The sequence below is a fragment of the Poecile atricapillus genome, chromosome Z (genome assembly GCF_030490865.1).
Source record: "Poecile atricapillus isolate bPoeAtr1 chromosome Z, bPoeAtr1.hap1, whole genome shotgun sequence".
NCBI classification, from domain to species: domain Eukaryota; kingdom Metazoa; phylum Chordata; class Aves; order Passeriformes; family Paridae; genus Poecile; species Poecile atricapillus.
In genome coordinates, this window is record NC_081289.1 from 118208948 (window position 1) to 118351970 (window position 143023).

The window sequence follows — 143023 nt, forward strand, 5'->3', positions numbered from 1 at the left end:
GGAGTCTTCAGTGTTTTTCCTGTACCTTACTGTATGTTAATGTATGTTGTGTTTGAAGATTGTTTTTTAAAAAATGGTGTTAGACAGAATTGTTGTGTCTAGTGATAAGCAAGCCTACGCTGAAGCCGTTGCAAAACAGGAATGCAAGAAGTTTAGACAACAGTATATTTCTTATCTATTTGATCCAAAGTCTTCTTGATTGTTTTTCAGATTGCTCTCTGTACCTGTGTGTTTCTCTAAAATTGTTTACCTCTGGCTTTCAAGAGGCCTTTCTTTGAATACCATGATTGCTTTTCCTTTCCCCTGTGGTTGTCCTTGACACAAGTGGAAAACTACACATGGAAGCTGAAGTACAATTCTCATTAAGACCTTTTCCCCATCTCAAGGCAAATGCAACTCTGAACACATGACTCTACTATGCACATGATCTCTATGCAGTAAAACCCCACAGCCATGTTATAGCCAGAAGTGGGAATATAACCCACTTCCACAGAACAGTAGTTTCTCATATGCTTACTTACACTAAGAATGAAGTAATTCACATGAAGTAGGTCTTGTTGAATGAGTTAATCTTTCGTCTTTCCACACATTAGGGATTTTTTTGTGCCTGTGACCTTCACTAGTAGGTGTTGATGAACAGTGAAGCAGTACGTTTTCCTGGAGAAAACATGGCTTAGGTCAGCCATCTTTAAAAAAGACTATTGCTAAAATATTGTCTGAGAATACTGTTGTCATTTGAAGAATGACATTGAAAAAAAAAAAAGAAAAAGAGTAGCAAATAGTAATAAAACAAGAGGAATGCAGCTGAATGCAGCTTCTCTAAATAGGTGGAATATCCGACATTAATGCCCAAATAAAATCATTGAGAAAGTTTCCATTTACTTCAAAGGGGTAAGAATTTCACTTCAAGGTGTGCAAAGAGTATTTGAATAAGACATAACTCATTGCAGTAATATAGACAAGACCTAAAGGCAGACAAGTGCATTTGGATTTTTTCTTAAATGGCATTTCACAGGTGATATCTTAACTGATCTTGTTTTTGGAAGATATTCAGACAAGCTTTACATAATAGATAGAAACATAAAGGAAAACTTCCTTACATTTTCTCATTTGCCCATAATGTCTGTGCAAAATTACTGTCCTTTAAGGTGTTTAGAGTTGCAGCTTTTAATCTTTTATTTTGGGATGTGTCCTGTAGGATTGGTCAGGAATTCAAGTGTTTTCCAAACATATGTTTCCTAATTGTATTTGTGGTTCTGCTGGTTTACAGTTCAAAGAATTGCACTTAGGGTACTGTAAACCTGATATTTTTTTGTTACAAAGTACAGGCCGTTCTGAAGTTGATGCTGAAATGAATGAATATGAAATTTCAGCTTTGTTTTTTCCAAAACACTGCATAACTTTTAAAATGTAAATCACATCCTAAAGTACACAGTAATACATAATATTAGCTAAGATAATTGCTCAGTGACAGCTTGGCAAAAAATACAGGAATTATTTTGAATAGGTATTAAAGTGTTCTTGTGAATGCTGGTTTGTTTAATTAGCGTTATAATGAATTTATTTACTTTGTACTGTTTTCCCAAAGGTGTTTGAAAGTGCCTTAGATCCTGCTGCAGAAAGCAAAATATAGAAAGTAAGTATGATTTTTAAAACATTTGAGCAAGTGATAATTAAAATTGAAAAAGTAGGTCCATGTATTCACATAGTGAGTCTGTTTCTCTGACTTCTCTTTCCAGAGTACATGATCTGGTACATGCTGGTCCCTTTTTATGTTGCCCTTATCTGCGCCGTTTGAATGTCAGCCTTTATAAGCAAGCTCCCCTCAAATCCCCTCATAATGATTTTTCCATTCTTAGGACAGGCTGTGTTCTGACACCTAGTGGGACACACTAGGCTAGCCTGACACTGTGCTTTTTATTTTTCTATCAGCAATTTTGCATTTTGAAGTCTGTGACAAGTCATGTCACATTTAATGGTTAGGCAGTCTTTTAAAAGCCAAGATCTATTGCTTGTAGGGGGATGGGGGAGAGAAAAAAACCCCTATAATAATGGCCTGTCTACATTCTGTTTTGCCATTGCTAGTAAACTTTTGACAGTCAGTCATACCTACAGAAGCACGTGCTTTGTTAAAATATTTTCATCCCTTAGTTTTAATTCACTTGAAATTGCTTTGTCTTAGGTTTTTGTCCTTCTGGAGCCAGCCATTCCTGTAAGCCAGAAGAAGGTCAAGCCACTGACTGTCCCATTGGCCTGATGGATTGTAAATCCATCAGGCTTCAATCACAGACTGACTGTCCTGATATAACTTTTATGTGTGTTTCCATTCTAATAATAATGATAATAATATTAGAACAAATACTCAAGGAACCAAACTAAAAAGTAGCTCTGCATCTCTCTCCTTTCTCATCCATTATTTGCCCACTTTTCTGATCCTTTGCTGTTCTTCCTCCATTCCTTTCTTTAAGGGTAGCTTTTGATTACTGCCCCAGGTGTAAACAGTAAATCTATTCTATTATTCAGCCACTCCACTAAAGTTTGTTTTTCATCTCCCACTTAATGTAATAAAGTTTGGATTAACTCATCTTGTGTCTTCAGATAAAAGGCAAGTAAATATTTTTCCATATGCTAATTGATTTGATACTGTGAGGGATGTTAGTGTTTGTTTTATGTCATGCCCCCTAGATTTCTCTCCTTCATAAATATAAGGACCTCCTCCACTGGTATTTCTTTCTATTCTATCATTTCTTGTATATTGTGAGTACACATTTGAGTAGGAAAAGAATTATTTTCTGATTACACTCATTGAATAATTTGTTAGGATCAGTCATGATGCTTTAGTTTCTTCACCCTAATTTTCTTGTTTCTAATAGCAGTCTAAATTGCTAATTACATTAAACCAGAATACAATAATGTAGAGATTGTCTTGTTAAATAGTCATATTCGGGCTTCATATTGTGTGTTCTTGTAAGACGGGAAAAAGGCAAATGTACACTGGGTGGCAGATGAGTGCTATTGTTGAGGTCCCTGATTATGGAGCATTTATGTATATTCTAAAACTGCAGGCAATTTGCTAAAATTGGTTATTATTCTGTTACAGCAAGTTAAAAATATACTCAATGTTCCCCATGTTAACAAATATTTCTTGTACACTTGGTATTTATTTTTCAAGATATTTTGCTTCAGATGGTCATCTTTCCCTTCCTTTTTTTTGCTATATGCTTTTAAGAGTTGCTGATGTATTAAAGCATAATTTGTGATATTATACGTGGTTCAAAAACATCAGTGATACTGGAAAAGGAGGATGCAAAGACTAAATTGAGAGAATCTATTATTATCTCTATATAAAAGCCTAAACAAAGCAAAGAAAAGAAAAGCGATCTGGCTCAGTACAGACTGTGCTTATTTGCTTGTATGATTACTTTCATGCAAGCTTTGTGGGTATCACACTGTCAGGCAACTTGTTGTAGTGTATAAAGCTTGTTTGTCCCCTGGGCATAGCAGATTTTTCCTGTGTGTCAGGACAGAAAGGACTGGTCAGTAATAACTCTAAAAGGGATAAGACTCTTTTAAGTAATGCTAAAGGATTTAATAATCTCATCAGCATATTTTAGAATATCCATTCTTTATTCTGCATAGTACTGACATATCATTCATCCCTCAAATTTCATCTGTTTTCCTTCTTGTTGTTGTTTGGCTTTTCAGCAACATGCAGCTTTGAGATTTGTCTTACTTATTGTACGGTGGGGTATACTATCTTCTTTCACCTTCTTAAGTTTAAAAGATATTGACAAAAACAAAATATAGTGGTTCCCTACAAGAGTAACCAGTACCTACCTATGTCCTTGGTACATCAGAAGGCAGACCTCATATGGCAAAACTGGCCTTCTTTTCATAGTGTTAAAAGCTCACAAAACTTTTTGTTGGTTGTCATAAAGCTGGGATCCATTAGAAAGTCAGAAAAGCAGTATGACTAAAAAAGATGAAACTTTGAATATGATCAAACATGGTAGTCTCATTATTAACTTCTGAAAATTTCCAGCCTTGTAGCATGGTTTGCAGGGTTTGTTTTTCCTCTGATTAGAGATGAACACACCCCTGCTTCTGTACAGACACAGAACCTGTCCAAGTGAAGGCAGCAGCAGCAGCAGCTTTATAGCAGAATATCCATTGTGGCTGTCCTAGTCTCACACCTCAAGAAAGCAAAAGCCCTGCTATAGTTTCTAAGCAAGATACTTGACAGTGTGCCATATAGCTTGCTTCCTGTGCTGGGAGCTCATGAAAGGATTTTCTCTCTGGCTGTGCCACCTGTATGGGGCAGGACTGACCTTTACTCAGAACACAGTTAATAGGCTTCTGAAGGAAGAAAAGAACTAAATACAAGTGTGGTGCAGGGCTTGACAAGCCTTTGCTATGGTAACCCAGGGTAGTTCATCTTCCTCATCCAAGTACATACAGTCCCAAGCACATTGTATCTGGTCACGGTAACCTGGGGTACCTTACTTCTTCCCACCCACATATGCAGAGTCTCATGCACGTTTTATCTTGTGAAACTAACCAGGATAGCTTGTTTCCTCCATCATCTGCCCTCACCTTTGCACAGCTATAATGGCCAGCTGCCAGTCTTGGAATTCAGACAAAAGCAGTGAGATCCCTAGGGAACAAAACAGAACTTTGCATATATGTAAGGCAAGCCAGTTAACCAGTGCAACTTTTATTATCCACCCCTGCAGTGCTATCCTTTGACCTGTACTCCCATGCAGTTCCACTGGTCCTCCCATTTCATTAGGGTTGGTGCACTGGTAATGCCATACTTTCATCAAAGCCAAAGTTGTTGAGTTTGGTGCCTTATCCCTGAGACACTGGCATCACATTTTTGTTTGTAATACATGACACCCCCAGTTTGTAGGACACTGTTTGCATACTGTATGGTTTGTTTGCCATATGACACAATGTTCATTAACTACATGCTGGCTCTCTGGAGGAAATACATTTTGAAAATTATGGTGATTGCCTTTCAACACTATTTTTTGATGACACATCTGCTGAACAAACATTGGAATGTTGTAATTTCATATAATTTTTTTTTTATTTTCTTCCTGCAGGAGGCTGATTAGAATATTTAATTATTTTCCCACTGTGAGGCAACTCCTAATTGTACTGAAAACACCAAGAAATCAAGTTGATCAAGATTTAGTGATCTGTGTACAAACACATGGCTTATACATATGTTACAAAATATGCACTAGCACAACATCCTCTGTCACAGGTCTGGACATTCTCTACAACCTAAATAGTAGTCTGCCTTCAAGCCTTGTCATTGTGTACACCCCCAGCATAGTCCTCTGTGGTGCTTGGAAAGATAATGACAGCATCAAACTCCAGGACTGCTCTGCTAAACCAAATCTTTCAAAACCAGTGCAAATATAAATGGTTTCCCAACCTCTTATTAGCTTCATTTCCTGTTCAGAAAACAAAGTAATCAGCTGCAGCAAAGTAAGAGGTCTGGAGATAGAGTGAATTTTCTGGAGAAGTAGTTATTCTTTTAGTCAAACAGGCAGAAAAAACCCTTATGTTGTGTTCTTTCCTATATACAAATACAGGACAAAATGGTTTGGACTTGCTGTATTTTTGTGGTTTTGTCTGCTGTGGCTCTCAGGAATGCAAATTGAAATATTCCCTGACAACAGAGGAGGACAGTATGCTAAGAAGTAGCTGTTGTCTTAAACATTTCCAACATCAAATAATTCTAAATCCTGCAGAATGTGTGCCATTCCTGTACCACACTTCCTAGGCCCACTAATGTTCCAACTACCACCTGCTTCTCAAAGCAACATTTTGAGTGAGACGAGCAGCATACTGTCAAGAACATTCACACATTGGTTCACATTTGTAAATTTATGAAGTTTTCATTGCACAGTAGTGACAATTCTACGTAACAACCCTCACAGCTATTTTTAATGGGTGTCTCTTTCTTCTTTCAGTAGGGGATGACTGTGCATTTTAAAAAAGGGAGTTCTGTTCCCAGAATGCAAGCTAACTCCTGCCTATTGTGTTATGAATACAGAATTAATGATGACAATTTCTCCTGATTTCCCAGTAAGTTTCCTGAAACTAGTGCTTATTATACTGAAGAAGGAAGGAATTCAACTACTTAGTGGCAATTTTGTGTGGGCTGGAGCTTGACTATCTCTTTGCTCCTCTTGAGCAGAGGGGGATGCTCCTGCACACTTTTTAATATAGACGTGCTGAGAGAATGTACCAAGTACAGGCTATCCTAAAAATTAAATTTGTTTGTCTCAGACTGTAGGCTGGTACAAGATCTAATAACAAAACCTTATGTTTGTCTATATACCTTCATCCACAGATGGTGTGAAAGGCCCAGTCACTCAAAAGATTTTCAAGATTCTTTGTACCAGTGGCCTTTGGGGATGCCAGATTCCTGTCCATTTTCTTTATCTCATGTACACGTCTTGTTTTTTTTCCCTTTGCCTATTCTCAGTCTTCTCTTGAAGGTCTTTTATTTTTGTATTTTTCTAAAGCCTCCCACTGCCTATTCTTTCTAGGGCTTATTGTTTCCAGAAGGAGCAATGTCAGCCTTGAATGATTTTAATCTCTCTCACTTCATTATGGATTAGATTATGCAAATGAGGCAATGAAACTGACTTTAGTTTTATTAATATGAGTCTATTTCAGCATACAACAGCTTTGAACAGGGAGGGTCATCTTTCCTGTGGACTCAGTTTTGCACCGATTCATTCAGAAGGTTCTTGTACTTACTCTACAAACTTGTAATGGCATTATTTCACATGACAAATCAGGTATTATGTATAAATTGCAAGTATAGAAATACTAGATTTAAAAAAATTCAGCTTTTAGAAAGTTCTGCGGAGTACAGGAATACTGTCCATACATTTGGAATAGAAATTTAGAAATATATGCTCAGGTTAAACATTACATTGTACAAGTCTTTAACTTGGTCCTTAAGAACCTGATGAAGACAGAGAATGTGGTGCCATATTGGTAAAGGAACAGGTGATTTGGGAGTACCCTCAGACTAGCTCAGATCCAGAGGAAGCAATGGCAGCATTACCTCATTTCCATGGCTGGATCTGGGCCAGCCAGATGCTACACTCAAATTACCAATATGTCGTCATCATATTTCCTTCCAGTTGTATCTTATTTCTTTCCTTCTTTATCACTAGTGCTTGTATTTTATCCTCTTTGCATAAGGGTAGGGCCAAATGTAGTTTGAAAGTACTATACCATGAGTTCTGTATCAGTCTTGTAGAAGAAAGAGAGAAACTGCTATAAATGCACAGTTCAAAATTTAGGATAAGTGAACAGATGTTGTTGTTGTTGTCAGGCATCATTAGTGTCTTTGCAGTATTTTTCATAGCATGACCTGCCTTGAAAGGCAAATTTGAATTTCTTTTTCACAGCACTTTAGAAAATGTCCTTTGGGTTAGCCTGATCCACCACTGTACAAAAGGAGCTGCTAATTACACAGTGAAGAACTGTATGTCTGTTTTGTAGATCAAGGTTTTCTTCCTGCTTTTCTTCACAATACGGGCTTTATGAAGAAGTGTCAAAGTCAGTACCAAGTGTCTGGGTCAGTGCCTCAAACATACATTTGGGACATACTGGCCTTGTGCATCATGTTCCCCTTCTGGTACAGTTTATACCAATTAAGAGAGCAGACTAAAATGAGAGCACTGCTTTTCATAGGAAAACTCCTTTGCCACTAGCAGCTGAATTTGCTGCAAGGCTTCTTTAGCTAAAGTGCCTTCTTTAGCCACTTCTGATCCTGCACTTTCAATGGAGGACTTGAAGTGTTCTGATTATAAGAGTGATGTACATGCAGTGATCAACTGTTATTATCAAGGGATTAGCACCAAAAATAAAGTTTTGCACAAAGACAGCTATTAGAGAGCTTCCACTTCATTACAGAAGGAAAAATTAGGTAAGCATTTATGGTAAGGTTTCAGATCTGGTTACAAGTTTTACAACCTTTTACTGATTTGAGTCTACTTTTACTATTGCATTTGTATCTAGATATCTTAGACATATTTCTGGTGGAAATCAGGTTAGTGAGTTAGGAATATTCAGGAAAGGAAAATATATTCCTGAATATCAAATTCAAAAGACACATTTAGATACAATACAAATATTTTTCTTTTTAACCTTCTTCTTTTGTACATAAACCAATCTGTATGTTTCAATATTTAGTAAAGATTTAATTGGCAGGTTTTTTCATATTTTTGAGCTAGACCTTCTGCTTCCTTCTGGAATCTCTGAGGCTGTTTGTACTTACTGACAGGCCACGTAGGCAGAGGCACCTTTTGGTATGGTAGTGTTTGTCAGTCCCCCTGGTTCTACTTGGACCAATAAAATTCTTTTTTTAATCATTGAAGTTAGTGGAAAGTGTTTCTGGGGTTTCATCTGTAAGCCTTTGAGTTTAGCCAGTCAGGTGTTCCATCTGAATGTTTCAAAGCACTAAAAATTACTAGGACAGTGTTTTTGAGATATATATCTATATCTATATCTATATCTATATCTATATCTATATCTATATCTATATATAGATATAGATATAGATATATAGATATATAGATATATATATGGAGAGAGAGAGGAATATCTCTCAGGTGACCAGTATTTCCAATCTGAAATGACAGCTATCCAGAGTAACTTGGCTGTGCCTAGGTCCTGGTCTTGTATTCCACCCTTTATTTAAGAGTCATGTGTATTCTAAGTGCTACCACAATATGTTAAGCTGTTATGAGTTACATTCTTTAAATCCAGACATGGAGAATCATGAAATCATTCAGCTTGAGATGGAGCCCTTGAGGCCACCAAGTCCAAACTCCCCTTAACTTAGGTCCAGTTAGATTAAACTGCTTGAGGCCTTATGTGGTTGAGTTTTGAATATATCCAAGGACAGAGAATTCATAGCCATTCTGGGCTGACTACTGTTGCAGCGGCCTCAGGGAGACAAAGAGTTACATTGTCCCACCCCAAACCCCTTGTGAAGGGCGGCCCAGGAGTTCTGATTGGGTTTGAGTCCCTGGGGGGTTCTCCCTTGGTGTGTTTCTAATGGTCCCTGACCCTGAACTCCACCCTCAAAGGTGTAAACCCTCGGTTCTGTCCCTCAAAAACCCCTGCTGTGCCTCTGTTCGGGGCTCTCTGTTCTGGACCTGAGTTTGTTCTCATGCTGAATAAATGGTTTCGTGAACGGGAGCCCGTCTCGTTGGTGTTTCATGCTGGTCCCCAGAATCCTGCTGCTTCCCTGGACGAGATCCTGAGGTTGCTGACTGCAACAAATGGTGAGAGAATGCGTGGCATCCAGGAGAACAGCAGGAGCGGCTCCATGGACACCTCGTAAGTCCCCGGCTGATGGCTTGAGAGCCGGCGAGACCCCCGCCTTGGAAAGGAGGACTCGAGAGTACCTGGCAGGGAGACTGGGTTGAGAGTGCCTCGGGCATGGGGGAAGAAAAGGGATTACGGAGGTGGGGGAGCCGAGACCAGACGCTGGGACAAGCACCTAACATCACCCAACGAGACGTATTATGGACGATTCTGTTAACACTATGGACGATTATGGACGATTATATCAACATTATGGACGATTATATCAACATTATGGACGATTATGGACGGTATGGATCTTCCGGTGGGCTGTTTTTGTCTTCTGTGGAGTTCCTTTTTTGGTGTATACCTTCCTGTACCTTCCCCTTTCCTCTGTTCCTAAGGGCAGGACAAAGGGTGAAAAAAGCTAAGATGGCTCGGGGTTGCTGCCGTCTGCCCGCCGTTCCGTGTCCTCCTTCACCCCCTGTCTTTCCATATTCCCGTTCCCTGTCCGGGAAAGTCCGTCCCGGCCTCCCCCCCCATCCCAAGATGGCGCCGGCCACGCGGCCTGGGATCCCTGGTTTCCCGCCTTGCTCCTTCTTTTCCGGTCCCAAACCTTCCCTTCCCGAACCTCCCAGTAACTCCTGCTTGGCCCCATCCCTTTGTTCGGTGCTCCACCCCTGGGGGCTGTGCCTGTTCCATGGTGGGCAACACCTCCTCCGGGGAAATCGAAACTGTAACCGAGCTCCGAAAGCCAGTGTTTCACCGAGATCATCTAAAGAGGCGACGCCCACATGGGAGCCGGAGCCGAAGCTGGAGATCGAAGAATTCTGCCCCTCGTAAGAGGAGATCTAAGAGCTGCACCCTTCCTAACAGAGAATCCTAAAGTGGAAGAGACTGAACAAAAAAAAAAAAAAAAAAAAAAATTATGTTTGCATTAAGTACCATCACCATTTAATTTGCCCGGCGTAGTCCGAGATTTAAGTGTTTGTTTTCAATCTTGTTTTTTCTGTTTGCTTAATGTGTTTTGTTATTGAGCTATTGGTGTCCCACAAAGCAAAGTGGGTGCTCTGTGGAAGAGGTGAGATTTTAAGGTGTATGTTTGGAAACATTTTAAGCTCCTAATTAAAATTTGAAAAAAAAAAAAAAAAAAAATATAAAAAAGGAGCAGATGTTGCAGCGGCCTCAGGGAGACAAAGAGTTACATTGTCCCACCCCAAACCCCTTGTGAAGGGCGGCCCAGGAGTTCTGATTGGGTTTGAGTCCCTGGGGGGTTCTCCCTTGGTGTGTTTCTAATGGTCCCTGACCCTGAACTCCACCCTCAAAGGTGTAAACCCTCGGTTCTGTCCCTCAAAAACCCCTGCTGTGCCTCTGTTCGGGGCTCTCTGTTCTGGACCTGACTTTGTTCCTATGCTGAATAAATGGTTTCATGAACCGGGAGCCCGTCTCGTTGGTGTTTCATGCTGGTCCCCAGAATCCTGCTGCTTCCCTGGACGAGATCCTGAGGTTGCAGGCTGCAACAGACTACCACCATGGTAAAAAAAAATTTCTCTCCATCTAATTAAAAGTTACACTGTTTATTCTTGTCCTTCCACTAAGGGAAAAAAAGCCTGGCTTAATCTTCCCTATATCCTCACATAAAACAGTCATAGACAACCACCCAATCTCAGAATAACGGAATTGTTTCTATTGGAAAACCTTTCATGAAACCATCTAATCCAACCCTCTTGCTCACCTGGGGTCAGCTAGAACTTGCTGCTCAGGATTGTGCCCAGTTGCTCAGCGCATGTCTCAATCTTCCTGGGCAATTTGTTTGACCAGCCTCACAGCTGAACAGTGTTTTCTTGTGTTCAGATGGAATTTCATGTTTTTCAGTTTGTGCCCATTGCCTCTTCTCTCTGAGCACCACTGAAAAGAGCCTGGCATTGTAGTCTTTATTCCAGCCAATCAGGTATTTAAACATGTGAGCAAGACATCCCCAAGCCTCTCTTCTCCAGGGTGAGCAGTCTCAGCTCTTTCAGGTTTTCCTGGAAGATGCTCCGGTCCCCTAGTCATCTTTGTGGTCCTTCACTGGATTTGTCTTGTAAGTCCCTCTTGTTCTTGAATTGGGGAACTCCTAGCTGGACACAGTGCTCCATGCATGGCTTTAGTGATGAGTAGAGAGAAAAGCCCACCTCCTTCCATATGCTTTCAGTTCCCTTCCTCATATGGCCTATGAGACCGTTGGCTGCCTTGCCATCAGCTTGCATGACTGTCTCATGGTCAGCTTGTTGTTCACCCAGACCTTCAAATCCTTCTCTGCAGGGCTGTTCTTTAGTCAGGCAGGTCACAGCATGTAACAATGCTTTGTGTTATTCCTCTCCAGATGCAGACCTCTGCATTCATCCTTGTTGATCTTTAAGAGATTTCTCTCAGACATCCTTTTTCTGTCTGTCCAAGACCCTCTGAATCTTACCGTATCTCTGATCTATAATCATCTTATAGATCAGCTAGTCCTTGTAGTTGTGTACTACTTGCGGAAGATGTACTCATGGTCATTGTTGAAGTAGTTTAACAGAGCTGTCCCCGACATTGACCCTTGGACAAGCCATTAATGACTTGCCTCTAAACCAATGATTACAACACTCTGGGCCTGGCAGGTAGGCTGTTTTAATCCACCTCATTGTATGCTTATTTAACCTGTATTTTTCCAGCTTTTCTGTGAGGCTGTTAGGGGAGCCAGTGTCACAAGTCTTACTGAAGTTAAAGTAAACAATTTCCACTGTTCTCCCATCATGCACCAAAACAGTTACATCATCCACATAGTGGAAAGTTATCAGGTTAGTTAAGCATGGCTTCCTCTTCATAAATCCATGTTGACTATTCCTGACTATCATGTTGTGCTTCACCCGTTTAGAAAAATGGCTTCCAGGATCAACTGCTCCTTTATCTTCCCAGAGATTGTGGTGAAGCCGGTCTGCCTTGATCTTTCACATTGCCATTTTTGAAGATAGGAGTAACATTTTTTCCCTCCAGTCCTCAGGAATCTTTCCCAGTTGCCATGACATTTCAAAGACAATGAAGAATGGACTTTGGTATCATGCAGCTTCCTCAGCACTGGTGGTTCCAACCTTGTATGCTCCATGAGTTTATGTATGTACAGATTGTTTAAGCTCTCTTTAATCTGTTTTTCCTTCCATGGAGGCCTAGGCATGTTCCAAACCTTCCCTCTGTTTTCTGGGGCTTGGGATTCCTCAAGGACAGTTTTACTAGAAAACATGGAGGCAAAGAAAGTATTGAGTATCTCTGACTTTTCCATATTCTTTGTTATCGGCACCTCTACCCCATTCAGGAAGAGTTTACTTTTTCCCTAGCTGTCATTTTATTCCTTTTGCTATTTCCTACAACTACACATAGAATCCTCTCTTGTTCTCCTTCATGTGTAGAAATGTTGCTAGATTCAACTCCAGGCTGGCCCTGGCTTTCCTGGTGCTACCACAAAAGCTCTGTACTCCTCCTGCATAATCTGCCCCAGCTTTTGCTCCTGTGTGTTTCCTTTTGAGTTCAGTTAGGAGCAACACACTCGTTCCAGTCTCTAGCGGCCTTTCATTTCCTACTTGTTGTGATGGAGCTTTTTGTTCTTGTAGGAGGTGATTCTTGAATATCAACCAAATCCTCTCCTCTCCTCTCCTCTCCTCTCCTCTCCTCTCCTCTCCTCTCCTCTCCTCTCCTCTCCTCTCCTCTCCTCTCCTCTCCTCTCCTCTCCTCTCCTCTCCTCTCCTCTCCTCTCCTCTCCTCTCCTCTCCTCTCCTCTCCTCTCCTCTCCTCTCCTCTCCTCTCCTCTCCTCTCCTCTCCTCTCCTCTCCTCTCCTCTCCTCTCCTCTCCTCTCCTCTCCTCTCCTCTCCTCTCCTCTCCTCTCCTCTCCTCTCCCTCTCCCTCTCCCTCTCCCTCTCCCTCTCCCTCTCCCTCTCCCTCTCCCTCTCCCTCTCCCTCTCCCTCTCCCTCTCCCTCTCCCTCTCCCTCTCCCTCTCCCTCTCCCTCTCCCTCTCCCTCTCCCTCTCCCTCTCCCTCTCCCTCTCCCTCTCCCTCTCTCCTCGTTTCTCTGCGTCTTGCAGATTTCTCTACCATTTGAAGGAGATTTTAAAAAGGGTGGGGAGCGAATTTGGCGAAAACAACAAAACCAACCACATAAAACCCCAACCTGTGATCCAAAAAACCTCAAAAACAAGCGAACAAGCAAAAACCAAAACGGCAAACCTCTCCAAAACAACTGCAAAAATAAGCCCAAAACAACACCAGAAACACCAGAAACAAACAACAAAAACAACTCAGAAGAAAAAGAAACCCCTCCATGTCCTCAAAACTTGAGCAAAACCCAGCTGCCTGCACCCACCCAATTGCCTGCATCAGTGTGCTGACAGTCCCAGCTGTGCACGGAGAGATGCATATGGGTAATACCTGTCACTCACAAAAGCTTTTTTGAGTAGAAATTTGCCATGTTTATATATGAGCTTTGCACTGTGTGCCACCTGTCCTCTTGCCTGTGTTATTTGTTGTAGTTAAGGCCTTGCGCTGCGGAAGAACTCGGGATGTAACGGGAAAGCTAGAAACCCACCCCTCTCTGTTAGGATAGCAAGGCCTCCTGCAATTAGCCAATAGCACCTAACTGTGATGTAAGCAGATGGGAGTAACACAGTGACCCCAGACTATAAAATGTTAAGTTTCCCTGCAATAAATCGCCATATTCGCCATCCATCACATTGATGCAGTGGGATATGGACCGCGCGGCTGAGGATAGCCGCCCGTGCTGGTTCCAGCCAGGGTACCAGCCTTGCTTGACCCCGACATATGGTGCCGAAACCCGGGAAGAAGAAAAGTGGGACAAGAAGAAAGCAAGGATACCCTGAGTCAAGGAACAGTGGTCAAGATAGTGAGTCTATTCTTGACGGGAGAGCCTGGGCCCAGAAGGATGATGGAATCATCGAAAAGGTTAGATTGTAAGTTGTAAATTAATTAAGTTGTAAACCTAATTCGCTTGTTATTACAAGGATTTGGGTTGTCAAAGTTGTAAATGAGTTTGTAAGGTTTTTCCACCCTAAGGTGTGGGACAGATGTACTAAAACGCTCGCCAAAGAGATCTGGGGAACAACAAGGAACTGTATGCTGGCTACCCTGAAATTTAGGGTTAGACCTTTACAGCCCCCAGACGGGAGAAGCTCAACTGAGCTGGGAGGGGGGCCGGGAGTCCCCTCAGTCCCTAAATTCTTATCTGCTCTCAGAGACACAGTGAAGAGCAGAAGATTTTTGGAAAAAGTTATCAGAAATAGCCAGGGGTGTGGCAAAAAAAAAAAAAAAAAAAAAAAAGAAGAAAGCATCCCCCCAAAGACATAAAGATGGCGCAGAGAAAGAAGTTGTAGCGTGGGAAAAATATGTCTCTAACAAAGAAAGAGGAATGTGATCGGGGGATGGGAAAGAAAAAGAATGTGAAGAAGAAAGATAAGGAATGTGAAAGAGATAAGACGCGGGAGGCACAGGGATTGGAATGCAGGAGAGGAGAGAGGGGGGAACAGAAGGTGGAAGGAAAGGTGGGATGGAGGCAGAGTGGAACCAGGGGGAAGGGAACAGCCTGCCCACGGGGGTGGTAGCGAGGCCGGGGCCCGAGAAAAGGCACGGCAAACAGGAAGTAACCGACCAGTTCTGACTCTAACCGAGACACGAGGGGTTCACACACACACACACACACACACACCCCCCACTCCCTCTCTGAGAAGCGGCGGGACAATAACGAGTTTGTTACAAAGTCATAATTTACTGAGTTTTTAAAAGGTGTTTATGTACCCTTTTGGAGTTAATTTTGTGTTTTAAGTAATTATGAGTTTATGCAGTTGGAGTTTTCAGAGTTTTTCTCAGATTTAAAAAGTAGCCTGGCACGGCCCAGTTCAGGAAAACACACGGCAGTACGCTGTCGCCATGGCAACCACCGCTGAAACAAGTAACAGTTACTTCAATGGAACCGCGGAAAGTAAAACTACAAAACAAAAGAACAACAGAAAGCTGGACATTTTTGAGAAGGATAAGAAAAAGAGAGAGTTTTAATTAGACAATTTAAAAATTAGAAGCTTTGTAAATTGTATTGTTTATAAATTAGCAAATTGTTGTAATTAAAATTGAGATTTAAAAATAAGTTTCTATTAAATTGAGTGCCTTTAAAAATAGATTAAAAGATTTAAATGTTGTATTTTTGCATCCCAAGAAACTTAAAAGATTCTTGTTTTGTTTCAGTAATTTCAAAGTTATGTTAATCATATATTACCCATTTGCTGAGTTTTTGACAATTTTAATAAGGAAATTTTAATGTGAATATTTTTGTTATACAAAACACATATAACTGCATATATACCAATTTGGATTTTGGATTTTAGTTTAAAAATTGGACTTGATATTTTTGAGAAGTGCTACAAAAGCTAAATGACAACTTGCCCAATCCTGTATTGTGGCTTTTTTCTTTGGAAAGGCTGCACTTTGGAGTCTTAGCTAATTTGAACATATACTAGGCAAATTCTTGTTGTGAATGAGTGTTTTTAGTAACATTTGCAGTTATTATGGGTTATTCTCAAAGCTAGATGACATGGAATTGTGATGTATTTGTTAAATTTTTATAATTTTATAGTGAATCCATGTTACTGTTGACTTAAATGTTTTTAAGTTAAGCTGTATAACTTAGATATTTTTTAAAGTTAGGTTTTGCTATTTCCTTTTGTTATAAATAATTATTGTTAAGTTTAAATTTTGTTTAATTTGAATTGTTTTATGTTTTATTGAAAACACTTGTTTAAATTGCAAAGTATAGTTATTTTCCTAGAAATATGAAGACAGCTACAACTGAAGCAACTGTGATAAACCACTGATGAACACCTGCTTGTGGACAGAAATGAATGCAGACTGTGACACCCTAGACTTCATTGAGAGTTCTATTTAGTTGTTGTAATTTTTGCAGTTTTGTTTGCTATAACTTTTTATTTTTCAGTGTTTTCAGAATTTTAAAAAGATGTACCATTGCTAAGGATTAGCTGCCATTGAAGAAGCCTCAAATTAAACCAACTGCTGGATGATTTAATTAGTCTGGTACCTAAGGTTTTTAATTATTTACTTTGTACAAATGCATTTTAACAGTTTGCTGTACTGTAAGCATCTCATCGCTGTTGCTATTGAAAACCTTGTTTTAGAAATGAGTTAAGAGGCATCTTTCCAGTTTAAAGCCAGGCCCTGGCCAAGCCTTGACTTTACCTGGATAGAATGTTTGCTAGCAGATCCAGATGTTTTCTATCCTAAATCAGTATTTGAGTTGCTTTTTAACTCAACAATTTGACCCTATTAATATGACAGCTGAATCAATTTTAAAGTGAGCTTGGAGAATCATTTCCGGAGATGATGATCCAATCCTTCACTGATGATTTTTGGTTTTGTTTGTTTGTTAACTATGAGATGCTGGTGCAGTGTTTTAATAATTAACAGTACCTTCATATTAATTGATTTTTAACTGTTATAGGTTCTTACTAATTGTATATAAGGTTTTATGTTAATGTTGAACAGAAATACATCTCATTTTTATTTTTTAGAAAACGGGGGAAATTGATTCCCTAAAAGCAATTTGATTAGTGTATTTCATTAACTTCAAGGAGAGAAGTGCCTGTGTTTTGTTGACAGATTCAGAAAGGTCACCTGTTCATCTGACCAGACTGTGTGCCTCTGAACACATGAGATCCAGTGAACAGAGATGTCATCACACAGCCTTGGTACTCCAGACATGGATCAGAAGTGGACCTGTCAGGACACAGTTATGTCTGAACACTATACAGACAGTTGCCAACATAAATTTTATATTGTTATTATGATGTGGTGTTTCTATTAATTTTTTAGTTATCCTTTGTTTTAAGATTTAGAAGGGTTTGAGGAACAACTTGAACATCAAAGCCCTCAGTCACCGATCAGCTGCCAGCTGACATCATGGGAGCAGTGAACATTCCAGGACTGAATCGTGTTAGAAAAATTCTGTAGAAGATTTGGGAGGTGTAGATACTCCATCTAACTATATATAAAGCAAATTGTAATTGTGTGTTTATCCTTTTAGCAAATTGTTTTCATGCTTAGACTACATATATACCAGAGCACGTGTGTTAAAGGTAGTTAGATAATAGTTTAAGATAAAGTGTTTAGCCTGTGTAATAATTATGTTAGTATAAAATATAAGTATTTGCCTTTAAGAGGTAGTGTAAGCATCTTTAAAGGTTCATTTAATGCTAAAAGTTTTAGCTGTAAGTTTGTAAGTATCGTGTCATTTACATGGTAAGCTGCTTATAGTAATTGTGCTGTTTATAGTTATAACACCTGAAGCAGTGAACCCCAACCTTGTGGTACAAGCTGAGAACCCATGATCCAATAGTTTATACCCGCTGCATAAACAAGAAGCTTCTCCCCAAAGATCTGAAGCCGCTGCTTTTGATTCACTCTATCGAATGTTAGATGCCACCTTTTTACCTCTGAATCAATCCAACCCTAATGCCACAGAATCCTGCTGGCTGTGTTATGACACACAGCCCCCTTACTATGAGGCTGTGGCCCTTAATAACCGGCCGCTGTGAGTTAATGCAGAAGCCCCAGTCCAGTGCCGCGGTGAGTCATCTTCTCGCAGAATCACCATCAGCCACATGACAGGGAGAGGGTTTTGCTTAGGCAAAGCCACTGTTGTTGACAAAAAGTTTGTGCGACCACCATGCAGGTGGACAGGTCCAAGAAATGGGCAATCGCCCCCTTGTCTGGCATGTGGGTTTGCAAGTGCAGTGGGATAAGCCCCTGCATTTATACCCAAAGCTTTAACTCCTCTGCTGACTTTTGTGTATTAGCTGTTATCATCCCCAGAGTCCTATACCACCTGGATGAAGAGTTGAGCCTGCAAGTGGAGAGTCTCACCCGACTTCAGAAAAGAGAAGTGGTGACAGGTGTAATCATAGCGATGCTGCTTAACCTGAAAGCAACTGGTGCTGCCACAGGTGTCTCTGTAATCGTGACCCAACAACAGAGACTGCTTTAGCTACAGATGACTGTAGATGAAGATCTACAGAGAATTGAGAAATCCATATCCTTTCTAGTAAAATCAGTCTCCTCACTCTCTGAAGTTGTTTTACAGAACAGGCGAGGTCTCGACCTTCTATTCATGCAGCAAGGAGGCCTCTGCATCGCCCTGAACGAAGAATGCTGCTTCTACGCTGACCACACCGGAGTAGTGAGAGACACCATGGCAAAGCTATGAGACAGGCTGTCTCAACGGAAGGCAGAGAGAGAAGCTCAGCAAAACTGGTTCCAGTCCTGGTTCAACCAATCTTCGTGGCTAACCACCCTGGTGTCTACCCTAAGTAGACCAGTTGTAATGATTTTACTTGTGTTAATCTTTGAACTCAATTTTATATTATCCATTTTCAATACTTTTATATTTTAGCAAACTAGTTATTCATGGAGAGAGGGGATATGTTGTAGTTAAGGCCTTGCGCTGCGGAAGAACTCGGGATGTAACGGGAAAGCTAGAAACCCACCCCTCTCTGTTAGGATAGCAAGGCCCCCTGCAATTAGCCAATAGCACCTAACTGTGATGTAAGCAGATGGGAGTAACACAGTGACCCCAGACTATAAAATGTTAAGTTTCTCTGCAATAAATCGCCATATTCGCCATCCATCACATTGATGCAGTGGGATATGGACCGCGCGGCTGAGGATAGCCGCCCGTGCTGGTTCCAGCCAGGGTACCAGCCTTGCTTGACCCCGACAGTTATTTCAACAACTTGGAGCAAACCAGTTTGATAAGCTTTTATTGATTCCACAGCTCAATTAACACTGTGCCCGAGGCACAGACCTTTCTGATCCTTCAGCTCAGGGTCTCATCTGTGCCCCCAAAACTCGTCTTCATCCTCATGGTAAGAGGATTTGCAAACCTTGAAATCTCCTGCAAAGCTGTAACTGTGAGGATGGGGCTATTTCACCCCAAATATTGCCAGCAAATGTCTTGTGGGATGGGCATCTTGGGGTGGGTATTTGTCAGATGGAGGTTTTGCTTTTCTCTCCGTCTTCTGCTGTTGCAGAGCAGAGCAGGAAAGGGTTTTTTTTGCAAACCCACTTGTGTAGAGCATCACATCTATTAACTTCAAAGTCCTTGGCTCTCAATGTCCCACACCCTTCACCCATCTCGTGCAGATAGTTGCCAAGCCTGTAAAACAAAAATTGTATTGCTAAAGAGGAGGAAATTATCCAAATTTTGCAGAAAAGGAGTAGTGGGATGAGGTTATTCTTCTCCTTTCCTGCACTGTCTTACTCTGAATGCATCCTTTCTTGCTGGAGGGATGACCAGATTTGAGGAGAGTTGCTGTGCCTGCAGTAAGATCTGCAAGGAGCAGGTGTGCAGCATGAAAAGCCATGTTATTGCATGGGTCTGATGGGAGCTGTGAGGTTACTGTGCTCCCGTACAGTTCCCCAACTTTTGGTCTACAGAGCTTTACTGGGGGGAGTACAAGACTCTTGCATAAACTCCAACATCTTGGACAGATGGGTCAGGCATGAACTGGGTCTGAAACAGAGCAAAGGCTGCTGTTCATACTGACAAACTGTGGATACACTCACATTTTGGGGTTGAAAAGTGTGTTGTCCACCCATCTCCACACCTTCTGATGTGACCTTAATCCAATCCACACAGGTGGTGGACTCTTGCCTGTAACAGTCTTGATGTGCTCCTGGAAAACAGAAGGGACCAGGTGTTCCAAAATTTCTCTGTGGAGGGTTTCATGGCAATCAAATTCACAGAGTAAATCTGACTCCCAAATTCATGAGACATGAATGTCTACAATGCTTTGAATGCTTCCTCAAACCCTGCTGTTGCTAGGCATTTTTTTCTTCCTGCCCACCTAAAAATAGGGACTTTTATGTCCTTTTAAAGCCTTCTTCTCCCTATTTACCTTTTCTTTCTTGTCCTGGAGCACCACCAGCTGGGAATCCTGATTTTCACAGTTTTTCATGCCTTGAGTCCAGTTTCCCAATTCTTCAGAAAGCCAGTAGCATCTTTCCCCATGGAGCTGCCAGTCCTGAGGACACAGCTTGCAGCCAGCACAGGCTGAAGAGGAGAAAAAGCCATGAAACACTCTGAAGGGTTTACACTCTGGTCAGGTTATTCCCCAGCCACCAGCTGAGGTACTGAGGGGTTCCCCATCCCACACCTCAGCTCTTTCCCCATTGCTGAGTTTTTTCACATCCATAAGGTTTTTCCAGCCACTGGAGAGAAGGAGGGTTACTGAGGCTGGGTGACCACAAGGACATTATTGGCCAGTGGAGGTGGAGGAAGAGTTGTGAGGAGCCTCCTCCCTAGGGCTAATGATGCTTCTCTATGAATGAAGGATCAGGAAAAATTGCATGGAAAAGAGGATTCTTCCTTGCAACACTTCTCTTTGGCAAATAACCTTCATGGCCTCACAACCCCAAGGGTCTCAGGGTCTCTCTCCTTTCAGTAGAAGACCCCCACAAAGGTGTCACCTGAGCATCTCCTAGCAGAGTCAGATAGGAAGGGGGGGTTACCTGTGGGGCTGTCCCCGTGGGGCTTGCAGAAATACCGCACCAAGGATGAAAACTTGCACTGCTCCACCTGGTTCCTTCCATGGATCCCACTGCCTAGCTGCGGAATGCCTGTCACCACCAGCTGTGGGGAGCCCTGAAAAACTTGGAGCAGTAATCCAGAGTGAGAAGCTGCAGCCATTTGGGGATAAAAACCACAAACCTCAAAAAACTGGGTTTCATTTTCTCATGCAGTTGCTTAGGCCAGCCTGAAAAACACAGCTTGCATTCTCCACCCTTTTTTGATAGCTATGGGTATAATCTAAGATTACTGGGAATGGTTTATTCTTGATGGGTGATGTCACATCTCTACAGGACAACCTCGTCCCCTCCAAAGACTGAAATGCTGAAATTAACCCAAATTTCCCCTCCCTGGCTGCTCACTGGAGTGTGAGATGTAGATAAGAGCTGGTTACTCACCCCGCACACTCAGCACCACCACCAGGACCAGCAGGATGAGTTGTCCCAGCCCCCCAGCTATGAAAAGGAGCCTGTGCCACCACGGACAGAAGGCAGGTGCTGAAAGAGGCCACATTTGCTTTAAAAAATAAAAGACAAAAAAGCTGGGGGTTTAGAGGTGGGGGGGAAAGCCCCTCTGTCAAGCTGGTAAGTTTGAAAAGAAGTTTACAGCTTTTTTCCTTCCTCCAAAAAAGTAAAACACCACTGATGAGGTCTAGAGTGAGGGTGGTTTCCTAGGAAAGCCCCTCTCAGGAGGAGGGGCTGCAGGGACCTCAGAAGCACCCTTGGGCACCCAATGATGAAGCTTAGGGGATTTGAAGCCTTCTGAAATTTGCTTAATTTAGAGCTCTTAGTAGAGATGGGAGCTGGTGAGACAAAGGTCACTCCAGCTCTCATCTCCATCAGGATTCCAGACAGGATCTCAGCAGCTGTCCTTCCAATCCAGATGTGTTGGCTCATGTTGGGTTTCTTGGCACCCATTTTGTCCCCCAGGCGAAGAGTCTTAGAAGCAAAATGGCTTCCAGATATCTGTCACCCTCTCCCATCCCTTCCTTTCTCTTTTTTTCTCCTCTTTTCAAGTCAGGATCCCACCTCAGAAGACATTTAACCCACAACACTGCTCTCCATGATCTTGGAAACCTCAACACGGAGATGAAGAAGCAAGCAGACCTAAAAATATACAAATCCAAAAGTCTTCCCAAAATTTGAAACAAACATTTTTCCCCTGAAATAGGACTTACCACAACGCTTCTCAGCAGGAGAACAATCCCTAAGATGCCTTAAATCAGCATATACAATTTCCCCAGCCATGGTTGCTCAGAAGACCCCAGGAGCAACCCAAAAGTGACAACGTCCTTGGACAGCCCCTTGCCTTGTGAACTATGCACTCCTGTCTGCATCCGGCTTCAGGAAATGGTGTTGGCTGCGATTTTTCTCTGCTTTTTATTTTTTGTACATGTGTGTATATATATGTGCAAAACCAGCATCCGTATCCGTATTCTACACCCTTCCCTTGTAGACGGAAGGTGGTGAAGAAATGAATGCCCTGCAGCCAGGAAGAAGTGGCACACCTGGAGGTGTAGAAACATCTGTGAGTTTGGTAGTTGTGCTAAACGTCTGTGGAAGCAGAATTAATAGAAAATAATTTCAAGAAGCCTTTAAATAATGTTTTTGACTGTGAGGTTGAAGCATGTCAGGAGCTGGATCAGTGTGACCACAGGCAGACGGGGAGAAGACAGGTGACATTTGGTGTTTCTACCCCAAAATATGGACTGGGAGTGACTCGAAATGCCTTTTGTCCCATATGAGTTATTCTGCTGATTTTGACACAATATTTGGCCTCTGTTTTATCCTGGGGCAGAGAGATCTGATGTGGTCAGGGGTTGCCCAGCTCCTGCCCAGGAAGAGGTAAGAATCTGGATTTCCTGCAGGCTGCTAATGAATTTTATTTTATTTTGTACTTTATTTTATTTTGATTTTTTTCTCCTCCAAGCCCACCCTCCCACTCCTGATGTATCCTCTTGCACCATCTAGATCAACCTATGTTTTTGCCAGGTTTTGGGCTCTTTGGCAACTGCATGAAACAGCCACCAATTTCCAGCCTACAACAACCTTTTCCCCCCCCTTTTCTCTTTTTTTTTTTTTTTTTTTTTTTTTTTGTTTTTTTCTTTTGTTTTTTTTGTTTTTTTTTTTTGGTTTTGGTTTTGGTTTTGGTTTTGGTTTTGGTTTTTTTTGGTTTTGTTTTTGTTTTTTTTGTGTTAATCCCAGGTTTTAGTCAGTGTCACAAGATCCCAAAGCAACACCTTTTTATAGTGGTAAAAAAATTATGTTTTTTCCCTTGAACACCCAAAAAAAACCAAGGAAAAAAGCACAAATTTGCCCCAATACCTATCAGCAACCAGAAAGAGGGTAAATAAGAGGATAAACCCAAAGGTCCAAAGGGTCCAATAGGAAAAACACTGTTATTTTATATTTTAATTATTGTTTTAGATTTTTAGTTAATAAAAAATACTTTTATTTTATATTTGTGTTTATGTAATTTTTATTTTTATATTTTTATTATCTCATGTTTATTTTTAGTTTCTTTTCCACCCGCAGCCTTTTCTTTGTCACTGAAAATTTTTGTGGTGAGCTGCTATCAGCCCTTCCTGCCCTGTGCACAGGCAGCTGCTCCAGTGGTGTGTGACCAATGGTTACAAAAACCCCCTAAAAATACAAACAAATTAGGTTTTGGGATAAAACCCTGCAGCTGGGTAGGTTAATTGCAAGAACACTTTTTTTTTTATATTTTTATATTAAAAAAAACCTTAAAACGGGCTGACGGAAACTGTACTTCATCCTTGTAGAATCCCTGAGGGCTGTTCTGGGGTGCCCTGATGTCCTGGAACAGAGTCATGTCCAGCAGTGTTTCCTCCAACTACACACTAAAAAGAAGCATTTTGGACAATCTATCTCCCTAACTGAGAAAAAAAATCCGGAAATGCTGGAAAAGAGGATGAAGTGATGCCAGGTGGAGCTGGAGGGGAACCCCTGTTTCAGTGGGTGGGCAGGTGGCCCTGGGCAGCACCCTTCGTTGCCCTTGAGGAGGCACAGGAAAATCCCTCAGAAAACAATAAAATGAACCAAAACATCTTTTTTTTTTTTTTTAATACTTTGTTTCTCTTCACAGGAGCAGGTTGTGCCTCAGCATCGGGCTTGTTCCCACAGAGCAGACACAGGTGACAGGGTTTGGGATGGGCCCAGGGGCTGCGGGGAGGTGGTCTTAAATTTTGTTTGGAGAAAATTTCAATTTCAGGGAGAAGTTTTTAAGTGCAGGAGAAAACTGAAGAGATTTTAGTAAGGGGAGATTATTTTAAGTGGGAGGAGAAAAACTTAATTTTGGAGAGAAAATATTAATTGAAAAGAAAATATTAATTGAGGGGGAGAAGATGTTAATTCAGGGAAAACCTTTCATGGGGAGAAAAGTGTGCAATGGAGGAAACTTTAATTATAGCAGAAAATTTTAATTGCAGGGAGAAATTGTTACCTGAGGAGACTTTAATAGGGGAAGATTTTAATTGGTGAAGAAAACTAATTTGGGGTGGAAGTTTTATTGTGGGGAGAAGACTTGACTTACAGGGAGAAAATTTTAACTGAGGGGAGAAAAATATAATTAGGGGGATAAAACTAATTATGGGGAGAGGAAATTTTAATTGTAGGGACAAGATTTTAATTGTGTGAGAAAACTTCACCTGGGGAGAAAAGTTGAAATATGGTGCCGGGAGAAAATTTTAAATGGGGAGAAAATTTTTATTGAGGACCAAAAGCCTTCATGACACCTCTGATAGTTGGAACTTTGCTTGGCAGGTGTTTGTTCCACCTGTAGAGGTGGAAGCCTGGAAATGGAGGAAACGAGAGTTTATTCAGGACTTTCGGGCATGGCAAGGAGCAAGCGGGCAGGTAACTGTAGGGCAATGAACTGCAGAATCACTGGATTTGGGTTTTATTTTGATACTTCTGTAATTTGAAAGCAAAACTCAGCTGAAGTAAGGTTGTTGGGGAAAAAACTTTTTCTGGTACTTCCCTTGAGGGAAAATTTTTGTCACTCAGCAGATAGAATTTTTGCTCTAAACAGACCAAATTCAGACATTATTCTAATTTAGTATTAACACTTCCTCAGACTCTTGTGTAACTGATTATTTTAGGCATATTTTTTCTACACAAATATTCCAATTTTCTGATTTATTCTGGATTAGAATAAAGAAATTTTTGAAGAGTTGAACTGTAGAAGATCTGGAAAAGAAATTTTGTGTTTAAATCCAGTTTGGACACATGAGAAAGTATGTATTATTGTCTTATTTCCATGGAGAAATCAGCTTTCCCTTTTGCCCTGTTTCAGCTTTCCTGATTTTGCTCCTATCTCTATCAACCCTTTGGCACACATTAAGGTAAAAAAGGGACTTTTGGAGCCTTTTCCATCATCTTGTTCTACCCAACCAGGGACCAAGATTTTTGAGGAATGGATTTACTTTATTTAGCACATTTGTGACTTTTTCAAATTTGATTTTTTTAAAAAAATCAAATTTATTTGTTGATTTTTCATTTGTTTTTTAAATTTTTTTTCATATAACTTTTTAAAATATATATTAAAAAAATATGGCATATTTGGCTTCTGACTTACTTTCTAATGTTTTTTCAGGAAGAAGAGGGGAGAGGAGGGTTTTTTCCATGACATTTGGTTCATATGACGGGGACAAAAATGAAAAATCTTAAACAAAAAATGGGGGAAGTCCTACTGGATGAAGGCTCTAGAATTTTTGGATAAAACCCCCAGGAAACAGAATTTTCTTTGCTCATGGTGAAGGGAAAGTGCATATTCTGGATCACAAGATACAGAAATGGAGGTACCATGGCCCAAAGTACCCTAGTTTAGGTGGAGAAAAAAACTCCACTGAGCTTTAATAATGAGGTAAACCCCAAAAATTAAAGCAAAGTTTAAATCATGGTACATTTCAGGAATTTGTATCTGGAGCTGGGGAGGAAATTGTACCCCAAACAGCTCCCATAAATAAAAAGATAAATAATTGTGTTCTATGTGAAGAAGAATTTTTGGTATTTCTCACTCAAAATGACACTAAGTCTACTGGCATTGGTATGAGACCAACCTTTCATCATCTTGGCATGACCTGTAGCACTTTGCTGCCCAGGGAGCACTCTCAGAGGCACTGAAGGTCTGTTCTCCTGCAGGTCACAGCGTGGAGATGAAGCCAGAGGCACGTGTCACCTGCCAGGTGATGCTGGCAATGCTTTTCACAGCTCTGTTCATCACAGCCATCGCTTTTGCAGGTGAATGCTGAAGTTTTGGTTTCACAGGTAACATCTCTGAGATATTTTGGATGGTTGCATTTGTGACAGATCTACTTCCATGTTCCTGGGGAAGACAAAGCCCACCCAAGCTGCTGTTCTCTCTGGTAGAAGTATGTTTCAGAGCAGTCTTTCTACAGAAGACCAAACCCATCCCCTTGGTGTGGGAGCTGATGTCATTTAGAAACTCTTAGAAAATCAACAGGAAGCACCATTTCAGGAGTACAGTCTCACAAAAGTATTGTTTTCAGAGAAGAAGGGGCCTGGAGATGTTGGCATGAGTCCCACCAAGTCAAGAAGTCTGCAGGAATAAGAGGACATTTTTCCTGTCATTTTCACTACTTTTGCATTAATGACAGAGAGCAACACCCAAGGGCATGTATAGGGATAGGGCTACTCAGAAATTCCTCTTTAAAATGTGGTTTTTTGAAGTCTACCATCCTGTTTCCTTCTTTGAAAGTGCAGCACCTGTGTTTCTTGTCCAACATCACAAGCAGAGCCATGATTTGAGCTTATTTTCTCACAGGATTTCTTCTGGTATCTTAATTTTCCTCTTTGCTCACAACTGAGGCAGATGCATGGGGAAAAGGATGATCTCCCCAGACCAGAGAGGTGAATGGAAGGTGCTGCTGGTTAATGCTGTTCTATTTTTAATGACAGTGCAGGCTCTTCAGCCTCATGCCCAGCCCTGCTCTCAGTGTCCCTTTGACTGGATCAGATACAGAGGAAAATGCTACTATTTTTCTGAGGTTGAGAGGAACTGGACATCCAGCCAGGACAACTGCTCAGCGCTTGGTGCTTCTTTGGCCATGCTGGACAGCATGGAGGACTTGGTAAGGAGACATGAGGACCTGCTCAGCACAGGGAAAAAACCCAAAAGCAGTGTATTTGAAGCCTTTTGGTTTCTTTGACTGCTCTTCCAGGATATTTTTTGAAGGTCTGGGGTGAGAAGCTGGGGAAAAGGCCTTGAGGGTATGTCATCATGGGTGTCTTCAAATTACTCACCAAAGCCAACTGCTGCAAGAACTGTAGGAATAAACTCCTGTTTCTAGATGACACTTTTTAGTATCAGATTCACCAGTTCAAGCCCCAAAGAAGCCCTAAAACAGCACAAGCAACTGATAAAATTGAGATTTTTGGTTGGAAGAAGGTAAAAAACTTTCCATTTCCTCTCTTTCAGAGCTTTGTGATGAGATACAAAGGCATCTCAGAGCACTGGATTGGCCTTTTGCGGGAGGATGAGGAGCAGCCATGGCAATGGGTGAACCGCTCACCTCTGTCTCAGCTGTGAGTCCATGTTTTTCATTTTTATGTTGTTGGTTGGTGTTGCCTCAGCTGCAAAATGTGCCTTTCTTCTTGAACTTGAGGTACATCCAGAGGTAACAATGGGACAGTGTTTGGGAAGGGCAACGTTGCATCTGATGTTTGTTTTCCCCTTTGACCTAAAAGATGGGAGTAGTGCATTTGGTGAGAAATCCTAAATTTAGATTTTTATTTTGTCTTTTTCTTGCAGAGGTGTGGGTTTCATATTAGAAATAGATCAATGTCAGTGCTGGCATATTGATATTGAATTAGTTCTATTCCTATAAAAGAAATATATATAGATCTTTTGGCATGTTGGTGCCCATGAGAACGCGTGAGAACTGAAGCTGAGGGAAGCCTATGTGTGACTTCACTGTTTTTTCCTGCCACCACATCTGAAATGGGTTATGTCCTCTGTACTTCCAGGTTTCGGATCCGTGGTGGTGGGCTCTGTGCTTATCTGGATGACAATGGGCTCAGTTCTTCCCACTGCAGCATTGAGAGGAGCTGGATTTGTAATAAACATGAGCTGAAAATCTCAAGCAATAGCAACAGGACAAGAAGGCCTCCAAACCTCTGTGTCAGCTCCCTGGGTGCCGCAGGGAGGCCTTCTCACTCCCAGATATTTGGTGCACCATAGGTACATGAAAGAAAACCTCAAAAAGGTTTTGAATCCCCTGGGCAAGGGGCTATTGGGGGTTCAAGGGGACCAAGAAGGCGTTTCTGGGACAAGGCAGCCTTTGGGGATCCACATGAGATAGTTCTTGAGAATATGGGGGGTGGGGTGAGGGGACAGGGCAGCCCTGGGGGCTCTCCTTGGGTTTGGGGAAACTTGGTTATGGCCCAAAAGCAGACGCCTTCTACTTCTTAGAGAAAAATAAATTTATTCTATTGTGATCATATTTACATATTAAGTACTCGGAAATATATCTCAAGCATACGGAACAGCAGAGAAAAAGAGTAGGGGCAGTGGGTGTGAGCTCATCCTGGTGATGACAAAATCAGTTTTAATATAACGCACAGTGGCTGGTATTAATACAAATCCTACAGAAAGTAAGATTTTTAATTTGTGCTAGAAGCCCAGCCAATCACAGGCACTAAGGTCAGCAAAAAGAACCTTCAGAGGAAGCTGAATTTGGGGGAAAAAGTGAAGTTTTTAGCTCAAAACAAGCTTAGGGAAACCCAGCTTCAGTTAATGAGATTTGTATGAATTTAAAAACTTGACATGAGCAGTGCTGAGCTCAGACCCAAAACCCCCTGGACATAACCCAAAACAGAGACATCTAAGATGGAGGTTGGACCATGAACTGAGTTAGAAATGAGTCCAAGACTTGGAAAATAAGAGTTGGGGAGTATCAACGAGCATTTACAACCACCACGATGCAACCAGCTTTTGGGAGGATCCTTCCAGGGCATCAGCCCTTGGGGGACAGTTTAATGGTTGAGAGGAGCACACAAAAGTAGGGGAAGACCTTCTCCCCACTGAAGGAGGCCACAGGAAAAGTGAAGATGCGTTGGCGGCGGCTGACAGCGTAGAAAGAGACCTGTCCTACCTCGTAGTCCAGGTAGACCCCAATCTCCCCATTGAGGAGAGGGACAGAGGTGTTGGACGGAGCTGTGAGGGCAACACAGAGCTCATCATACTTCTGCAAACCCCAGATTTCAGTGTTGGGCTTGAAGAGGACCCGGCCTTTCCTCTGAACTGACTCACGGGCCACCCCCACGGCCCAGAAGCGCCCATTGGCCTCCACCTCCCAGTAGTGACGGCCCGAGGTGAAACCCTCGCTGCCCAGCATGCATGGATCTGTGTCGAAGCGGCCTGGACCCTCAGGCCACTGGCATTGAGGTCTACCCCAGGTGGCTTCTTTGAGGTCTTCAGAGAGGATCACCTCTGGACCCACTGTGGCTGGATCCAGGGTCACGTCCACTGAAAAGCAAAGCAGAAAATTAATCGGAAGCCAAATACAAGCCTAGGGAATACGCACCCGAAAATGCTTTTACTGGTGACTTTTCAGAGAGAAAGGGAGAGGAAAGGTGAGGCTGGAGATGTTAGTGCGAAGAGGTGGAAGCTGGAGATGGAGCATATATATCCAGCTGAGGTTGGAGATGGAAGAGCAAAGAGATGGAGGTTGGAGACAGAAGCCCTAGGGAGACAGAAGGTGGAGCTGGAGAATCTCCAACTCCATTGAACATCTCAGCCCAGAAAACCAAGGAACAGGTACTTTGCTCCTCTCTAGCCACCTCTGATTACCTTCAAACTGTTTGGCGGTGTGGTAGTCCAGGGCAAGGTCCCACGTGCATGGCCGTGGTTTGAGGAAGAAAGCCATTGAGCCCTCAGTAATTGTCCTCTCTTCCTGACTGTTGGCAGAAGAAAAGAAAAGAATGGATAAAATCTAAGTATTATCCTTCAAACAGTCACGTCTCAGCTTCTGCCCCTTTCTATGTCAAAAATGTGTGCAACCACCACTTTTAATCGAAGTACTTTAATAAAATAGCATTCTTTTTCTTCAACAGTTGCAACAAAGCTTGGTTCATTTATGGGAATACCCTTGGAGATGGGTTAAATCAATAAATTCCCTGATGACTATGAAGGGAACATGAGGAGGACATTGGGATAAACCCATCCCAATTGTAGATACTATTATATCCCCAAATCTACATTCCTCATGCTGGGTTAAGGTAGAATCTATTAATTTTAAATCCATCTCTGCCTCCACCATTCATCAATCAAATATGACAAAGTTTGTTTGAGTGAGGAAATTCCCTAAAATTGAGATAAGCCACATTCACTTCTCACATCCAGAGAAATCTTGTGATGGGGAAGAAATTTGCTGTTGACCTTGGGGAAAATGTGTGTGGGGAGATAAGAGCTGGCACCAAATGGCCTCAAATTCATCCTCTGTAAGTCAGTGTGGGGTTTTGCATGCAAGGAGGGGATTGCCTGTGCTAAAGGGCCCCATGCATGAGTAATAAAGCCCCAAAATAATTGAATAAACCTTGCTGTTACAGCTGAAAACCAACACGTTGCTTCTTTTCCATGTGCCTTCCTCAGCAAACCTTCAGATAAGGGGATTAAAGCAGCTGAGTGATGAGTAAAAGAGGAAAAAAGGTGAGAAAATCACCCAAATGGAGGTAATAGCAGGAGCCATGCTGTTTCCCACTCAAATTCCCCAGCTGGATTGTTAAAGGTAGATGAGAAGCAAATAATCACCATGACCCTCCATTGCAAAACACCTTTAAATCCAAAACAAAGATCTTGAGACCAAAGCAAGGATAAATCACTTCCCTCCTTGAGTTCATGGGACAGGGAGGGGGCTCAAAATCCCCTTTCCCCAACCCCTACAGACATTAGGGTGATGCAACCCCCCTATCACCACTGGGACTTTCCCCCTCACTCAAACCTTGGTGTTTTCCTTGCTGTCACTGGTGCTGTTTTGGGGTTCCTCCAGACGGTTTTCTTCCACTGGCTGCTTCTCCACTGTTTTGGTTTTTTTTTTTTCCTTTTGGGATTTTTTTTCTTCCTCTCCCTGGCACAGGCTCAGCCAAAGCTCAGTCCTGTCTCAGCCTCTGCCAGCTTTTATCAGCCAAGAAGGGAGGAGCCTTCCAATCTCTTGCCTGCAGATGGGGCCATGACGTGTTTGGACACCTTCTGCACCATCTGATTGCCCCTTTCCCCCCATTTCAGGGCCACTTATTTTCTCAACACAGGCACTGGGGAGGGAGGGGAGGAAAATTAAGGCATTGCAAAAAAAAAAAAGCATTATTGCATGGCACCACAAAGGAGAAACTGGTTAAATTTTGCCCCCCTAGTTCCCCAAATCTGACTCTGGCCCCTTACACCTGATGGAGGTGAACAAGCTGGGAGCAGTTCCAGGTGAGGAATGTGACAGCAATGCCTGGAAATAAGATAACCTTGTGGATATAAAAAAATGTTCAAAGAATACTTGTGGGTACATTTGCTTTTCCAGCTGGGCAGCTTGTGTGCCAGGAACTGAGCACAGGAACACCCAGGGGCGGTTCAGGGGCAGGCAGCTTCACCCTGTGCCACAGCCAACCCCCAGCACTCCTTTCTCTTTGCCAGAAGGGCAGCATGGCCACAGCAGCTGCACAAAACCTTAGTGCTGACACTGGCCAGAGCTTCATCTCTTGGTGCTGAAGAGAGAAAAGCCCCTCAGGAGGCAATGGGTGAGCCACCACAGGCTGTGGTGATGAAGACTTTTGGAGGAGCAGACAAGACCTGCGAGGTGAGATCACCTTCTTATGACCCATCAGTCCTTCCCCCTCCCTCTCCCCCTGAAAAAAAAGTGCAAAGTGAAAATATTTTAATTTCTTTTTGGGCCTGCTCCTAGTTATGGGAAAAACACAAAGTGAGTTGATCCCAGCATTTCCAGGGAAGGCAGTGAGGGGACTTTTTTAGGGGTATTATTTGCTTTCCTCCCGCAAATAATGTAAGATTTTGAAGGCAGGATTATACAAACAACCTGGGTTTATTGCTTCAATTGTTGTTTTTGTTTGTTTATTTGTTTTGTTTTGTTTTGTTTGCTTATTCAGGAGAAAATACAGTCTCACCTGCAATCCCTTAGAAAGGTGTTGGCAGAATTTCTGGACTGGAGAGAGAGTGAAGAGAAGAGACACCAGGACTACCTGGTACAGGAGTCCCCTCCATTCTTCATTAGTCTGAATGGGTCTTTGGGTATTTATTTTTCCCCAAGCCCCTCTTGAAGAAACACATGGGATCATATCCAAGAGGCATTCTGGCGCCCTGCAAAGCCCTACACCCAGTTGGAGTGGTTTGGTGCAGATCCTGGGCAGGTTTGGCAAGCACCACCTCCATGTGCATCTGCTTATTATCCACACTTTAAACCAATGTCATGGCACTGCTCATTTTCATCCCAGACTGACTCATAAAGGGACGTTTGTTAACATGGAATTAATGCTTCCCCCTGCTTCTCAGGGCCTGGATTGTTTTTGGACAGAATGTAGAGAGGAATGGCAATGGGGGAGGGGAAAGAAGAAGCTTGGGATTAAATACTTAATTACCCTGCAGTTGCTAATTAGCTTTGCTAACCAGCCTTGCCTCAGTGTTGCAGCCCCCCTGGCTACAGCTTAAGTACTTTTATCCTTTAACTCAAAAGGGGAAAATTCAGGGCTGGGGGTTGCATATGGATTTTCTGTCTCCTCCAGGAGATGAGTGAAGCCAAACGGCGCCGCATTGAGGCTGAGTTCCAGCGGCTGCGCCGGCTGCTGGCGGAGCAGGAGTGCACGGTGCTGGGGCGGCTGGCTGAGCTGGACACCACCTTTACAGCTACCCACGCCGAAAAATCATTGCGGGTGGCCGAGGGGGTTGCACAGCTCCACAGACTCATCGGGCAGCTGGAGGCCTGTTGCTTGCCCCAGGTGAGTGCCCACCTTACCAAAAAGCTCTCCCAAACTGCTGCCTATGAGGTCTTTAACTCCCCCTTTTCTCCCTTTTTTCTTTTAGGATGTTGGGAGCATCCTAAGCAGGTATGTGGCAACTGGTTGCTTCATGTCCCTGTCACTCCAGCTGCGGAGAGGGGCTTGGCTGATACATCCGTCAGGTAACAACATCTGTCCCTGTCATTTCTTTTCCCTCCTGGAGTGAAGTGAGACTCCACCTCCCCTCGGGACTCCCCAAGGAGCTGGAAAAGAGCCTGAGCTCCTGCTGCCGCCAAAGCGATGCTCTGTGGGAGGCCCTGGAGAAATTCAGAGGTACTTGGGTAGAAATCGGATATTTTAGAACAATTCAGAGGTATTTTAGGAGAATTTGGAGCCTTTGGGGAGAAATGCAGAGGTACCTGGGATAATTCAGATATATTGGGGAAGGAATTCAGAGTTATTTTGGGAGGAGTTCAATTGCATTTTGGGATAATTAAGTTATCTGGTGGGGGAGTCAGAGGCATTTCAGGAGGAAGAAGAGTTTGTCCAAGGGAAAGGCTCTGCACCTTCTCACTCCCCACCTTCTTCCCTCCTGCCAGACACGGATCCCACCATGGGTCTCCCCACAGCAGAGATGACGCTGGAGACTGGAACGACTCCTCTCCCACAGCTTTTGGAAGAGAGAAAAAGCATGCAGTGGGATGAGGAGGAAGGGCAGGACGAGGCCAGAGAGCCCCGTTGAGGCCAGGAGCTGGCTGGCAGCTGTCACAGGGGTCATTGCCGGGAGATGCACGATGTGGGCACAGTAGCTGGACTCTGCAAGATGTCGCCTGTGCATCCTCATCTCAGGTGCTGCCCATATTCCTGGGGACACAAATGGTTTTATGACAAGCTCCCCTCCCAGCTGCTTTAATTAGTAACCAATCTTGTGCTGCTGCTCACCATGTAGGTAATGAATTAAAGAAAAACAAAACAAAACACCACCCCCCCACCCCCGATTTTCCTTTTGTGTATGTGTGTGTGTATTTGTCTGCATGCATCGGCTACATTTTAAGGTATTTCTCTGTTCCGCTGGGCCAGGAAGGAGGGAGCAGGCGGGATACACGAGTCCCGGTTCTCGGGTGCAGTGGCGGATCTGTTCCAGGGCCTAAAATATGCGGCCTTGATTGAGAAGAGCACGCCCCACTCCTCGCCGCCTCTGGAAGCGGCTGCCCCGTCTCTGGCTGCGGTCACTCGGCTGCCCCCTAACCCCGCACGATAAGCAGCGCGATAAGCGGCGACTCCCCGCGGGACCGCGCCTGTCTTGTCCCGCAGTGCCGCTCTCAGTGGCCATCCCCCGCTGCGGCTCTTTAATTCTATTTCTTTTATTCTGCTCCATACATTCTATTCACATCTGGCCCCCCTCTCGGTGCAGCCCTTTTGGCCACACCTGTCAGAGGAGACAGTCACCCCCCGGCCCCTTGGCCCGCACCGCGGAGCAGCTTCCAGAGCCCGGGCAGCCACCAGAGGGGCTCGCACCGCACCCCCGGCTCGGTGCGGCTCTTCTAGCGCCGTCTGGCCCTCGGGGCAGCTTTTCTGGTCACTCCAGCAGTGCCCACGGCTCAGTCCCGCTCCTGTATCGCCGCCTCGCCCGTCCCGCGGCGCAGCTCTTTGGGACGCGGGGCAGCGGCCACCCCAAGGGACAGCTTTTTTTAGCTGTCTCGCCTCGCCCCCCGCTTCGTGTAGCCCCTTCACCGCCACCTCATCCCGGGGAGAAAATTTCTGGGGAAATATTTATACCTAGCACACCCCTGACTTCTCTTGCTGCTACAGAATCCTTACGTAGGCTGAGATTCTTCTTCGGAAAAACAATCAGTGCCTGAAATAATTAAGAATTAATTAAGCATTGAGTTGGTCTGTTAAGTAATCTTCCAGGCGTTTTTTATTTGTTTGTTTGTTTGTTTTCCTCTTTTTTTAAAATTTTTTTATTTTTTTTTTCCCCCCTCCCTTTTTCTTTGCCCCGAGACATCAAACTTTGGGCTTGTTTGGGCTCGGTTTCGCGGTCCCGCCCTGTCCCGCTCCACACCTCGAGAAGTCAGTGGCGGGACCGCCCAGCGCCGCTACCCGGGATCAAACAATCAGCAGGGAGTTTTCCATGCGCCCCCGCCCCCGGGGCAGAGGCAAATCTGCGGCTATAAACGGTGTTTTTTAGGGAGTAATGAATGTCCAGTGCGGTTTTTTCCACCCATAATTTCTCCCTATTTTTTTTTTTTTTCCCCATGAAAAACCCGAAGCTGATCAATTCTGGGGTAATACGATTTTTGGGAACATCGAATTTATTTTACTGTTTTATCTACCTTATGCATAACTATAATTCCTGGTTAGTGTTTTAAACATTATTTTATGTGTTTTTTTATTATTTTCATGGCTCTACAATAAAATTTGCAATTATACTTAATCATGCATATGTCTTATATTAAAATGGGATATAATACACTGAAACTCCGTCAACGTTGTTATGGCTAAAATACACACGACGGTGGGTTTTTATTGCACTTTAACCCTCCCGCTCCAAGCTGGCATCTACATGAGCTCCAGGGAACTCTGCCCACGTGCCACATTCCTGCTTTAATCCTTGTCTCCTGGAGCCCCCTCCTGGCCGCACTCTGCTTCCCCCGCTGCAGCCGGAGGGGTCAGAATTCTCCTTGCCAAGGGCTCGTCCCTCCCAGGCCTCGGCTGCCGCTGTCTGCGTTCCCTTCTCTCCGTAAATCCCCGCTGTCCCGCCCTTCGCCACTTCCAGGGATACCCTGTCCAGGCTCCTTTCGGTGCGCGCTTCCCCGAGTGCGTCCTGTAAACAACCATGGCCGCGGGGAGCGCCATCAGACACCTCCAGGAGGAAACCACCTGCGCTGTCTGCTTGGATTTCTTCCAGGATCCTGTGACGATCCTGAGCTCTGCCGGCGCTGCCTGTGGCGGTGTCCGCAGAGCCGGGTGCCGCTCCCGCACGGCGCCTTCCGCCCCAGTCGGCGGCTGGCCAGCGTGGTGGCGACCGTGCAGGAGCTGTGCCACCGGCACCAGTGATCCCTCACTCTCTTGTGTTACCGCGATGGAGTCCTCGTCTGCGCCGCCTGCCTCTCGAAGAGGCCGCTCGCTGGTACAGGGTGAGCGGATCCCCGTCTCAGACACTCTCCCCCTGCCTGAGCGAAGCTAATTTCCCTTAAAACTCAGGCCCCAGAATATGTATTTTGAGCAGGGGCAAAGCATTTCCCTATCTTTCTAGGGATAAAAAACCCCAGCAAACCAAGGTAAGCATCTAGAAGCCAAAACTGAGGTGAAATGCTGCAATTTGGTGAGAGTTAAGTATGATACAGTACAGTGGTGGCAGTTTTGGGACCAAAACTAAACATTGGAGATTGCAAACTCCTGCTCTCACACAGCACCTACACTGTGAAGAGTTCCTATTCCGCTTCTGGGCGCGGAGGGGAAATGGGGGTCCCAAAAGGGGCTTTGGACCTGGCTGGGGGTGCAGGAGTAGGGGAAAGGGGATGGAAACTGAAGGGTGGTGGGAGGTCTGGTGGCAACTTTTTTACAGGACACCTTGGAGAGATGGGCTATCCCAGCCTGGATATCCCAGTGTCCACTTATTACTGTATGTTTACATAAATGTACAGATAAGGTGAGAGTATGCGTGCAGCATAGCTGAAGTTCACTAAAATATGGATTTGCATGTACATATCTGCTTCAGTGCAGCTGCAGAGGGTGAGTATGGGGCCATATATATGGCTATATCCCTGATGCTTTAGGGGTCCCAGCCCCCATCTCCTTCCCTTCTCCAGGAGTATGAATGCCTTTCCTCTGCAGAAGCAGTTTGAAATTTCTCTAAAAACCCTGCAAGAAGAGGACAAGAGACGTGCTGGGCTGACTGAGGCAGCAAAGGACACAAGACTGGAGATGCTGGTGGGTGGTGCTGCCATCTGGGTGCACCATAGGGCCAAACTGCTTCATTCCCCCTCCAGCATCCTTCTCCTTCTCCTTCATCCCCCAGACTCGAGTTAGTGCTGAGAAGCAGAAGCTGCAGGCGATGCTGAAAGGGCTCTGCCTGGTGCTGAGTGACCAGGAATCACTGTTCCTTTCCTGGTTCCATCGCCTGGGATGGAGGTTGGAGGAACAACAATGTGATGAAGCTGCTGAGATGTCATGGATCCGGCAAAGCCGTGCAGAACTCCAAGCCAAGTGCCAGCAACTAGACGGTGACCTGCTGGGGACGAGCAAAAACTTTTCCCCAGAATATTTTTCCCTCCTATTGGCTTTTATTCACAGGAAAGCAGCCCTAAACACCTTTCTCCCCTTCTCTCCAGGATTCCCAAACCACCTTGAGCAGGTATTGGAGCCAAAAAGCATCACCAGGAACACCAGTTTTGGCTCCATTTTTCCAATCTTCTTCTCACCTTGTGTTCTTTTCCTCTTGGATTTTTGCTTTGGAGCTGGATGGGGTTGAAGGTTAACCCAAAACTTGGTGATGGTGGGGGAATCTTCCATCATACCTTGCAGGAGTGGGAGCCTCGCCTAGGGAAGTAGAGGTGTCTCAGTGGTTTTCTAGGAATGGGGAAAGGAAATTTGGGCATTTTTTGGAATTAAACACCCCAGTTTGCTCCCCTTGAGGTGCACAAGGAGGAAGGTGCAGCCATTACTGTTCTGTTGATGTCAGAACTGGAAACAGAGCTTGAGGACTTCACTTGAAAAATGAACATGCTGACAGAGGCAGTGACACAATTCAAAGGTGCTTGGAGGGTAAAAATTGGCAAAAAAGGGGAATTTGTTAAGCAGAAACAGGAAACTGGGGTGGTTCTGGGAGGGTACAGAACCCCAGGGTTGGCAGATTTAGCTGGAAAGTGAAAGCATCACAAATGCTCATTTAATTTAAAGAAAATAGAGGATTTATTCCTGATTAGCCTTAAGGGATAGAAAACTGAAGGTGGGAGGTGCAGAATGCTGTTGATGGTTAATTAGCATCCAAATTAGGACAGTAATTATGTGTGGAGGATGGTGATGCCCCAGATGAAGGGGGTTGTGTCTCTCACCTCAGGTGGTCTTGCCTTCTCCATGCAACAGGGTTTGGGTGGATGTGGGGAAGGGCCAGGGCCAGATCCAGAGGTAAAAATCTCTGGGGTCATCTTCTATTTCCAGACATGCTGGAGTGCTCTCTGGAAGAAGACTCAGAGGCATCCCGGAGTGTGGGAAATGCAGGCACAGAAATCTCTCAAGGCCTTGTGCATACAGGCTCAGAAATAGACATGGATACAATGTTTGACCTGAGACCTTGGAGAAGGCTTGGCGCTTTAGCACAATAATGTGAAACAGACATGAAGTAAGGATAGAAGTTTGTAGTTTAAGCAGAGCTATGTTTTAAGCAGGCAGAAATATGCCTCATGGAAGGGAATAAATACGTTAACTAAGACAGTAGAAAATTTTAAAGTTTAGCAATAGAACTTGTTATAAAGTAGAAATGAAAGATGTAGTAATGTAAGTTTCTGTAGTGCTTTATGACTGGATGAAAAAAGACACATTGTGGTAGAATTGTGTAAGACAAAGCAATTAATGATTGATTTATGAAGATGCTAGTGAGCTTTGTAAAAATTGTTGATTGGCTAAGAAATTCATAAAAGGCATCGTAGCTATAATTAATACAGCTTATGATGATGATGATGACGTTTGATGTAACAGCCTTACTGTCTCACCCTTCCATGAGACTGATTTTGCAATGAAACACCTTTTACAACGTCTCTCAGTCGACCCTGTCTACTTTGTATCCCAATACTGGAGAGGTAAGGCCGGCTTCAGGGACTTACTGAACACCCATATGGGTTCAGTGCCTGGAGCTGATGCTCTAGTGCAATTTTTGGAGGTGATCTTCCAATGAATAGAGCCTCATGAAGATCCCTCTCCCTGCCAGCAAACATGACCTTGGATCCAGCTGCAGCTCACCTCCAGATCCTGGTGTCATCGGATGGCTGGACTGCAGGCTGCTGGGAATCACCCCAAGCTCCTCTGCCCTTAGGAATGGAGCATTTTGAATCTCTCCACTGTGTTTTGGGTTGGCAGGGCTTTGTGGGGGGCATTGCTGGGCTGTGAAGGTTTGTCCTGGTCCCGAATGGGCACTGGGAGTGGCTCAGGAATTTGTGTCCTGTAAGGGCTGCTTTGGTCTCAGCCCCGAACGTGGGGTTTAGGCCGTGGGGCAGTGGTTGGGGCAGCTGCAAACTCTCACCTGACGCAGCCCCACATCTCTGCCCCACAGCTGCACTCTCTGATGCATCAAGGTGGCTCTGGACTATGCCGGTGGGCAGGTGGCTTTCCGTGATGCCGATAGCTAGACTGAAATTTTTTCCCCAGCCACTTTTGCAGGTGAATGACTCTGGCCACTGCCCTGGCTGGGTAAGGGGCCAGCTATGCTCACCCGCTGTATCTGAGTCCCCCAAAAATCCACCATGAACCTCCCAAGTGCAGACACTTCTACCACGCCAACAAACACTCCACTCAACAGCAAACAGCCCCACTCCCCGTTCAGCCCCATTTCATTTTCTTTACAACATCTAATTTAACAATCAAATTTCATTCTTTTGCTTCACAATGGGAGAACAGAGGTATTTTTAGTTCCTCATCTGTTTGTCAGTGGAAACATGGACAAGAAAAACAAGGAGAATGTCCCTAAACGATTTTTAAAAACTCACCTTGAGGAAGAAAATGGGCTTTGCTACTGCTGTTAGATGTCTCATAATAAAGTTTTGCAAGTGGAAACTTTTCTGCTTAGGATTTGTAGAGAATTTAGGGGAAGTGGGCTAAAACCACATTTCATGTCTCCCCGGTTCACTCAGATTGGGGTCTTTTTGGGGTTTTGTATTCACTGCCAGGATGTAAGCAGGGAGAGAGGCCACAGACAGGATTTCATCCCCCATTTCACTGCCTACAAGTGAATAGATGGGAAAAAAAAACCCAAGTGAACCAGTATCTGGAAGCAGCAGAAAATTGTTATTAGGGTTTGACCATGTAATAAAGTGCTCTTATCAGCAAGCACAGGCAGGAGTAGGCAGGTCTCTGCCTCTTGCAGTCCCAGTCACTCCTTTGCTGCCAGACTTTCCTCCCCATCCACATGCACTCTTCACATTGGTCTGAGGAAGAGGAGAAACTACCAGGAAAGGCAGCAACTTTTATCTTTGGGACCCTAATTTTAAACAAGAGCCCTGACAAAACAGGGGCGCAGCTAAACCCACATTAGAGCCCTGCTCAGTTGTGCAATTAATTGTTTCCTTGTTTGGCTCATGATGAGGTTGGTCTTTCCTTAAAAGACAAGGCCCAGTGACGTGTAAAGAAAACACTTTTTTGCAGCATCCTGCTCAAACACATGAGCTTCCAACACTCCATCCACTTTTCGTCTGAAAAACTTTATGAATATTTAATTTGAAAGTCCATACAAAAAATAAACATCCAAAAAGCCTGCCTTTTTGTGTAACTCAGTAGCCCCACAGCTGGCTCTCCAGCATTTGGGGTGGGGAGTAAATCAACCTCTTTCTGCTCAAGGGCAGCTTAACAGCATCCTATCAGCAGCTGGGAGAGCAGATGTTTGGGTGTGGAGGATGCACAGCTCCCACTCCTTGAGCAGAGCCAACAGATGCAGCCCCCCTACCTGTGGACCTCAAAACGCTCTTGAGTGACAGGCACACCTCATACCACCCCATGAAAGAGGCTGTGTGGAGTAGCTGAAAGAGTGTTTTTTCCACAATAGTCAAAGATTTTTTCACAAAGTTGGAGCCCAGGGTGCATTTTGTGGGGGTTTGTGGCTTGAGGATGAGCATTCCCAGGCGGTAGTTTTAGCCATTGCCTCCTGTTTCTCCCCCCATGCTGTTCCTCTTCCACTAACACCTCAGGATCAAACTGAGTGGGAACTGTGCATCCAAGGGAAGAGCAGCAGGCATGAAGGGGCAAGCCTGAGTCAGGACTGTAAACCCTCCATGATGGTGGGGGTATTAAACCTCTCCTGTTCCTCACTGAGGTCCATTGCAAGTGAAAAGAGGTGGATTTTGGGGATGGGTTTACAACAGTGCAGGTTAATAATTTGTTGGTGTTGGTGGGTGCTTATAAAGATGGAGCTTAAAAGGTACTTTTTAAAATCAGCAGCGTGTTACATCCAGAAGAGAGAAAATACAGCTGCAGTACAAACCAGGGTGGGGTGTGTGTTTTTAATCCTCTGGTTTTGGGTACGTTTGCTCCATTTTGGGCCTTCTCCCCACGGGAGCAGCTAGCACAGTGGGAAATGGGGATTTTCCATCTGAAAACAGTGCCCAGAGGGAAGAAATCCCCAGATTAGGGAGGAACTTATTAAAGAAATGGTGGCCTCTGCACTGCTGCCCTGAGGAGAAAGTGCTGATGAACTACCAACACCTTTTTTTTAGAGAAGGCTATCCACTTCTGGTGAGAATAAGATTTGTTGTTTTCAGCACTAGCAGTGGATGTGGGGAAGAAACAGCTCCAAAAATATCCCTAAATCCTACCAGAATTAACCCATATCCCAACTGGGGGGAAGGGGGGGGGGGGGCCTAAAGTTTTTCAGGTGCCATCGGTTTGTCCAGTTGCCCCCTCCAGGGGCCTGTTCATCTCTTCTTACCCAGTTTATTGGGATAAAATTTCACAGTTTCATTTAATTTTTTTCTATTTTATAATTTCTCCTGCTCTGAGAAGAGGCGTTTTCTCCCCAAAAACGAAGCCAAGCTGGATGTTTCTCCTGCCAAGACCTTCATTGCCCAAAATCCTCTCCAAAAATCTGCATTTGAGGGTTTATTTAACCTCAAAGGGCCTTTTTTAACATAGAATGAAGCACTACAGTGCAGTAGTGCTTCAGCTGTGCAGTACAGGGCCTCAGCGGCATGAATAGAGTGATTGCTGAGTTGAGCAAAAGATATCTGAATTTTGTGTAATTTTTAGTTTTTGCCTTTTATCCTGTGAAATAGAATAACTCTGTATAGACCCATGCTTTAGACCAGAATTTCCCACATGGGGGAATTCCCCCCTGGAGCTATGGTGAGCCAGCTGCACTTTGCTGCTCGCCTGAATCCTCTGCACGAAAACTCAATAAACTCCAAAAAAACCGATGAACTGAACTTTGTCTTTAAATAAACTGGTTAAGTTTACCAATTTACTGTGTCACTCGTAAGCTGGCACTGGTGTATCAAACAAGGTGTTTTTGAGCCACACTGCAGTGCTGCCCCAGGTGGGACCCTCCAGGGAATGGGGACAGCCAGAGGTGAGGGTTTTCAGAGAGAAATTGCTCTATGAAAACAAAGACATCTAGGATGGGGGGTTGAGGACTTAGGGGGAAAGGGACCTCTGGGGCTGGCTGGGGACCCAGAGAGGTCAGGGACCTCTAAGGCATGCAGATGACATGCAGTGTTGCAGGTCAGGGGTGGATGACATACCCATCTTGAGGTGTGCCCATCCCCAGTTCCATGACCCTCAGCTCCCCCTGCACGTTTGCTGGGTCAGGGCCAGGGTTCATCACTCTCGTGTCTCTATCCTCAACAGTCAGCCCAGGGGAAGAATGAGCTTCTTTATACTTGCACTTTTGTTTGACCAGCAGTTATTTATGTGACTGGTCATAAAATAATGGTGCCAAGAAGCAGGAGGACACTGACAGTTTAAAGCAGGTCCAAGCCCACTGTAAAGACCTGATTAAAGCTGTAAATGCAGTGTCCTGGGATGTCAGCAAGGAGCACTCTGGCTCACAGGACACAAGGAGGTGTTCCAGCTCACTCCTCATCCAGCAGGTAAATCATGGATCCCATGGGGGTCACAGGACCAGATCTTATCCTGCTCCCACATCTCCTCTTCAGCTTCCACTGTAGCCTCCCACCTCTGTAGCTCTCTGCCCACAGGTCTCCAGCCAGCCTCACATCCACCAATGCAACCCTCTTAGGGATCTATGATCTTGCCAGCAAAGGCCAGGGAGCCTGCCCCCACGTTCCCATGCTTACAGATGCTGCACTAGCCTTCACACAGAGCTAGTGGATGAGTTCCAGCAAGTCTGTCCTCCCTCCTAGAGGTGCCCTGTAGCCAGCACTACATGAGGAGGAGATGTCATTGCATGCAGAGCCCCTGGCTCCTCAGGGCTCATCCATGGAAAGGAGAACTGTTAAATTTTGAAGAGGTTTTGATGACTAACATTTTGGTTGATAAAAATTCAGTAAATGTTGTTAATGAAGTTTACTGAGGAGTTCTGGAGTCAACGGGTTTAAATGAATTTGGGGAATAACAACACTGCTGCAAAACCAGCTGCATCTGATACAGGAGGAGCCAGACAGAGAACCAGAATGGTGCTAGAAATGCTGCTGCCTGCAAATGCCCCATCAGTGATGAGGAGTCTGGAGTTCTGGAGTAAATATCCACTGTCCTCCAAAAGCAGGTCTGGACCTGCCAGATGGTCTTGGACCCAGCCCCAGCACCTGGCACCAGACATCCAGCCATGGGCTCTCAGGCACTTCAAGTCCCAAGCTATCTTCACCCCTCAACATCCTGACCCCCTGCAGCCAGGGTGAGATGTCTCCAACACCTTCTCCACCTTCTCCAGCACCTTCAGCTCCCCAGCACCCCTCTTCATGGCCCCCAGCATGCCATCCTGATGGTGTGCTGGGGTGGATGGTACCTGCAGTGGTGACTGCCTGGATCAAAGCCCAGGGACACCTGACTAGCACCACTTGGGAAAAGATGCCCTGCAGGGCACCTTTTGATTCCTGAAGACCCCTCATCCATCCACCATCACCCAGTGCTCACTAGGCAGGGTGGTCATTAGCATGCAGGGCTGTGAGGAGAGAGGCAATGGCCCCTGTCCCCTGTGGGTGTCCATAGCTGAGCCTGCTGGGTGCTGAGCACCATGGGCTTGGTGGGACCATCAGGATCCTGTGCACACAAATACCCACCCCTGCCCTGCATGTACCCTGACACCTGGTATTTCCCAGACTCTGAAAACAGCCCCAGAGGTCCCTGTCCCCACAAGCTGTCTCCAAACCCCTATGGTTGTCCCCAACCTTCTAAAATCCCCAATGCCCTTAACATCCCTGTCCCCACAGATCAGTCACCTTTAATGTCCCCACCTCTGGCAGTCCCTATCTCCCTGGAGGGTCCCACCTGGGACCAGCACCCCAGGGTGAGGTTGGGGCCTCCCTACAGGGCTGGGGAATGTGAAGCAGGTGAGGGTGATGTCAGTGGATACCATGAGGGCCTCAACCTTTGGAGAGACAGGTGGTGTTGGAACTGCACTTGCTGCATGGTCACTGTCACTTAGGGGTACCTATAGGACACCACTGTCACCTAATGGACACCAGGGACAGTGGTGGATGGAAGGTGAGGACAGCAGTGACAGTGGCATCACTGCTGCACATTCCAAAGGGAGCTGAGCACCCCCGGCAAGGCTCCCACAGGTTTGCTATGTTCCCAGGGCCTGATGATGATGCTTTTAAATGATATTAAACCCTGCCCTGAGCCTGATGTGGGAGAGAGAGCAATGCTGCTCTGGCTCACCTCAAGCTCCCCCAAGCTGCATGGTGCTGCTGCAGCCTTGCCAAAGAGCAGTTCAGTTCAGGGGTGCCAGCAGCATGGGTGGGGACTACCCAGGGACTACACCTCTTGCACCTCCACAGCCCATGGGTTAGGGGCAACCCTGCCCCCTTCACCTGGCTCTGGGATGCCCCTGCCTACCCACATGACCAGTCTGGGGGCTCACCCCAAGCTCTCCTGTACCTCTCCCCACCAAAACTTCACCCTTCCCTGTGGCACTTGTCCAGCTCTAGGGTGGCATCTCTGAAGCAGGGGGTTAGTTTTGAAATCAGTCTTGCTTGAAATATCCCAAACACAGCAGGTTAATTTTTTTATTAACTTGAAAAGAAATCCCTTTGGGCAGCTGTCCCAGTCTTTTCTTCCTGGGCTCTGAGCATCCAGTCCCAGCCAGCTGCCTGGCTACTGGTTCTATCCAGGGGGACTGGATTTGCAGCAAATGCTGCGGTGCCCGGGATCAGTGGTTGAAGTCTGAGGCTGGCTGGTGCTCTGCTAAGGTGGTGGGGCCTGGGGGTGAAGGACAGAGATAAGCACCCTGAAACTCCTGGCAACTGCATGGCCAGAAACTCTCAGAGACCGGGTACTGGCCCCTTCCCTCCAATATATGGGCTGTTTTCCTACACTGGCCTTGGCCATCTCCACGCTGCACTCCCTCTTGAACACACCCAAGGACCAGTTGTCCCATCCACCAGTCACCCCGCTCTATCCTGCTTCCACCCCTCCTCACCTGCCCTAGATCCCAGACCCCAGACCTCCCCTGCACCTGCCCAGGTGTGCAGGCAGAGCCCTGCTCACCCATCACCAGCAAACAGCTGGTGCTCCCTCCCCCCACCACGGGTGTCCTGACAGACCGTACCCAGCTAATCCTTGGCCCTCTTTGCCACCTCAGGCCTGTGCTGCTGGCCCAAATCCACGCGGTCATCTGTGCCCAGCAGCTCAGTCAGGCCAGGCTAGGAAGGAGAGAATGGCTGGCTGCAATGTGGGGCCAAATTCAGCATCCCCAAGCAGCCCTCTTCACCCATGTCTCATTGAGGAAACCGAGGCACGGTTCCCTCCAGATGCTCAGCATCTCTCTCCCAGCCTCGTTCCCCCCTGATGTTCTTCCCTTGACGATCCCTACCTTTTTGGAGAGGTGTAGAACATCCCTGACTGGTGCACTGGATGTGTCATGACCCCTGCAGCTCTGTGACTTGTGGAACTTGCTACTGACCAGCTTCCTGAGGGATGGGGCATGGAGATGCTCATTGTCCAGAACCGTAGTGGCCTGGGCTTCATCCTGCTGTGCCAGGGAGTGGGGCAGAGGGTGCTCCCTACTGACACATGTCCCTGCTGACTTCCCTACAACTGCTGCAGGAAACCCATGCCTGTCCCACTCTGCTGAATCCCAACCAATCCTAAGGTCTGGCTGAGACCAGATACAGCTGACAACGTGTGACTTCAGTGCTGCTGAGACCAGGGCTTGATGGAGCAGTGCAGCAGGGGCTTTAAAAGCCTAGGGACCTGGGGAAGTACAGCTGGCCTCCTCTGCTCCCCTGCCCTACCCAGGCCCCCTGACCCACTCTGTCCACATTCAGAGAAGAGATCTCCTTTGCCAAGGCAGGAATATCCAGCATCCCAGAAGCCAGTGATGGGTCCCCATCTCCCCTACCTGTGACCATGCTGTTGTGCTTGCTCCTCTGCGGTGATGGTAGAGGGGCGTACAGTGTGGCTGCTGGGCATCGATGGGCAGAGTGGCAATGTGTCAATGTGCCTGGTGGGGGGCAGGAGCTGTGGGTGGGTGACAAGGAACAAACAAGCCACCCCAGCTTGGGGCAGAACACCAAAACCCACAGCATCCCTCTGCTTGCTGCCCTCAGGGAGGTGTTCCTGGAGGGATTCCCACTCCACATCTGAAAGACATGGCTTCAGAGGGGACTCAGCAGAGTCAGACCCTCCAGACAAACACTCTGACCCCTGTGCCTGAGACAGCAGGGCAGCAATAGCACCCATCCCCTCACCCCACCCCACCCACACAGCCCCCTGATATACCGGTGCCAGGTGGTACTCACGGGCCAGGCACCTGCACGTTGAGCTGCCGGTCGCAGGACAGGCATTTGTACGGGACCAGCAGCTGCCTAAGGGAGAAAGGACTGGGTGAGCTCCTGACAAGGCTCTAGTGCACACAGCCAGCAGCTCGCAGGCAGCAGCAGATGTCAGGCATGTCGCTGCTGCAAGGATCCTCAATGTTTGCAGAGGGAACTGTGGCATGTTGAGCCTGGTTTTCCTCCCATCCAAGAGGACGAGGAGACGAGCTTGCCTTGGCAGCACTGGCACTGCTGAATTGTGGCTGTGGCCCATGGCTGCTCAGAGCAGTCAGGGATTTGAGGGGAAAAGTGCAGGCACCCACACATACAAAACAATCCTTCCCCTAGTGTCATTGCCTTGTCTGTGCTCACAACTCCCCTGTGCCTTGCTAAGGAGGACAGGTCATGAGGCCTGTGGAACCATGTGTTGCAGCCCAGTTGCCAGGGGAATGACCCTATGTCTTCCATCCTTGAACCTCTGCACCCACACCCCAGTTCTGGATGGCTGCCCATTCTTGTGCCTCCTTTAGTGTGGGGAACCTAGTACTGATGGGTGAGGAAGGTGTAGCTGCTTTGTCAGCATCCCTGCAGTTTGTTGGCTACGTTGCTCCAATGCCAGGGTACCATCCAGGAAGGAATGAGGACAGCGCTGTTGCCAAAGGCAATAGCATCCCATTGCACTCACTGCTTAATTCCAGCAGCGTCGTCAATCTCTACTGACAACTCGTCCTTGAGATCCTTGATGATCCTTGCCCAGTTTTCCTCCAGCTGCTTCTGGAAAGGTCCCAGCTCCAGGCGATCCAGCTGTGGACAGATGCACACCCTCAATCACCTGCTCCAGAATGGAACATGGTAATCCCCAGAGAAAAGCCAGCAGAGGGGGAAACCTCAGAGGGATGCTGCCTCAGGCTGCAAAGCTCACAAGGAGCAAGTTTCATACTGTGAGGATAAGGCACACCTCACCTTGGAGTCCAGGGCATCACTGAACTGCTGCTGGGCCTCCTGCCAGCGCTGCTCCTGGCTTAAAACCCGTCTCAGCAGCTCTCGCATCCTCTCCTCCAGATGCTCCATGCTTGCATCAAAATGGGCGCAGCTGACTTTGCTGCCCAGGGCAGCTTTGTCCACTTTCTAGCAGGACAAAAGGCAGGAGAGCGGTGGGGACAAAGCAGACGTACAAGAGGCAGGGCCAGCACGTGTTGGGGACAGGGTAGAAATGTTCCTGCAGGGCCATCGTGCTCTTGTCAGGGCTGTGTGGCCTGCTAACCCCATCACCCCAATGGGGTCAAAGGGATTTAAAGAGAGAGACAGATGGATCTGGCAAGGGATCTGCAGCCAGTCTTGAAGTACTCACACCCTCCCCCTTCCACATCCAGGCCAGTTTTTTCACTAAGCACCCAAAGGGCAAAGGGCATTTGTCACCCTGCCCAAGATCCCCAAGATTCCTTGGCCTGAAGATGGACCTCTCAAGACCATACCAGCAGCATCAGGTCCTCCTTGTCTGCTTTCTTCTCGAGACCCTCCAGGGACTGGAACAGAGCCTTCCAATACAGAAAGCATCTCATGACACCACAGCAGGGTCAGAGCTGTGCTCAAGCCAGCCACTGCTCCCCGCTCTTTGAGGAAGGGCCTTTGAACCAACAGAGGGCTATGAGCAGGTGGGCAGGGGATCAGACCTCTGGTACTACCTCTGGTAGTCTCCAGCCCCAGTGTGCATGGCGGATACTCTGACCCTGTGGGGGTTCAGCCACCAACCTCAATATCTTTCTGATGCTGGCGATGGTCATCCCGGAGGCTCCCTGTGACATAGCTGAGCTGCTCACAGTCCCCTTCCACCCGCACAACGGTGGCCTGGATGCTCTTTAGCAGTTCGTCATCCTGCTCAAGGGAGAGATGACAAGATGGTGTCATGCAAGGGGCATCTGGCTGCCCTCAGATCTGGGTTACTTGGCCATCAGCCACGAGCCCTCAGTGCTAGCCGGATATTTGTACCAAGGCTTTAATTTCCTGCCATACTGCCAACCCATCCAAACCAAACCAGGGCTAGCAAGGGGTTTCTGTACATTACAGTGAGCACAACCAGACAGAAGGTCCTGACACAGTGTCCCAAGCCCCCCATGTTGCCAGCTGCCCACCTGGGTATTCTGTGGCAGTGACCTCAGCACCTGCTGTGGCACCATGGAGTCCACCTGCTCCTGAAGCCTTTCACAGCGGTGTAGGAGCTTCCTCACAAGCTTGGTCTCTGCGCTGTGTTCAGGGCACACTGCCTGTGACTCTCCCAGCTGCTTCCCCGCACTCCCCATCATGGCCCTCAGCTGTTTCAGCTGCAGAAAGGGAGGAAGGAATTGATTTTGAGATAGAATAGATGCAGCCAGAAGAACCTGGTGACCAGATGGCCCTGATTAGGCAGGGAATGTGGCCAGAAACCCCATAAGGAGCAGCCTGCCATTCAGGACAACAGCTGGAGTCCTGCTTCCAAACCTCACCCGCTCCTGAAGCTGGTCAACTGTGACCAGCTGCTTCAGTGTGGCCTTGGCAATCTTCTGCTCCTCTCTCAGCTCCTTCTGCTCCTGCTTAATCTCCTGCAGTGCAGACCTAGCCAACAAGATGAGGGTACAGGCAGGCTGAGCCTCCAAAAGGCCACTCCGGAAGTGAGCTTTGCTCCCCAAATCCAGTGCTCCTGGATTTCCAACCCCCATACCTCCCAGCTCCCCTGCAACCCCGTAGGATACAAAATCCTCTCCCCATCCTCTTACTCCAGCTGTACTGGGATCTGGCTGGTGCCATCCACTTCGCACTTGGCTGCAGTCACACCCAGCTTTCCAAAAGCAGCCTCCAGCTGTCTGATCTGGGGGGAGTGGAAGTGGGAGAGTCAGGGCATGGACCCCATGATTTCCTTTGCCTGCCTCCTCCTTGCCAACTCCTCCTGGCATCCTTACTATGGGATTGCTATGGGCTCACCTTCTCCTTCTCATCCTGCAGGTCTTCAGCCAGGTGCTGCAGGGAGGACATCTGGTGCTGGAGCTCAGACAGGTCTCTAGTGATGCTCTCCATAGCTGGATAACCTGCTTGGGAACACGGCTGTGTCCCAGTGGTGCCACTTTGGGCACTGGGGATCCCTGTCTGCATCCCAGGGGTGGTGCTCTGGGTACCCAGCTTGCTCATGTCCGAAGTGTGGGGCTTGGCAGGAGCAGGCTGGTCGTGGAGGAGGCTGGCAGCACCCTGGAGTGGGATGAGAAGAGGGACTGCAGTCAGGACCTGGGAGCATCCACAACTGAGCTTGGGCCCAAGCCAGAGACCCTGGATGGGCTGTGGCTGCCAAACACTGGTAAATCTTTATCTTCTTTCCTGCCTGGCACCCATGTTCCCTTTTTTCAGGGCTGTTTAGTACAAAGTGCCTCAGTATCTCTTTGGCTGAGGCAGGGAGTGACCTCTACTACCAGACTGATCTTCAGGCAGAGGTAGGGGACTCCGAGTGGGCAAGGCCGAGTTCCCATGCTTCCCTCACGGGACACCCTTCCCACTCTTCCCTCTGAGTGCCCTTCACACTGGGTGACACCCATGGTAACAGGGCAGGGACAGCAGGGCAAGGTCTTGAGGGGCAGGAAGGGCCCAGTTCCTTCTCAAAGGCAACAGCTCACCTGGCCAAGTGCCTCCTGGATCATCCGGATGCTTTCTCCCATGTGGGACTGTGTGGCCTTCATCTCATTGATCTCCTTATGGAGATCCTTGCAGAGATCTGTGGTCTAGGAGAGGGGGGTGGGGGGAAATGCACCTCAGGGCAGGCTCCCTGGGGACCTGCAGGATCTTTGCTGCACCACATCTGTGGGGCACAGCCAGATGGCTGGGCACTGTGGGTGGCACTCTCCATTCATCTGGCATGGCCGGATGCAGCTGAACCTCTGGTGCACAGAAGTCACTGGCTGCTGTCTCAGACCTGTAACATGCTGATGGTGGCAGCTCACCTGGTCAAGTGCCTCCTTGATCCTCTGGATCTCCTCTTCCATGTTGGACTTAGTGGTCTCCGTGTGGGGCTCCTGGGAGAGACAGGTGGTGGGGGTGAGCCCCAGGCAAGCAGCTCCCCAGAGACTCCCACCCCTGTCCTGGGGAGCCAATGGCACACTCTGGGTCAGCAGGAAAAGACCCAACATGGGAAGCATCCAGAGAAGTGTTTCAGCCCCAGATTTTCTCTCCAAATCTCCCTCCCTTTCCCACTATGAAAGTCAACATGCTGCTCTGAGCTTGGGCTTCAACCAAACCTTGGTATAAGGGCATAGACCCCAGAGGAAGGGGCGTCCTGGGGGGTGGGAAAAGCCTCTGCCTTGGAGATGCTACTCACTTCGGCTTCAGTCTTCTCCATCTGTCCCATGTCGGCAGCCGCGGAGGTGCCAGGAGGGCCGCTCCCGGGCGGCTGCTGGGACGGCCGCCCTGTGCCCTCCTGTGCGCCGGGGCTGTGCCCCGGGACGGGCGCGGCCTCCTGGGCCCCCTCCTGGGGGATCACGTCCTGCAGGCCCAGCAGGCTCAGGTGTCCCAATATGACCTTCAGCAATTTGCGGAGCGCCTCTAAGTTGACATTGACCTCGGGCGTCCCGATAGCGTCATCCAGCAGCTGTAAGAGGCTGACCGAAGCCATGGCTGCTGCCCTGCCCGAAAACACAGCGGCTGTCCTGGGGGATGGGAGCCTTCGTGCTCGGGAGGAAGCTGCAGCTAGGAATGTGGGCAGCCAGCAGCCTCCTTCCTCCTCTTCCTCTGCCTTTCTGAGCCCCGGCCGCACGTGCCTGTGTTTGTGGTGGCTCTGGTTGCCCGGTAACACCTGGCCCTGGCAGCCGGTTGTCGCGGAATCGTGGAAGGGACCAGTTTGGAAGGGACTTTTTACACTTCGAGCCCCATATTTGCTGCTGTGGTGGGCCAGGGATCCCTGGCTGAAGGGGTCCTACCCCATGTACCTCAGCCACCCACCTTGGATTGGGGGAACGCGTGGTTAGGAACCCCAAAATTCCCTTGCTCGCCTTGATCTTCATCCACATTTTCCATGCTGCACTGGGGGAGGACAGCATTTGGGGTACCCCAACCCCCTCTGTCCTCTCAAGTGTCGCCTCCCTTGGGCTGCCCCGGTACAGCACCGTTGAGGGCAGTGATACAGCTGCCATGGTGCTTTGAGCCATGGGGCTGAGCAGGGGTCATGCTGGAACTCGAGTGGCTTCGGTGGCAGGCCTGGGCACCCACACACATGGATGTATGTCCTGAGTTAGGGACCCCCTGCACAGTCTTAAAATCCTGGAAAGACGCAGGCAGCTGGATGTGGGGGCAGCAAAGAGAGCTGGTGTTATCCACACCTGCTCCCCCTTTGGGCTCTCAGAGACAGAGGACAGGTGGCACCCTAAAACACAAAACCCCCAGGGTGCCCACCACAACCAGGAGGGGACATATATCTGGGCAGGTCCCCAGAGAGATCCAGATTTTAGTGTGCCCTCCCTGAGGGGACACAGATACCCAGAAGGCCTCTGGAGGGGACCCAGATGCAGCCCCTCTTCCCCCAGGACCATGATGGGGATGCAGATGTCTGGGTGGGCCCCCACAGCCAGGAGGAGACCTATGTGTCTGGGGTTCCTCCCAAGGCTAGAAGTGGAACACTGGCATCCAGGCTGTTTCCTCATAACCAGGAGAGGACCCAGTTATCACTGGGGGGTTCTGAGAGGAGGCAGTTGGGGCGCAGTGGATGGGGGCTTCCCAATCACCTTCTGCATGGTATAGTGGGTGCCCTTGGAGTTGCTGTCATCCTGAGGGGACTCCCACTCCAGTAGCACCTTGAACTCCCAAATCTCCTTCACCTCCACTGCTCAGATATAGAGGGGGTCAGCCACTCTGTGGGGCAGCCTTTGCCCCATGACCCATAAACCCCCAAAATAGTTCCCAAAACCAGTCCATGGCCCACCAAACATTCACCATTGACCCCAAATACTCCCCCCAAAATGCCTGCCTTAGCACATCCAGGCCCTGAACCACTCCCCTAAGCACACTGCTCCTATTGCCCCCTGTGCCTCCCATCCCAGCATGGCCCAGTGGTCACAGTACGTTCATCCTAGTGCTGCCAGTACTCCTACACTAGGACTCCCAGTATAGCTCATCTTAGTGCTACCAGTGCCCACTGACAAAATGCAATGAGAATGCCCTCCCAGGCTGCCAGCAAGCATGCCCTACTATGCATAGCCAGCCCAGCTCCCTTACCCTAGTGCTTCCAATACATTCAGTCCCAGAGCTCCCACTAGTCCCTGTGCCACTGGTGACATGCGATGGGAAGGCAGCTGCGTTTAAGATCTGCTTTGATGTAATCAGGATTTACAGCTCAAATTTTAAATAAATCGCCTCTCCTCTGGTGAGAAACCTGTGAGTGACTCTAACACCCTGGCCCTGACCTTAATACAGCAGGTGCCTTTGGGGGGAGTCATGGCCATGGAGCTGGGAACAGACCGCCTCAGTGCGGGGATGTCACCCATCCATGACTTTCAATGGTATGTCTCCTGAGAGTATGAAGGTTCCTGACCTCACAGGATCCTATACCAGTGCCCAGAGGTCCTTGTCCCCAGGAAGTGCCCATCTCCACCGGAGCAGCACCCTCAGCTGGGGCTAAGGGTCCCCATGGGTCTGGAACAGGTCCCATGGGTCAGCAGGCACCCTGAGGACTTTGACCCAGTGAGGGGCAAGTGGTGAAGAAGGGATTTGTGTAGTGGTGGCAGGATGAGGGCACAGATCCCATGGCGTCCCAGCATGTGAGTCCACTGGCTGCCTCCTCCCTGCTTATGCATCACTACTCAGTTTCTGTTCATATCAGGAAATGTTAAAGAACAAGTGACTTGCATGTGTCATTATGCCTTTTATGCAATTTTAGATCTTGTGGAGCTGATATAGCTGACCTGTGCCTGTTGACAGACCTGTGTATGTTTATGTGCAAGTGCTCTCTTTGTTCAGATAAAGAGTCAACTAAAAGTCCCTGAGTATTTCAGCAGGGATGAGTGTATGGGTAACCTGGTCCTCCAGGTTAAATTAAATTAAAGTCACAAACACTATTCAAACTGCAGAGTCCAATCCAGCCCTACGAGAACATAAAACATGGTGGAAAGGGCCAGAATCTGCACATGCCTTTCTAACAGGGATTCACCACCACTTTCCAAATCTTCCAGACCGGGAGATTATGGAAAAGAGGTGACATTGGTCAAGCAGGGTGTTTCCACATACATACAAGGTGCATACTTGCAATACTGTGTCAAGAAAAGCATCCTTTGACTTAAGAGGATCTTCAGCATATGGTTTGGACTCTTGGTTGTGAGTAGATGGCAAAACAATACCATCAACACCTGCTCAGTTGCATCTGATCCAGAGAAATGTTAGAGGTAAACAATACCCTGCAAAGTGTGTGTTCAATAATAGCATACTCTGAATCCAGATAATTTGTAGTTAGAGGGGTTTCTTGCAATCTCAGCACTCTGCTCTTAAAAATCAATTTTATTGGAGGAAGAGCATAATTCTTGCCAAAACTACAGCTAAATCACTACAGACAATAACGTAAATCCTGAATTCAACGGAGTCTGGTTTTCTTGCTATAGCTAAAAGAAACTCTTAAGGAGGTGATAGTAGGCTAAAACAAGAGTGATGAGAGAAATTATTTTTTTATTTATAACACATTAGGAACACCGTTCACCATACATCATTAACAGGGTGACTACATAATAAGGTGATCATAAAAGGGTGACTTAAAAAGCAAGTTAAAGACAAGGCATAGATTATAGGCTAGTCATGGAAACTGGTAGGCTTTTTCCTCCCATAAGCAAAGCTGCACAAATAAAGACTGTCTCATACTGTTTCTGCAAAGGTAAAAGATTGATTTACTCAATCTGTACATTTTCTTTATATTGTATAAATTTACCAATACTTAGATTAATGTTTTCATATAGTTTATGATGTTAAATTTTAATACAGTCTTATGTCTCATTAATTTAAGGTGCAATTTATCAAAATCTACAGTAAATATTTTTTTCTTCATCAGTTCTCTTTGGCACACTTCTGGTCTGTTTAAATACAAAAGTGTAGGACTGAATCGAGTATATAGCACTGCAGGTACTCGGAGGGTTTTTTTGTTAGCATATGAATGTGATTTTATGCTTGCCACAAGCTGATTCACAAAGAAATAACTGTATACGAATTTCAGTTTAATTTATATATAAAATGGCTAACTACTTCAATGTGCAAGACAGAACAGAAAATTGTTACAGCAACTCCTCCCTTGAGAGAGTGATTTTTGCACCATGGAAATCTTGTATAAAATGTAATAGAAAATGGAGATTTTTAATGAGGAAGTTCTTGGTGCTTCTTATCTTACAGCAAGCCACCTGAGGACATGATTTTCTAGGTCCAGAAATGGTTCATAAGATATAGTTTAGCTGACAGGTTGGCACTGTAGTGGTGTTGCAGCTATAAACTTGCATGTTCAACTGACAAACTAAACCAAGGAGCCAAAAAAACAACCAGTCTGTGTAAGAAGTTTAGTGAGAGTGGCTTCTTTCTATGAGAAAGGTCCCATTCCTATATTCTTGATATATGTATATATATATATATACCTGCTTTTATTGCAAGGAAGAAACATTTAAAATTTGCACTCTGCACTTTTATCTTCATGACCTCTGCTTACTTTTGGGCTGACTAATATTGTGTTTAAATCAAAGGTGGAAAACAGAAAATCGACTTATTTCTGTTTCTGATGGAAATGTACAAGGAGGCCATCAAAGTTGACCTAAATAGATAAAGTATCATTTTACAAAAGCTCTTCAAATGCCAGAAGAGCAAGCTCAGAGCAATTTATTTCATGTCTGAAGGCCATGAAAGGCAGCTGGCATTCACTTGACAGGTAAGGGGAAAGTTAGCTACATAAATACTGGACATCTTTCAGTGACTAATTATTTCACAATTGAAGAAAAACTAAACCCTATTCACAGTAAAATGCACTTATTACAAGGCCCTTCTGGTCTGTTTTATCCTGAATCATGCAAGTAGTATCCCCTCAGCTGCAGAAATTAGCATTTTGGCAAATGACCAAGTTACAGGAGTTGTGAAGTACCATGCAACCTGTTTAGAAGGCAAGAATTTCATACAGGTGCTTTGTGATGTGGTAATGTGTGAAATTCTGTGCTACTCCTGAGTAAAACACATTTGGCTGTCACAGCTAATAATCCATTTATGAGCATGCTGATTCCAGAGAGGCATTTCACAGCCTCAGGAATAGTATATATTCTAAAAAAAAAAAAAAAAAAAAAAGTAAAAAAAAAAAAAGTAAAAAAAAAAGTATTTTACAATTGTCTTTTTCTTCAACCTATCAGTAAGGACTAACAATGGTGAGTTCAAACTGTTGAGGGAGATAATGAGAAGGGGAAAAACTGGTAAGGAGAATCAGAGTCTGTGTGGTAAATCAAATGTGAGATGTAATTAATTCTCAATTTTCTTTAAGCTTTTTGAGATATTGCATATGGCCATGTCCCCTAGTGCTCCTGTTTGATCTGAAAGCTACTGGCTTTAGAACTGGGATGTCTGTGTGAAGGATATGGTGTCAGATTTATCTATTGCAAAGCCTCCATTGATGTAAGATTTCTTGGCCTGTGTTTCATCATTATCAAGTATTCCTGTTTCCAAGGCAAAAGGATTGACTATGTTGACCTCAGAGGTGACATCCATCTGCTCCAGCTCCTTTTTTGAGAGCTTCTCCACTACTCCTGTACCAAAGGCGTCTCCCAAGACATTCACCATTGTTCTGAATCGATCCCTATGGAACAAAAATGTTGTCAGATAAACCATTCAGTTGTTTATAAAATCCTTTTAGTAAAAACACGGTACTCTAGCTCATGCAGTGCTGTTTTCTTCCCAGTGCAGATTTGGGTAATTTTTCAATTAAAATAAAATAGTCTTGTAAAACAAGAAACATAATTTTACCCACATATATTTGAAGATGCCTTGAGTAATTTTCATGAGAAAGGACTTTGTACAGGACATGCAAAACTGCAAGTCATGTCACTTGTCTGTTAGAGCAGTAATTCCACCGCTATGGCATGGCCTTACAAAATGTTGGAAGGATAACCTCTCAGGCCCCTGAGGTCTGCTACACAGCTGGTTCCCTTCATAATCATAGACTGTAGGGTGCAGCAGCAGAGTCTGCATTGTACCTTCTGTCATTCTAACAGTCATGTCTTCAGCCAGTAATGCACCTAGCCCAGTGTCTTCAGTATTCTGGCCCAAACTTGGAAAATGGAAAGGCCTGTCTTCTGCTAGCTTCTCCTTGTTAAAGGGCTGAAGTACAAACTTGTACTAAACAAGTCACTTAACAGAATATGATACTCCAGCACTACCGATTTTTATCCAGACAAAAATGTGACATACAGGCCTTAAAAACCTGCTGCCACTTGGCAGAGGAACAACAAACTCTTGCAACATAACGAAGTTTGAAAATTGATATGCAACTACAGTGTGGACAGTGGAAGGCCACGCTTCCCTGTTTTTCTTTTCAACTACAGAGCACAACAAAGGGTCTGTGGCAGAACAAGTTTCTCTTTCCATGCAGAGACATTGAGGTGGATATATTCACAGTATTTCACAATACTTCTACAGCTGCTGAATTCCAGTGCTAAAAAAGTTTTCCATGTGCAAAAAAAATTATACAGTAGAGAAAGAGACAAGTAAAGATATTAGTAGGATCAGTGTGACAAGTAAGGAAATCAACAGCATTGGAAACTCATATGTTATAATAGTACTATTCTATTAATTTTTCTATTTGCCAGTTAACATGTGGAAGTACTACTCAAGCCTATGTAAAATAACCTTGGTAGGTTCAGAAGTAACTAGTGGGTTGTAAATGAGCCATTACTAGCAAATAACTTGCAAAAGTATACATTTTAGGCACTAAAAAGGTGGAATTGTTAATAATCTACATGGCATCAAAATGTGCGTTCCATCTCCTGAGGTGAAAAATGCACTAGCAATGTTCCCTTGTATATTAAATTAATATTTAATTTAATTTATACAGAAAAACACATCTTAGTCTGAAAAATGCCTCAGAACCAGAAACATCTTGAATTATTTGTATGCTTCCTGGTGGAACAAGTACCTTCCATGTACTAATACTGTGCCTAAAACACACAAAAGCGATGGACATTTAAAGTGGAGTAAAGATCAGATCGATAAAGTCAGGATTGCTCTGAGAAATAGGGTATTATTCTCTTTCTCTCTCACTCCCGTAAGACAAGTATACGGCATCAAATGAAATTATTAGAGTGTAGGTGAAAACAAACAAAATTCAATTATGTCCCTACACAACACATCATTAGGATGTGGAATTCATCTTCATAGGACTTGTGGAAACATGGGTCCCAAAGCAATGAGGCGTTTATAGAAGAAGAAGACAAAAATCACCTCTAACTCAGGAACCCTCTACGCTGCAATTTGCAGGAGGCTGGGCAAATACTTTGGAAAAAGAACCAAAATACATTTGTTCTGTTCTTAGACTCTTCAGATACCTACTCCGAGCTAGTGGTTTGTACTGATCTGCAGTATCCTTAAAAACATTAAATACCCACTAGGAATAGAAGAACTGGAGAAAACAAAACGATTGCAGAGCACAACAAACAAAACCATTAGACCTGGTTGCAGACAGCTGATTGGGAGAATGTACTTGTGGATGGATCTGGTTCCTTTGGAGAAATTATGCTTATACATAAATTGAATTAATTCTTGGATCAAGAATCCATTCTGGATTTTCTGGAGACTGCCATTTCTTGTATTTGCGAAACTGAGTTATATAATCAAATAAATTACACATATCTGTGAAATACATAGGTTGCTGCCAGAAATCCTTCAAGAAAATGATTGGAAAGGGTGGAGGGGGAATAGGAAGGCATTTATCTTGAGTGTAAATAAACCTGAAGAAGACATGCAAATATTATGAAATTATTAAGATCACTGGATTGAGACCAGTGAAATGTCATCCATGCAAACTCAGATGAAAAATACCTTGGGCTGACCACTAAAGTTCACACAGTTTAGGAGGCAAAAGAACTAAAATTATACTCCTTAACTTGTGAATCCTGTTACCCTATGTATCATGGTACAAAAGTGAGTGCTGATGTCCTTCTGACCTCCAGAATATACTCAGTGATTCTTTGGGCTTTTGCAAAAGTAGCAGAGATACACAGTGGTGTAACTTGAACAGAAAAGATTTCTGGTGAATAGGCAGATGAAGGGTGAATGATGAATGGTGAAAGAGCAAATGAAGGGACTGAGAGGTTTTGAAGTGCTCTGATATGGATGGGATTAGGCATAAGGATCACCTTCCAAATTTACATGTTTGCTTCTTGATCAAGGGCTGGGCCACTGCTCTCAGTGAAGAACAGCCCTAGCAAAGTAGTGCTGGCAGCACAGAGATGTGCACAGCCTGCTGTATGTGTGCATGTGGAATCCAGGGTCAGTTTTGCTTTGTTCATGTTCTGCCCCACTACCAGTGTATGGATATTTATGTGCTTTGCAGCTTGTGGCTACATTTGATTTTTATGAATGATGTATGCTTTTAGCATAATGTGGTAGGATCTCTGACACTCTAGAGACATTTCTTAGTACTGTCAAATTTATTTGTCTTGAGAATGATGCTCATGATTTATTAGTGCTGTGACCACTACTTCAAGGCAGAAAGCATCTCTGAATGTGAGGTTATTCACTGCTATCCCATGCAGAAGGATTTCTCTCGCAATCAAAGCCATTACTGCATTCAACTCTGAACAAGCCTGGCCATAAGAATAATCTTTGTTCATTTTCTGCCATAGTCCTAAATGGTTTTATTGCTTTCTTTCTCAAACTCACACTTTTTCAGGCAACTTATGCAAACATTAAAAAAAGGATAAAGAAAATGGAAGAATCATTAAATATGAGGTGACTTAAACTTACAGAAGCCAGTCAACTGCAATGATCAGAGTAACATCCTCTGCAGGCAGGCCAACGGCACTCAGCACAATCACCATGGTGACAAGTCCAGCTTGGGGCACGCCTGCAGCCCCGATGCTGGCTGCTGTAGCTGTGACACTAAATCCCAAATAAAACCCAGAAAAGGCACACAGAATACATGTTACTTACAGAAAATCTGTTTTATGGCACAAATAGTTCAATGCAAGAAAGAAGCCTAAATATTTCAGTTTTCCTCTTGAATAGTATTTACTCAAAGTGGTGTGTCAAGCTTATAGGACAAGCCATGTTCTGATGTACTCTTATGGTTACACTGTAGGATAACAGGCAACACATGTCTAGCAAGCAAACTGGACAGACCAAAGGTAGAGGCTGAGTTAGGTTTGCAAATGTTTGCAGGGAAGAATAATGGCAATTTTCATAACCGTGTTGTACACCAGCTGCATATCTTGGCCCATCCTACCTCCTTATCAGGTTCCACTTGCTAGGCCTTGGATCAACAAGTGAGAATGTTTGTTATTTCCTGTGCTGTGAATGATAGTTTAAACTTTCCCATAGGGTCTCTAAAGTTAATTCACCATTCACAAAAAAGCTCACTTCCCAAAAAATGCATGTGGTGGCTTTAGTCTTACCTAATGGTGATTATTTGGCCAATATCCAGTTCTAAGTCATTCAGCTGTGCAATAAATATGGCTGCTACTGCTTCATAGAGAGCTGTGCCATCCATGTTGATGGTTGCTCCAACTGGAAGAACGAACCTTGTGATTCTTTTGTCAACCAAGTTTTTTTCTTCTGCACAGCGGAAGGTGACAGGCAAAGTTGCTGAACTGGCACATAATGAAATACATAAAGTAAGTGCAGGCAACAACACACCATTTCCATTATGTTTCCTTTTGCTCAGAGCATGATCTGCTTTATGAATCAAATGGAGATCTAAGGCAGGAAGGAAGGCTGTACCATGAAAAAGCAAAGCAACTTTTGTTATACCTTCTAATTATTGGAAGAAATAGCTAAGTGTTAGCTGTTCTCAGAATTACCTGGTAGACTGCCATGGTTTATGCAGTCACAAAAAATGTGCAACAGCTTAAATGCTGTCAAGTCTGCGGCTAATGAACTCAATGGCAAAGAACTGCCTCCTCCTGAGACAGGCAGACTGGTGTAAGGTTAACACATTCTGTAGTGCCCTTTGGGTATGACAGAAATTATGAAAACAGTATTTCAGCCTCCAGGGGACTGAGAACTCTCCAGCTGATACCAGAGCTTTTAAAAGAATGGCAATAAAATCAGAGCACAGACTGCTAGGTCCCTTACAGAAAAGCTGTTTCTTTTGTTTACCTGGAAGAGATCATGAGGGCTGTCAGGAGCGCCTGAGCCATCCCCATAGCAAACCGAAAAGGATTTTTCCTTACTATTACAAAGTAGATAAGTGGCAGAATTACACTGGAATGGATTGCAAGTCTGCAAAATAAAATCAACTAGTTAAGCAAATAGGTCCATCTCATTGTCTTTCTTTACTAATTACTGGTGATAATAGGTACCCAGCTGTGTCCTCACATATAGTTATGAAACACTAAAGGTGACTTTAGTGACACCTAGGTGCAAAATTTAGAGACAATGCCACATTAATAAAAAGCAGAATAATGCTGTTCTACACTTCCTTTTGGAAAGGAGAGTGAGACCATATATGAGCTGTCTCTCTTTCCTAAGCTGAACAAGAATTGACTTGGAAATAATTTTAAACTGATAAAAATGAGAAGCCTAAACTAATGCATAATATTTAAATTGATGTGCAGAGGGAAATTTGAGATAACATTGAAACACTTCAGTCTTCTGTCAAATCCTTATAATGCAAACCAGAGACAAATCGGAAAATAAAATAAAGTCATTATTCTCAGTTTGTCTGCCCTTATAACAGAACATGTTTTGGAAATAAAGGTGAACATGCTTTCCAGGCAGGGACAGCTGAAATGCACATCCTTCTGCAGAAACTTCAAGTAGGGACCTTTAGAAAAATCCACACCTGCTCTGGGGAAAACTGTGTGAGCTCAAGTATACAATTAAAATGTGGTGAGGCATTTCAGACTGTTTAAATAAGATACATGTAGTCTAAGCACTTTTAATGTTGTAAAAGATGCTGAAATACTATATTCTGATACTATTAATTTTTAAAATTAAGTGGGTTGACTCAAAGATCAACTTGCTCTCTTGACTTTAACAGCTCAGATGCATTTGCCTGGGTATTTGTATAGGTCTCAGGGACAAAATCATCCTTCATCTTATGCATTAATTTTGAACACTGTACAATAATCCTGAATGTACATGAATGCAGAGCTCATGGGCATTAAGATAAGAGGTAAACTGACTGCTGTAAGTACGTTTGAAATTAAATGTGTTTGACAGGTCTGTGAATATTACCTATGTTCAACGGCTGCAATTATAGCAACATCAGCTTTTCATAAAAGAAATTATCACATAGCCTGGAAACATAAACCCAAAAAACTGTTGTCACCCATGACCTTGTGATTTTTATTCTGTCCTCACAAAATATTAATGCACACATTCCTGTGTTGTAATAGTGCTTTATGGTTTCAGAGCAGTTGATAAAGATAGTAATAAATCATGGTACCATTTGTTCTGCCAGAAATAGACAATTAAGAGACCAGTAGTCAGAGTACAGAAATCCACAACAGCATAAAAAATCATCAGCAAAACCTACATGTTTGTTTCCTTGGAAAAAATATCTTTTTAAAAGGAACAGGCATTAAAATTTTCATTCTGAATGGAAACATGTGACATATTTAGTGGAATGTAAATAATAGCATGCCATGTCTTGATAAAATTTTGTAAATAACTCCAGAAAGAAATCTAGCAATTTATACATGCACCACAGCAACAGATCACTGTATAAATTGCTAGGTTTGTGAGAACAAATTTAATTCATAATATGTAAGGAAAAAATAATAGAGTGGTATGGGTGGCATTTGCTGTCTTAAAAAATGTTAATGAGAGTAAGCATTTCAATTATGTCTAAGGCGAAAAGCATACTCAGTTATTTGAAAAAATTAGATCTGCACCTTTTTAGTAGCAGCATAAACATAACATTATTCAAAATAAAGTACTTTTATGTAAATGCTTTGCTACTATTGGTTCCCTTGAAACAAATTTGAAGTAGTATTTATTTTTGTTCATAAAATGCAATTCTCAGCCAGCAGCAGAAATTTTTATACCAAAAATCATAATCAGTAATTGAAAATAGAAATTCTAATAGCATTTATTTTTAAGTTAGAAGAATGTTGTCTCTGAGAATCCCAAGCTGCCATTCCATATGGAAGTATCTCTTACAGGGATGTAGCTGCCTTGCTGCTTTCAGAAGAGACAAAGACACAGACAAAGAGAGTCTACTTGCTGCAGCTTCCATTTTTTTTTTTTTTTAATTTTTTTTTTTTTTCACTTCAACCTGAGCCCCCTCTGGCACTTAAATTATGTCTTCATTTTGACTTTCCTCTGCTGTAACTTCTAATGTGTCCTCATCCTGACTCTGCAACCATTAATTGTGAAAGACTTAAGATACTCAGTGGCAAAATGCACCAAAGACACTGGGGGTAGTCTGTTACCTAACGTGATCTGAATGAGACATAGAGATTGAGATGAGCTGCAGACAATGGTGGATGAGTGCTGGTAGGGCTGAGACTATGAAAGGTGACGAATAATTAAGTTGGGGAGAAGGTGAGCTGGTTGGGGAGGTTAAAGGAAAGAAAGCAGAGGTTAAGACAATTATCTTGATAAGGAATACAAGAAATGTTTAAGATAACCTGTTATTTTCAGGTTAAAGCTTAAAGAGAGGATGATAAGCGGTTACAGAAGACACAATTGAACAGAATGCACTACAAACAGACAGGGTCAAACACATAAGAATGAAAAACAAAATGATGGTGGGAACAGCAGTTTTTAAGAAACCCAAACAAAGAGCATAATTTCTCCTTTTTTTCCTGAGAAGTAAGAGAAAAGGTTATCCTTGCAGGCTGAAAAATGTAGAACCTTAGAAAATGTAAGCACCTTTTCCCTGCAGCCTATAGCCTTGTGTGTACAAGTCCATATCTACTCCTGTGATCTGATTACAACATGCTCTCCCTGATGGTCAGTTTTGCACAGAATGCGCTGCTGTTAGCCCTTATCCATGTCTTGAACAGCACTCACGGGAGGCTTCTCTGCAGGAGGCAGGAATGCTGCAGAGATCTACCTGAGCACCCATCAGGGAAAATGGTGTCATGTTGGGAGGAACAGAGTTTTCCTCTCCAAGGATGCAAAGATGCTCACTACATAAAATGTTTTTGATGGCACCCTGGGATCTACTTAAAATTGTTGTGCCTGTCAAACCAATGGTCACCAGCAAGACTATGCAATGGCAGTTTACTTTGCAATCAAAGTACTTTTGAGAAGGCACTGCATCTTCACACACATCTAAGGAAGACTTGCCTTGTCACAGTACAAACAGTAATCTGTAACCAGTTACAGATAGGTAAATAGTCATAAAACTTGCTATCACTTCTAAAACTAAAACTTGGTATCTGATGTAAAACTGAAAGTCAAAGGCAATAGTAATCCATTTAACATATTCCTCCTCTGTATTAACTGGAGTTAATAACACAGAAAACCTGCAGAAGTGATACTGTCATTCTGTCAATGACTTCTATCTAGCTTGCGATTGGGGTGTCATTTGTAATTTGTATAGAAAATATTAGAGTCTTGATTTACCATCTCTTGGCAAATATCAGCTTTTGAAATCTGGAAAAATCTGACTTATTTTCCAAGTGCAGACAAATACTCACAAAAACCTGCATAATGCACTCGATGAATGTAACTTGCACTCATCTCTGTAACATTTTGAAAAAGTCATGAATTAGTGCTATTTCTGGAGCAGTAATTCTTATTTAAAAAGAAATTTTATGTCTGTTTTTCAAACAGCTAGTCCAAACATACTGGCTTATGAATAAAACAAAACAACAACCTTGAAATAAATGTGCTTATCTAGCACAGATTAATGCAAAAACCCCAGAGATCCTTCTTGACTATTTATAAAGTAGTTTGCATTTAAGACAAATATATTACCATTCTCTTTGCTTGGCTGTCAGAAAGTGTGTGAATGACATTTGAAGAATACCATGCCAATTCATAAAGTGTGGGGAAAGAAAGCCTTGAACAACTTTGGACCTAGCCTCTAAACAAAACATATATAAATCCTTAGAATAGTGAAGGAATTACAGGAGTGGATGCTAAGGTGATGGACCAAGACTGCCTAGAAGGCTATGCTTCACTGAATTGGAAACAGAAATTTAAGCACATTTATCTTATTGGGACTAATATCCAGTTATCTGACAAAAGAGCCCTTTGTAGGATAGTATACAGAGATCTATAATAATCTGGTATTATAACCTATCATTTGGAGCAGTTAAGTTATTCTAAAGTTCCACTGCTGAAAGGCTCCACATTGTGCAAGTGTAACCTCCTCCACCCAGACTGTTCTACACAGACAATGGCTAAGAAAAAAGAATAGAAAAAAGTTCTGATGCTTGGCTATGTTATTCAGATTGCAACTCCTCTTTTTGCAGCCTCACCACCTACCCTAACCTTCAAGAAGCACACAGTGCAGTCCCCAGGGCTTCTCTTGATGTCACCTGTCTGCTCAACACCGGGGAGGGAAACGGATGTCTCTTTGGCATCCTTTATCATGCACTGTTCTTACTATGCATCAGTATTCAGCAGGGAAAGTTTGGTTTGTTGCTGCTACACCTTGGTCCCAAAAATTCCATGGAGGTTCCCAATATAATCCACATATTTGTGTATGTTTTACAGGCTGGCAAATCCCAATAAGACATAATTCATAACCTCACCTTTAATACAACAATATTTTCTGCTTCAGCACAAGTTGTGAAGATGAAACAATGAATACAAGAAAAGAATTTGCATTTGGGTTTTGGTTTTTTTTAGAATGCAAGGCAGTGACTTTTTAAAATGAAACATGCATCCAGCAAAGCCTGGATTCAAACCATCCTCACACATCCTCACATAATTTTCACTGATAAGAATTTTTGTCTCTGACCTGGATGTGGTAGATAATTGAGTGGTAATCAACTGAGTTCCAGAACTGCATACATACAATTACATCTTTAAGAAATTACATACCCACTTATTACTGTAGCCATATAAAGACCCAATTTACGAAAGATTTCCCAGTCCTCAACTTCTATTATCTTCCCAGCAATTAAAAAAAGGATACCAATTGGCATATACCTAGAAAGCAAAAATAAAGCTATCAAAAATGCATTCTCAGAAATACTGCATGCTCAGCATGAAATAATTTCTCACAGTAATTTTTAAAAACAGACAGCAAATATGTTTTGATATCCTATTTCACAACAACAGATTTCTTATATTATGTAATACATTGGACTTTATTAATTTGCAGCAAGGTTACAACAGAGGTGATGAAAAAAGACTGGAAAATAAAAGTAAATGTAACTCTATATATAGTCTAGCTAGAAGTGTATAACTTGGTGTCACAGAATACACCGAAGTTGGGAAGGGGTACGGGCATATACCCTGTTACAGCAGATGTTTATGTATAGCCACAGGCTCCCCTGGGTATGGAAACTTGCAGGGTTGAGACCAATGTCTGTCTAGTCTGTAATCACACACAGATGAGAATGGTCTCCTGTAGTTTCAGGAGCTGCCCTGCAGCACTGGGGGCTGTATGTGTCACTTGCACAGAATAGAGTAAACCTGCACAAGACCATGCCTTATGGATCTGAACAGTTCCATAGCCTACTGCCTATAGAAAACTCAAGAGAAACATCAGGAATTATGTTAGCTCCAGCTCCACTGCCTTTTTTTTGGTTCCAGGATCTCCAGAGAGCAGGCTGTTGCAGGGACAGGTTACCACTTCAGAGCTTTGAGCAGTATAAATTAATCTAGAAATTTGTGAATATATAAAAATGTATCCATTTAAAAATAGAAATTATAAATTTATAAAATGTATGTGTGCTATCTCATAAACAGAATTGCATCTTATCCCTGTAGAAAGCAGCGATACATAGTTCCTCTAAGCACTGAACTTGTTGAAAACATAACTAATTCCTCATACTTTCAATACAAAACTCTATGTTGTTTCAAACAACAGCTCCCACATCTGTAGAAACTCATGGAGCCTGTAGCCACAGCTTCTGACACATAAAAGAAAAATGGATAATCTATTTATAAATAAATTCCTGTATAGCATGTGCTAAGTCTGGAGTCTTGTTGTTGGTAATTTTCCGCAGACTGAGGCAGCCTATCTCACAGGGCTTTAACTTAGCCTGGGACTAAACTAGCTGCTTAGCACAGGACCAGTTGCAGAAACTAATTTACCTTTCTTTAAGGAAGTAAGAAGTGTGCAACTAAACTCTGGACAGGCTCACTGTTTTACAGACATCTCAGTGTGCTGGGATGTAAGAAGAACCCATGGAAGGGTCAGATCTGACATGGTACTGGTATGAAACATGTGCCTATGAGCAGAGTATTGTAGTAAGAGGCACAAGGTACTCCATATCTAGAATCAAACTCTGGAAGGAATTGTGTGTATTTATAGTCCTGATCCTGTAATTGTGACTTGCACAGACAAAATTCTATGAATAGCTGTGAAGTCCAATGAAACACTATCACGTGAGTTTCTCTATTTTAAATTTGTTTTTCTTGTCTGAGAATATTATGAGAATATATTCTCACAAAACCTATTATCAGGAAGTAAGTTGTATTTTGCATACCATTTTGAATTTTCCTTTTTGCTGTGGCTTGCATATTAATTCAGATTTCTAAAGGAACTTAGATCCAAGGACAGCCATCCTGTGAACATAATGTCTGCTAGGGAATAATGTTCAAGACTCAGAAGGGCATATATATTTGGTTATACTTATCCTCAAAAGAGTCCTCAAATGACTAGAGCACTAGTTTTTTATAAACATCTAGCAAGAATGTCTAAAAACATCAGGTATCTTGGAAACCAAGAGGACTGTTTCTTCAGTATACATTAAGTGGAAGCTCTGTCTCCAGTTTCCTCAAAAGAATCAAATTCTGTAGAAAGGAAAATTTTTACCAATCTTTCTTTGAAAGTTGCTTTCTGTAAAGCAGTATACAAAAGCAAACATGAAGTCTGAGTCTGCTCCTACCTTTTCAATGACAAAATCCAGTTAAAGAAGCAGTTGGAAAATGCTTTGGACTTACCACATAATTATCTTCACTATTCTCATTGTAGCTTCGTTCAGTGCGTTGAAGAAATCCATCAGCACTTGTCCTTTCTCTCCCATTTTCCCAATAACCATTCCAAAAACAAGACAAAAGACAATCAACCCCAGCGCATTGATGCCATTGGAATACATCCCCACGATTTTATATTCCTGGGTTTTGTTCTATAAATTGGAATCAAGAGAAAAAAAATTCTATCTGAAAATAACGATTTTACTTTAAAGAGTTCTAAAATTAAAAACATATTTAGACTTTTTTTGAAAGACATGAAGCTCTTTCCCAAACACTCCACTGGCTTTCTGAAAGTTCCAAGTGGGCAACTTCAGGAATACACTAAACTGAACTTGAACACTTTGTATTTTAAAGTCATGCAAGGGTCTTAGCAGGGAGTAAAGCACCCCTTAATTTGTGTTGTCCTTCCCATAGACTTCTGACATGAGGTATGGCAAGGTCTAAGTATCCACAGTAACACTTTCAAGATTTACTCCCCTACACTCAAGATTTGCTACCCACTGGAAAAACAAAACAGAGAAGTAGAATCTTTGTTTCTGAGCAACTCAAGGATTTGTATCTGGATTTAAGATAAATTCACCACTGCCTAAGAACTGGGACATCAGTGTAATTGCATAATATATAGGAGAATTGTATGCACATAATATAAAAATCCTGCTAAAGAGGTATTCATACACTCTGTGCAGCATGAACATATGAAGGAAAGGGTACAATTCTTCATTACATTCTGGTTCAGGATTTAATTAATGTCTCTTCATATAGCTCATCTTCCCATGTTATTATTACTTTGAGATAAAATTTGGAAGGAGTATAATGAAATGTTTATTGTTTATTATTGTTTGTAGTTCTGTGTTCACATTCTATTGAACACAGAACACATTTTTCTAATTATTATATCTAATTATTGAACACATTTTTCTAATTCCTTTCTCCCTCTCCTCCAGAGTAAGTCTAGACTTTATGCACCATCAAAACCCATAAGCTTTCCTCACCTCTAATGAAAGGCTTGATAAATCTCTTTTTCACTTTTGTTTCTGTAAATTTTTTTCAGAGTAACAAACTATTCATTAACAAATGCTTTATATTGTTTTGTTTTCCTTTAAAAAAGATTTATAATTATTTTCAACTCATTTTCTTCTTTAGTGCTTACAGTTACAGTCAGTTACAGTTTGCTACTCAAACATCTCATGGTGACATACATGTAGTCTTTACACAATGAGTGCTGAATTTCTCAGAAAACGGACAATTTGTAAGCAGATTCAATTGTAATAAGAATCAATCTTCATCTATTATCTTTGGACTGGTCAATTACCCATGAGCTCCTTGATGTTCTTAAACCTACTGGAAGATTCTTGCAATGACCTCTAAGCATTTAGTTATTAACTTTTGTGCTCTTACTAAAATCTATCTATGTGCAATTTCCATTCATATCTTCACCACTAATGACATGAACTAAACTAAATTTAGTCTATTATTCTTTCTCCCTACTTCACATATTATGAAGGAATAAAAAGATAAAGGTCGCACCTCTGAAGCCTTTGCTGTCGTAGATGTTGTAGTGGATTCTTCTCGAAATATAGAGCTATTTTTATCCACAGCGGTTTTAGTTTTAATTTCTTCACGTTTGGTTTTATACTGGAAAAGTTTAAAAAAAAAGTTGGAAAAACTTATTTAGAAACATGAGAAAACTGGAGAATAGACAAAGGCATAGCCTTTGCCCAGTAAAAATAAGAGAAAAATTAACCAATCTGACTAGAAGGTAGCAAATATAGACAAAGACTTTATTTCCCAATTCATGTGAGCCATCAGGGCTCTGTACCTCAGGAGTTGCAGATCAAACAAGAGATTCAAAAATAATATGCTATGAATTCTGCTCTTCAGGATCTTGGATACCCTGTGCTGCAGTCTTGTGGGGCATGACAATGGCGAGAGTTTTTGCTGGAACAAAGTCTGGAGAGAATTGCTGGCAGCCATGCCAGAAGAGCTCTGTAGAGCTGATGCACCTGATTCAACCAGGCCCTTGGTGACATGGTCAGTGTAACTAATGCCATTATGGGCAAACAGCCATTCTTTGTGGGCAAATGGGTTACATATTTCCTTCCCTTTCCCCTCACTGCCAGGTCTTCAAGGTCCTGTGCACCAAGCAGTCAAACCAGAGTTACTCTTCATCTCCCTGCTAGCCTCTAGACTCCTGGCACTAGGCTGACAACTCCTTATTGGTCTTATATGTTCCAGGCACCCAGCCAGACAAATGGTGTCGATGATGCAGTTATAGAACAGGGAAGTGTAACAGCAGGAAGTATACTGTCCATAAAACCAAGCAGGTACAAGTCCTAATGAGTAACTTGGACCAAATCTGCTGCAGGACAGTGAGACCTGGTGGTCAGGGATGCATCCATCACTCTCTGCTTCTTCTGAGGACTGAGTGACCAACCTGTATTCTTTTTCAAGCCTAGATTATGGTTGTTACGTTGATACAGCAAACCAAGTATTAAGATTTGACCAAAAATGCAGTGGCTTCAGGTGATTAGAAAACATACTTTAAATGGTGCTATTATAGAACTGTACTACACTGATTCTGCTCATAGAAATCCTGTGCTATTCTGATCGTAAGTTCTGTGCTATACTAATCATAATATTCCATTACGAAAATAAGACTTTAATAGTAACTACAATTTAGTGTCACCATTATTCTGTCAAGAATCTCTTAAAGAGTCTGCCTGTCCCCCTTAGTGTTGGATGGCCAGTTATGATGAGAAAAACTATATGGAGAAGTTTCATAAAGTGAGTTGTGCACAGCAGCAGTATCTGATATCAGTTTCTGGGGAAGATTAACTGATAAGTCTAATATATAGACAGAAGTTTCCTCTTTCATCTTGCAACACTTTTTCTGAAAGATGTCTTAAATAGACTACTAGTTATCAGCCTTTTCCTTCAAAGGATTTTGTCTGGCAATGGACATTAGATGTGAGACCATGAGACACTTTAGGGTGAGGGCTAACTTATACAGACTTCACCAGATAGAAGGACCTTAAGAACAAGGAAACTGATCCTCATAAGATGGTTCTTCTAACTCTTGTTGTCCCAAAAGGAAAAATCTTGCCTTACACACTGCTTGGTTTCTGCATCCAGCTCTTAAACAGTGTCTTTCTGGGACTTAATAGCTGATTGCAGTGTTTGTCATAATGGAAATAGAACCAAGATGCCTTAAACTCCCACCTTTTTATAGCAGATGAAGATATTCCTGGACTTCCCAGAAATAAATCTTGCCAGACGACTTTTTTGTGACATAAGAAAATAACTTGTGGTTAACAGTGAAAACTACAGAAGTAAAGAAGAACATTCAAACTTACCTGTTGGAAACAGGCTTGAACAAGGTTCTCTGGGAACATATTCCTATTAACAAGCATAGAAGCATTTCAATACTACAGCATACTAAGGAAAAGTTGTTTGATATAAACAAATGATAAAATTTGATGCTCTAGAACAGATCATGTTGTGTTTCTTTTAGCAGAAAGTAGTGTATTTGGCATCAGCAGATACAGATACATAGATATATTATTTTTTCCAAAGAAATTATGGTTTAAGAGTCCCGGTGTTTTCTACTTGCACTTGTTGAAGTTTTGGGCTTATTTTTTAGTATTTGATTATTTAGTATTTGATTATTTAGTATTTCTATTGGTAAGCTACTAAACCCAGTGTATGTTTTCCCTACTACATTATCTCCTTGACTTGAATAAGGAATATAGGACACACCATCTTTATGGGATATATCAAATATAGGCAGAGGAGAAAAATTAAAAAAACCTCTTACAAAGGTTGTGCTGTTAGAATAAGACATTTGATGTGCTCTATTGTAGTTTTGAATTCAGAAATTAATCTTGGTTAATGGTAAATTCTCTTGTGTTATTCTGGTGTCAAGGACCATTTTCACACACTGAAAAATTAGGAGATTTAGTGCAATGTGGACTCCTTTCTAAATGCCAATTTCAGATTCAAACAATTACAAAAAGAAAACATTAATTAGGTATTTGGTAAATATTCAATCCATTGCAGAAAAATACATTTTAAATATGGAAGCAGAAGTTTTTTATCTTCCTTACAGATCTTTCACAAACTCCTGCCTTTAGTTTTCAAGTTTTAAAAGTAGAATCTATTCAAAAGCAAAATCAGTTTGTGTAAGTGTGGGGTTTTCCTTCATATTTAAAATACTGCCTGGATTTGAATCCTAAATCCATTATTTTTATCCATATTTTTTAATATAAATATGTAGGAAAATAAATTCTGATTTCTTTAAAAGCGAATTTCAGATCTTTTAACTGCTAATTTACAGTCTTAAATTTGTTTTCAAGAAGTTGAGCTATAATCTATAGCAAACCCCCAAACTACTAGATATGTGGCAGTTGATTCTTTCATGGCAGATTAAGTAAAAATTCTACAAAAGCAAAATGGTGGGTAGGAATAGTGACCCAGGATAGAGACTAAATACACCAGAAGAAAAGAATTATCAACAGAAATATTTTTGAAGGTACTACCCAGCCTCTATTGGAAACGCAGCCTTTTTTTGGCATTATTTTTCTTCAAATTCCTTAAACAGAATAGCTCTGAAAAGTCTGCACGTGTATTCTGCAGACTCTTCTAGAGTTTTCCTTCTTCTAACCACTTTAAAGCATTTATCATTATCCATGATGCTAATGGGGAAAAACACATTACAAGGTTGCCTTAGATACTGGTGATGCAACAAACTCTTGACTGTGGAACCCTTGCAGCCTTGAGGAGGGGAACCACAGCTCTGCAATTTCAGCTGGTTGTTTATGCTGGATGACACAGAAGCTGCCAGTCATCAATCCACCAGTAATCTACCAATCCTTTATAGATCTTTTGGGCATAATAGATAAATCTTGCATGTCCGTTTCTGGGAAGGAGGGATTTTTTTCACTGGTATATTAGCCAAAGTTTATGGTGTAAAGAGAATTTTTTTAAACAAACTGCTTTAAGTGTATTTTAAAATGTCTAATTTGTGGAAATGCAAGTTATTCTCCCTTTATCCATCCAAACATTATCAGAAGGCATTTTATTGTATTACATATCACAACTTTATTAGTGTTTGTTTGGACTTCTGCAAAAGGGATATGGAAATTACAAATGAAAATCTCACCTGATCAGATCCAGCATGGCATCAACAGTATTGACTTCTGGAGTACTGCCCACTCTGTGAATCTCACTTGCTCTTTGAGTCACTCCAGGTTTAATGGTCACAACAAGGACAATCCCTGCAGAAGGAGAAGCAAAGAGCTCACAGTGCAAGCAGAGACAGGCATTGTGCATTCTTCCTCAGTATATCCTGTGTAGCCAGACGCTTTGTGAGCTCAACTCAATAAACACTTTCCCTGGGTGCTTCTGCTGGTATGTGCAGAAAAGAAAAGTCTGCATGTGGTGTCCTTAAATGTGTGCGTCCCCTAGTACAGGAGCTACTTGCTGGCTTGCCCCTAGACTTCATCACTTTAGCTTTGTTTTTGTACTACATCACTACGGCTCACCAAGAGGGTAAATTACTTCAACTGGGCTTCAGATGAATGTGCTGCAATTTTCGCAGAGTGAATATATTGAATTGCTATTTACCTTTTCCTTTATGCAGCTCTTCTTGTTACTAGCTTTCAGATATGAATATAAGTGTGCACTATCCTGTGACCCCAAAGTCACAGGATGTTTTATTAAAGTTAGGTAGCAATAAAGTTATGTAAGAGAAGGGCTTCAGACAAGCAAGAAATATAAAACTGTAGGTTAAGAAATACTAGATGTGACCTTGTAAATACTGAAATTAAGGACAAACTTTTCATTTACTTTAGTGGCTTCATTTTAAGCATTTTTACCATTGTTATTCTCCAAATGCTTTTTTTTTTTTTTTATATGCCTTATAGAAGAAAGCAAAAGCAAATGAAACTACTAAATTTCAGTGAAGGGAGAAAGAGGCATTCCTTCAACCACGCAAGGACAAGTCTTTCTAATGAATAAAAGCAGTACTGCATTTGCATAGCTCTGCATTCTGAAACAAGTAATGTCATAACACTATGGAACAACTTAGGATAGCAAGGACCTTGGGAGATTGTCTGGTTTTACACCTCACCCAGAGTTGGGACATTTTCAAAGTTTGATACATACTAATGTTAGTCTTTAATAATATTGCTTCTTATATATTCACAGAAATTTCCCAGACATATGAGATAGATTGTTTTATTTTGTTTCTTATTTTAAGAAGGCTGGCTAAGGATGTTTCTTTAAGCAAATATGGAACATGTGGATGTTGCTTGTTAGGAATGAACTTCTTGTAACAGGAGATGTTAATTTCACAGATGTAGGATTGGAGCCTGGCAGTGACAGAGGGGGAAAAATCCTTTAAAGGAAAGAAACAAGATGACAAGGGAACCAGTATTCTCTGTCATTCTTTCAGGTGTGACACACTACATATTTTCCACTCTGAGAATCAGGAACAAGCTATCTGTTTTGCTGTTGAGGAAATTCACTTTGTATTTAAAGTTGGCTTTTGACATTCATTCAGCTTTCTCACTGCTGGTCAGTTTTCACTTCAGCAGACAGCTCCTAATCTTCCCTGAACTGAAATATACGGCAAAATTGGCTATGGCTTCACACTGGATATGAACACAGCCCAACCATGGCCAGCAGGACTGACTTCTCTCTGTATCTGAGTACAGGTAATGTCATGTTGTCTGGAATGATTCCCCATATTGTCTCCTAATCCTGTCTTGGGCTATTAGTAATGTCACAGTGCAGTACATTTGTAATTATCCAATGCTGATGATTCAAAAAGTTGCAGAATGACAGTGTACCTAGTATTACAGCAATGACTGTAGTGCAGAGATAATATACAACTGCTCGCAAACCAATCTTCCCAGAAACGCTGGAATCCAAAGCAGCAACACCTGCAAAAAACAGCCACAGAAACAAAACAAAAAAAGACAGGCTTATAAGAATGTTGTCATTTTTGTAGAGGGAAGTAATTATTGTATCTTATTTCTATACAGGAATTTTTCCCTTATTCATGATTTTCTTCATGAGTTGCTCAATATTTAACTGACATTTGCACTTTGTAGCTGACCAACATACATGCTTCTGCTCCTTTGCAAAAAACTGTTTTACCTCTTTTTTTCTCCCCCCCCTTTTTTTTAGGACAAATACAATTGAGCTTTCTTGATTCCCTGATGCTTGTGATGAATTAGACTTCATTAGTTTTTAAGAGTGTGTCACAATTTATTTCCTCATTCACTTAACTAATAGCTTCACTTTTTCCAGATCTGTAATATTTTGGCTTTAAAGTTAAAAGCCACGTGAAGGGAGTTGCTCAGGTCTGTTACCCCAAGTTGCTCAAAGGCACATCAGACAAGTAAGGATAATTTCTGGTCAGCTTGTCTTCAATAACAGGTTTACTGTTTTAAAATTTTTGACTAAAGCTTTTTCTGAAGTTTTTCTGAAGTGGTTCACACTTCTCCAACCTGTATATGTCATTGTCAAGAACAGAGAGTAGATTTACTAATGAAGGTAGGGAAAGTGCTGAGACAGGTATTATACTGGGGTCAATTCATCTTCTGGCAACAATATTAGATGAAACTTTTTGTGAAGTATTTATTAATTGTTTAAAAGATTTCTAAAAGTTGTATGTGTAAAATCAATAACCAGGGAAAAATGAGCATTGTGACTCCAAAACTTGTCTGTTTATAACAACATTAGTTAATAATTCACTGCTATCTCTTTATTATACATTTATAATCCATTTATATTTGTATGTTTATTGAGTCAATTTTTCAAAGACTGGCTAGATTCCTTATTTTATACAAAAACAAAACCACCAGGAGGATATTTAGCCTCAGAGAAGTGTGATTTTGTAGGGAAAAAATAGTTTCAAAAGTGAAGGGAAAAAAATCAAGAGGTCTGACATACATGTAACTTACTGATCTTTGAGCTCAAAAAGGATCTTAGCAAGCACAGTTTAACCATGTGTTGATGTCTCTTCCAGAAGGTATATTAACAGCACTGACAACTTGTGCCTAGAATACTCATATAATGTCTTACTAGTTCTGTTAATTGTTATTCAAAATGCAAACAATACTCAGAGGGGAGAATGAAGGTTACTTTATTTCATAATCTGATTATCTTGGGGTCTTCCATGGGATAATGTATCATTAGACTGAGTACAGAAGAGCTACACACATATACAGAAATCATAACACAAAGATTCTCTCACTTGTAGAGCAAATAAGGATAATTAATGAATTATTCATATGGTAAAGGAATACAGATTAATGCAGAGCAAAAACAATGACACAGGTATTACATAAAGCTGTCAGCAGTAAGGATATAGTTTGAAGCACAAATAACAGAATGAATACAGAATCTGGGCCATGATTTCTATTTCTCCCTGGGGAACTTGGGGGGGAGAAAGGCAGAGAAGAGGACTTTTGCATTGCTGTGAGCTCAGCTGTGGAAATCTTGTGGAAATCATGGTAGCAAGAACCCCCGAGAATGGATAGTTTTGGGAGGACTTGGTTAAAACTGGAAGATCCGGGGAGGAGGAGGGAATAGTTTAGACCAAAGTGGCCTTGCAGCTGGGAATATTAAAAATGTCAGTGTGGGAAAACTCCATTTATTATGCCTAGTGTGGTTCATCCTGTGCCTGTTTTGAGAAGCGGAATTCCTGTGGAGATATTAACACACTCTCACAGACATGCAGGAAGCCGCCTGTAACACTGAGGCAGGCTGCAAACACTTCCCCCACGCTGGCTGCTAGGAGCTTCTGTCTCCATGTGTCTCTGCCACCTGGCATTGTTGGTGAGGTAAATCAGTTGTAAAAAGAATAGTAAATCTACTCTTTGCATTTCAGCTGTCACTGGGCAGTTCCCTTGGTTACCTGATTGTGTCAATTCACACTGATAGTAATAAATAATGCTTTCTGTGGACAGGTCTGTTTTCAAAGTCAATGTTGAAACTCCTGCACCTGATAAATTAACTTGGAAGAATTCACATAATTTTTTTAAAAGAGAGCAAACGGGTATTGCCAATGTTCTGCATCTTTTAGTGGAAAGTTCGTAAAACCTGGAAATAATATTATTTTATTCTAAAACTTGTGCCTTCATATGTTTGGGATTTTTATGGCTTACAATCTTGTTGACTTAGTCAAGAGCCTAATAATCATGCAAGGTCATTTCCCTGGAGTACCCAGTTAAAAAGATCTTACAGTTAATATGAAAGGAGATTCCTGTGACAGGCATTCTTCTGGCTCCAAATTAAATCCCTTTGCAAACTGGTACACTCAGTAGAGTTATACAGATAAAATAGTGGGTAAACTTTGCCCCTGCCTTTTTAAACTGGATAATGATCCTGTTACTGAGCAAGCTGTTCTAGGATCCAGCCTGTCCTTCCATTGTCATGTTGGTGCTGCTTTGCTGGTAACTATAAAACTACACAAATCATTCAGACAGACATGGCTGAATAAGTACAAGTATGGTCTGAGGATGGTATGTGTGGGGTTTGCATTTTTTTGAAAGCTGCTATACGCTTAAACCTGCATTCAGAATGATGCTTCCATTTAAAGACTGAAATAGCATTCACTACAAATGCCACAGACACAGGTTTGCACCAGGTGATGTATACTGCTAAGCTCTTTTTTTTTTTTTTTTTTTATGTTAGCTTGTTACACATAAGAAAATATGATATATAATAATAGACTTCTGTCCAGATATGTCCTACTGTCATGACTGAGTAATTGATAGCATAATTGATAGCTACTAGCCTTCTTCTTAAGATAACTGAAAATTAAGATTCCCTTTGTATATACATTGTGGCTTTACAGTTTTTTTGGGCATAACTGAAAGAGTTAATGGAAGACGTATTGAACAAAGCACTAACACGACCACTAACTACAAAGTTAGTAGTACTAAACTACTACACAACACAGATTTCAGTTCAGAAGAAAACTAATTTCTGAAACTAAGATGGCACATACGGTGCTCCAAAAGGAAAGCCTGCAGTGTCATTCAAGATTAGATCACAGTAGCAGTATAATTAGGTTTGGTTATCTACTTTGGATTACCACTAAACTTTTACAACAAATTTATCTGTTCTTTCTTCCCTTGATCTATCCCCAAGTTTAAACCTGTTTGAACAGATAAACTAGTAATATAATTTACTGTATAGAGTTTGAACAGGAATGATGGATTCTCCTCCATCCCTGGGCATTTCAAAACTGCTGTATTTCTGATTAGTCCCTTAAATTTTCCTATAAAATATTTCCTAATTCAGCTGTATCCACTGAAGCACAAGATGCAATTCTGTGGCTATGATACAGAAAGGCTTAAGTGAGATCATCACAAAAGACATCAAGTGATGTTAAAATCTGTTAATTTATCTACCTCTCTGCCCATATCATTTTAGCAGAATAGAGTTAATGTTTTAATGACTGAAATTTTGGAATCAATTGTCTAGTCTTCTACAATTCACTTTTCCGTGTTTTCTATGTTACAATCTCCAGCTTGAAGATCTTAGTACTCTTCTCTTTTTTTTTCCCACTTTTCTCTATTTTGCATCACATACACTTGCAAAAGAATAAAACCCAAAACAATCAGTGAAATCAAGTCTCTCCCTTCTACTCTTCCTTGTACAAAGACCTCAAAACCCTACCAAAGTGAAATGCTACACTGCAGCATTTGTTTTTATTGTACATATTTAAAACTATTTCCTTAAAATACTACAGGATAAAGCTACCTAAGGGAATAGTCTGATTTAAACAAAACTAAGCTTAAATATAAAACATGGTATTCCAGAATTTCTTTACCAGTAGCCACTGAAGATAAAATATGTTTATTTTAGTGGCCTGTAAAATGTGCATCTACAAATGGCCAAATGGCTTTGGCTTGTGGTATAGCACTGTAATTCCAGAGTTGTTCACTATACTCTTGTGAGACCAGTGCTGTGAGATCTGGGAGTGAAAAGGGTTCTGTGAAGGACTGGAAAGAATCACAGGGATCTTCTGACTTCCAGGACTTACCATCTTAGTTCCCTAGGGGATAACACCTACATCCTTAGAATTTGTCATACCATTCTACAGATTGGAATACATGCAACTGTGCACTCAGATTTATGCTTCCAGGCTCTCTTTTTCAGTACATTATGAGAGCTTTAATCTACAACTTGGTGCAGTGGTTTACTCTGTTCAACAGCATACCTAGATTATACCAACAATCATACCTAGATCCCCTGGCATTTTTTATTGCTGCCCTACAAATTTCAGTGTCATCATCAAGTTGATCTTTTGCAGTACTTCTGAGCTGTTCTCAAACTTCTGAAGATTGGTGGAAGCTGACAGGATCATCACTTCATTTGCATGACACACTGATCATTATGTATAATCCATAAAAGGCCAGGCTGTTTAACTCCTTTTGCAACACAGCTACACTTGAGGATCAAGATGTGAGTTTTCTTGATGTCACTAGCCAGCTCCTAGCACTGACATTTGTTCTCCTGAAGTGACCCAAGGCCTGAAGGAAGAGCCGGGCTCAAGGTCCTTCCAAGTTCTTACTACTGCCAGCCACATGGTATATGTGTCTATTAGTTTTAGAAGCTAATTAAATTCTGATGAAAAACAACTCAAGCATGGTGCACATCAACTGTACACAATTCTCTCAGGGTTCTTACACCTAATTCTCTATTCAATCCCTAATTGTAACAGAAGTATAACAGAAATTCCTGAAGAATAGAAGTCTATGGCTTTTAGACCTCAGCTATGACAATGATGCTGATTCAAAGGCAAAACACAGTTCTGAAATTGCTCCAAACTCCCAGCTGCCTTATTGATTTGAGGAATTTCTGTGGTTGCTAGATAAATTACAAAATAATTCTCAACTTCTTCCAGGTGTTCACACTTCATTTCTTCATGTTCACTTTGGCTCTTCTGGCTGCAATAGGCAGTCACTACATCATAGAAATTATATGATTGGTGAATACCTAGGAGAGCAAAAATTTTTTACAGAATGTTGCATAAGACATACAAAAATAGAAAACCATAGCTGACTCTTAAAATGAATACAGAGAATTTCAGTAGGCAATCCTTCTAAGGGGACCACAATGTATTACATGAAAGAAGCAATGCTATTTTATTGCTGGAGTGAACTATGTTTTGTGTTGTTTCAAAAAGGCAGTATTAATTCTTTAAAAAATACTAGAGAAAAACCTCAAAACAGCGCTGAAACTCTGCCTTTGATACATGGTCACCTGAAATACATGAAGTTTTTTGGCTTTAAAAGATGGAGCTGGGATTGTTTCTAATTTAAGACATGAGCAGTATCAAAATTTCAGCTGCATCTGACTGTGGTATGACCTCTCTGTTCCAAAGTGATTTTGAAATGTCATTTACCTAGTACTGAGAGTTCTCATTTAATGCACTGGTCATCACAGAGCTTGTGGTCAGGCCATAAAAACAATCTTTCTTACATACATTTGAAAGTTTTGAATTAGTTGCCATATTTTTCTTCTACTTTGCAGTGGGAAACACTACCAATACTAAAACAGTATTTGGCCTGTACCTTCAGAAGACAGACATAATTTTTATCTGAGCAGTGAACACCAAATTCTAGCTCCAGTGTCGGGCAAGCTTGCACAAGCAGTGTGTAGCAAGCTTATTGCTTATTTTCTTATTCCTCTATGTATCTAAGAGAATCCAAATTTGCATTCTTGTTCCATAAGCTATACCAACTCTAATCAGCTACTGCTAGGAAAGAAAGGCATCTCACACATGTAAGACTAGATTTCATCATATTTCCATATAAATGTTGTCATTATTTAATAGCTGGGTTATAGACACAAACAAGAAAGTTTCCTTTTCACTCCAGAGAAATTTCTGCTCTCCTATAAACTTGGGACAGTTCAAACATAAAGTCAGAAGAATGCTTTTCTCAGGGCTTCTGAAAAGAAAGGATTCCAAAGCCAGTTGTCCCCTGTTCTTTCCAGTATTTCCTTTTGTCCTATGTCTATGATGACTTTTTGAAGGGAAAATCCTTCTGTATACAATTCAGAAAAAAAGTGTAGTGAGGGAATCACTATGGTGTATTCAGAGCCTGAATGAAGACGTTTTTGAGTCATCTATTTTTTGATTTTTCCCTCTTCCCATTTCAGACTCTGAGCCCTTTTTCTCACATTTTGCCCTTTTATTTGCATGATTCTGTAGTACAAGTTTGCCCTGTCACTAATCTCCTGGAAGGTCATTTCCTTCATATTCTCCCTGAAATTTCAGTTTCCAAACTAGGTTCAACAGCAATTTCTGTTGCTTCTTCTAAAAGCTGAATGGTGAATCTTGTCCTTTTTTTTTTTTTCTCATGCTCTGTGGACCTCTCTGGAAAATGCCACATTCTCTGTGTATGAACAAGACTTGTATGAACAAGTTGTGTAATTCACAACTGTCTACTGAAATACCACCCACATGCAGGACTTCAAACAGCATGATGTTATGTACAAATCCACTGCTCATCTGTGACAAAGGACTCAGATTACTATTGCCTGTAGATCATTCTCAAACATCTTTCACTTGATATGCATCTCATAATTTTTTTTTTTCCTCGTGTTTACTGTGTCATGGGGCTTGGAAGGATCTTTTGCAACTAGTCTTTGCCCAGCTAACTGAATGACCGCTTCAGCTAAGTCTCATAAGGAGACAGCTCCAAGTCAGATGCTGGCTGAGAAGATCAGGTAATAGAAAGGCTATGGCAAATGGAAGCCCTAAACACAAACTGATATGCAGGAGGTCTTTCATGATCTACTCTCTTTAGTGTTTTTACTAGAAGTCTTCTGTTCCTATTCTGTCAATTCTTCTATAACAGCAGCTATTCTCACTTTCCAAATGTCATTGTTACTTACTGTAAAGGAAAGGATTTCTGTGGCAGATTGTAGCAATTGCCTTTTCAACACACTTGATAGAAATTTCATTAATTACTCTTTGAAACAAATGATTGTTATTTCACTAGTATGTTGTGTAAATGCAACAGAAGAATGTCTTACAAATGAAATGAAAAAAAACTAGCACATGGGGGTCAATGTGAGGGAAAGGGTGGGAAAGAGAGATAGATGCATGCAGGTAATACCTAAGCATCTGTAGATGCTATTTAAATATCATCAAAAATTTCAAGTCAGAAAATTCTCAGTTTCTAATTACATGATCTATGAGACTTGGATTACCATGTCAAATATTAGTGTCTTAACTTTGGAGAGGCATTGAAAAGAGATTATTTGAAAAAAAACCCAATAAACAGATTAAAGTTTGGAATGCAACAATAGTTACAACAGTTCAAATACTGAGAGATGTCTTGGATCATTTAGGATGGGGCTGAAAAAGCAGTTGTAATGAATCTTTCTAAATGCCAGACAGGGTGGAATGGGAGATAAACAGTTTATAGCAATTAAAGGGTTAAAATAATTATAAAACAGAGGGAATTTCAGATAGGATTTAAAGAAAAATTTCTAACCCTGGACATCAGTTTACTAAGGGATTGTTGTGCTGTCTTCTTGGCAGTTGGCACAATCATTGTGTTATGATCTTTCCCTACAGAGCTCATTGGAGACATGCAGAGAAAGAGGGTATTAGTACTGCCTTCAATTCATCACTTCAAGGAACATTTTAATTTTTTCTCTAGAAAGCTCTTCTAGGTTATATAATCTGAAGTAAATGCCTTTTCAGGAGAGATGATGTTCCTTGGTTGGAATATAAGAAAAACTTAAAAGGAAGGAAGATGACATATATATCTGCCAAGATGGACAGGGTAACAAGATTCATTACAGAAATCAGATTCAGTTCAAGGATGTAGCAGAAATATAGCCCTGCACTGTTGCTGGTGATAACATGTATGAAGTGTATACAGAAAACCTGTAGTACTGAAAGTACTTGAATTCCTTCAAAATTATTGGTGGCAAAATGTATAGGTGTGTCGCCCTGAAAACTCAGCTTCTGAGCTTGCTAACATAGTTTTCTAAAGACTTTCCCAGGACAGTAACTGTAAACATAGATATGTGTACATTCTTTCTGTTACACGTCTTGTGATGGACATCTCTCATGGCCAGTGCTGTGAGAAAGTGTTATCCTGACCACCCAATCCCTGGCTGTGGTCAGGAGCCTATAAATCCTGGAGGGAAAAATAAACCTCTCTCTTCTCTTCACCACACCTTGACCTGTGTCCGTGTGATCTATTCATCTTCAGCGGCAACATAGGTGGATAAGGTTTAACTTCCAAGCTATTAAAAAAAGCCCTTTAACAAGACACTGCATTTTTAATCGATTGTGATATCTACTCACAGGGACATGGAGTGAAAAAAGTTAATAAAATCTGGTTTGTCTAGTGGAACAGTTGTTTATGTCCTGAGCTCCACAAGAGAACAGCAGAAGACACCAACTGACTTTAGACCCAGCCACAGTGGTGCCACCAGCAGTGCCCACAATGACATGGCTAGGACAGGAGGCAGTGACAGCTGGTGCCACAAAATGGTCATTGTGCTGGAGCTCTTTGCCCTTGAGAGCTGGTGGTAATCATGCTCCATAAACCAGAAGTGCACTTCAAATTTTATTACTATAATTTAAAACCTTGAATAATGTAAGGGCTGTCTCGATTGCTAAGGTCAACTGATATTGATGGGAAAAGAGTAGATGACTATGATAGAAGTAATCTGAAGAAGACGGGCACAAAGTCTTGTCCACTAATAACCCATGACTCTGTCATCCTGTCTGACCCAATGATCGCACATGGACAGCAGGGACAGAACTTCCAGCATCCCTCTGTACAACTGAAGGCAGAACTCATTAACAGTAATGTAATGTTTTCTGAGCTTCACACAATTAATGATACATAGAGAAGAGGTGAATCTCCTGTCTGAGCCCAGATAACTCATTTACTAATACTATATGATGGATCTGATTTTCTTGGAAGTTCTTTTGGATTAAGAAACACCAAAGCAAACAAAGAACATGCAGGTAATTCAGAAGATAGTTTCTAAGTACGTTAAGCTAGACCAGTAATTTCCCAAGGACTGTGCTGGTGATGCACAGGGCCTGTTAAGGATGCCTCAGTAACGGAGCATCTCCCAATAGCTGCACTTATTGGACTTGTAGAAATGGAAACTGCTGAGGCAGCTGCTATCCCAGGAATTATGATACCAGAGAAAAATGGATTTGGATGCCCCACATTGTATTTGTCCTCCTGCCATTTCCTTATCTGTACTCCTTTACAGTACTGTATATGTGAAATGGAACTATCTGGTCTATTCCAGGGCATCACCACAGTCTTAATGTATTCTAACTTAAATTACAAATAGAGTGGGCAAAATAAGTAAATAAGTGGTTGTTTAAAATCTGAACTGTTCTGATTTTCAAAAACAAACATGATAATTAAGAACAATCTGATTATTTTTTTTTTTCTCATTGCATTCTAGCTTTTTTGTATCCCATTTCATATATTTTGTTTTCATTCTCCAAATCCTTTGGCAATGCGTTAAAACAAACTAGCATCCTTCCAGACAGAGATCCAACACAGATCCAAGGTAGGAAACTCACACTTTAATTTTGAACAACTGAGAAGGACAAATAACCTAGTCAACACATCCATTCATCAGTCACAATGTAACATAGTCTTTACTCAGGGAAAATAGCAGACTCTGCAAAGGGGAAGTCACATGGCCTTGGAAATTCACTGGGATATTTTTCTCTCTTGAGCAGTTTTCAGAATGAGCCAGATTTGAATCATTGCCTTTGTACTATTAGTAGCAAGTGCAAGTAAGAGTATCTATTTGGCATTGGGAAAACTGGAATGGGCATGATACTTCAGGCTGCAGAGGACCAATGCATGCCCTGGAGTAAAGCAAGAACTTGTTTCTATAGTCATGGAAGCTTGATAGTTTTGCCAGATCTGCCACTCAGGAGACATTGTATTTATAGCTCACATGAAGCTGCCCTGACAGAGGTAATTGATACTGTCTTTTTTTCCATTGTTCCTGAAGTATGCCATGTGTACTGCAAATGCTTCATCAATTGCTTTAAGAAGTTTTGGTGTTTCCCATAGCTGAGCCTGCACAAATTCACAATGCAGGAAACTCCTATGCATCTGTTCTAGTCTCTTTGAAGTTGTCTGCGAAGGCTGAAAGTGAAGGGAAGGTCAGAAACAAGAAAAAGCTTTATTAATATTTTGTCAGGGAGGAAAGACAGGAAATGAGGGGGAGATTATTGCAGGACTTGAAACAGATGTTGAAAGGCTGATAAAATCGTGTCATTAATATTGAGATTTGAGACATGGACCTGCTGTGCTATGTGTAACATCTTTTAACACAAAGCTAAAATTTCTAGCATTTATGGGTAACTCTGGAAACATCATCAAAAAAAGGTCATTTATCACATATTTGATGTGAATTTTTTTAAGAACAGATTCTAGCCCTGAAGAAGAAAGACTTCTGTATCAAGATCCATGGCATACAGTTTGAAAATCAATTTGGCAGGCAGCATGATATAACCCCATCTGAGAAGGACTGATTGAAGAGAGATGGGAAACAGACCCATGGTATTCTTATAGTATCTGGATGTCTCAGGATGTTGTGTTAAGATCCAGATCTCCTGACACTAGCTACTATCAATGAACTTGGATGTAGGAAATAAGGCCAGACATTTTATGTGGAGTGGTAAGCTTCAGATTTTTTAAGTTTCCTCAGCTTGTACCCAAGTACAAGCGAACAACTGTTCAGGAAACTTGGCAGTTGTCTCCAGCCTAAGTTCTGCTGTGATCCTGACAGAAAACAGATTTGCAAACATTTCCTGCCGCTGCACACTTGTGTGAATCTCACTTCATGCAAAAGAAAACTAGAAGTGATTAAAGGGGACTAATTTGCTCAGTATGCACCCGTGATGAAATACATTGCACAACTCTAGGGTATCTTCATTCTCAGAATTAAATTAGAGTTGTAAATTTCCAAGACTTTTAAAGATATTTTATATGTTTTAAGTATTCCCAAAATGATTAGATTTAACTCTCAAAATTTCCATGAAACATACAAGAGATTCCTCTCACTTCTTTCTCTCTACAGGGCACCTAAAAATAATATATTTTTTGTGTTTGTCTAATATTTCTTCTTTTAGAGCACTACTTCAAAAAAGGTGGATTGGGGTATGGAGTATTATACTCAGTAGAGCTGTAGTTCTGATGTCATAGCAATGATCTTGAGAAACACTCCAGGCTTTTGATTTGAATTTTCAATTTTCCCATGTCAGTAGAGCAGGAGACAGATAATACAAATAATTTCTTGACATGAATAGTGCATTAGCATGCTATCAATTAATTTGACGTATAGAAATCTTATGGGTGGACTAAAGAGCTCTATATTTTGAACTGAATTATCAGGGGTAGATTTTGGATCAGAATAAGTTTACATCTGAATCCATTAAAATCATTATGAGAAGAAGAGAACAATTAAAATTTGGCTCTGAGGCAGAGTACTACTCAGATTATTCCCTCTCCAAAGCAAGGTCCTACTAATCAACATTTTAAAAACAAATACATGCTTAGTGCTTATGTAAGTTTTCTACCAGCCTACAGTTACGCTTCCAGGCAGGTTAGTGGAAAATTCCACAAATTGCAACTTGTACACTAAATAAGTATGTAAACAATGCTTTTCCTTTCTTAAACTCAGAAGAGCTGGGTTTGTGAATGAAAACCACATTCTACAAAGCCCTCTATTTGACCAGAGGGAGAATTTTGCCTTTTGAATCTGAAAATGGAGGTAAGGGTTCTGCTCTAATTAGAGCTCCAATGAGAAGAAAGAAGCATGTTCCTGATTTAATTGAGGAAATCAGTGAGGTTTTTTTTTGACTAAGATGGCATTTATTCCAACAAATTAAAATTACTAATACTTTAAGGTTTGCAGAAAATCCTGAAAATCTCAGGGAGTGATTCCAACCACCACTCTCCTTGCTGTGGCTTGATTTACATCATTATGCACAAACGGACTGGGATCTGGTCATAGGACATGCATTTGTGCACAGCTCCACATCTCAAAGGATAAGCTGATTCTTTTCAGGATGTGACATTACCTTTTAAGACATTATAATACTAAAAAAGAAAACCACAGACTGCATTTTCAAAAATATCTTGGTTACATATTTTGTATCACAGAATAATAGAATGGTTTGGATTGCAAGGGACCTTAAAGATCCTCTAGGTCCAACTGCCAAGGGCAGGGACACCTTTCACTAGACAGGTTGCTCAGATCTCCATCCATCATGACTTTGGACATTTCTGGGGATGGGGCAAACACAACTTCATGAGTTAACCTGCTCCAGTGCCTCACAAACCTCACAGTAAATTTCTTTTCACTGTGTAATCAAAACCTACTTGTTTTCAGTTTGAAGCCATCGCCCCTTGTCTTAGCACTTGATGTCCATGTAAGAATACCCCCTCCAGCTCTCTTGTAGGCCACTTTGAGTGCTGGAAAGCTGGAACAAGGTCTCTCTGTAACCTTCTCTTCTGTATACTGGACAAGCCTGTGAACTTCCTGAAGAAGCACTCAGCTCCATCATCAGTCATTGATGAAATGTTAAACAGGATTGGTCCCAGTATTGAATCCTGGGGTACATCACTACTGACTTGCCTCCAACCAGACTTGTAGTGGTGATTGCAACCTTCTGTGTCTGCCCATTCAGACAGGTTTCAATTTGCCTCACTATTGCAATTATCTAACCTGTACAGTGTGGAGGAGGCCCAGTCCTCTGACAAGCCTCCTCCCTGGACATCAGCCCCCTAAGATAAGACAAAACTGCCTAGTCATGGTGACTCAGCTGTGGACCCCTTCCTGCTTCTGCCCCCATGCTATCTCACTGTTAGCTATTGGTCATCTTATCCCAGTCTCAGACCATTGGTCCCCTTCCCAATTCTCCCCTTCCCTATAAAAACCCCAGCTTTTGCCCAGCTCAGTGGTTAGACCATCACTGGCCCCCTTCACTGCAGCCCACATTAAAGACTCTCTGTGGAACGCTATATGGTGTTCCTGTCTCTTGTCTGCATCGGCAGGGGTAACCCCGGAACGGAGCTGGCTGGGCTGAACAGAGCTGATCACAGAGCAGAAATCACTGCTAAAAGAGCTGATCACCCAAAGCCTCTGCCCATGCTCCAAAGGGTTGCCCCTGGCTGGAGACTGCCTACAGAACCCCAGACAGCAGCTCTGTCTCCCAGGACATCTATCTGGGCTGTTGCTGGCAGAAGCTGTGGGTCAGACAGGTCCCCAGAACCCAGCCGCAACAGTATGGTATCAGTTGTCCTGTAGGGATGTTATGGGAGAGTGTCAAATAAAGTCAAGTTAGATCACATGACTTCTTTGAAATTCTGAATTTTCAGATCAAAAGGAAAATTCACACTTCCAAAAATTACTGTAAAGAAGTCAACAAAGAGAGGAATGAAAAATTTATGGAAGATCCAGGATTTGTCTTCAGCTATGATTATAAATAAGGCAGCTCGTTGTTTGCCTTACTGATAGTGGCAAGGCCAGGTACTTCTGCATGTGGCAGTACCTTTTCTAGAACGAGACCCAAAAGTATTTTCCCCCAAAGAAACCTCATCATTCTTGATTAAATGTAGGAACTGCAAGGAAAGCATCATAATCTGCATGCTGGCTGGTTGTCTTTGGTGGGACCAGATGTGTTCTGAGGATGTCCACCTCCCTGGAATATACATATTATGCAGACCCTGTAGGGCCTGTATCTGATGATCACAGATGTTGGACCTGTATGTGTTCACATGCTCAGTGGCAGACACTTGGGGCCACAATAACTTCAAAGTTACTGCAGTAAAAGTAGCAACACTTCATCTAGTCCAGAATTAATGTCTTTAGTTTACAAGTTAAGGGGATGCAATTAGCTCACTCAGAGTGAAAAGTATTGTCATGTTATTGTGCCTTTGTTGTAGGTTGGTTGTTGCACCAGAGACAACTACAATGGCTCATTTGGTACATAACGTAACCAGACTGTGATGTTGAGTCCAAAGGCATCTAGGAAGTTTTGGTGACTTTTGTAAATTTACATCATGTCAAAATACTAGATTTTGGTTACAGATAACAGTTTTGTGCATGAATCACTAAGGCAAAATTGGGAGGGGTGGCTGACGTACAAGATGATTATACAATCACTCAAAGGTACCTGGATGGGCTCAAGAATTTGTCTGAGAGAAATCTTGTGGAGTTCAACAAGAAGAAATGCAGAGCTCTATATTTGGGCAGGTGTAATGCAGGACACCAGTATGTCCTGGAAGGTGACTAGCTGGAACAGCTCTGCAGAGAAGGATCTGAGAGTCCTGGCAGACAACAAGCTGACCATGAGACAGTAAGATTTCACAGCAAAGGTGGCCAATAGACTCCTGGGCAACACTATGACAAGCACTGGCAGCATGTGGGGGGAGGTGATCTCTCTAAAGGCAGCACCTGTGAGACCACACCTGGAGTACTGGGTCTAGTTCTGGGTTACCCAGTACAATGAAGGGATGGACTTATTGGATGTAGTCCAGCAAAGGGCCACAACTATGATGAGGGTTTTGGAGCATCTCTCACATGAAGACAAATGGGAGAACAGGGACTATTCAGTCTAGAGAAGAGAATGCTCAGAGTGACCTTAGTCATGTGTATAAATTGCTGATGGGTGGAAATGAGTACGGACCCAGGCTCTTAGCAGTGGTGCCCACAAATACAACCTAATGTAGCCAAAAATTAAGAAATCTATGAGGTTTAATCTGAACATGAAGACACTGCTTTAGCTGACCCTGTGTGTTGGTTTGACAGAGCCTGGATTTTTTGGTAGCAGGAGAGGGTCACAGAGGTAGCTTCTGTGAGAATCTGCTAGAAGCTTTCACCATGTCCAACAGAGCCTGTCTCTGATGGCTCTGAAGACAGACATGTTGCTGGCCCAGTTAGAGAGGCTGGTAACGCCTCTGTGATGACATATTTAAGAAGAAAATCAAAATAGCGCAGGTGCAGTTTTTTTCTGGGCTGGCGATGAGCTGTGGCCACGACATCTCAGTGTGTCCCACAGCGAGCCTTGCCTGCCTGGCTGCCCCTGGCCAGCCACACCACAGGTGATAAGGGCAGGGCTGGCCGTGGTGGCTTCTCCTTCCTGGCACCCCACATGAAGAGAGGTGTTAAATAGCAGCAGCACTGCCACAGCCACCACTGCCTGTGCAATGGCAAACATGACAGATGGGTCCCCAACGTGGAACCTAGATGAGATCAACCTCCTGGTACTGCAGGATCCTGCAGGAATCTGAATTCATGGACTTTGTTGACAATGGTACCTACAAGTAGCAGAGTTTTCTTCTAATCAGAGAAGAGGAGGAAGTGAGGCCATGTGAGAGAAAACAACATGGTGGCATCAGGGTCAGCAGAAAAAATAGTGGGAGGAAGTGCTCCAAGCATCAGAGCTGAGATGAGGACTGTGGTGGAACAAACTGTCCCCTGTAATGCATGAAGTCCACGGGAGATGCAGAGATCCACTTGCAGCCCGTGGGAAAAGTGCTCACATCTGAGCCAGCGGATGTTGGAGGGGCTGTGATCCATGGGAGACCTGAACAGAGAGAGAGGACCCCTGCTGCTAGAGAGGGAGATGGCTCCTGCTTCCAAACTAGAGCAGCCTATCCTTAGGGGACTGCAGTCTCTGGATGAGTTACCCAAGCAAGCACTTTTGGGAAGACTGCCTGTGGGAGAGCCCCTAGAGAAAAGATTCCTCTTCCTGAGTGAACAGAAGATCCCGAGTGATGAACTGACCAAAACCCCCATGCCCTGTCTTCCTGTGCTGTTAGGAAGGAGGGAGGGAGCGGCTGGGGGGGGTAGGGGCAGGGGGAAGGTGTTTTAAAGCCTTATTTTACTTCTCATTACCCTCCTCTGACTCTGTTAATAATAAATTTATCTTATACCTTTAAATTTTAACCTGATTTACCCCTACAGCATTTTTCTTCCAGTCCTTATCTCAACTCATGAGCCCTTTGTTATTTTTTTTTCCCTCTCCACTGCCCAACTATAATAGAAGAGGGTGAGTGAACAACTTTCATGGCTGTCTGATGTTTAGCCATTATCAAACCATGACACCCTGCATGGGCATTGGATTAGATAGTTTCAAGAGATCACTTCCAACCTAAATCATTCTATATAACTCTGTGTAAAAGAAGAAAAATTACTAATATGCTGCATAAACATTCACAAGTTCACTTATTAAAATCAAATGTGCATTTCTGATGCTTGGAAGATAACATGCCTATTTCAAAAGCGGCAGTATCTCATCAACATCATCTGAGGATGGGTACGGGTGAATAGTGAAAACCATCATGGACAGACAATTGTGGTTAATTTGCAAAAGCCCTAAAAACTGTACTGAAGTAGCTTCTGTTTTTATCTATCCTGTTTCCTTTCCCTTGCCTAAAATCCTAATATAGAAGTGTAGAAATAATATATGCCCTTACTTTCTGTGGAAATCGGATATGCCAAGGTCAGAATCAGAGCATCTCATTCTCACCATGAGATGCTCTGATTCTGACCTTGGCATATCCAGTTACATAGTCATTTCTGTATTTGACTGTAATCTGCAATTTGTAAAATCTAAGCTTGTGTTAGTAGTTACAAATGCAGTTTACTCATACTGGAATATTATACATTATGTAAGCACAATAATTTTTAACAGGATGTTTCCCCTGCAAGTGATGGACAGAGATAGACTTAATAAATAAATCATTTCATGATTATTCTAATTGTCTAATTTATTGCTGAAGACATAGGTCCAACTTCACTCACAAATAAAAGCTTGCTCAAAAAAAGAAATGTCTTATTCTTATCTTGGCAGCTTTTCCTGGATATCTTGTCATAGACTAAGGTTCTCCTCTCCTTTACACACCAACAATTGTTTAACCTCCCTTAATTCCTTTGGATACAACCCTTGACTATTTTGTGTCATCATTTCTCACTCTGCCTTTGGAAGCTTTCCATTCTGGATCTTGCAGCTCTCGACATTCTCCATTTCAGTTACAACACTGGGTTCCTCTCACAACACAGATATTCTCAAAAGGCCTTGACAGCTTCCTTTAAGGACTTTCTGTCATAGATTCATTTTGGGGTGTGCTGCTGAGAAATTAGTGGTAGTTTTGGTTATGAGCTCTGGGGAGCTTGAACGTTTGTATTTAATGTCCTATTCTTGAATGTACTTTCACAACATGATCGAAATTCCCCGTCTATTTTCTGATCACAACATGCTCTCCTTTTCTTTAGTCAAATGTTTGATGCATTTTATTAACATCCAACTAATCAACAAAGGCCTGGGCATGAATATGTTGTCAAAACAGAGGTTTTGTGGAGATGAAAAGGGACAGTATAGTGACCAATGTGTCTTGATTCACTGCAAGAAGGCTGAAAGAAAATAGTCACGATCCTTGCACCCTCATCAAAGACTTAAAGAATAAAGAGAAGTTTGCTTACCTTTCCCTTTTTTGAAGGAAGTTATTTCTAAGTAAAGGCTATTTGACATTCAGTTCTGTCTCTTAGCTTTGGACTTTCTACACCAAATCTTTCTGAAGTTTTCCCTATGGGTGAACTGTTAGCAAATTCTAGCATTCAGGGCAGGGTTCCAGCCAACAGCTTGCTTGATTTTCCCAGAAGATGGAAGCTTTGCTTTTCCTTCCATTACCCTTCCTGGCCACACAGTCTCCTAAGCGCGTGCTTGGTTCAAAGGAGTTTTCAGTTTTGGGGAAGTACAAGTGGACTCATAGAAGGATTCAGTGAATGCTAGAGCTCATGCGAGGTAACTCATGGAAGTTTCCTGAGACCAAGGAGTATAGGTCAGGACCGTCCTCTTTTTATGACACTAGGCTATGAGATCAGCTCTCCCTTGCTTGTAAAATGGCATCATGAGACTACTTATAACAGTTAACTCTCTATCTCAGAATGTGCAGTTGCAACTTTGGGCTTCCAATTTGCAATTTAACAGCTTAACCCACTTCTGAAAACAGGAAGAGAGATACAAGAACCTATAGATTTGCAAAGTTATTAGGTCACAGCTCAATATAATATCATAGATAATGGTACTAATCCTTCCAAATCCTTTCTCATTCTCATTATATAAAGAAATAAATTAATCTAAAAATATGAAATCTGTATTTCTCAGTATAAAGTTCCATCAAGTTTTAAGGGGTTATTTCGTTCAGAATGAAATCTAACCCACAATGATAATCCCATAAGCTAACAGTACATTTTCAGTCATACCTGTGATCATACTTGATATGATTAATGGCAGAATGATGAGTTTGAGCATTCTCATCAGCAATTCCCCGGGAAATGCAAAGTAGAACTTATCCAAGTTAGACAGTTTGCCATATTCCCGTACAAGCATGCCAAATCCAATACCTAAAAGGGACATAAAAAATGTTACACAAATTAGATGTAATTTATAGTAGAGACATGTGAAACAAGGAAAAAAATAGTAGAAGAACAAAAAGAGCACACAATAAACATATTCAAACAGCTATGGTAGAACTTCTAAAGCAAATTAGCTAAGAGATATTTCCTTTTCTGATGATAAGCAAAGTAATGACACACAATTCTGAAGTTGTAGGATATCTTTAGGTATGTTTTGGGAAAAATCTGATTAATTGCTCTGACTATCAGTCCAGTCCAGTGCTGACCTTTTATCCACCTCCACTAGTTCTAGAAGACACATAGCTGGCATAAAAAAATTCAATAGACTATATAAACACTACCAAATGCTAAAGAGAGACAGAAATACTTCAGATTATTTTTACTGGTGAAAATAAGCCTACCGAAAAGCAACGCTTTCAGTAATTGCTGCTCTGCATGATTAGGAAAGAGCATGACTGTAATCACTAAATTAATTTAATAACTTTCAGGAAACAGACCAACAAAAATACACTCTGCTCATTTCACACTCATTTCACAACACAACCAGCCTACAAATACCAGACTATAAATTCAACCAGTGACGGAGCCATGGCACAAGGAACCTTTATACATCCTCTTATCTTTGGATTACATGAATTATCTCACTCCTGAGACAAATCATGGATAAGAGTTCTATCAAAAGAAAAAAAAACATTGGCCAAAATACAAAATTCTTAAGTTTGACAGGCAATACCTTTATTTGCCATTTCAACATGATTTTCAAATTAAAATGACTGTTATAGGAAATGTGTTTACCAGTGTCTAAAAAGCACTAGAAGAGTTGTTTCACACAGCTTTATATTGCTTCAATCCTGAGTGAAATTAACATCAAGAGATCCAGTTTCTAACTGAATCCAATGAAAGAACAAGTCAGAACTCTTCATCATCAAAATCAAGCTAAATTAAAATTAAGGCAGATTAAAACCCAAGTCTTTCCTGTTAATAGAGATGGAAAATGAACCAGGTAATCTTCCAAGAAAATGAGCTGCTCTAGTTAACTATTACGATTTCTGATCAAGGTTAATCTCTGTCAGTGAATACAGACAGTTTAAATTCCTTGAAGCAATCTTGAATCTTAAAAGCCTTGAAGATATTTGCAAAATTATGCAAATGACCTTGATTAATGAATGATAAGACACAATGATCTCTATTTCTAATCTAGGGACTGAATTAGATGGATTGAAAATATTTACTCTGCACTTTTAGATAAGCCCAAGCAAGATAAAATTCCATTTGTAAAATGGTTACATGAATTGAAGTCAGTTGCTAAGGCTTTGATCCTGAAAGCACTAGAGTAAATAGCTGAATCTAACCACACTGGCAATCTTCATGCCTTCAGACAATTCATGCAACTTAGTGTAGACATTTGCTTAAATTGCAGCAAGACTGAACGGCATGTTAATGGCAAATTGTGTGAAAGCTTGCTTTCAGTAGCTATGACTAGGACATATTCCATCTGCGTTTCATTCTACATGGTGACTGCCATATTTGACCAGATGGAATTCTGATCACAGTATATTCAGCAGGATTGCTAACAGGTATAAAGATTCATCCTTGTTTTCATTCTTCTGTTCTGTTTTCCACTTCTTTAGATTTCACTACAAAAACCTCCCACATGCCTTCAAAATTATAGCAGTTTCCTTAAGATTTTCTATCTATATTATTATACCTGCTCTTTTTAATACTTTTGTTGAGAATATTATTTATCCAATAAATAGCTGAGAAAAGAGTTCCAGCAATCTTGCAACATCATTGCTCTCAATTCTTTACTATGTAATTTCTTTACCAGACAAAGCACTTTTATTCATATTAACTTGTGTAGTATGCCAAACTGCAGTAAAATGCAGCTACCTTTTAACTGCAGTTAGCATCTGCATATGCTGCTTGAATATAACATAAGAATATGAGAAAATTTATTTTGTAACAGTAACAAGAGAAGGTTAGAAATTTAGAAGAATAAACTTGCTTTTGTAGTGGAAATGGACACATATAAGATCTTTTGATCCTTATCTCGATAACAAAGTTTAACTTGGAAATTTCTTCTGGGAATTATAAGACACAAAAAGAAGTGTAGTCCAGCATAAACATATTTTACATGGTAGCACTGCTTCTAACATCACATTGGTATTAGCAACCATAAATAGAGATGAAGTCTTATAAAAATCTCAATTTCTTTAGATGAATGCTACTGATAACTCCTTATTTCTGAAATTAAAATGGACAATTACTTATAACAACCATAAAAAACACTATAGTCTGCAAAGCCTCTTCTATATATTAGGATTTCTTTTTTTCCTTTTTTTTAAATGAAATTATTTGCTTTTACTTTTTGAGGAGCAAAACATCACTCTTCCTACTTCCCTTCTTCATATGTCCTATTCAACCACTCTTCCTTTCTTGTCCATGATAAATGGGTTTATTTTCTTTTCCATCTCTTCTCTTTGTTGTTCCTTCTTGTCCACATGGCTAAGTTAGGTTATGATTTTCAGCACAAGAGCAATCCCTTACTTACATCTCAATTATACATATTGCTTAAGCTCCAGCTTTCTGCAATATTGGGCAGATGTGAAGAATGATGGTGGAATAAACTGTACAATCCATACATTTAATTTAAATTTTAAGGGAAATATATCCTTGTAACTATGCATAGTACAGCACATGCTGTATCTCATGGTGTCTACTTTTCCTCTACCAGCAGCCACCAAGACAGCAAGTGAAAGATGCAGTCTGGGTCCCTGGGATTATGATGCACAATGAAGGCCACAGGACAATTCTCCTGTCTGAACCCATATGGAACAACACATGCCCTAACTCCTTGTTACTGTTCTCCCAGGTAGCACATAAGGTTTTTTATAAGCTTGGTAACAGACAGAAAATCCTTCAAAGAGAGGGTGTAAACACAGACAAAGCAAAGTGAGGGGTGAGGATGAGAAGAACAAGAGAAGAAAAACAAAGCAGAAGAAAATCACTGAATATAAGCACACCAAGTGAAACCCATTGGCAGCCATCTTTCAGGGAGTCCCAGCTTGAAAAGCTAGAGGGAATACATGTAGGATGAGCCATTTTTCATTGCGTTACCCAGAAAAAGTAGAGCAGAAAGTGCTGCAAGGAGTTAGCTAGCGCACTGGCTTCACTGTATGTAGCACTAGATCCATCACATCTACCAAGTCTGAGGCTTTACAGGACCTAGTAGATGATGGCTGTGTGTAGTAAGGTGGCAGAATTAGTCTGGCCTGTGTATGTATGTTCAGTGAGTCCACCACAGAAATTAGGTAAAATGTGTCTTGGGACACCATTACGTTGAGTTGCTTGTCTATCTGCAAAACAACTTCTGTGACATCTGGGTATCTGGTGAAAAGTAATTTATTGCAATCTTCATCTGGAGTTTGCAATTCTATTTTTTTCTATTTGCTATTGTTATTTTACATATTGCTATCCTTTCTGAAATGTTTTCTAAGGAAAAAGGTAAATTCTTTGTATGGGAACAATTACAGGGCTAGTACATTTTTCTTCAAGTACCTTGCTGCAATTCATGACACAGATTAGGAAATGAGTAAAAAAACCTCCACAAACTCTGTTCAAAAAATTTGCATAATCTTTGAGCTCAGTTATACTAGCACACGTGGGGTGCATCACAGATTGTCCTACAGCTATTGTAAACTTGCAAAAATTTGCTGGCCATTCAGCAGTCTCCTAAACAACCCGTGGTGGAGACCATTTACAATTTTTCAGGAAGTGATAGCTAAACCCTGAAGACATTTGTATAATTATGTGAGGTCAACAAAATACAGACTTTGAATTTGAAAACTCAGAAACCCTGAGTATCTGAATCTGTTCAGGACATGCAGTATGGCATTACTGTACTTATTTGCTCTACCATTGTGGGTTACTTGCTCTTCAGAACTGTCGTACCTAACTACATCCTTTGTAAGAAGACAGCATGACAGCATGCCCCTTTACTTTCTTTACCTTCACAGGTAGGAAAACTCACAATTTAGAAACAGATAACCAAAGTCCACACATAGACATGCCTGCTTCTATTTCTCACTGAAAGAGAATATAGAACAGAAAAAATGTTATCTAACAGGTAGGACTCCCTCATGTTATTTATATTCATGGATGAGAACACTGGTTTGGGATGCACAGCTTTAATTGACAGGGAGTTTTCCCTCAGTGTGCATGACACTGAAGAAACAGCTTATCACCTTCAACTCCACTGACTTTATTATGTGAATGATCCTTAGGAATGAACCATAACGACTATGAGAAAAGGAATCCAGCATATATCTTTGTAGAACTAATAATCTATTTTGCAAAATGATCTGTTCTGTAGTACATGAAGCACTCTGCAAAAAAAGCTGTGGTATTTATTTTTCCTGTTTTCTTAAAATTTCATAATATGGAAACTTCTTTTAACTGAAGCAGAGTTAGTGACCCTGGCTGATGCTGAGAGAGATTGTGGGAATTACAGGAATTCTGCTTTGACACAGCACTGAAAAAAGAAAAAAAGAGTCACATTGTTCAAACCTGGTATTTAATTGTACTGTAGCAATATCTATTGTGCTATTAACTAAGTGATTAAGCTCTTCACAATTTCATTTTATATGCTACACACATGTGACAGACTAAAACACAATTACTTGTTATCATTTTGGTGGGTCTTAACTGGATTAACTTCACAGCAGATGACTCATGGAACTGAAAAGATATCAAAGTTCCCTGACTTGATTTCAAACACAATGCAAAACATTCAATATAAACATGTCAAATTGCAGCACAGGCAGGAAAGATTTCTGCAGTGTGATACGTTCTCAGTCCTTTAGCAATATTTTATAAATAAATTTTGTCTGCTCTCTCCATAGAGTTTCTGTTATCATTGGTTGTCTCTTAGTGCAAAGAAATACAGTGCCAACTATAGAACACTAATAGAGAGGGTGTGGAAGAATATATTACTAATGCTTACAAACGTATTATTTCAGCTCTTTTTGCATTATTTTTAATACTTTCTAATGTTACACAATCTACTGTTTGAAACTCTGCTTGACAATGTACCTTCCAATAAACATACTGATGTTGATTGAAAAAAGAAGATTCTTTGAAAACTGTGGGCAAGTTTCAGGGGTATAATTACATGGCAACTAATCTTAACTCTCTGGTTGCTTGTGTTAGCCAAACTACCAGCTTGCTTACAAAGACATGTGAAGAAAAGTTCTCTCAGAAATCTTCCAGAATAAAGTTCCCATATCAGCTCTTGGTTTACTGAAGAATATTTAGCAGCAATGTATAAGAGGATATAAGCTGGTACTCTGCCATGGTGAGATCCCGAGATGCTTTCTGATTATCCTGTTGTGGGGTGCAGTGGTTGTAAATTCCTTCATGCAAGTAACACATTGTCATCTGACTGCAGTGTGAGGAAAGTTCAGGCAGACAGTGATTCCCTGTGATGGACCTTCAGGAATGAAGGCAAGGTAGAGTGCTGGCCAGAGGGGGAAATATCAGCTTCTCCAGTGTGGATGTACTCCCCTTACTCACAGCAGGTTTGAAGGCTACTGCAAAGAGCAAACCCACGTAACTCCTGTTATTTTCTGTGCATGGGAGCCTGGAACAGGGCTAATAACATAGGGCAGCCTCTAGCTGTCACCACTAACACTGAGCAGCCTCTCTGCTATGCAGCCCTGCACAAGGTACACCTTAGTCAAACCAAGGGCAGTTAGTTCACTCAGCCAGCAAAAGGGAAATAGTGAATATTTTCCTGTGACTATATGACCACAGTTCTGCTGAATCTGAACCAGTACTTCCTCCAAACACGCAGAGGGATAACCAGCTTGATTATTTAACAATGTCTCCTATTGGGCTCCGGCTTTCCCCTCCTTTATCCAAACAAGACTGTAGATGAATTCCACCTATACATATCTTCCAAATATTTTCCATGTGCAGATGCAACTTCTTTCAGAGAAAGCCAAGAAAAAAATATACAGCTGAAGGAAGAAGAAAAATCTTACGATTGTGCTTCATCTAGTTAGAACTCTTGTAAATAATCTGCCACTTTAAAAATAAACTAAATTGTACCAGAGATAATTATTTTTTCTTTCACAGTTTTTCAACAAACTCGTTGACTTACTATGTTTGTGAAGTACTGTGCTTACAAGCTTAACATAACAAATTTATTTATTTTATAAACAAGGCTATGTCCTAAATTAAACAATCTGGGGAAAATGACAATTCTTTCCCAGCAGCTATGCAATCTACATTTCTTCATTAATTTGGATTTGTCCTGATGAAAGCACCCGTTCCTTTGGGAAGTACTGTGTGAAACTCATTAAGGTTTCAGGAAAAGCAAATTCAGTGTTGAACACGCACAAAGGAGGACTATAGGGTAATTAAAAGAACGAAGAGCCTACCTTTTGAAAGGAGATGAAAGAGCTTAGTTTGTCCACCAGGGATGAGTGAGGTAGAAATATAGAAAATGGTTAAATACTAGCAATGGAGCAACATTTTAATTATTGGATACATAGTGAAACCGAATATATTTATAGTGGAAACTGTAAGGCTTTTCACCATCAGATTGAAGAATACAGCTTCCTAGGAGGATATGCAGCATCAAATAGCCTAACCAGCTTTAGGATGGAGCATGACATGTAACAGAATTTTATCTACAGTGATGCAGTCTGAAGCAGCAGAGGCTAGATATAACACAGGGGGTATCCTATCTCATATTCCTGTGTTTTACAGTAAAACTGAAAGGTAAGCTGACAACAGTAACTTGTCTTTCTTCTTTTGCAGACCTTCCTTATGATCTCTTTCAGATGTCAGTTTCAAAACCATTACCCCTCTCCTTCATCGCATGAGTCTATGACACAAGAGCCTTCTTTAATTATGCAGCCATCCAGACATGTATAGGCCTTACTGCTTCCAAAATGTCTCCAAATGTACTACATTCTATAAAGCAGTGCTTTTGTTTAAACCCCTTTTCTCAGTCATTTCAGAAATTCATATCCCCCAGTTTTAGCATCTAATGTTTTGCTTATATGGCCTAACACTACAGCACCATTGGCACCACTGCAATGCCACACACAATAATAAGAATTTCTCACCCTTCCTTGTAAAGGCCCATTGATCTTCTGTTCTCTTTCTATCAATATTTGCTTGCTGTCCAAAGCTGTATAAGCACCTTTGTACATGGACAGCCCAAGAGATATTAACTCAGTAGAGCACATCAGGAAAAATGCATCTTCATTTAAGACCCCTAAAACACACAAGAAACTAAATGCTTGGCAGCGGTGTAAGAAAGGTGAAAGGCTAGTAACTGGAAATATCTGCCAGATTCTGTCACTTGTTATTGCTTCTTTGATGAGAGAAAAGGACAGTTAACAGGACATTCCGTTCTAGCTCTCCCCTTGCTGGAAGAGCAACGGAACGATCGTGACTGAGATAAGCAGCTGGAAAGGCAATTTAGCGGACACGTGCAAATAAAAAAAGCGGATAGTAACATGCAGAAACATTGTTATTCTGAAACTAATGAAAGCATCAAAGCATTGAGAAATCAGATATATGACCCAGAAAATTAGCTCAGATTAAGCAAGGCCAGGATTTTTGTTTGCCACTCCAAAAGCATGAAAGCACCACAAAATTTGAAACATTAACTCCAATACAGCCCTGATCTTCAGATGAGATACAGATGTGATACAGATGTGATCTCACTACACAAGATAATGTTGTGTGTTGTGGGTCTCTAAGTACAAATGCCTTGCACAACTCCTGTGAGGCATTTGTGGGGAAAAAAAAATAAAATCCAAACACTGAAACTGTTTGTGAGTAGTCTCAACCTGAACACTACCTTTTTAGATGGCATATGTAAGACAAAAGTGTCTTTAAGCTTTGTTTCTAAAATGTAAAAATGAAAGAAAAATATTTTTTGCAATTACATTGTCGTATCTTCCCTTAAATAATACTGGAAAATTAGACAGAGTTAGTATTTTACTGATACTAGTATTGGTGTTCTTGCTTAAATGTAAAAATAATACTGGTAGACTTTGGTAGTTTGGGGACTTCACAGAGTGTAAATTAACATTAGGCTCACCCTTTCCAAAGATTTCAAAATTCAGCTCTAGTGATAATTTCACTTCCCTCACATAAAGTGAAACCCAGAGACTGTGTTAAAACAAATAATAAAATGGGAAATCTTTATATGCCAGAATAAGAAATAAAAGACGGGTTTTCTTTGCTTCAAAACCGTTCAAGCCCAAAAGAGACATCATGCCTAACTTCAATTACCTTTGAAATCTTTCATTGGCTGACATCCTGGCTTAGAGCATTTTTGATCCTCAGTGGTATGTGAAACTCTCAGATGAAATTATTTGTCATTCTGCATTTTACTTTCCATTGTTAAAATGAAATTCAGACATTTTCTCAGAATTGCTGTGTTTCATACATTTCTGAAGAGATCTCATCCTATATCAAACTGCTGGCTAGTGTTACAGAGAAATACAGATATAAGAATCATCACTGTCTAGAGAGGCACAAGTATGCTGTTCTGAGGAACAGCAAGAAGAAAACAGTCTTCTTTTAAATTTCCATGCTACCACAGTTGATTCAAAATATCTGGTCTTCATTTTTTATAAATTCCAATTTAATGAAATGCTATGCTTCCGAATTTGAGAAAGGAAAACTGAATGATTGGCTTAAAACTATACTTGTCAGAAACAAAGCAATAATTCTTTTGTTTTATTATATTCCCCTTAACTTCTTTTCTGCTGGTTTTGCTAGTGTATTTCAAGAGACTCTAAGTCTGCTTCATTGTTTGGAACCTTACCATTATATTTGGGAAGCAAGAAATGGTACCGAAGACAGTACCTAAGCTAATAAGATAAGGATACGAGAAGAGAGAAATGGAAAACGGTGAAACCTTACTTCATATCAAGCATGTGCTTTTGCTATTTAAATTGCATTTGCCAGAGACGGAAGCAACTTACTGTACAGAAAGACTTTACAGATCTTTGGGGTTTAGAAGCTGCAGTCTACACTTGCAAAAAAAACTCAGAAATATGGTGAGTTGCCTGGATTCATGTGGCCTTCTGCATAGGGGATGACCATGCATAGAATGATAGGTTACTAATTGTTCTGTTCTTGTCTTCATGCTATGAGACATTCATTCTTGTAAGAATTCACTGGTCAGCCTCCAGTAATGGAGAACTACTGATATTAAAACCAGCTGTCAAGTCCTGTCGTGTCTGATGACAGAGGGAGCATAGCCTTTCATTTAGCAGGTGTGAATGCATCTGACTTGTCTAAAAATGAACAAATATTCTTACAGTGAGATTTTACTTAATATTATAATACAAAATAATAACTTCAATTAACATTATAGAGAATAAAGGTATATAAACTGCTAGGGGGCTAGCATAAAACACGAACCCAAAGATTCAGTGTCTCATTATAGTCACAACACTCAGAGTTTCTGCAGTGCTGGCATTACAACAGGAGCGATGCATATTTTAATCTCACTCTCAAATGCAGGGAGAAAAGGAGGTCTGATGCCAGCCCAAATCTTTCAACAGTGGAACTGCACAAAGTGTCTGATCCTGTGGAGTCTGAATAAATTCACTTCAGAAGTGGAAAAGTCAGGTATTTAGGCATGCTCCAGCCTCAGTACCTGACCCCCGCCCTCTCTGTTACTCCATTCCTGCCTTACATCACCGCTTGCTGCAGCTCGAGTTTTTGCCCGTTCTCCAGCCGGCCGGTCCTGGCTCTCCGTAAGCCACCTCGGACAGCTCCCGCCGCCCCTGCGCCGCCCAGCCCGGCTCCCGGGACGGCGCCAAGGTTCCTTTTCGTGGAGTCTGAGGTGTACAGCGTAAGGACTACGTACATGTCTGAAGAGAAGAATGATGGAGGAAGGTATACAGCAGAGCACAAAAGGGTTTATCACTGCCTCACACTGAGACTGCACCGGCACACCCCTGATGAACAAAGGGCTGAAGAAAGGACACCTGCCACTCACAGTCTCCCATGCCATTAGCTTCCTCCTTCTTTATCAATCTCAATATTGCATTTCTCAAATTTCTACATGCATACCTGAATAATTTCAGTTTCCCACACATGTGCTGCTGAGAAAAGCCTAATCCCACAGACAGGCTCAGAGGTATCTGAAGTTCTGAATCTGTTTAGGAAGTGACACACACTCCATTCAGTGATTTAAAAAAAAAGTACTTGTAACCTGCAAATTTAGGTCAACTGAATCCCTCAGAATAATCTTTCACAGAGATTTGTGCTACAAAGCTACAAAACCGCTACCAAGGACAAAAAACAACAAACAAAAAAAAAAACAAAACAACCCTGCAACATCTTTGTGTATAGTTTCTGAGAATGTAAAATGATCTTGGCTATTGCAACTCAGTGCCTTGGACTATATGTACACAAATCACCTACACCTTAATTTCCATAGTAAGAAAAAAGCTTTTCTGCTGAAGAACTGCACAATATTACAGGCTATCAGGCTATGACACACAGACTAATAAGCGAGTATTTACACATAATCAGCCTTTTACTTTCATGACTGGTTTGTCTGTGTTGCAGCAGTGACCTTTTGGAGACAAAGTGATGACAAAAAAGAAATACTCTATGAGAAATCTGTGAAGTGTGACTTAAACTCCCCGTATGCAATTGCCCTTTGGACACCTGCTTCAGGGTGAGTAATTTTCAGGGATATTTCCAGTTTATTTTGCCTCAATTGTATCATCTGGAAATAATGTAACTTTATACAGAAAGGGCTGAAGATGCACTTGAAGCAAGTCGACTTTTAAACTGCTTCTGTTAGGGCCAGCAGAACAAAAAGATGCAAGACACACCTCCTTTTGCAGGTATCTGTGTGAGACTGCTGCTCTCCTAGTTGTGCATCTCTCCACATCAGTTTGGTGGCCTAAAGCTGACTCTCCTCTAAGGCAAGGAAAATAACCACTTGAGCTTCAATTCTTGTTTTCTTTGAACATACATTCAGGTGTTTTCACCCAAAAGACATGACACTCAAGATATGTTGTGTACCGATTTTAAATTATACTCCCCACCCCCACACACTGCTATGAAAGAAGTTCTACTATTTTTGAAAATGGAATGGACAGGCTAAGGGTTGAATCCTAAGACATAGTATAAAAGAATTACTCTTGAAGGAAGAAGTGTTCAGAATTCTGTGGGGTTTCTGTCTGTTTTCAGAAAAGCACACAAATAATCAGGAAAACTTTTCAGCTTACCCTTCAGTAAGGGTACTAGCAAAGATATGTATATTTCAACTGGATGCTGAACATGGCTCTGATAATGATGAACAAAAATCACCATTCCATATGACAGTGTAGAAGTATGAGGTACTTTGCAAGACAGCTGGACAGCTTTCATAGCATATTTTCTCAGCTTGATGTATTTATTACTTGCACACATTTTTGAAAAGTCTATTTTCTTCTTTCAAAACGATGTCCCACGCTTCTGCTCATAAATGCTAAATAGTTCTTCCAAACTAACTAGATTAACAAACCTCAGACCAATTTCCCAGGGTATATTAAAGAAGAATGAATGTATAAATTTAATTATGAAGGGTTTGTGAACTCTAGGTATATTACAAACTTTCCTCATGCTGCACTATAACAATAATATATCATTTAATTCCATCTTCACAAAGGTTTCACTATTCTTGGTATGTGCCTTATTTCACCTTTGAGAAATACTGGAAATGCTGAAGATACACAGTACCATGCAAAAGGTAATTTGGTCCAAGGCTCACAGAATTAAGATGAAGACTCTCTCTGATAGTATTATAGAGCTCCCCTGAGTTATGGACTGTTAATTACAGTGTAGCAGGAAGAGAAGGGGAAGGACATAGCAGGTGTTGGAAACTGGTCCTCTCACTGGGAATTCCTATTGGGTATTAGGGGAATTGGGGTCAATTGTCCCCACAGCTCCCTCATTGTCATACTTTGTGGCTCTCACAGAAATTTAACTTCAGAATGTTGCACCTGTAGAATCACATCACTCTCCAATTCTAACTACACTCACTGAAGATGAGAAGGGAATATTTCTTAACCACTTCTGTAAATTGGAAGTACGTGAACTCCTAGAATAGTAGCTGACAGTAGTATGTGAAAAAGCAATTGTACACACACAAACACAGACACATAAACATGCTCCTCCAGTTGTACAGTCAGATTTTCAAAGCAAGGCCCTTAACACTTGGTATGCAAAACTCACAAAAATCTTTCCTTTTTGAATGAGGTGAGAAAAATCCAGAGATTTTTCAAATACTGAATGCATTGAGGAAAACACACATGCATATGTAAGCACAGTTCTGGCCACAGCTTATAAATAACTGTGTGGAATTTCAAAATAATAATTCTCTTCTGAACAAATTAGTACCAAAACAGGCATGGCCCAGCCAAAGTTCAAATTAGCACAAAAGTCATCTGAAAGGACCCAGACAGCAAGTTAAGGAAGTATTTACAGCACCACTTCTCCACAGGAGAAACAATGTGAATGAGGCTCAGCAACTAATAACGAGGAGAAAATGAGAAAAAGTGTGCAAGTAGGGCCAAAATTATGCCCCATGGAAAAGCCTCTTCATCTAAGTAACCTGACGCATTTTCTTGGCCCTCTTTTCCCACTTATTCTTATTAAGATGGCGTTCAACTTGCTTCCCCTTCAAAAACTTGCTGATGTACATGGGAGATATCCTGCCATCTTTACAATGATGGCCCTGAAAACCCCTCTGAAAGCCGGGTGGCACTGCTAGACATTTCACTCTCGAAAACCCCTCAGAAAGCCGGGCGGCACTGCCAAACTCTTCCAGCCGCACCTTTCGCTTGGGCCATCAGAAGCTCCACAAAGCCCCCTCCATCGCTCTCCAGCCCTGCAACCTCCCTCGGCGAGGCTGCCACCGGCAGACCAGCAGTAGGCAGGGGCCGCGTCTCTCCAAGAGCTGCAGAGGCCACCCGGGGCACAGCCCGCCGTGGGGACCTGCAGTACGGAGGGTTCACGGCCCCCGGCGCCCGTGCGCCTTCTCCACACGGCGGTCTCACGCCGCCGATCACGACCTTTGCCACACGGGTCGGCGGGACGCGCGCATGGGCCGGCCCGGCCAGGAGGGCCCCGGGTCCCCCCCTGTCGACCCGGCCGCCCGGGGCTGAGAGCGCCGCGTCCCCTCTCGCCCGGCCGCCGCGGCACCGCGACACTGCGGGACTGCTCTCCACGGCCGCGGCGATGCCGGGGAAGAGCGGCCGGCCGCCCTCGCCCGCCTTTCGGGTGGGTCGTTAGCATGGCCCCTCACCGCCCAGCCCGGCCCTGCGGCCGCGCAGCACCCCTCGCCCCGCCGCTGGCTCCGGTCGGGAGCCCCGCCACCCTTGCGCCCGGCAAGGCCGTACCGTGTCGGCAAGGCCGGGCGGGGGGCGGCGGCGCCGCGTTCCCTGCCTACCCTGCGCTCACCCGCCAGCACGGCAGCCACCGTGCTCAGCAGCAGCGAGTTCTTCTTCACGAAGCTGGGGCAGAACAAGCCCTTGTGGATCGCCTTCGCCATGGCGGGGGTCGGCGGGGCTGGGGCGGTGCGTGCCGCGCGGAGCGGAGCCGAGCAGATCCGATCTGGGCCGAGCCGAGCCGAGCCGATCCGGGCCGGGCCGGGCCGAGCCGAGCCGAACCGAACCGAGCCGAGCCGAGCCGAGCCGAGCCGAGCCGAGCCGAGCCGAGCCGAGCCGAGCCGAGCCGAGCCGAGCCGCCTGCGTGCGCTCCGCGGGACTGCGCGCTTACCGCGGGGAGGCGGGGACGTTGCGCTTCACCTGGCAACCGGAGAGCCCGGCCCCCGCCCGCCCCTCGCTCGGCCGGCCCACCTGCCGCCAGCACACCCAGCTCCTGCTGAGAATGTCGGCAGGTACACAAATATCTTGGAAGATTTCCCCCCGGGATTTGACCCTGGTAGGCTTAAATACCGCAATAGCGAAGAAGCTTTTATTTCTTGTGCAACTCACTGGCAATGGTCTCCCGCTCCCTCCTCACCATAAGCTTGATTAAAGTATATAGGATACTTGGACACAGTTCCCTGTGGGGCTATGGTTTTCAATGTGTCTATAAACGTGTTGATTTTGATTGTCAAACCCGTAGCTCAATGGTAAATGCAAGAAACAAACAGCCAAGCCCAGTCAAAATCTGCCATTGTCTTGATGAATGACATGTAGGAGAGAGCAGAATGAAAGGTTAATTGCACTTGATATCATCCATTTCAAAACACGCATTTGTGAGGTTTACCTGATTTCTGCCTGCAACAACTGGGTAACTAAGGCCTGAGGGAGATCAGCAAAAAACTGATTGAAACCTTGTCACTTTTGCTCTTCGCGTGAATCCGGCTGTTCTGTGTGATAGCTTGGAGAAAAATATGTACCCTGCTGAGTCAGGTAAGAGCACTGAAATCCACCTGGATGAGAAGCAAGAGCTGTCATCAATCTCAAGTGTTAAAACCTTGACCTAGCTGCATAAATTCTTATAGAAACACCTAAAATTGTCCATATTTTTCATACGTATAGAACAACTGCAGTAATTTGTTTACATCTGTCATCAGGAGAATTTCATTTAAAAAATAAGAGAAAGCTTAGTGGTGGAAAGGAAGCAGATGAGTAAGTATATCAGTTTAATTAAGTCATAAAAGGTTTCAGACCACATAAAAGGAAGGCTGGCATACTACCATGTTACAAGCTACAGCAAAGGAAAACAAAAATAATTAATGCAAAGAAATGGTAAGAAATACCATGACTATGCCTAAACTTTGGTATGGAAATGTTACAAAGTATGACTGGCACTAAAGAGGTACGCAAAGAAAAAGGCACACTGGTTTTCAAGGTGGTCAAGATCAGGCATACCTTCTGCAGAAGAGCTCTGAATTTGGATCTCATTGCCACTGGGTGTGATTTTTTTCTTTTTTTTTTTTTAATTTCCTCTCGTATACTTGGAGTCTCAGATGTTGCTTTCAGTAAGTCAAATGTCTGATCTATCTGCCCTAGCAGGTGGTGAATTGGTGCCTCCCTAGACAGTAGGAACAAAATTATTTGCAAGACATCTTCAGAATTCAGGCCTTCCTTTAACTTTCTCTCTATTCACATCACATACCCCTTCTTACAACTTATGCTGTTTCTCTTTTGAGCTGTTTTGATGAGCTAGGGGAAATTATTCCAATTCAGTTCCTGAAGACTAGCTAAAAAAAGGTTAGAATTTACTTATTTCTCTATGAAGTTTGTTACTACTAAAGTATTAAGTATCCTTTTTTCACACTAAGGATTTCATAGTACCTTCTTGGTAAGTTTAGAATTACCTTCAGCATTCTTAGGACAGAAAAATGCCCTTCTGCAGGTATGAAACAATGTGATTGTAGCTGATATATTTCTTCCTGGACCTTGCAATACCTTAAAGGAGTTGCACAACCTTAAGAAAAACATAATACATTTATACTTTACAACTTGTGAGGGCTAGAAACAGGTCTTATTTTTGCATTCTGCAGCAGCAAGACAATGTATATTGAATAATGTTGAAGACCTCTATATACCTTTTGCTCTCTGTCGCAGTACTATGCTCTGTTATTTTCTGCTAGTGTTTTGTCCCTAAAACTATCTAAGGAAAAAAGCATACCAAAATTCTAGCCTTTTTTCCTTAATAATTTGTCTTTATTTTTTAATTTCATCAAAAGTCATTCCATGGCCTTGACCTCACAAAAAAAAAAAAAAAAAAAAAAAAAAAGAAACAAACAAGTTGATAACACAACAGTCACAGAAAGCTAAAGAAGGGTTTAAAAAAATTTAGGCTGATGAAATAGGGATGTTTTAAACATTTTGATGAGCAAGCTGGTTTTAATTTCATTTTCCTATTATAGAATGATGGACATTGGCCTTAATCCTGGATGTAAAGTCAAGCTGGCAATTCCTGCAAAGGGAGCTATAAGTTAAAAAATCCAACATCACAAAAAAATTATAATAATAAAATGGAAAAGAAATGTAATCCAAGGCCATGGATCACTCTTGAAATGTTGAGATTATTTAAAAAACTAATTCATCTATACAGAAAGACTAAAAGACATAATACTTTGTGAGACTACATGCTTGTACACCTAGGAAGTGCAGCTATGGGCAAACAGAAATTTAAATTCTATTTAAAACATTTTTGTCCTTGTATGATTTTAAGACATCCTGGAATCATTATGAAATGAATAGAATGCATTTGTGAAAAAATGTCAATACACTATCTGTAAAGATGATAAGAATACATTCAGTAGCCATACAGATCACTGTCACAAAGTTGTCAGAGTAGATCATGGTTAAGATTGTATGCACGAAAAAATACTTTAATTTTTTGCTTTTTTTTTTTTTATGTTAATGAAGCATACAGAGGAGACAGTCTTGAAAATGTGAACACTGTCCTGAGAAACAATGACACACATTGATCATGTTTGTTTGTTTGTTTGTTTTTCCTGAAGGCTAAAATAATCCAGATTACTTCATTGTATAATTACATAAATACATAAATAACCATTCTATTGATAAATTATTAACATGTGGTGACCTGATACTTACACAGTATGTCTCAACAATTACTTCCAATCTGTAGAACTGTCTTAACTACATTTTAAGTGAATTACTTAATACCAGGCTAGGAATATTTTCAACATTTTGAGGCATATGAGTGTTTCAATGCTGGGAGATGCAGAGCAGTCCTGGTAGAGCATGTACAGTACAGTGCAGTGCAGAATGTAGCAAGTGGAAGCTTGCCCTTTCATATGTCTTAAAATAGATCTTCAGTGATTCTAGTTAAGACAGAAAAAAATCACTTCAGTTTTACTTATTTAGACCTTCAACTTTCTGTGCCTAGGTTAGCTTATTAATATCATTTGTCTGTTTTGGTGACAGTTGATTTGTTCCGTAGAAAACAAATGAAGTGCCTTTTTCTCATAGTTTGTGGTGAGCACAGAAGAGTGAATTAATGAAATTTTGAGTATTGTCTCTTTTAAAATGCTTTGATAAAATAACAGTATTTTTAAAAGATTTCAACAAATGTCTGCTAATAATCCACATAAAATACAGGTAAAATAATTGAGGGGTTTAAAATTATTTTTATTTGAGGCTAGTCCACCAAATAGGAACTTTGCAATAGTTTTTTTATAATGTAAAGCCACAAGTACATACAAAATCTGAAAACAAACTGATGGTTCCTGTATAATATCTCTTGTCTTAATGAGAAAATAATCCAATAAAAATTGTAACATTTCTAAGTTCAGTGAAGTGCCAAGGCATGTGGAAGAAAATTCACAAAGCTGTGTCTTACGTCTGTAAATACTTTAGTGTTACCAAGCACTCAAAATCGCAGAATTTTTCCTTATAGCCTGGAACATGCACCTCCTCACATCTGACCTCAAAGTTTAACTTCCATATGTGCTATATAATATAGCATATGGATTAAAAAAAAAATACAATAAGAAAAAGAAATCCTTCATTGAGCTTTACTTGACAGATGCACTGATTGTCCTCAGCGGCGGAGCTGATGGGGTGCTGATTTTATATCTCGGGCCATGATGCTGGTTTAATAGCAGTAATACCTTTTCTGCCAGAGATGCTGTTTAATCCAGTCTAGATTTAAACTACCAGTACTTTTGTTATTATATTTAATTAATCCAACCCTCTCTTATAATTTTAAAGTCGTATATATTTATATTTCAGTAGCCAATTCTGAATGCACAGAGGGATCCATCTTAATTACTTAGAACTTCTAGAATATTACTAGTAGGTGCTTTATCTTCTGTTTGCACAGGTTTTTCTACTTTTACCAAAGACACTCTAAACCTTATCAGATTAGTCATTCCTCGTATTTTCTTCAACTGAGCTTTTTAGAATTGTTGGATTATGCATTACAATACATTAATAGTAGATGAAAAGGTCTGGATTTGGTATAAAACTAACAAAGGGAGGACATTGAGGGGTTTTTGTTTGTTTGAGTTTTGTTTTTTTGTTTGCTTGTTTTGGGAGGATGTTGGTGGGTGTTGGGGTTTTGTTTTGGGGTTTTTTTCCCCTTTATTAAATGAAATCCTGCACCAGATCAATGGGATTTTTATCTTTGTTGGAGTCAATCGGACCACTGCTGGGAGGAAGACAACAGCTGCAGGTGGGATTTTTGTTTGCTAGCTTATAGCCCTTGAATAGTGAACATCTTTCTTTCCTACCAAAACCCAGTTTTGTTCCATCTCAACTAAACGTTATTTTATCAGTCATTTTTCACTGTTGGTATCCAAACTCATCTGTGTCAAACTAACATAAAAGAATAATGATGAAAATGTACTAGAATTTCTTGAAAATGGTTTACCTGTTATGGTTTTAAAACCTTGGATGTGGAATCCTACATTCTAGATTACTTCTGGTTTTTTTTCTAAATTGTGTTCCTAGCCCTAGTGAAAACATTGTATATATTGTCACTCATTTTAATGAAATTTGGAAGATGTTGTGTCCATGTCTTACTTGGAGGAATTTCTATCAGTGAGAAAGTGTTTGATTATTTTTTTTTCCTGTTTCAAGTAGTGTAAATATTTCATACTATGCTTGTACGTTATCCTGGCTGCAGACATTTTGTGTTGTAAGAACGTAGGCAAGCAGAGTGGGAAGGTGGCATCAAATGTGTTTCACAGATCAAGAATTAACTGGTAGTTATGTACTATTCACAGAAGGCTGAAGGAAAGCCAAGCTCTGAAAATCATCACAGGCAAATACATTTTACAATGTCCAAAATTTTTCATTTGCCTAGAAAGTATGATGGTATATCTGTGAAGTGATCATAAACCAACAGCTGTGTAAATCCAGGTGCATACTGTGGTATGAGTTTAAAAATGGTTCTTCCTTTTCTTAAGGATTCAGCCACTTAGCAGTCCATGAAAAAAGCTAGATCAACATGACTGCAAAGCGTTTTCCTTCCTAATTACACAAAATGGGTAATTATGAACAACAAGTATGAAGAACACATATTGCTCACAGCACCCTTCTTTAGCCTAATGTGTGAAGGAGTTCTGGTAGTAATAAAAAATGAATTACATTTGCATGAAGACTAAAAATGCCTGAGTTTCTGCGAAGCATTTAAAAACATTTGTCACAGAATATCAGCATGGCAGGGATGCCATTTTTGTTGAAGGATGATGTCTTCATGGTAAAGCTGTATTCAGTGACCAGCTTTTAAAGATGTACTCTCTGGAGTGAAGGCTTACCTTTTCACTTCTGATTTCTGTAATAGCTTCCCACCTGCTGACTCAGAAATGAATACTGCTTAAGACAAATGACTTAAAGGAATTTGAACTAGACCTGGTATATATTTTCAAGATTTTTGAGCTGTGGATCAGGCATTATTGTTTTCCGATGTGATTTGATATTGGGTGTTGCACAGGAAGGAAAGTATTTAAAATTCTACTTTGGCACACCAATATCCACAAGACAATTCCACCTCCGAACAAGAGTTACTTTGCAGCAGAACCAGCATCTGACCTCTAGGACTATGTGAAAAGGCTGGATCCTTACTGTAGTGGCAATCATGTCTTATCATCTTGAAAAATTAGGTGTTAAAAATATGTTGAACAAATACCATTTTATTAGCATAATAATAATTTGTTCCCCAAATGAAGATGATGATATTTTCTTGCCATATTGGAGTACCATCGTTTAACCTCCATACTACACAAAGTGCATATGTATTAATACAAGGTGATGGTGAACAAAGCAAAAATTATAGGATAATATTCTACTGCTGCTCCAGCAACTCTGCAGGATGCCTCATTATGTGATATATCATGCAAGTAGCCACACTAATATGTAAGTAATTATAAAATTATTGATTCTAGCAGACAGTTGCTCTTCACCAGTCTTCACAAATTACATAAATGAAATTGAAGGGCACTGTTCAACCACACTCCATTTGGAGATTTATTTTAATGAAGATGTAATGAAGCAGAACGTTTTCTTGATAGAAGATAACGATAGCAAATGAGAGAATTATTTTGGAACTCAATGTCTTGGTAGCACATTGAAATGGATGAGTGGGTGAACACTAATTTAGGAGATGTTCAGCAAGTTTGAGATAATATGTTAACTTAGATAGCCAAAGATCTGAAGAGTGAAGTTGAGAAAGGCATTCAGAATTATTGGCTGTGCAACTCAAAAATGAATTATAGGCATATGATCTGACCTTCTGGGACATTTCAACAGCTTGAAAATGCTCAGTGCCCTTGGCATCTTTTCTAGGCAGAACTAAACAATCATTGTATTCCAATTTGTTCTGAGGAGTTTTATTTCAAGATTTGGAGGTTTAGCATGGTCTGTGTCTAAACCTCAGCTTTTTTAGTAGCCTGCACATATTAGGATAAAAATATCCAGTTGTGAACCAGGATTCTACTCCAAAAGACTTTTAAAAAAAGTGGAAAAATATAACGGTAATGAACTATAAATGGTTTGAGGAAAGAATTTGTCTTTTAAAATATTTTTAAATCTCATTATGTCTGATACTTAGCCTTCTTTCCAGTACTTGAAGGGAGACTACAAGAAAGATGGAGACAGACATTTTACAAGAGCATGTAGTGACAGGACAAGGGGGAATGGCTTCAAACTTCAAGAGAGTAGGTTTATATTAGACATTAGGGTTCTTTACTGTGAGGGTGGCAAGATACTGGCACAGGTTGTCTAGAGAAATAGTTGATGCCGCATCCATTGAGTTGTTCAAGGTAAAGCTGGATGTAGCTCTGATTGACTTGGTCCACTGGAAGGTTTCCCTGTCAATGGCAGGGGAATTGGAATTAGATGATCTTTAAGATAATTTTTAAGATGATGTCCCTGCTGAGCAAAACATTCTATGATTTTAAATCTAACTTCTTCAACTATTCACCCTTATCCTTTCATCACATGCCCTTGTAAAAAGTCCTTCTGTGGCTTTTTTGTAGATCTCTTTTAAGTGCTGTAAGTCTGCTAGAAGTTCTTCCTTGAGCCTTTTCCAGGCTGGAAAACTCAAACTGTCTCAGCATGTCTTCATAAAAGAGGTGCTCCAGCCCTCTGGTCACCATTGCGGCATGTCACACCAAAAAGTCCATGTCCTCCTTATGTTGGGACCCCAGAGCTGTATCCAGTACAACAGGCTGTGTCTCACAAGAGTGGAACAGAGGGGCAGAATTACCTCCCTTAACCTGCTGGTCACACTTTTTGTGATGCAGCCTGGGACATACCTGGCTTTCTAGGCTGCAAGCTCACTTTGCTAGGTCATGTCAGCTTCTTATCAGACAGCAGCCCTTGTCCTCAAGGAGGCTCTCCACCTACTGATTATTCAGCCTATATCCATGTTTGGAATGACCCAGCACAGAGGTAGGCCCTTGAATCTGACCTTGTTGAACTTCCAGAGCTTTGTGCCAGACCATCTCTCCAGCCTGTCCAAGTCCCTCTGGATGGCACCCCTGCCCTCCAGTGCATCCAGTGCATTGGTGTCATCAGCAAACTTGCTAAGGGTGCTTCCACTGTCTGTGTCACTGATATGGGTACTTGATAGGCACCCTCTGCCCAGGGAGGCAAAGATTTAGTTTCAGATAAGCATTGTTAAAGTGAAAATCATGGCTTTAAGCCTGGCAAGAGGGAATTCCATGCTCTGCCTTAGGGGAGAGCCAAAGAAGAGATGCCCCACCCCAGACCCTCGTGGGGTGTCAGCCCAGGGAGTTCTGATTGGGTTTGAGCCCCTGGGGTTTCTCCCTTGCTGTGTTCCTAGTGCTCCCTGACCTTGAACTGCACCCTGGTTCTGTCCCTCAAAACCCATCACCCTGCCTCTGTTCAGGGCTCTCTGTCTCTGGGTCTGAGTTTCTTTCTGTGCTGAATAAATGGTTTCCTGAGCAGAAGCTCATCTCGTTGGTGTCCCATGCTGGTTCCTGGTAACTGTAGCTTCTCTGGACACCATCCTGTGGCCCTGGAATGCAACAGATACTATATAGCACTGGTCCCCTGAGGAACGCCACTCATAACTTGCCTCCACTTGGACATCAAGCTGCTCCCACAATTCTCTGAGGGCTACCATCCTGCCAATTCCTTATCCACACAGTGTTCTACCCACCAAATTTGTGACTCTCCAGTTTAGAGACAAGGATGTCATGTAGGACAGTGTCAATTGCTTTGCACAAGTCCAGGTAAATTATGTCAGTTGTTCCTCCCTCATCCACCAATGCTATAATCCTGTCATAGAAAGCCTCCAAATTTGTCAGGCAAAATTTGCCCTTAGTGAAGCCATGCTGGCTGTCACCTATCACCTCACTGTACCTCCATTCCAGAAGAACATGCTACATGACCTTGCCAGGTGCTGAGATGATCCTGATGGACCTATAGATCCCTGGTTCTTCCTTATTTCCCTTTTAAAAAATGGGGATTATATTTCTGCTTTATCAGTCAGTGGATTGCCACAACTTCTCAAATACATCCTAGTCACTTTCTCCATCAATTTCCTCAGGATCTGCAGCTGTATCTCATCAGGTTTATCTCAAAACATATCTGACTCTTGGAGCTTTCATTCTGTGTATCCTTTCTCCCTGCTTTGAACATCTTCTGAGAGAAGAATTTTTGCAAGAGCTGGAGAAGGAAAGCTGTCAAAGGGTATATAAATCCAGGGAGAACAGGGTGAACACCATGGGTTACCATATCTCCACAAATATAGATGAAGTGCTGGCTGACAAATTACAGCCCTCCCTGAACTGCAATGAAATGTATGCCAAAAATTTTAGCTGCAAGAAAAAAGGTGGTGTTTGAAAAATTCCCATGATTTGGAGGCAATATTATTTTGAGACTTGAAGCTTGGCCTTTGGGCTTTGGTTCAAGCTGCACTGGAAGTCATAGGCCAAATTTTCATGGTTGTAGGAAAGCCCTAGACAGCCAAGCATTTGTCTCAGTGCATTAACTGCAGAAAAAACCTGCTAGGAACAAGGAGGGGAAATGAAATCAGTGCAGTGCAGAGGAGCCAGGTGAATGCTCAGTCAGTGTGGTAAGTAAATCTGATACACAGCTGTTAGTATACAAGAGACAATATTTTAGTGCAAATTATGCATGTTATATGGTCATTATTTCAATATATCATGTGAAGGATGTTGAGAGTATTTTCATAGAAGACATGGCACTTACTGCCATTCTCAGTGTCTTCTTTTTTACCTTTTGACTAATTTAGTCCTATTTATGCTTTTCAGTGCTTCAGTTTGTGCCGGTTTAAATCCCAGATGAAAAATTAAACCCATTGCAGCTGCCCCCCTTTCCCCCTACCCCTTCTGACAATAGGGGAAATTAGGAGAGATTATAAATTGGAATCACAATTTACTGAAAAAATCACAACAGTATTAATAGCAAAGAGTGTACCAGAGGGAGAGAAAGAAGGTGAGAGTTTTACCCACAAAAGGGTATTTGCCACCAAACATCTGCCTGGGCAGCAATCAGTGTGATCTCCAAACACAGGCAACATAGAAACAATCACCACATGGCACCAAGCAAAACAGAGGCAGCATGCCAGGGAGGCTCCTGTGGCTCAACCTCCTCCTGCCCGGCCCAGAAACAATGGAAAACAGGGACAAAACAAAACCTGGAAAACTACTTTTCCAAATAAATTGCTGAGGTGGCAGCAGTACCAGAGGTGCAGGTAGCTGCAGCAGTGGTGTGGGTGCAGGGACTCTCTCTCTGCAGCAGCAGTGTCAGCCAGCAGTTCCAGTGTGGTGGCTCTGTTGGCTACAACAGCTATGATGACAGTTCTATCCTGGTGCCCAGTGGCAGCGCAGTCCTGAGTCCAGTCTGGCACACACCCTCCTGTGTGACCTGGCTAAGGATGGTGCCATTTCTGTTTCTGCCCAGGCTACGCTCCTCCAGCGGTGGGGTGGTATGGAATAGACAGCACCCAAAGCTCCATCCCCTTGTCCCTGTACCCAGGACAGAGTTCTTAGGCATTAGGACTATCATACTTACTTCTCACCTGGGGTGTATCTAAGGGAACACTGGTAATGGAACAGTGCTGTAGAGGAGGTAAGCATTTCTAGTTTTTTAATTGTAATAGCCAAAGTAGAAGACTCAAGGCTTTGCCTCAGTTTTCCTGGTAATTAGCTTAGAAATTCTTTAGCTGGAGATTAGTAAACTGCACAGTAGAAAATAGAATTAAAACCATAAGAAGTTGCCTTATAACTTTTTTTTTTTTTTTTTTTTTTTTTTTTTTTAAGGTTTTAAAATGAGTTTTTTTAAACACAGTGCTGCCATGGAAATGCTGCTGGGCTTGAAGCAGCTGATTTTCCTGCCTGGCAGAAACTTGTAGTCACCAATGGTAAGCAGGACATCAACCTATGCTTCTAGCAAGTATTATAATTAATTTCTGCAGGCATTTAAACATAATTTCACTGTTCTGATAGGAATGTCCTGTAAGAACAAACAAATATTTCTGAAAATAGCCGCTGAAGAGGCAAAATATCCTGAGAAATAGCAGTGGAAACCCATTGTTATCCAAAAGGACATAATATCCCTCTATGCATCAGGACTTAACTAGAATACAGCAAATTTGCATGGTAAGGCTTTTGACTGATGAAATATAAAAGTATTTTAACAAGTGAGCAGGTTATTTTGTCCTGTGCTAGCAAAAGGACTGCATGAAAATGACCCCACACTGCTGGTCAGTATCAGAAGCCTGCAGAAGGCATCTCTTTCCCATGCAGCAGCAGAAAGTATTCAGGAAGCAATCTGTGCATAAACTCAGATCAGTGCATGTGTTTAATATACATCCCCTTACTTGTGTCCTCTTTTCACCTGCTAGAGAACAGAGAGGATCTGGGGCTAAACATGCAGTAGAATATTGCATTTCAAGTTAGTAGATTCAGTTGTAGGTTTACTTTAGAATTTCCAGAAGTGTCTCTAGCTCCCCATGTTCTCTCTATATGGATACCATACAAAGATATGAAAATGGCAGTTCTCATGCAATCAACCTGCAGGAAGGACTCTAACATGCACATTGTCAAAGCAGCAGTCACATCACAGAAACCATGTTGTATAATGTTCACAATGTCAGTTCATACAGGGATTCTTCTTTTCATTTACTATGTCTGTGGGGTATTCCGTTTGTGTCATCTGTAGTCTAAAGACATCCTGAATACATTTAAATTTTGTTACCTTCAGATTGTGACCACATGTTTTCTTGAAAATTAAAGTGTGTTCTATATTGAGAATGAAAATTTAATGACAGGGATAGAGTCTGTTGTAGAGCTGATTTTCCCAGTCTCAAATTTTAAAAATGTAAAATTCAAAAGTAGCTAACTTTACTAGTAGTTAACTTTACACTGTAACACCATCCCAAGCCAGTGAATAATGTGGGTTTTTTGTACAGTCTGTATGTTGAAAATAACCATCTAAAAATTTCTTCCTTTGATGTGAAAGAGTATGTGGATAATTTGGGGCTGTTTATCCTTTCTACCGGCTTGTTATGTTTTGCTATGTATTGTTGCCGCTGAAGATGAATAGATCACACGGACACAGGTCGAGGTGTGGTGAAGAGAAGAGAGAGGTTTATTTTTCCCTCCAGGATTTATAGGCTCCTGACCACAGCCAGGGATTGGGTGGTCAGGATAACACTTTCTCACAGCACTGGCCATGAGAGATGTCCATCACAAGACGTGTAACAGAAAGAATGTACACATATCTATGTTTACAGTTACTGTCCTGGGAAAGTCTTTAGAAAACTATGTTAGCAAGCTCAGAAGCTGAGTTTTCAGGGCGACAATGTATGGCTTTACAGGAAGGTAAGAAGAGTACCTCACCTAAAGAGAGACATTTACATAGTAAAATTATTTTCAGTGGTGTGTTGGTCACTCAGTTTTCAGATCTAATGGCATTACACATCTTCATGAGTTGCAAGAAACAGCAAAGAGTTCGTCCAGGACAGATCAAGGCACAAAATCTCAGAATATAGGATTTCTGCATATATCTGCTAAGAAGTACAGTATCACAGAGTCAGCTAATTTGGAAAAGACCTTTGAGATCATTCAGTCCAACCAATGACCAAACACCACCTTGTCAACCAGGCCATGTAACTAAGTGCCACATTTCTTTCCTTAACCATCTCCAGGGACAGTGAAACAACCATATCTCTGGGTAGCCCATTCCAATGTCTATCACTCTGTGTGAAGAAATGCCTTCTAATGTCCAAATTAAACCTCCCTTCGAGAAGCTTAAGATTATGTCCTCTTCTAATAATCATAGCTGCCTGGGAGAAAAGGCTGCCTCCCACCTCGCTACAACCTCCTTTCAGGGAGTTGTAGAGAATAATAATGATCCTTCTCCTCTCCAGGCTAAACAATCTCAGCTTCCTCAGGCACTCCTTACAGGACAAGTATTCCAGACTCCTCACCAACTTCATTGCCCTTCTCTGGATCTGTTCCACCACCCCAATGTCCTTCCTGAATTGAGTGGCCCAAAACTAGACACAGGATTTGAGGTGCAGCCTCACCAACCCGGAGTACAGGGGACAACCCCTGCCCTGCTCCTGCTGGCCACACTATTGCTGGCACAGGCCAGGATGCCATTGGCCTCCTTGGCCACCTGGGCACTGCTGGCTCATGTTCAGCTGCTGTCACCAGCACCCCCAGGTCCTTTTCCTCTGGGCAGCTTTCCAGCCACTCTGCCCCAGCCTGTGGCACTGCCTGGGGCTGTTGTGACCCAAGGGCAGGACCCAGCTCTGGGCCTTGTTGAACCTCACAGCACGGCCTTGGCCCATGATCCAGCCTGTCCAGATCCCTCTGCAGAGCCTGCCTGCCCTCCAGCAGATCAACACTCCCACACAGCTTGGTGTTGTCCGTGAATTTGCTAATGGTAGACTCAAGCCTCTCATACCACCAATAATGATAGTAAACAGGACTGGGTCCAACACTGTTTCCTAGGGGACAGCACTAGTGATGAGACCAAATATGCCTGACCGAAGGAATCCGTTAAATTCTGATCATCTGTATAGTAAAATTACCCTAACTGGGCAGTTTGCAAGAACTCTTTTTCTAATGTAACATTTACTGAATGGGGTAAACAGTCACACTTCTTCGTTATTTTTTCTTTTTTTTCCTTTTTCTTTTAATTTATTTTTCTTTTTTTCCCTATAATTTTGTCAGTTTGAAAAAAATCCACAAACAACCAAATCAACATATAAATCATCCTGTAGAAGGCATTTTTTGTCAATGTGGTTTGCTATTCTTAGTCTGAAGTGTTTTTCCAATTACCATTATATGTCACTTTAGCTGTGAGTTTGATGCTGAAAGTCTTTTGTTTGAAATTTTTCTGAATTATACAAAATATAATATGATACAGTTAACATAATTAATATATTATAAATATGTATGTGTATATTAGGTCACTTTTTTTTTTGTTCAAATTTAAATGTGGGAAAAAAAACCACTATAACAGCAAGAACAGTAAGAAGTCCTTAAATAGTTAGGTTTTTCTATATTAATTTATTTCTTACTATTTCCCTAAAATAATTTTCTTGTATAATTTATTTTGCTGAATAAAAATACACAATATCTAGAGAAATAATCTCAGTGTTTTTGTGCAAGCATGAGATTTGTATCATCTTTTTTTAGGAGCTGTCATGTTAAAATAAAGTGACTTCTTCTGATTGCTTATGTTACTCCATGCCATTTAACAGACTACTTATTGCTGAATGGGACTCTAATAATTCAGTTTCTTGGAATTGTAAGCAGTTGGAAAATAGGCACCCAACTGGAAATACTTCCAAATTGCTTAGGTTTTGTGCTCTCAGCAGTAAGCAGTAGATTGATTTGGTTTTTGTCATGCTATGTTTGCCTTTGACTTGCTCATCTTCAGCACTTTGAAAACTCAGCTTCAGTATCTCCAGATGGGTGCTCCATATCACACTTTCAAAATGTTAGCCTGAAAATTATGTCTTGATCCATTTCTGAAAGCAGAGAGGATCATCTTTAATGCTGTATTTTTCTCATTTTGTCCACCCCTGCCTATCCACTGGGCTTTCATTTGTTGCTTTTATTTGCATATGTGGTAGTTTTCCAGCATGCTTTGCTTTGTGCACTTGGATCTGCAGGCTATTTGTCTGTCATACTCTCTCTTTGTGCCCAGTGGAAGTGTCCTTTTATCATCAAGCTCTCGTTTCACCTCGCTGCATTGCAACAGAGCTTGCACAAGCAGTCGTAATACTAATGCTGTTCTAAGAAATAACTGCTGAGGCATTCATCATTGAAAGGAGGTATTTTCATCCAAATGTCTTAGAGACAAGGTAGTCCTACCCTTAATTATGTCAAGGACCCTTTGAAGTCTCTGACTTCAGCAAACTGGATTATGCTCTACTACTACTATTATTCTGATATCCTTTTGTGCCTGAGCAAGCTACTTAACTTTTCAAAGGTCTAGAAAGCCTTCAATGACACAGTGTAAATTTTTTTTATTCAGGGAGACATGAGGAAGATCTCGAATATTCATCTATATTATAAGCTATGTCTAAATTAATTTAAGGTGATATAGGGTACATTGCATTTGGCAAGGTAGGAAACTTACAGAGAAATTGAATTAAGGAGGAGTTTATTTTCACAGAATGGTGCTTTCTTGTCCATTTTTATTCATTTTTGATCCACATTGTTTTGGAAAGAGAGGGAATCTGACCATGAATTATCTGTGGGTTCAATTACAATACTTGAAAGTGGCATCTGATTTTTGTAGAAGATGTTTATACATGCTCCAGACTTGAAAAAGCAGGAAAAGTGAGAGGAAATTATGTTGTGATTAATGCATTAGTCATCTTATTCTTGTCAGATATATGAACTGTCAACCTTCTTACAAGACTTTGGCAATCAGACTGACACTAACTGTGAAGACTGACATTACTGTGTCTGTAATCTGTATGTATTTCAAATTAACTCACTGCATAATCTATATATCATCATAAGAAACATTCTTCTATATTTTCCATATATGGGAATGTTCTCAAATTTCAGAAATAGGTCTCTGTAGAAATACACAGTCCACATCTAAGAGGAAAAGAATCCTTTGTCTTATTTGTTCCCACATTCCTCACACAGTGAGTAAACATCAGGTTAAGTCTAAACTGTCTATTTTCCAGGTAAGTGCAAGTTTTCCTATGCTGCCCTGAACCACATTTTTCCTTGAACCTCTGTTAGGGAAGAGTGATCCTGAAGGTGTGCCCAGAGGCCATGATCAATATGCACATGGTAAAGGGTAAGTTGTGAGCAGGTGGGCACTTATTGCACTTCAAACTTCCATGGAATTCCAGATGATGTCCCTAAAAAAAGGCAAATTTTATGTGCGTGCAATCAGCATAAGTAAGCACAATCTTAGAAAAGCAGTGCAACGGATTTTATTATTATTTTTTTTTTCAGCTTACTCACCAATTCCCTCTCATGGTTTAGTCAAAAAACTAAAAAGACTATAAAAACTATAAAAACTGGATGTGGCACTCAATGCCATGGTTTAGTTGATGAGGAGGTGTTAGGTCATAGACAGGACTTGATGATCTCAAAAGGTCTTTTCCAACCTAGTTCATTGTGTAATTTTGTGATTCAGTGAAGACTCCACATCTACATTTTTATATTAATATGTCTCATTTTTAAGAGACACATCTTTTTTTTGCATCTTTTTTAAGATGCAAGTAGATAAGAAGATGAGAAGAAACGGTATTATGAGCTCCTGTGAACACTTTTACTGAATAGTTTTATTTGTTTGAAAAAAAAAAAAATCAAAGTCTTGCTATTAATTAATTAGAGAAGTCAACAATGCTCCAAACAAGGGTGAAAGAGGTATAATGAAAGGTAGGTTATGATTAACAGAGTTGTCTTTATTCAAAGTGTATTATGTTTTCTCTTGGACATAGAATACAGAACAACACAGACAGATTTTATAGCAAATGGGCAACATTATTTGTTAGAGATGCTGGGAAAGGGAAGAAAACAATCACTAAAGAAGATTTTGAGAGTTTTCCTCATGCATCCTCTTTTTATATAAATAAACTGTAATATACGTAATTTTCTGACAATATCAAATGCTTGCTGTGGAAAAAGAAACTGTTTATTGAAAAGGCAGATTGCCATTGGCCTTCTTGGCCACCTGGGCACTGCTGGCTCATATTCAGCTGCTGTCACCAGCACCCCCAGGTCCTTTTCCTCTGGGCAGCTTTCCAGCCACTCTGCCCCAGCCTGTGGCACTGCCTGGGGCTCTTGTGGCCCAAGGGCAGGCCCTGGAAACCTTGGCCTATTGATCTAGCCTGTCCAGATCCCTCTGCAGAGCCTTCCTACACTCCAAGAGATTAGCACTCTGGCCCAATTTGCCTGCAAATTGCCTGAGGTAGGACTCAGTCTCCTTGTCCAGGTTGTCAACAAAGAAATGAAACAAAACTGGCCCCAGTACTGAGCCTGGAGAATTCCACCAAACATCAACAGGATTTAACTTCATTTACCACCACTCTCTTGGCCTGGCCATCCAGATGGCTTTTTATTCAGCGAAGAGTGACAGCAAAGTGTAACTGCATAAAGAAAAAGAATGAGGTATTTAAAAACAAAGATATAGGAAGGACACAATAGACATATTTCTGGGCACATGCAGCTGAAGGAATCAAAATATATAAGCTCTTAATTAAGTGTGAGTAAATTACAATTAACCTATTTTTTTTTTCTGAATACTATGATCTAGTAAGGAATTCTTGTACTATGGAAACCATGTTGCATATTTAAGCAGTGTTTAACAAGTAATTAGGATGCAGACAGAAATCCATCTCTCATTGCACACCATTAAATAGCTGGTATGATAGAGCTGATACCTCTCAAACAAGAAGTAACACAGCAAGCTTATCCAGGGATGAATTCAGGCTCTGCGTATATAAGGAAAAGGAATGACAATTGAAGGACGACTGTGTTTCAAAATATATGGAAGGGTGGATCTAGGATAAAGCATCTTTTTTTACTGTTACTTATGTGTTTAAATGGGATAATGAAAGAAATTTGTGTGCTTATCACTAAAAAGGAAAGTCACAGTTTCTACTGTTAGTTTACATACCTGTAAATATGTAATTTTTTATTCAGTTAGTTTACATATCTGTATCTTCAAATGATAGTAAATAGTTTACTTCCAAAATTGTCAATTACAGTTATGCCACGTTACCCGACAAAAATTTCATTAGAGTGGCTTAGTCAAATTTAAAAGGCCAGTAGCTTCCAGGATTAGTTTTCACTCAACTTTGATTCCTTGCTTTTCCACATCTATACTGGCACACACCTTTTGATTACAATGACATATAATATTTTCTTACACTGTAATAAAGCACAGATTTCACAGAAAAAAGCAGATCCAAAGAAGCACAGGGAATTATGTGATGCCATCTCTGCACTTTCAATCAAACATTCAGATATGCATTGCAAGCACTGACCTGTTCCAAACCAACAGCCTCCTTTTGCTTTTTCTGATTTGCAGTCATGATTCATAAAAAGCAGAGAGAGTATCATAGAAGCACTGGTGTGTGTTAATAAAAACTTTAATTTATTGGATGAATTTATTTCCTGTCCTTCCTATTTTGTTGGCCATCTTCTACATACTATGGAAGAGAGAATTACCTGTCTCTCAGAGAGTGGAAGAGGAACTTATTAAGACAGACTGGGGCAGGGAAGGTTACTTTTCCTACTGGAGTAGTGGTCTAATCTGTGCTTAGAGTTTTAAGGTCTTCAGCAGTAATGTGAGGATGTGAGAAACTCCTGCATCACCACTGTGTGTCTTCAGAACTGGGAAACAGACTGAAAGTTGCTTTCGTGATCTGTCCTCCCTTCCGATGCCCTTAGACTCACAACATGTTAATTTTCTACCCAGTTTAAGAAGGCCTGCCAAGTTTCTCATAGATGCTTTGATCAAATTTTTAGCTTCAGTAAAGGAATGTATTCCCTAGGCCTGTTCTTATAAACAATGGAACAGTATGAATAATGTATCATTGTAACAATATTGTTCATTATGGAAAATAATGAAACAATACAATTTTGCAATAAAATTAAGAGAAATTATCAGTCTTTGATATATGGCATATGTAGTTTCAGCTTGGTACAGTAAAGTAAAACTAGAAAAGCTTGATAGGCCATCAAAATGGAAAAAGCCATGCTAATTTAACAAGTGTACAAGCCCCCAGAATATAGTTTTAGCCGCTGTTATTTATCTTAATATCTTGGTGGCATTTTAAAAATATATGTTATGGAACAAGCTTGCAGGAAGAATGAACTCATTAGTTTAGCTGTAAAATACCTTAAGTACTAGGACTAGCTGATGAGAGCCATTTAAAGGAGCTGATGAATTGACAGAAAATAGTATTAGGACAAATTTGCTTAAAAAAGCTCAAGCCAGATATCCTGGACTTTACAAAGGTTTTTTGTGAAGGTTAAAGGATGTACATTCATCTTTTTCTCTGGCACTGCAGTGGTCCTGCTCAGTTCTGCATGCCAAGTACTCTTAATCTTGTAAGAAAACACTGTACCAGAGGGTAGTGTGCGTGTCTGACTTTGGCTCATGGTGACATAAATTATTATTGCTTTTGCTATTATAGAGGCATTTTTTTGAGATACACCTTTCTTATATTTATAGACACTGATCAAAATTTCATGGACTGGAAAGCAGAAGAAAAGGTTACTACATGGTAAACTACAGACTATTTGTTTCTAAGCCACAGGTGTGTTGTGTGGAAGCAATCAAGCTTCATCTTCGCATCCCTCAGCTGCCTTTGATTGGATTCCATAAGGTCAAGGCAGAACTGTGGCTCTTTTACTGTAGAGAAGTTAGTACTATCTCATGGATGTTTGGCTGTCATCTGATGTCTGTAATGTCTCAGAGTGGTGGGCAGGCTTTTTCCACATAACAACATTTAGAAGAATATATCACTTTATGACATGCTGCTTTGTCTGAAGGTTGTAATTTAATTTATGTGTTGAGGGAAATGCCCTAGCTGGATTTTCTGATTCCCCTAATATAGGTGATTGATAACTTTGGAGTGGAAAAGGGTTTCAAAATTTTCCTGTAAATATCATCTCTTCAATAAGATGTTGAAGAGAAAACTGCAGTAAGGGCAGATATTGCACAGCCAAGTAACCTTATCTTTCCTGTGGAATATGAGACCTGAGTACATATTCCTTGTCTGCTACTATCTGTATAGCATCTTGGGTTTTCTGTAATCATCAGATGAATGAGGACTACTGGATCCTACTACTGGATGATTCTCTGCATTTTAAATGTCTCTGTACTTCAGGAGAACAAAAAAAGAAAGAAGAAGTAACTGTGCTCATCCGAGGACTGACAAATATATTCTTCTGCCTGTTGCTGGGTCAAGTGTTCTGAGAAGAAATTGAATTCTATTGAATTGAATACTGAGAGACAGTATTTTCAGTATGGAAACCACAAGTCTCAGAAAGGGAGTTTTTCACTAATTGTTCCTCTTTTCCACAGATATAATTATTTTCATCTTTACTGCTTCTTTAATGTATCATGTATCAGGCATTTTTAGCTGACTTCTGGGAAAAGCAATTCAGAAATTCTCTGTAGGTTATTTTGATATTTATATAAAATTCCATCATGGTGAATACAAGACCAGCAAGATCTCTTTAATTCATAATTCATTTTGTTGAGTTGGTTATCTATATAGGAAGAAACTATGTTGTAAATATTTACATCTCCTGTTAAATGTAAATTATTTTAGAAGTTTTAAATTCCAGACCAAAATAATGAAAAAAAAAAGTTCTAGATAACACTAAACTCAACCTTTCTCAGTGCAGAAGAACATTCAAAAATACTTGCTTAATAAGTTTAGACTCTTGAGGTGTGTATGCTGAGCAGAAGGAAACAGACCCTGTGCTTAGTTGTTAACAAAACTGGTGAAGTCATTCAGTGCTCAAGGTCCCTTAGTGCTGTTGAACATAATGAAGACAAAGCAAGGAGGAAAGGTGTTTATTTGGTAAAATATTAGACAATATAATTCTGTTATTTATTGAAAAAAAACCTGAGAGGCAATGCAGTCACTGGTCATAGTCAGCACAGATTCATGAGGGAAAAGTTCTGTTTAAAAAACTTAATTTCATTTTACAACGATGTTACCCACCTAGTAGAATAAGGGAAGACAGTTAACATGATCTTTTTGGATTTCAATAGAGATTTTAATGTTGTCTCTCACAGTATTCTTGTGGACAAAATGTCCAGCACACAACTAAACACATCATGTAATGGGTGAACAGCTGGCTGATGAGCTCAGCACAAAGGGTTACAGTGAATAGGGTGGCATCAGGCTGGCAACCTGTCACTAGTGGGGTTCCACACGGCTCCATCTTAGGCCTGTGTGTTCTTCAACATCTTCATTAATTACTTGGACATATCATGAGCAGGGATACTAAGCAAGTTCATAGGTGACACTAAACTAGGAGGAACTGTTGACTCCATTAATGACAGGGATCTTGACAAATTAAAGGGCTGGGCAGTCACCAGCTCAATGAAGTATAACAAGAGCAAGTGCTGGATTCTACACTTGGGAAGGGATGTGCAGACAGGCTGGGGAATGAGATGCTGGAAAGCAGTGCCACAGAGAGGGACCTGGGGGTCCTGGTTTGAGGCAAGCTGAACACGAGTCAGCAGTGCCTTGGCAGCCAGGAAGGCCACCCGTGTCCTGGGGACATCAGGCAGAGCATCAACCAGGCAAGGGAGGGGATTGTCCTGCTCTGCTCTGAGGCAGCGTCACCTCCAGTGCTGGGGACAGCTCTGGGTGCCACAGTGTATTACAGGTTCACAGAATGCGTCAGGTTGGAAGGCATCAAAGCAGGTCATCTGGTCCAATCTCCCTGCTCAAGCTGTTGTGAGAGTCCCACCTGTACTACAGTATCCAGCTTTGGGGATCCAACATAAGAAGACATCCACCTGTTGGAGCAGGTCCAGCAGAGGGCCACAAAGATGATCAGAACACCTCTCCTCCTCAACAGGATTAAAGAGTTGTGGCTGCTCAGGCTGGGGCAGAGAAGTCTCCAGGGATCCTTCCAGTACATAAAGGGGGTCTACGTAAATCTGAAAAAAGACTTTTTACAAGGCCATCTAGTGATAGGGCAAGGTGACAGAGAGAAGGTTTAGATTAGATATTCGGAAGAAATTCTTAACTGTGAGTGTGGTGAGGTTGCTCAGGGAAGCTGTGAAGACCCATCCCCTGAAAGTGTTGATGGCAGCCTGGATGGGTCTCTGAGCAGCCTGGTCTAGTGAATGATGCATATTAATTATATTATATTATATTATATTATATTATATTATATTATATTATATTATATTATATTATATTATATTATATTACATTACATTACATTACATTACATTACATTACATTACATTACATTATATTATATTATATTATATTATATTATATTATATTATATTATATTATATTATATTATATTATATTATATTATATTATATTATATTATATTATATTATATTATTTTTTATATATATTTTTTTTTATAAGATTATTCTGTTGATTTTGTTTGAAGTCAATGTCTAATTGACAGAGTTTACACTCTGTAAGTGAAAACACACTTGAATTTGGAAATAGAGCTCTCTGGGTGATTTTCTTTAGAATGCTTTCATTATCATTACCTTTTCTACAGAGAGAGAGAGAGTGTCTGTAAGTGCTAATTTTGTGCTCAAAACTATTGATCGAGATACTGTAAATTTATAAAGTAGGAAATTATCTTATTTGAAGTCAATATGACATTAGTCTAACTGTCATTATTTTGATGCATTGTCTGAAGGGAATTGGAGTGCAGAGTCCTGACACCTATCATCACTTTTACATGCCAAGGGCGTGTCTGGATGACCCATGTCTTCTGCAGTGCAGCCTGGTCTGCTGCTTGTTCACAGGCCGTAGCAATGCCTCCCTGGCTCAGTGGCAGCTGTACTCTGCAGGACAGAACCTGACAAATTTGAAGCAGACATCACTTCTATGGAGACAGCCTTAAGAACCGTAAATGTCTGGGATGCAGACAAATACATGTCCCTGCAAATCTACTGAAGAACATAAGTTACCTGTAGTTTCTGAATTATGCTTTTAGTATTTCACTATAGAAAAAACTGGCGACTTCAAATTTTCATTTAAATTCTTGACAAACAATTTATAATGAACTTTATAATGTTCAGAACAAATATTTGTTTTACAGCATCATCCTTCTTAGTGCATACAGAAACACAGTAGAAGTTCAAAAGCATACTTCCCTACAGTCTTCTTTGTTATAATCCCATTGTCCTGATGACTGTGAGCGTGCATCTGAAACCAGAAACTCTGTCTCACTGAATAATAGTAAATTCTGATGTAGCAAACTGTGTTGGTCAAGTTGTTTATGTGGCACATTCCAAATTCCCTGAAAGCCTAGAACTGTCAAAGCCTAGAATTGTCTTAATTTACTCCAGTGTGCTGAAAACAGAATGCAACTTGGAACAAATTGGTCTAATTAACTTAATATTAGAATGTATTTGCTATTGTTAGAGCAGTAGAGCATGAAAAATACAACTACAGTGTAACAACCACAAAGTTAAACAGTTTCAAGAAGTTCACAGAACAAGATAAAATTGGGATAGAGGAGATTCTAAGAAATTTAATCCATTTCCCTTTTCTAGTTATGGTTGTCAATCCCCAGTAATGCCAAATGTACCATTATAAGCAAACACCATAGGTATCCATTTATTTATTGAAAGTTACAACAGCATCAAAAGAGAAATCTGTTGTGGCCAATTATTCTGCCTTCAATGCACATTCTGATCTTGAACTCAACCAAAGGAGGACCTCCTAATGCACACAGATCATCTCTCATGGGAGAGATTTAGCAGAACTCCATGCTCTGTTTTGGAGGGCATGGGAGGGCCAGTTGCTGCTTTCTCCTAAAACTTTGTGCCTGATGTATCTGTTTAAATTTGTATACACCTCTGCTTGGTTCAGTCACCTACTCTCAGTTGAACACAGAAATTACATGTACTTCCAGGACCCATACTGCCGTTTTTTTGGGGTTTTTTTGATGTAGTTGAAAATCTGGACTGCTAAGCTTCTGAGGTTTTGTTTGTTTGTTTTCATATGGAGAATGAATAAATTAAATAAATGTTTTTATTCCATCCTTCAAAATGCAGGAAGATTTAAAATTTTCATCATGTAGCAAAATTCCTTCTGACTTCCCTGAAGCAAGAACACCTATCTAATTTGTAAAATAGTGATTCAGTGGTTAGATTTCCCTGCTGCACTTTTAATGTACTGATTTGCTATGGCTCTTTTGTCTCAAATGGTACATAATATTTTTATCTCTTACCCTGCACAAAAACTTGATGCTTGCACATATTGGTTTCCTCCCTATTCAGCAACTGTCATCTCATCAAGATTTTGTAAGCGATCTATGTGGGAAAATAAATTCTCTGTTCCCAGGTGGTGTGGCCACCCATCCATATTCATTACGGCTGATGTTGTTTTCCTTCTTGTTGTTCTAAATTCACCATTATAGTGATCAGCTCCTTGGTCATGGTTCAGTGATTGGTCTTGCTGTGTGTTGTTCCATTCCTTAGGTAGAAATAAATCCCTGCCTACATCCATCTGTTAGTGATTGCATTAGAAAAGCAGGTATTGCAATTCAGGGTCAGAACTGAGGTCTATTTAGGCTCATATCCTGTCTCTAGTAATAGGCAGGAAGCATCATGGAAATTAATTTTTCGCCCATTCCTGTGAACTCTCTCCTGCTCTTAAGCATGCACTTGCATTACCTTCCAGTCTCTCGCTTCTATTGTCTTGTTTTTAACTTGCCATCTTTTTTGGTTTTGGTATTGGTCTTGGTTGGCTGTTTGGTTTATTGCTTGGTTTGTGGGTTTTTTTGTGTGTGTTTTTTTAAAATCTGAATTTGGTCTCATATATAAAAACACATTTTGATAATAACCTGGTTCCTCAGTAGAAAAAACTGAAACTAAGGGAGTTTTGCTATGATATATGTTGGTCTTTGAAAATAAATAAGGTAATCGCACAGGTAATCGCACATGTGCCAGCAATGATCTGCTGGTGTTAACGATAACAATGTGAGAAGACAGGTGGAAGGAGAGATGTTGAGGCAGTCTAAATAAAAACGTTTTGTCTAGAAGAGCTGATTTTTTTAAAGTGCAGGTTAAAAAGCATAGATATGCAATGTTTGTGGTCACAGGGACTTTTTATGAGTAGCAGAACAGTGCAAGGACCAACCTTTATTTGGGAATACTAGGGAGTACTAATGCAGAGGATGGAAGAGGGGAATCATGAAAGTAGGAACATCTTTTCTCCCTTTGCTCCTCATATGTTGCTGTTCATTCTTTCTAGCTGCTTCTAATCAGATTTAGATGGTGAGCAGTTCATTTGGTCAGAAATAAATGCAAGTTTTCTTTGATTCTACATCAGTTCTTATGAAAGACACTAGGCAGATGGATGTGGAACCTGAAGCCCTCCAACTACAACAACAAAAAAAAGCATACATCAACCAATGTAAGCAATTCTGTGCTGCCTGATGTTGGGGAAAAGGGGAGCTGACTTTTCACGGCATTAATTTTCTGTTTTCTGTGACATCATTGTTTACAGGTACCTATTATGGATCACCATTCATTAGAAATGGGGCTGGAGGCCTACTAAGCAGTTACCAGATGACAAGTGGACTAGTTTTTTTACCAAATCAGGTTATAAAAGTTCATGTGTTTAATTTATTTAAAAGATCTTCTCTAGAGTTTACCATCAGAACCTTTTTGGTTACTCTGTTTCCTAGAGGAGGCTTATCTCCTCTAGGAAGATCCTGTATTCTTGCCTGTGAATGTGTTTGCGTGTGTCTGTGCATGTGTTCGCTTCCCTCTCTCCTTGGAATGACTTTGGCACCTTGAGAATCCTTAGTTACCTGCAATGACAGTCTCAATATACAAAATTTCTGCAAGTCACATGAGACAGAAAACATAAAAACCCTGCTGAGGAAATAATGTACAACACATGTCAGTAAGAAAGAGACTTCATTAGTTATTCAAATAATTGAATTTTTTGCTTTTGAGTGTATTCATCGCATCCTCTTCTTTCCTTTGATTTATGCTATGAAGAGGAGATGCCTTGATATGTGGCATCACCTTAGTGCTTTAACTTTAGAGAGGATAATTAATATGATCCTAGAATTGGGTTCATTTTTTTCTCTAAGCACTTCAAGCATTTTCTTTGAATTTGAGATGATTTTTTTTTCCCCCCACAGAATCATAGAATGTCCTGAGCTGGAAGAGATCCACAATGGTCATTGAGTTCAACTCCTGCCCCTGTACAGGACATCCCAAGAATCACACCATGTACCTGAGGGCATTGTCCAAACTTCTTGAACTCTGCCAGGCTTGGTGCTGTGACCACCCCTCTGGGCAGCCTCTACCAGTGCTCAGCCACACTTCACAAAAGGTGAAGAACCTTTTCCTGATATCCAACCTAAACCTCCCCTGACACAACTCCAGGCCATTTCCTCAGGTCCTGTCACTGTCATCACAGAAGAGAACAGTGCCTGCCCCTCCTCTTCCCTTCATGAGGAAGTTGTAACTGCAATGAGGTCTCCCCTCATTCTCCTCTTCTCCAGACTGAACACACCAAGTGACCTCAGCCACTCCTTGTGGCTTTCCCTCTTTTTTATTATGTAATTTTTTTTTCTGAAACTATCAACTCAAATCACTTAGACATTCAAAAACCCTTTTTCAGTAGAAACATGTAGAACCCCAATTTGTACAAATTTACATCTTTAAAAATTTTTCAGTGAAGCAAAAAGAGCTCTTCAGGTAGTTTGCAGAAGTAATAGCCGAGTTTTGCTTCATCATATGATGACCCTGTCCTACTTTGCAAAATATTATTGTCTCATAAGTTTTTCTTTACTGTATAGAATATTCACTATAATTATTGTTATTATCATTTAAATAAGATTAAATCATCGATATTTCTAAACTATATTGCCAACATGGAAAGAAATACACCTGCAAGTAAGGTCACTTAGAAATATTTCTTTCTAATTAGTTCATGGACAGTATTTTTTTTGTTGTGTATACATGAGGGAGAATGTCACTGTTTTTTTTACGAGCCTTGTCAATCAAATGCCCTCACCTATACGTATATCTTTTTCCCTGAAAGTTTACTCTGTGTGACTGGTAGGATTGTCTGCTGCTCAGAGGTGGTGCTACCACTCATCACTGGCTCATACAGCTTCCACTGCTAGAAAAGACACAACAAACATTTTCTACTCTACAGAGTAGTACAACAAAATTAGTGACTGAATTTGTGCTGTGTAACTAATTTACACCTTGGGAGTGAGTCTTCTGGTGGGGTTTCTCTGAGTGCAAGTTATATCATGCTCTTACTCATGGCTGAGGATCACAACCAGCCTTTTTGTCTTTTGTTCTGTTTGTCCAGGCAGACTTGGCACAGCAAGCTTGTTCACGACACCTTCAAAGTTCCATTTCAGTAAGATGGGTACACCACACCCTTCTGCAAAGGGGTGAAATGCAGGGCGGAGAGGCAGGAGAAAATACTAGTTTCATGCAAATCTATTTGCACAGGGATTTTTTTAAAGTACAGATTGAATAACTAGGGCTAATGTGCAGAGTATAAGTCTTAATGAAACATCAAAAGAATTGAGAAGAGAAGGGAGGAAAAACCTGGTTTTTCTGAACTGGAGAGATGATGACCACATAATATCCCAATACAATGACAGCAGAGGAATCACTTGCTGTGAAGTGAGAGTTTGCACTGAGAAGGTGCTGATCTGTAGGGTGGTGGGTGTTCTAGTAATAATGAAATGTGGTAAGACTGTATACAGGAACAAAACATAGTGTCAAATTAATGCTGTAAGTGGGAATACAACAGGAAAGAAAGTAATATCAGATAATCAAGTTACTAGTAATTTTCTAGATTTAGAATCCAGTAAGCTGAGTAAGCACTGGATTTCAGATGTGCTATCAGTAGTCTAAATGTTATTTGAATTATTTTTTTCTTTTATCTAACAGTGATTATATACATCCTGTGAATTAAAACCAGGTTATTAAGAACTTGCAAACATTGACTGTGTATGTTGAATTTGTCTCTTTTTCATAAATGAAAATTCATAACAGAGCAGTGTTAAGATGTAAGAGAGTCACACACCACAATTCTTAAAGTAATGATTAGATTTTTCTAAGTATTTAGTGTAGGAACTGAAAGCATTTTTCATTGGTTAGTTATGCTTCTTAATAGGGGCCTGCTGTCAGAGTAACTAGTTTGCACTGAAATAATTTCTCAAATAATTTTATGCCCAGCCCCATATTCAAACAGTCTCTTAGGTGTTTGATTTGCACCAAGAGTGGGGGAAGTTATGTCTGCCTTTGTGGAAAGAACAGTGCTCCCAATGTACTGTCCTTTAACAAGAGAGAGTTTGCTTTCACAATACAGGTCTGGCAAAGATCCTTTCTCTGGTGGTTTAATGCATCCATCCCTTCCTCTCTACTCGGACATCCTGCTGATATACAGCTGGCAGTCTTGATGGGGAATTTCTCAAGGAAGAATTGCTGGGAAGGAAACAGACTGCATCATCTTCTCTGAAGGACCTGTTGGCACAAAAGCATTTTTAAGTTTCAGAAGTTAAGACTTCTCTGTCTGCTAGCACAGTGCCTTTCAAATTCTTGAGGCTTCATATGGCAAGGATAACATTGCAACAAAAGGAGGTAGACAGAGCAGACAAGTATAGTTGCACATCTGGCATATGTGGACCATTTATAAATTTGCAGACTTGCTGTATTCAGAGGCTTAGAAGCTGAGATTCTGAGTATGTCCATGTAATTTGAGATATGTTCTCAGGATAGAAGTCTGTCCTTCTAAATATGCAGATGAAACAACTGTTGGAAAACTGAATTGCAGAGAGAACTCATCCCTGTGTTTAGCATTCCTCTACTTCTGGATAGCAACAAGGGGACTCATTTTACTGGGTAGTCAATGCAGAAAAATTGTACAGCCCTACAGACAGACCTAAAGTATCCTCTTGCCCACCACCTCTAATGAAGTAGGGCTGTAGAGAGAAAAAAACTCAGTTTTTAAACCCAAATGAGCAAAAAATTTGTGAAGAACCTGGTCTGAAATGTCTAGATGCATTTGCCTCTCCTAGTTATGCAAACAAGAAGCATGTAAGGAATCCTGCCTAGCTCTTCCTTGTTTCTTTTGCAGCAGACAACAATCAAGCAGTATTACTATTTGAAAAAAAACCTCCAATTTTGTATACACTTTCTGCTGTCACAATTCATTGGAAAGTAGCCTTCCATTATAGTTTGGCATGCAAAGAGCAAATCAGATGATGTTACAGTTTTCTTGACTTACCTGCAAATGAAGAGAGTTCCTATGAAGCTGACATTTGCAATGTAATGTTAGTTTTGGCTAATCTTCCTCTCCTGCACTGGTTTCCAAAACAAATACAAAAATGGGAGGAGACATAATTGCTGAATTGATCTGAAGGGCTTTCTCAGACCTAACTGTCAATTCTGAGAGCAGAAAACAGCATGGAGTGCTGATTAGTCTTTCAAATATTTGTACTGAAGCTATGCATAGATCTGGAGACTTAGCAACTTTTTAACACTAGGATATTTTATGTGCTATTTGGTGTGAAAAAATGCAGTTAATAGTCCACAAAGCTCAGCTAAAAATAGAATTTATCTTTATGGGGAGCCACAAAGCCAAGGGTATATACTGTGATTTTAAACAGTGAGTAACAGTTACTACATTGTAGTGACAACTCTCAGAATATCTACAAATGCAAATATCTATAATGGAAAAATAAGAGAAAGGTAACACTGTCAAGAGCCATTTAAAGTGGCTTATTGTGGATCACTGCACATGGTGCACAGAAAAATATACCACATATTTGACACACTGGGACATTTGCACACCCACATTCTTGGAGGAGTGCTTGGGATTTGAAAGGAGGCTGCAGCCAAGGGAAAAATGCCTAGGTAGTTTTGTGCCTTCAGTTAGAGTGTGGATGGGGTGCTTTTTGTTGGTGTGGTCATCCACAGCAAAGTGGAGCAGTACATACAGATAAATATGTTCAGGGTATTTTTTGACTTCTGATTGCCTAAGATTTACCAACAACCCTCCTTTTGATGGAGGGTTGTGTTGTGTTTTCTACATGATAACATTATGTTGCTGAACTGGTCCTGCATGTCACTCCAAAAAGACATGTGGGACCCGCCTTTAGTGAGAAAACAGAAGAGCAACACACTGTACTGTCACTAACACTGCTTTCAAATATTCATGTCAATATCTTTGAAAATATGTTTATCACTGATTGTAGTACAAAACTGTCTGGAACATGAGAGTTTACTAAATTTTTTCTCTTTATGTTGATTAGCTCAAAAGTAGGGCAATAGCAAAACCCTTAGTCATGTATTTTGTACTCCAGAACTTTCTATTCATAGTATTCATACTTCAAGTTGCAAAATGTAACCCTCTGAATTACAGTACAGCCATATTTTCTCATGAATTATAAAAAATATCAGTAAGACTGAACTCTGCATATTAGAGATGAGAGGAAGGAGTTGCAGCGGGTGACAAGTCTGTTCAGCTCAATGCAGTTAGTCATCACTGTGGGAGACTGCGTTCAAGCAGCCTGGCATCAACAAAGCACCTGGTCTCAAACTTTTCATCACTGTTTTCCAGAAACAGTTGCCAATGACATCAGCCTGAATTTAATTATTTCCTGGCTTTTGAAGGCTTGACTCTATGACCTGACATACTTTGTTTTTTGTAGCTCTGTGATTAATGTCACACCATTACAAAACAGTGCCTTAAGGCTGGGGAAAAAGGAAAAAAAAAAAAAAAAGGCAGCCAATTCTTGTTTAGACACTTGTTATTTGGAAAAGGTTTGTTGTACAACTGGTCTTTCAAGTAGAATTTCATAAAAGCTTGATGTACATAAAAAAGTGTGCTTTCTCAAATTATTATAATAAAAGGCTGTCACTTAGTGATGTATAGCCTCAAAGACTAGTAAACTATCTGCATTTAATTTCTTCAGGGTCTTTTACAGAGTCTTCATTCAACCTGAAATAAAGGGGGTGTAATGTCTGAAATCAAAGTAGTGAGATGAGAGGTCAGATATGACCTGAGAATACACTTGCAGACAATAGGGGGTGTGTGACACGCCAATTTCTGGTTTGCCTGCATTGTAGAGCTTACTGTCTCCAAGCAGCAAACTTCTCTGCCTTTCCTGACCAGCTGATGAAAAGGAGGAGGAATAGCTTTTGTATGAGACACTGAGATGTACTACTGTCACTTGGTGACCCTCAAACTTTGTAGAAATTGTCTCCACTTTGTCTAGCACTCACTCTTACCATTTTGTCCTGCAAAGCCACTTGCCTAATCCCAAAGTTTGTCACAAAGATGCAACGCTACAACCTGTAGCAAACCCACGTTGTGATTCCTCTGGAGGCCACACAACCCATCTTATTCACTGCAATGAAGTTGATGGTGACCTTTATGAGCATGAACACCCTTCATGGTGCACACAGTAAAAAGAAGTGAACAATCTTCATAAAGGAATTGGCATTTTAAGCTCTCCACAGGCAGCCAGTTTATAGTAGAGTGGCTAACTGGGTGTTGGCCCAAAGGTAGCCCAACTGTTTACTACCACAGTACATAGCTAAAGATAGAACTCTAAATAGCCTCATTATGAAAAATTGGTCACTGACTGAGAGATGTTTACTGCAGGGATAAATGAGGTATTTTCCAAGTACTTGCTAGTACACTCAACCCAGAATAAGCACATGGAAAGATTGATCCAGTCTTGGTACTAGACCACCAGGCCAGTGGTCTCAGGTCATTTTCCCAGAAAGGACCATGTAGTCCAGCCTACATTTCTGTTCAGACAGATGTATACATCATTGCTGAATGTACACTGTCATTCACTGTGATGTACACTGTCATTGTTGAACAGGGAAAGTGACAGCATTACTCAGTCAGGGGTCTTGGTTCATTTTTGTTTCGTCTGTTTTTTATCTTATGTCTCTCTTCCTGTTTCTCCTGTACTTAATAACTTGACATACTCTGAAAGTAGATCATAACAGCAGCACCTGAAGCAAACAATGTTTGTAATGTAAATGTATAAAAGGGATTTTTGACCCTTTTGTTTCACATTTTTTTCTGCATTTTTTATTGCTAAGAAATCTATTTGGAAATACAGGAAATATTCTAAACTGAACCTTTGCAGTTTGATGCAAGTCCCTGGGTGTGGTAGAATCTGGTTTAGCCAGGACAGGGACACATCTGCAAATGAGCTGTTTCAAAATGCTGCTGCCGGACACCTACAAGTAATGTGATTAAAGAAGTGTCTTAACTCCTATACTTAGCATGGGACTGATAAAGGAACGTGATGGCTTTTTTCAAGGACTATGAACAGAGGCAGCTTTGAAAGAAACTGTACTCTGAGTTAGTGAATTTATACTCCCTGTCTCAAGTATTTATTATAGAGTACATATTTGAAGAAGAATTGGATGTTGATATGAAATGGAGATGACTGCTACAGGTGACTTAGAAATCACCTTACCCAGACTCAAACTCCCTGATTTCTCTTAACTTGGGAAACTGGGAGAGGGAGAGAGGAAGGAGCCTTTATATTTGTGCTGCCATGATGTCACAATAGGAGTTGAAGGAAGAAAATATATCACACTCAAAAAGTAGTTATCACTCACTGAATTTGTGCTTGATGGTAGGCCTGTGGTCATAACCACAATGGTCATACTATTCCCATTTTGTTTCTGAAGCCTGCAACAGACAGGCAGCCCAAAGTCTGGGGCTGCTTTCTGGTTTTACAGTTGCTGGGACTGCTGTGGGAACCTTGTTTCTCCCTCTGTCACACATCTTTTCTCCAGCAAACAAAGGAAGGAAACACAGCAACAGGGGTGTTGGGGCTGTTGGATGTCCTTTGGTACCACTGCAAAGAACTGTTGGCACTACCCTGCCTCCCTATTTGTGCTTCTTTCACATGTTAAAATACAGGAAGTTACCTCTGGACATGAAGAAACACTTTTTTACTGTGAGGATGCTGAGCCCTCAGCTTACAGCTGTCCTCTGGCAGACCAGTGAGCAGATGCTTTTCTTCCAAGCATTTCTGACAGACTTACACAGGAAATGATGCTTGCTCCAATGTGGTTCCATTTCCTTGCCAACAGAAGACAGTGCATAGGGAGTAGCCCATCAACCTTTTCCCCCTGACCTGTGGAATAGCTTTGTAATGAGAAACTGGGCTCCTGAACTTTACTATACACTTGACTATTGTGTTCAAAGGAAAATGAGGAAAGAAAGGTAGAAGAACAGCAGAAGTGCCCAAGCTTTCCCTGCACCCACAGTGTGTCAGCTCTTGGATGTGTAGTGAGCTCCTTAGGTGCTCCCTGAGTCCCAGAAGTGTGAGACACAAAGAGTCCCATAGCTCCAGAGCCTGTCCCTCTTGCTGAAGCTCACATCCCATACATCCATAATCTGTATTGTTTTGTCTTGCCAGTCCTGTACTGTGGGATCTTCAGGCAGATATGAATATTGCTGGTTCTGTAGGCTCCTAATTTTTTCAGATACTGTATTTCTTATTCCTGTTTCAGTGAAGTTTCTCTGGCTTTTGGCCTTTGATTGTTTTCTCTAAGTGCTTCTGATGCCTTATCTGATTACCTAAAAACAGAGGCCAGACAAAATTAAGGAAATAAAAAGAAGTTATATTCATTGAAGGGCCTTCAGATATGTTTTGGGCAGATGAAGCTCTCCCCAGGGGCTGCGTACATAAAATGGATTACAGGTCATGCATTTTCATACTCTTATAAGTTTGTTCCATTTGCATATTGGGGGTTAATTTTCCAATTACAGCATCAGGTAATGAAGTAATTTACCCCAAGTTGGCTCCTGCCCAACTCACTTTTGTGTACATTCCTCAGGGCCTGAGACAGTAAGGTATCCTTGATTCCCAGGCCTCAAGAGGAATTGTTTTGTCTCAGTAAAATGGGAAAGCAGTAGCTAATACTCTATATGGAGCTTAGAGTTATACACTAAATAATTGCTGTACTACAAATACATGAAGAATGTAAAAGCTAAAATCCTAAGGCATCAGTTCAAATAGCTATAAAATTAGGGCAAACATATGGAGGCTTAACCATTACATTTGAGGATCACCACAATCATGAAAACAACTTATTTTAAAATCACATCACACAAATGGCAGGACATCTCTTGCTGTCAGAAATGTGTGTGTCTGAAGCTGTGTTTGAGCTGCAGTGTTCAAGTGTCTTTTTAGAACAGTTTTCATGGAAAGAATTGCACTGCTCCATCAGAAGTTGCTCTCTAACATGTTTTTGAATAAGAACAATAAGAATCAAAACCCTGCAGAGGGAGGAGTTGGAAAAGACTGAGGTTTATTGAGATAAACATGACTGGTTATGGTAAAGTATGAAAGAAACGGAGTTTGGAGTTAATGTAGAAAAGCAATATTTGCATTCCTGGCAACTTTGTTGATTTCATCTACTGAAGATACTGGTAGAATAGGAACCCCCTCCCTTAAAATCAGTTGATGAATCAGTGCGCTGGACAGGGTCCAGCTTCTTGTCTATCTGGGATCAAGTTACACTAATTTCCCTATTTTTGTATGCTAACAATTATAAATGATAAATGAATATATCTGTCACTAAAATGACATCATTAAAATGGTGATGACACTTCTTAACTAACAGCCCTGTAGATTAAACAAATGGGTACAGTTTTGAGCTAACATCTCGAGCTATCACAATCTTACATCTTCATTATGTCTTCTTCTTTTTACTAACACAACGTAGATGTAACATATTAGCAGATTAGAGGAATAATGTATTAAACAGTGTTGATGCAAACTATTTTAAAGGCAAAATATCAAGCAGTGTCTCCAAACATAGCACACATCATATAAAAAAAAACCCCAAACCAAATAACCATAACACTCTGAAGAAAACTACAAGAAAAAAGAAAGTCTTTCCAACTATGAAATTACTTTCAAAGTACTCTTAACTTAGAATCTTGAACATAGCCAATGTTAAAAAAAATTAATTCACTGAAAAAGCACACGACACACAATGTTCAGGAAAAATATTGGTTACTCAGAGAACATCTACCTCAATATTTCAATATTTAATTTGGAATCCAATCCATAAGCAAAAACTGCAAACTAAATCCTTGTTTAAACCAAGTTAAGTTTGGTGTAACAGGTGTAACTTGTATGTATTATAAACATTCTTGCTTTAAGTGGACAACAGTGGTGATTTTTATAGCGTATATTTTGTAAACCAGCTTTGCAAACACTTCCTGAATGGGCCTCTGAAATATTTTTTGTACTTTCTTATATTTGACACTGGTGACATCTTGTGGTAATTCTAGTCAAGGTAAATAGCACCTGCTGTTTTTGTCATCTTTACTCTGCTGATTTGCTTACTGCTGAGTGATGGAGTCCTGCAATTGATAAAAATGCAGTGTATGGATTCATGCTGAGGAGATAATAGATATTTTAATAAAATAAAACTAAAATAAAACTAGCCTAAGTTGAGTGTTGAAATCTCACTCCAGCCACAGAAAGGAAAAAACAAAATCAAACCTGTACCAGAAACCTGAAATCTGAAAACAAAATCAAACCTGGTACTTTCTGTACCAGAAAGTTAATGATTCCTTCTGGAAAAGACTAAACTCTTGCTGGCAAGGGCTGGTTAGTAAATCTATGGGGCAGATGGGGAAGTGTGTATGCAACTCTATGCAACTGCAAGTGTCACAGTCCTAAGTTGTCCCTCTCATATGTGTTCTGACTACAACAAAATGACATGGATGTTTTGTCATTCCTAAAGCTACAGTGAAAATCCACTATTAAATAGGAACTACCAATTTTAGTACACATAAAGAAAATAACTGCTGAATCCTGTAAAAATCTTATAGTTTTAATTGCCCTTTTAAACCAAAATACCTTATCCTGGTTGCTAACAAGAAAGAAAGTGTCACTATAAGGCAAGTAGTAGGCCAAATTGTCAAGTGAAATAATTATGTGGCTGCCTAGCATGGTGGTAGTGACATGGATAGTTTTATCTGCCGTGGTAGGAAATATGGTACAGATTTTTATGTTGTTGTAATTTTCCCCTGCCCTCTATATGTTTTAAGAGAGAGGTATGTTGAAGAGCTAGGAAAGGAAACAGGCAGAAAAGGTACAGCTCCCATGAATGCCAGCCAAGGATATCTGACCCTGTGAATTGCTTAACACGAGGGCAAAAAATGTGGTTTTGAGAAGGGCCTGTAAGAGTCCCACATATGCTTTATACTTAGCAATGAACTATAATGCCTGCAGCATGAATACAGTCTTGGATTTCATTTAGGTGATGAAACTTTAATGAGGAGGACACTGGAAATTCCCCTTCCAAGGTACAGCCCAAGCACCCAGTGCAAGTGATCAGTTTTGGTGGAAATCAGCAGTCTGCACTGGTACAACTAGCATCACATCAAGTAAAGTATTGGTGCATCTAGGGCTGAAACTCTATAG

At 41.5% G+C, this 143023-nt stretch overlaps 6 protein-coding genes across 15 annotated transcripts; 2 read left to right on the forward strand and 4 right to left on the reverse strand.

Annotated features, from left to right (window-relative positions):
- Positions 1-12465: 12465 nt before the first annotated feature.
- Positions 12466-26166, reverse strand: LOC131592882 (killer cell lectin-like receptor subfamily G member 1). 5 transcript variants are annotated; one of them, XR_009280724.1, is made up of 7 exons: positions 22177-22313; positions 21398-21496; positions 20942-21082; positions 20329-20483; positions 19997-20106; positions 19236-19586; positions 12466-12596 (listed from the first exon to the last, which is right to left on the reverse strand). XR_009280724.1 is itself a non-coding variant. In XM_058864750.1 (6 exons), the coding sequence occupies exons 2-6, from the start codon at positions 21510-21512 to the stop codon at positions 19418-19420; spliced, it is 690 nt and encodes a 229-aa protein (XP_058720733.1). In that variant the 5' UTR covers positions 21513-21515; positions 26080-26166; the 3' UTR covers positions 19181-19417. The 5 variants fall into 5 exon arrangements, 4 of the variants coding, with proteins under 4 accessions (XP_058720733.1, XP_058720731.1, XP_058720732.1 ...); XM_058864750.1 differs by lacking the exons at positions 12466-12596; positions 22177-22313 and adding an exon at positions 26080-26166 and having other exon boundaries at positions 19181-19586; positions 21398-21515; XM_058864748.1 differs by lacking the exon at positions 12466-12596 and having other exon boundaries at positions 19181-19586.
- LOC131592881 (C-type lectin domain family 2 member D-like) lies at positions 22463-28389 on the forward strand. Of its 3 annotated transcripts, none has more exons than XM_058864745.1 (7): positions 22463-22526; positions 24105-24153; positions 24782-24874; positions 26162-26260; positions 26939-27111; positions 27459-27565; positions 28007-28389. In XM_058864745.1, exons 1-7 carry the CDS (start codon positions 22473-22475, stop codon positions 28218-28220), a joined length of 789 nt encoding a protein of 262 aa, XP_058720728.1. In that variant the 5' UTR covers positions 22463-22472; the 3' UTR covers positions 28221-28389. The 3 variants fall into 3 exon arrangements, with proteins under 3 accessions (XP_058720728.1, XP_058720729.1, XP_058720730.1); XM_058864746.1 differs by having other exon boundaries at positions 22466-22843; XM_058864747.1 differs by lacking the exon at positions 22463-22526 and adding an exon at positions 23507-23945 and having other exon boundaries at positions 24105-24874.
- A 385-nt stretch (positions 28390-28774) lies between these two features.
- Positions 28775-31116, reverse strand: LOC131592885 (butyrophilin subfamily 1 member A1-like). Its single transcript, XM_058864756.1, has 3 exons — positions 30982-31116; positions 29832-29938; positions 28775-29507 (listed from the first exon to the last, which is right to left on the reverse strand). Exons 2-3 carry the CDS (start codon positions 29905-29907, stop codon positions 28996-28998), a joined length of 588 nt encoding a protein of 195 aa, XP_058720739.1. The 5' UTR covers positions 29908-29938; positions 30982-31116; the 3' UTR covers positions 28775-28995.
- LOC131592883 (E3 ubiquitin-protein ligase TRIM11-like) lies at positions 31116-34883 on the forward strand. Of its 4 annotated transcripts, none has more exons than XM_058864753.1 (7): positions 31116-31454; positions 31549-31824; positions 32132-32227; positions 32765-32977; positions 33063-33085; positions 33201-33310; positions 33577-34883. In XM_058864753.1, exons 2-7 carry the CDS (start codon positions 31762-31764, stop codon positions 33717-33719), a joined length of 648 nt encoding a protein of 215 aa, XP_058720736.1. In that variant the 5' UTR covers positions 31116-31454; positions 31549-31761; the 3' UTR covers positions 33720-34883. The 4 variants fall into 4 exon arrangements, with proteins under 4 accessions (XP_058720736.1, XP_058720735.1, XP_058720737.1 ...); XM_058864752.1 differs by having other exon boundaries at positions 31662-31824; XM_058864754.1 differs by having other exon boundaries at positions 31665-31824.
- Positions 34884-38143: 3260 nt separating this feature from the next.
- On the reverse strand, positions 38144-51247 carry LOC131572642 (glutamine-rich protein 2-like). Its single transcript, XM_058825892.1, has 16 exons — positions 50954-51247; positions 50580-50651; positions 50256-50360; positions 49576-49836; positions 49371-49462; positions 49101-49209; positions 48750-48938; positions 48370-48492; positions 48093-48155; positions 47581-47745; positions 47303-47421; positions 46603-46668; positions 46203-46304; positions 45675-45771; positions 45411-45504; positions 38144-43133 (listed from the first exon to the last, which is right to left on the reverse strand). Exons 1-15 carry the CDS (start codon positions 51245-51247, stop codon positions 45415-45417), a joined length of 1947 nt encoding a protein of 648 aa, XP_058681875.1. The 3' UTR covers positions 38144-43133; positions 45411-45414.
- A 4822-nt stretch (positions 51248-56069) lies between these two features.
- SLC1A1 (solute carrier family 1 member 1) lies at positions 56070-107041 on the reverse strand. Its single transcript, XM_058827967.1, has 12 exons — positions 106855-107041; positions 93205-93345; positions 74742-74834; positions 73052-73166; positions 71247-71289; positions 69421-69528; positions 67861-68045; positions 65788-65895; positions 60940-61062; positions 60237-60431; positions 59590-59724; positions 56070-56425 (listed from the first exon to the last, which is right to left on the reverse strand). The coding sequence occupies exons 1-12, from the start codon at positions 106943-106945 to the stop codon at positions 56179-56181; spliced, it is 1584 nt and encodes a 527-aa protein (XP_058683950.1). The 5' UTR covers positions 106946-107041; the 3' UTR covers positions 56070-56178.
- Positions 107042-143023: the final 35982 nt, after the last annotated feature.

Coding starts and splice junctions, on each gene's coding strand:
- LOC131592885 (XM_058864756.1), bottom strand. CDS start 29,907: ATGGCTTTCTTCCTCAAACCACGGCCATGCACGTGGGACCTTGCCCTG. Junction 29,508..29,831: donor CACCGCCAAACAGTTTGAAG/GTAATCAGAGGT, acceptor TTTGCTTTTCAG/TGGACGTGACCCTGGATCCA.
- SLC1A1 (XM_058827967.1), bottom strand. CDS start 106,945: ATGGCGAAGGCGATCCACAAGGGCTTGTTCTGCCCCAGCTTCGTGAAG. Junction 74,835..93,204: donor CATATCAAGTATGATCACAG/GTATGACTGAAA, acceptor TGTTTTTTGCAG/GTGTTGCTGCTTTGGATTCC. Junction 65,896..67,860: donor ATAGTGAAGATAATTATGTG/GTAAGTCCAAAG, acceptor TTTGCTTTCTAG/GTATATGCCAATTGGTATCC.
- LOC131572642 (XM_058825892.1), bottom strand. CDS start 51,247: ATGGCTTCGGTCAGCCTCTTACAGCTGCTGGATGACGCTATCGGGACG. Junction 47,746..48,092: donor AGGAGGACCTGATGCTGCTG/GTATGGTCTTGA, acceptor TTGTCCTGCTAG/AAAGTGGACAAAGCTGCCCT. Junction 46,305..46,602: donor AACGTGCAGGTGCCTGGCCC/GTGAGTACCACC, acceptor GCCCCCCACCAG/GCACATTGACACATTGCCAC.
- LOC131592881 (XM_058864745.1), top strand. CDS start 22,473: ATGAATGCCCTGCAGCCAGGAAGAAGTGGCACACCTGGAGGTGTAGAA. Junction 22,527..24,104: donor CTGGAGGTGTAGAAACATCT/GTGAGTTTGGTA, acceptor TTCTCTTCACAG/GAGCAGGTTGTGCCTCAGCA. Junction 24,875..26,161: donor GGCAAGGAGCAAGCGGGCAG/GTAACTGTAGGG, acceptor GTTCTCCTGCAG/GTCACAGCGTGGAGATGAAG.
- LOC131592882 (XM_058864748.1), bottom strand. CDS start 22,246: ATGGCTGGGGAAATTGTATATGCTGATTTAAGGCATCTTAGGGATTGT. Junction 20,107..20,328: donor TCCAGGACAAGAAAGAAAAG/GTAAATAGGGAG, acceptor TCTGTTTTCCAG/GAGCACATCAAGACTGTTAC. Junction 19,587..19,996: donor ACACTTTTCAACCCCAAAAT/GTGAGTGTATCC, acceptor TTTGTTTTACAG/GCTTGGCAACTATCTGCACG.
- LOC131592883 (XM_058864753.1), top strand. CDS start 31,762: ATGGGTGAGCCACCACAGGCTGTGGTGATGAAGACTTTTGGAGGAGCA. Junction 32,228..32,764: donor AGAGACACCAGGACTACCTG/GTACAGGAGTCC, acceptor TGTCTCCTCCAG/GAGATGAGTGAAGCCAAACG. Junction 32,978..33,062: donor AGGCCTGTTGCTTGCCCCAG/GTGAGTGCCCAC, acceptor TTTTTCTTTTAG/GATGTTGGGAGCATCCTAAG.